The sequence below is a fragment of the Cololabis saira genome, chromosome 21, assembly GCF_033807715.1.
Source record: "Cololabis saira isolate AMF1-May2022 chromosome 21, fColSai1.1, whole genome shotgun sequence".
Classification (NCBI taxonomy): Eukaryota; Metazoa; Chordata; class Actinopteri; order Beloniformes; family Belonidae; genus Cololabis; species Cololabis saira.
This window is the reverse complement of record NC_084607.1, coordinates 23,283,522-23,427,700: the sequence shown is the minus strand read 5'-3', so window position 1 is coordinate 23,427,700 and position 144,179 is coordinate 23,283,522. Positions and strand designations below refer to the sequence as shown.

General features: G+C 42.4%; 1 long non-coding RNA gene across 2 annotated transcripts; it reads right to left on the bottom strand.

Moving 5' to 3' along the window:
• Positions 1-141,652: 141,652 nt before the first annotated feature.
• LOC133422378 (uncharacterized) lies at positions 141,653-143,145 on the bottom strand. Of its 2 annotated transcripts, XR_009770738.1 has the most exons (4): positions 143,031-143,145; positions 142,870-142,947; positions 142,457-142,781; positions 141,653-142,370 (listed from the first exon to the last, which is right to left on the bottom strand). It is a non-coding gene; the product is annotated as an uncharacterized LOC133422378 (long non-coding RNA). The 2 variants fall into 2 exon arrangements; XR_009770737.1 differs by having other exon boundaries at positions 142,457-142,947.
• Between the last annotated feature and the right edge of the window lie 1,034 nt (positions 143,146-144,179).

Below are 144,179 nucleotides of genomic sequence, written 5' to 3'. Positions count from 1 at the left end.
TTACACCACAACAATAATCTTCAATGATTCAGCACTTCAGCTGTGGGAATTAGTCCAGGTGGTTTGCAGATTTCCTTCAAGGCTTGAGAGAAAATGTTTGATGGTGGCAGCAACAGTGCCTGAGCAAACGAGTATGTCTGAGCTGAGCAGGTGCTGCTGATTTATTGAGAGTGGAGGATGGGTGCAGTGTGGAGCCTGCATCCATTGGCCCAGGGTTCAAAGGGCGTTTCCAGTGGGAGTGTCTAGTCAAAGGGTAGTGGGCGTGTCCACAGGTAACAAGATTCACTCAACTCATTTCACCAGGGCTACACATACATATGGTGCTTTATATAACCTTTTTTTGTGGTGCAAATAAATAAATGAATAATCATAAAGAAAAGAAAAAACCTAGCTATGGTATACACAAACTTTTCTTCTATCTTAGTTTAAATATGTTTATTTCTGCTGCAAAGTTGTAGTTTTTTGTTTACTTCTTCTTATAAATTTTTTAGTTTTACCTGATGTTTTCAGTGTAAATTACTATGCAATGTTGTCAAGTTTGGCAGTGGTGAAAAAGGAACATATGTAGCACAAAGCAAAAAATGCTCCAGAGGCAAGGAAACCCAAAAACACAAGTTAGGGCAAGCAAAAAACAGAACTAATGAGTAAGAAAGACAGGGGTGTGGCAAACCATCAACTGACATGTGAAACAAGAAAAGGAAGTCGAACTAAACAAACAGCACAAAGGATAATGGTCTACTAAATAAAATGTTCTTCCTGGCTTTCTCTTTGCAGTCCTCTGATCCCCAGTAGTTAGGGCTCTGCCGAGCACGAACAGCTGGTAAATCCTCTGCAGAAGACCACGATTGGGTAACTAGGTTTTCCATTCCCTGTTCCGTTGTTTCACTGTGAGCTCTTGGTATCTGGTCCTCTTCCTCCTAAAACACCTCTTCCATCCAGTATTCCCAGCCAAAGACAGTTCTAATAGGACCACTTGTGTTGAGGATTTTGTGACGGAGAAAAAAAGTGGTGCAAAGAAAGATAAGTGAGCAATGAATTAGATCAATTAACCTCGTCATACCTATAATAAATTATTTTAAGGGCAATTTAACTGTAATTGTATTATTCAGTCCAGCCCTTTTTCTTTTCCTTTTTCTCCCGTGTTCTTTACATCACATTAGTAAACAGTGTTCACCATTCACATCAGTACTTGGTTTAGAAGATTTCCTGCATCATTGTGGTCATAGCAGGTACCTCACATTACAAAGAGGTGTGGAATTTCCTACACTTAAAAGACAACTCTGTTGTAATTACTGCTCTGAAATAATATTCTGTTTTAGTTAACTCTCTGCAATTAAAAAGCCTCACAATTCTATTTTGTTATGTTTAGCAACAAAATCCAATAAGCATTGTGTCAGACTTGGCTAGTTGGCTCTATTAGTGGAGCAGGAGGTGGACTTTACAGAACAACTAAATGAGAGACAGAAAATTGGACTCCAGTTATGCAACACACAGTAACCTTTGTCTGACTTTCATGTAATTATTTTCTTTTACAAACTACCACATCTGCTACCAAACTCAAAACACACACCTCTGTTACCTCTGCTTTATAAATCCCTCCCTCTTGTACAGATGCCAAATAACTTTTATCATGCCATGATAAACCTAATTTTTGCTTTCACTTTTTCCTCCCCCAGCTATGTCTTTTCACAGCTCTCCCTTCTGTCTTTTTTTCATTTCTTTCTTTTGCTCCAGGCTCTCTGCCTCCTGTACTTCCCTCCTTCCTTCCCCTTTCCTCCCCTGTCCATTTTTTACCTTCTAACCATCCTTCCTGTTTTTCCTCACTTAGCTTTCGCTTGTGTAATGGTGCTGCACGATTCATCTGCCAAGGAGGGCTTTCGTAGCAGTGGCATGTTCTCCATATCAAAAGGCAGTGATCAGACGATAAGAAAGCTTAGATCAAGCGAGGCGTCTTTCAGAGAACCAAAGGGGGAAAAAATGCATAAACTGTAATAACACGTGTGTAGAGAAGTACAAATGCCCATGTGGATAGGTTGTCACACTACAATGTTTCTGTCTTTCTGACTGCATAAGAGGATGTTTTTTTCCAGTATGGAACAAGAAATGTTTAGAATCTTGCTTTAAAAGAAATCAAAATCAATGTATACACTTTTAAAAGAAAAAAAAACGTGCATGCATCTTTCCTTGCACATAAACTGGGTTTAATAGTGGACAAACATGCAGGTTGTGCATGTAGTGAATAATGTTAAGTTTTTGCAGTTTCTGGTTAAAACAGGGGTGTCCAAAGTCGGTCCTCGAGGGCTGGGGTCCTGCGTTTTAAATGTGTCCCTTTTTTATCAAACCGTGATACAAGGAGCTTGGTCATCAAACGAAATATCCAGACTTTGATGACAAGGTGGTGACGACCGTTAATTTGAATCAGGTGTGTTGATGCAGGGAAACAACTAAAATATGCAGGACACCGGCCCTTGAGGACCGACTTTAGACACCCCTGGGTTAAAATGAATATAATGACCATAATACAGACCTTTGAGAAAATTTGATTATCCATCAATCATTGGGGTTCATGTATAACAATATAATAATAATTAAAGCTGCAAGCAGCAATGAACGGGCCCTCGCACCCTTGTGCACGTTGAGGCATGCTGCAGTGGAAGCGCTTGTATGACTTGCATGTAGATGTCTTCAGGCCTGGACATTTAGCGGATGACACCACCCACAACTCTCTATATCAAACCATTCAAAAGTTTTAGCAGAAAGTAGGAACTATCAGATATCGATCAATCAGAAGAAGGGGTGGGGCTAATTCATGCCAATAAAGGTCAAGTACTCAAAACCGAGTCAGATGACACCACCCACGACTCTCTATTTCAAACCATTCAAAAGTTATGGCAGAAAATAGGGACTATCAAATATCGACCAATCAGAAGAAGGGGTGTGGCTAATTTGCACCAATTATGTTCAAGGACTCAAAATCGAGTCCGATTACACCACCCACGAATCTTTATGTCAAACTATTCAAAAGTTATGGCAGAAAGTAGGAACTATCAAATATGGACCAATCAGATGAAGGGGGACACGCTTTTTGGCATCTGCCGTCGCCACGGTAACGCTTTTGACTGAGAAAAGTAATGCACATCGTTGCAGGATCAAGACGCACATTTTGATGTATAACACACCTGGGTGCACGTTACGGTTCGGGCGAAGAAGCGGCCGAAGAAATGGCATAAATTGCGGCAAAATTACATGATTAATTCAAAATGGCTGACTTCCTGCTCGGTTTCGGCCATGGCGCCAAGAGACTTTTAAGTTGTGACATGATACAGGTGTGTACTGATTTTCGTGCATGTACGTCAAACCGTATTGTGGGGCTTGAGGCACGAAGTTTTCTAGGGGGCGCTGTTGAGCCATTAGGCCACGCCCATTAATGCAAACCGTTAAATATCACATTTTTTCGTCAGGCCTGGCTTGCGTGCAAAATTTGGTGACTTTTGGGGCACGTTTAGGGGGGCAAAAAGGCCCTCATTTCATCGGAAGCAAAAAAAAAACGAGGAAAAAAAACAATTCCTACAGATACAATAGGGCCTTCGTCAGTGCTCGGGCCTTAATAATAGCCACCAAATTCACAATATGCCATAAATCAATACCGGCATCAGTGGAAGGGAACCACTAAAATGTTATTTCAGATGTGTTTTGGTGTGTTAACATTTTCTTTTCCTCTTTCTGTAGTTGCAGTCAGCCACGTTGCTAGAGTTCCTATAAGGTGAGATATCTTAATGAGTGAGGGACTGTCTGCAGTAAAATTTAACACACTCGATAATGATATTGAGTCGACACGCACGCTACTGTGATGTCTCTGTCAATCCCCTGACGTTTTCTTTTAATCAATGGTTCTTTCAGGGTCTTGTTAAATGCTGGGATTAAATGGAAGGAAGTGCTTGCTTTAGCTCAGCCGGCACACAAAAATGGTTTATTTCTAAGTGTAAACCAGCCTTTCAACACTTTCATTTTGACAACATTTCATGCAGAAGTTCGTTCTCCCTCTTTGAATCCAAGTTTCTGTATAAAAACCAGAATGAAAATGATCTGATCTTAGTGTCTCAGTGTGAAAATAAAACCTCAAATGAATGACATCTAACTGTTTTTTTCACTGTGCCAGTAATTACTTTACAAAAACTAAGTTAAAAGGAAAAACAAATCTTGTTTGCCAAGTTACTAATTCCTGTCTTGCATATGATTTAAGAAGGTAAGTTGTAGTCAGGTGGAGCTAATCATCAGACCTTGATGAAGTGATCATTGGCAGGTGTGCAGACATCTATGAAAGCAGATGTTTTGGCAGTGCACTGGTCGGAAGTGTTTCAGTTTGTGTTTACACTATGCCCAGAGAGAAAAATGTAGGAAATGGCCTTGAAGAAGCAGTTGTTGTCCATCATTCTGGTGGGAGTTATGAAACCATTTCCAGTCAATATAGAGTATAATGTTCCACAGTGAGACTTTCTCCGGTAGTGCCCTGGGATAGGCTCCAGCAGACCCCTGTGACCCTGCATTGGATTAAGCAAATAGAAAATGGATGGATGGATGTTCTACAGTGAGAAATGTTTTTCACAAGCAAAAAATAATTCGACACTTGCCGGTCTTCCCAGGACTGTACAACTCAGCAAATTAACCCCAAGGTCAGACCGTGCAATGCTTTGAGAAAAGCAGAAAAGGCCAAGAGTTGTATCTTAGATGCTGGAAGTCTCACTAAGTTTGTTAAATGTTAAAGTCCATGATAGCACAAGTAAAAAAAACTGAACAAGTGGAGTATGTTTTGAAGGGTTGGCAGAAGAAAGTTTTCTGTCTAAAAAAAACAGAGCTTTGCAAAACTGCATCTGAAATAACTTCTAGAACAATTTCCAACTTCTAGAACAATGTCCTATTGATAGATGAAACCTTTGCAGAGTTTTATTTCTTTTGATTCGTTTTTGCCTTAATGCTCAGCACCACTTGGAGAAAAGCAGGCAGCCCTTCAACAGAAACATCACTTTCACGCTGTCAAGCACTGGAGTGGAGGGATAATGACCTTGAGTTGTTTTGGTGCCATATCACCTGCGCAACTTGTAGTCATGGCAACCATGATGCCAAGTTGACCACAAACTTGATCATGAGTAAAGTCTGAGGTTACTGGTCAGAAAGTATGGACTTTACTTGGCAGAACAAGCACGGATTTCATTAGCGAGTGATCAGTCAGTTTAGACTCAGCATCTGCGTGAGTTTCTGGTTTGGTTTTAGGCACTTGATTGCCTTTGTTAGTCTGATTCTCTGCCGTTTGCGGCTTTCTCTGCCTAACAGTTGAGATCGTTAGCGCGGGCCACACCCACTATTTTGTAACTGCTTGGGGGAAGCAGAACGAGGCGGTTTCAGCCAGTTCCAATTAGCCTAAGGATTGCAGCTGAGTCGACTTCTGGTATTTCACCACACTTGGGGCGCTGATTCGTCAGTGTTGTTACTGCCCACAAACACCTCGCTCTGATGGACGAGGAGGTGGCACAGGCATTCTAATGTCCAAAAAGTGGATTTTCACATCCATCTGTCCCATTGCTAACTGCTCATCACTTCAATATCATGCAGTGAAAATCTCTAAGCCCTTCATTGCTTACATTCTGGTCATATACCGCCCTCCAGGAGGACACATAGATGAGTTCATCTCTGAACTGGAGATGATTCTCTCTGACATTCCTGATGATAGAGGGAGGCAAATGAGTTTCTGGCTCTTATCCACTCTTTCAATCTTACACTGGTCCAGACTCCTCCAACACACAAAGCTGGTAACATCCTTGACCTGGTGCTGACCAGAAACTGCACTACAGCTGACATGTGTGTCACTCAACTGCAGCTCTAAGACCACTTCCTGGTAAAACTTTCCATCTCCCTTCCTTATGTCACTCACCTGACTCCAAAGATGGTTTCCTACCGCAGAAACTTACGTTCTCTCAGCCCTACACAGCTGTCTAATGAGGTCTGCTCTAACCTCCCTTCCCTCTCAGACTTTTCCACATTATCTGTTGTTGGGCCACAGTCCGATGTGAACTATGTACCTATATGATTATATGAAGAGTGGAGGCCTTAAGGGAACTTTAAGGCCCAGCTCTGAGGCCTAACTCTGAGAACAGCCTTGATTTTACTTACACCTGGCCGCATGGTTGAAACAAAGGAACCAGGATTTGCATTATGTGGCCCTTCAGTGATAAGGAAGAGCCCCCTCATTGGACATAGAGCCCAAGCCACAGTGGGCTCCGCATTGCCTTCCTGGGCCCAGCTATAAAGAGGAAAGCCCGCCTCTCTTTCTCTCTCTTCTCCTCTGCTCTCTTTTCCCTCTCTATTTCTCTCCTTCCTGCAGGTCTCTGCTGCCTCGGACCTGTCCACGGTCCCATGGAGTTCCCTGTGAGCACAACTCCTAGCATGAAGAGCTACTAGCTATGAGCTGGCCTCCTCCTCGATCGTTGACCGAAGAAGCGTCCGTCTGGAGTGCTGCAGCGAGTGACCCATGAAGTTCCGAGCCCCAGAGGAGCCGAACAAGGGACCCTGCATGCCTCGACGTGAACGCCTTTGGACCGACCTGGAGCTGAAGGAAACCAGCTGCTGTCCCCAAGCTGCATCCCCTCATCCACATGGAGACAAGGACAAGGAGGAAGAGAGAGCTGCTCCTTATCAGGATCCCCTGCGAAACGTAACCACCCTTTGTTCCCTCTCCCTCTTGCTGAGTGCAGACGCTTCGCTCTCCGCTCCCCCCACAATCTTTCTTAATCAATGATTTTATTAACAAGCACAACCTTGATTTTATGTTTTTAACTGAAACTCGGTTAAGTCAGGATAATAGTGCAGCAGTTCTTATTGAGTTAACACCCCAGAATTTTAGTTTCTTTAGTGATGCAAGAATACATAGGATGAGGCAGAGTTGCCACTCTGTTCAAGGACAGCTTCGAATGCAAGAAAGTGTCTTATGGTCAATTTGATTCCTTTGAATATGTTGCCGTTCAGTTAATATCCCCCTGTCGAGCAATCTTAGTGACCATCTACAGACCCCCCAAATATGATGCAAGGTTTTTTGATGAGTTTGCCAAACTACTGTCAATTATGTGCATGGATTTTGATTGTGTTGTTTTAGTGGGTGATTTTAACATTCATGTTGATAATCCCAAAGATGGGTGTGCTAAGGAACTTTTAAATATTCTGGATAATTTTGGGCTTTCCCAGCATGTCACAGATTCATTCTTCTAGGAATCTTGGGCCCGGTTTCACAGACAAGGCTTATATCAAGCCAGGAGTAGGCCTAAGTCAGACTAGTAAAGCTAGGTCATTTAAGTGGCTTGCATGAGCGTGGCTTATATTTGTCTTAGTTAGTCCCAGACTGTGGAGTCCTGGAGTAAGCTTAAATGAGAACATCTCATTAGCTTAAGTGGGAGCACAGTCTGTTAGCTTAATGGTGTTCATAAAAACCTGGAACGGAATTGAGGACAGTTTTGCTGGAGGGAATTTTGACACCAAACATGGTTGAAGCTAAAAGAACACGCTCAAAGAACTATACTGAGTATGAAAAAAACTCTACTTAAACAAATTTTGGGAAATCATGAAAGTAAAGGGCATAGTGCTGCTGTTGAACATAAGAAGAACAATGCTTGGGCTGCCATTTGCAGTGAATTCAATGCAAATGAAAATGTAACCACACTTTTGTATCCAAAAGTTTTCTTTTCCCAGAGGAAATTATTCTAACCCTGGTGGAAGAGCCAGTGACCAGTGATTGTGCACCCTCCACATCTGGCATGGCATCCCAGAGAAAAGATGCTGCCAAAACCTTCCAGCAGAGACCAAAAAGGATGTCAACGCATGAAAAGTTAGCCTTAGAAGTTCATGAGCAGAAAATGAAATATCTGAAAGAAGAGCATGACATGAAAATGAGAATTCTACAGGTCGAATTGGATATGAAATTAGAAGAGAGAGTTGTTCAAAGAAAGATGCATGAGATAGCTATGTAATGTAATGAAATATGTTATGAAAATAAATGTTTTCTCACTTGACAAGAGTGTGAGTATTGTAGTCACCACAACCTAAATTTTAGGACAGCCTTGGTTGAGTTTCTCATTTAATTTTTCAGCACTATTGCACTGCAATATTGCACTGCAATGTGAAAGCAGCTCTGAGTGCAAGTCCTCGTTGGACTGGCATGGGCACATCTGAATCATTCTGGTCTTCCATTGGAGGGTCAGGACAATTATACTGCTTTAGGTAGTTGTGCAGCTTCAGGTAGTTGTGCAGAACAGTTGTAGCAATGATCACCTTGCAGCATCTTCTTGGCTCAAACGAAATGTATTGCATAAACACTGGAATTGATTTTTCCACACTCCAAACATACGCTTGACCATCCCTCTAGCGCAAATATGAGCTCTGTTATATCTTTGCTGCTTAGTTGTTGTGGGATGTGGCCAAGGTGTGAATAAATAGGAACTCTGCGCATATGCACTGTCACCAATTAGTATTCCGCTATGTTGCCCTCTCTCAAACTGAGCACACAATGAAGAGTTGTGAAAAATCCTTGAGTCATGTGTTGCTCCCTTCAAACGGGCAACAATGTTTGAAAACTCTAAATTTGGGGTGCATACAGCCTGAACATTGATGGAAAACCATGGTTTGGTTCTTACGGTTCCTGTACTCCTCAGCATCAGGAGTTGATGGACACTTGATTTCAACATGACATCCATCAATACAGCCAATCACTCCTGGGAAGTTCCCATATTCGTAGAATCGCGATTTATAGTTGTCTTGCTCAGCAGCATCAGGGAACTTAATGTACAGATTTCTCAGTTCACAAATGGCACTGCAGACATTGTGAACTATTCTACACACTGTTGCTTCGCTGACACCACACAAATCACCAGTTTCACGATGAAAGGTTCCAGATGCCAAGAATCTCAAAGTGATCAGAACTTGGAGAGAACTGGGTACAGGCCTTCCTCTTTGAGACATGGAGGAAAGTCTAGGCTCAAGCAAAGTAATTATCTCCAGTACATCTTCTTTGTACATATGAAAGCGGTTTCGGAAAGTTATTTCATCAAACTGATTCAATTGATTACTCCTATCCACAAGTATTTGTCTGGCTGGCCTCTGTAGCGAATATTGGTCTTCATTTAGATATTCCAAATACTCCATGCTCCCAAAACATCTGTGCTCCCTTTCACAAACAGTACTAAGCCGAAGTTAAACCTGCCTCTTTGCAGGATTAATATAAACTTCAACTTAGTCCTAGAGTAGCTCTAATCCACCCTCTTGCAATTGGCTTTGTTTAATCCAGAACAGATTAAATCTATGACTATTTTAAGATATGTCTGTGCAAGTGACTTAAAGTTAAGCCAGCTCAAACAGCATTTTAGTCTGAGACTAGGCTTAAGCCTTGTCTGTGAAACCGGGCCTTGGTGTCATGTTAGACAGCCAGCTGACCTTTTAAGGAGCATGTTGCCTCTGTTTCCCGGTCTTGCTGATCCGCTCTTTACAAGATCAGGAAAATCAGACCCTATCTGACAGAACATACGACACAGGTTTTGGTTCAGGCTCTGGTCTTGTCATGCATTGACTACTGTAAATCCTTGTTGGTCGGCTTTCTTGCGTGCTCAATTAAACCTCAGCAGATGATCCAGAATGCAGAAGCACGTCTGGTCTCATGTCACTCCGTGCTAATCACCCTGAACTGGGTCCCAGTTGCAGCGCACATCAAGTTCAAAGCTCTGCTTTTGGCTTACCAAACAATTAGCCAAACGGCTCCTGCCTACCTTCACTTTGACTTCATCCAGACTGACATTTGAAACTGGAGCTCCTGCTGCAGAGCTGTTTGGAGTTCTGCAGCTTCTCTGAAGAAGCCATGGGAGGCAGCTGTGAAAAAGCCCAGGGGGAAATGGTTTGGCATTACGTTAAGGATCTCACTGGATTAGAAATACAATACAACTCATTTTAAATCCTTCACATCTCTTTGAGGTTCGATTGATATATTTGTTCTAAATTAATGAAATATCATCTAGGTTAGCATCATACAGTATGTTAGTGTCACAGGGGTGGTTCTTAACGTTCGAGGGTGAGCAGCGCTTAGTAACCCACAACAAAAAGCAGGAGTGCAGCAACAGACATTTATTGTGCAAAAGACTGTTGTAAAATCGGGGGTGGGGAAAATGTCACTAAAAATAGAACTGTTTCTAAAATGGCCAATCCATAAAAGGTTAAAAAAGGTTAAAGATGAACAGTCTCAGTCTTTCTGGGCTCACTGTCCTCCAGTGCCCTCTCAGTGCCCCCTCCCTGTTGGCCCACGCCAACAGGGATCCCCGGTCCGAGTCCGCCGGGGGCTCCCCAACCACCTGGGCCCCCATGGGCCTCTGTACGTCAGTCCATCCACTCTTGTTCATCAACTCTCGTCCCACATGGGCCTCTGTCCGTCCGTTCAATCTCCTCAGCTCTGCCCATTCTCCGTCCAGCCACCACAGTCCATCCACTCTTGTTCATCAACTCTCGTTCCTCAACTCTGCAGCTCCCTTGAATATCAAGGGGGGAAGGGAACCCTCCCCTGGTCCACCATTGGTCTGGGGGGGCCAGCCTGCAGTGGTTTATTGGCCACTGCAGCTGTCTGGATTCAGTTGCTGCTTGATTGTGTTCAGCTGTGTCTAATCAACTCAAACAAAAAGGTAATTGCATGTCAACTCAAAACACAGAAAAGGTTACACTTCAAACAGTAACTAACAAAACAAAAACATGCAAATAAAATGGTTAACACAACAATTCCAAAACAATAAACAAACAATTAGACACAGCCTTGCACTCAGCATGACACCCCCCCACAGTTTACCGTTGGCAGTCCCTGTCAACAATCCCCATGTCCACCAACAGCAGCCTCCAGCGGTTCCTTATCCCAGCAGCTGCAGCCAGCTCTCCGCAGCGTCCAGCAGCCCCACCAGTAGCCTCTGGTGGTCTCGTGCCACAGCCAGCTCTCAGCAGCATCCAAAAGCCCCACCAGTAGCCTCGTGCTGCAGCTAGCTCTCAGCGGCATCCATCAGCCCCACCAGTAGCCTCCGGTGGTCTCGTGCTGCAGCCAGCTCTCAGCAGCATCCATCAGCCCCACCAGTAGCCTCCGATGGTCTCGTGCTGCAGCCAGCTCTCAGCAGCATCCATCAGCCCCACCAGTAGCCTCCGGTGGTCTCTCTTGCTGCATATGGGCAAAGGTCGCATCACTGTTACGACGGGCAAAACATCCTCAGGGCTTGGGGCAGAGGGCCTTCTTTAAGGCCCAACAAAAAACGGGCACCAGGATAAATTATCATTTTAAAACTTTGTGGGTACCCAGCACTGCTCACGAACTCGAATCCTGCCAACAATGCCAAATGTCACAGGGGTGGTTCTTAACGTTCGAGGGTGAGCAGCGCTTAGTAACCCACAACAAAAAGCAGGAGTGCAGCAACAGACATTTATTGTGCAAAAGACTGTTGTAAAATCGGGGGTGGGGAAAATGTCACTAAAAATAGAACTGTTTCTAAAATGGCCAATCCATAAAAGGTTAAAAAAGGTTAAAGATGAACAGTCTCAGTCTTTCTGGGCTCACTGTCCTCCAGTGCCCTCTCAGTGCCCCCTCCCTGTTGGCCCACGCCAACAGGGATCCCCGGTCCGAGTCCGCCGGGGGCTCCCCAACCACCTGGGCCCCCATGGGCCTCTGTACGTCAGTCCATCCACTCTTGTTCATCAACTCTCGTCCCACATGGGCCTCTGTCCGTCCGTTCAATCTCCTCAGCTCTGCCCATTCTCTGTCCAGCCACCACAGTCCATCCACTCTTGTTCATCAACTCTCGTTCCTCAACTCTGCAGCTCCCTTGAATATCAAGGGGGGAAGGGAACCCTCCCCTGGTCCACCATTGGTCTGGGGGGGCCAGCCTGCAGTGGTTTATTGGCCACTGCAGCTGTCTGGATTCAGTTGCTGCTTGATTGTGTTCAGCTGTGTCTAATCAACTCAAACAAAAAGGTAATTGCATGTCAACTCAAAACACAGAAAAGGTTACACTTCAAACAGTAACTAACAAAACAAAAACATGCAAATAAAATGGTTAACACAACAATTCCAAAACAATAAACAAACAATTAGACACAGCCTTGCACTCAGCATGACATTAGCATGAGCTAAACCAAGCTAAAATATCCAACTTGCAGTAAGTGTACCGAGGTGGACACTTTCAAGCCGGCTTCCAGGCCTGCCATGTGTAGCGTGCTGCCCTGCAGTATGAGAAAAACAGGGCTTCCAAAGAACTCTTCAGAAAATCTACAGCCGACATCTTGGGGGTTTGCTCACTTACTCTACTACCGTCAATTTTTCGAGTCATTGCGTATAGTCCCGCCAAAAACGCCACAGCATATTTCAGAAGCATTCTAGAAGACAGAAGGTTTTGAGGCACTGAGAACAGAAAAAAATGGTGGTGCACTTAAGAGAAAAGTCAAAAAGTGCTCTTTTCTATTTGTTTTTTCCTCATGAATTTTTTTCCCTGATCTCATAATTTTCAAGTTTCCTTTTTGCATGCAAACAATTATACATTCAGACCAAATACTGACGTCTGCAGATAAGAAAAGCTACAAAGTTTTGGAACGCTTTCATGTTCCTCTTTCATCACATCTTTGTTTCTTTTAACTTGCTGGCTCTTGTTTTTCTTTCAATTTTCTGCTCAGCTCCCTTTCAACACCAAGCCTGCAAAGACCTTGAGAAGGACGAGCTCACACACTGTGAACGTTGAATTATTCTCTGCTACCGCAGTAACAAGCATGGCATCCATATTTTTTCAAGTAAAAAAAGTAATGAGTGAAAGGCTCACGGAAGGTTTAAAACGACCCATAAAAAACATCCTTTTGCACGAGATTCTTTTGTCGAGTGTTTGAGTCAATACATATAAACAGAAAACGACACACACACGCATACAGTAAATTCTCTGTGGAAAAGCAGAAGAGTCTTCACTAAATAAACCACTAACACTAAGACCTTTTCTGTGTAAGAGCTGCAATAATCAGTGCTATTACTACATCTCACGAGGGATAAGAGTGGAAGGGAGAGTGGAGTGGAATGGAAGTGGTTTGAGAGCAAGGTAGTAAGACGAAGAGCATTGATCAAAGCAAATTTTAGCTGACTCAGCTATTAATTGCGCTGTAATAATTATTTACACGTATAATGGTCAAAACTTCTCAAAACACCCAAATCTGAAATAATTAAGGACATGCAATGCGTACTTCCTAAAACAGTTTACTCAGCAGTGAAGTAGTTTTCATTGTTTTCTAAAAACTAATAAAACATCAATGAGCTGCAGGGTTGCACTGCTCCTTCTTTACAATGAGCGTGGGTTATTTTGAGCCAATCCCATACACACATACACCATTCACTGCTGTAAATGTTCACCAGTGGACCAAATGGGCTTTAGTCAGCAAACAGAAATAGCTTTCAACAAATTGCTTCGGCGTGAATAACATTTGTTACAGAACCCAGTGGGTGTAGGGAAATTAAATTGTGTTTCATGAATCACTGCTGCGTCCACTGAGAAAGAGAGGGAAATTGTTGATGAAAACATAATCTGTCCAGCCATTCTCCAACCCCACTTTTTGTCATTTTAGGGTCACTGTGGGGTCAGATGGAGCCAAAATGCATGTTGCTCTGTCCCCAACCTCTCCCAGGCCAGTCAGAGGATTGGTCCTGCTTGGTAAGACCAGTCACAGCCCTACCCTAAAACGTTAACGTTCCTCATCCTCCAAAGCTTTATTAATACATATATACATACACACATATATAGTGGGTCTTATGATTGGGCAAAAACAGCAGGTCTGTTTTTACTGTTTTCACCATTTATTTCACAAGAATCACATGGGCTATACTATGTACCCCATAGTTCAGTAATAGTAGTTAGCAGCATTATCCTAAATACATCCATCTTTTTCTTTTTGACTTTATCTCTCACACATTCTTCTTTACTAAATTGCACTCAAAATTTTTGTATTCATTAATTCAAAGCTCTGTTAAGGTTTCACAGCAGAATTTCAACATTCTAAGAGAGTTCTGAGAAATGAGAAACTGTTTTCATATGGAAAAATTCAACCAACCTTGCATTTGCACACATTTTGAAAAGAATTCTTCTCCTGAGAGGAATAGTATATTAACTTTTTTTTTTTTTTTAACTTTCCTAAAGCCTGGTCTGGTACGGAAGCGTAGAACTGCCATCATCTTCAAAGGAAAATTAGAGCCATATCACATTATATCTGAAATGTTTATTTTTTATCCATGTTTTTTTTTTTTACATTTGTACAATATCTTATGTAGTTATTACAATATCTTTCATGTTTGAATAATATTACGTTATTACAACATATTTATCACGTTATGACAAAAAATTACATTCTATATCTATATTGTAATAACGTGATCATATTGTACAAACAAAAGGTTTTTTGTTGACTTGATAAACATGTATATTGTAATAAACTTATATATTGTTCAAAACATAACACAATATTGTAATTAGGATATAACATTGTCCAAACTTTTTCACGTTATATATCGTGATAATGATTGAATTTTCTTTCAATGAGGTGGCAGCTCTAAGCTTCTGTTGGTCTTAACTTTGAGAACTTATTATTTATTTAAACAAAGTATATCAGTGATTATGACACCACTAGCCTACATGTAGTTAAAAGTAGATCATTTGATTGTATAAAAATATGATTTCTGTCACGGTTTGTTACTTTCTGTTTTATTTTGAAGCCCATGTCTTTGTGTTTGAGTTTTTGTTTGACGTTCCTGTTTCCAATCTGCCCTGATCGTCTGCACCTGTGTCTCGTTAACCCTTGTGTATATCTGGTCTTGTCTTTCCCTTGCTCCCTGCTGGTCCGTACTGTTTGTTCCTCTGGGTTTTCTGCCCAGATTTTTTGTAGTTTTTGATTCTTGTTTTAAGCTCTGTTTTTTGCATCCTGTTTTTGGTTTTGTTTTCACTAATAAATCACTGGTTTTGGGAACTCCTGCTCTCCTGCATCTGGGTCCTACTCCAACTGCACTGTAACAATTTCTATGATTTAGGGGTTGATTTCATGCATGTTTATGTACTAACAGAAGTCCAGCATCTGCACACATATTTCACTTAAAAATGCAGCTGCACTAATTTTGCTCTCATTTTTCAATAATTATATTACGTTGTATTATGTTACAGCATTTAGAGTCCCACTAGAAGGTTTTTGTCTGGGGAATAATTTGTCTTTCGTCTCCAGGTTTTTCCTGTATTTAAGTACTGCTAAAGAGAGCAGTTTTAATACCAGCTACACTGATCAACTGATGCATAAATCAAATAAATACAAAAGCAGAAATCATGGGAATAGATTTTGAGTAAAAAAAAAAAAGATCTTGTGGATTTCTCTCCAGGCAAATTTCAGTGTTTCAGAAGTAAGTATTTTTTTAGGCGAGTATTATACTTGGCACATCCATAAATTCAGAAATGTTGACCAAGGTCATAGCAGAGAGTTCCTCATCGAAAGTGGACATGTGATACTTTGCGGTTGACCATGTAACCTCTACACTTCTCTGCCCGCAACTCTGAGCAGTCAAACATAATTTGAGGATGCACTGCCAGAATGTGGTGATAATAGCGCTCCTGCTCAGCCAGCCTATCTTCAAAACATTCCGCAATTTCCGACCACCGCGTCAAGTCACTTGTGGTCAACTGGTGCTCTGAGCAGCACTCGCGGGCAAAGCAAGAATGCAGGTCGCGTTCAGTGTTTGTTGGAGAACGTGCATGGCGACGCATGAAACGAACGCAGGATACGCGTGTCGGCCATGAAGCGCTTGTGTACGCGTTCTGAACAGCAAGTATATTTGTCCTCTTACTCACTGAGCCTCACCTCCAACGCTGTGAATAAACTACACTTTACACACTTACCTTCTTCACTAAAGGAGGCAAAGGAATAACTAAACATTTCACACACTGAGCAGTAAATGGCAAAAATGGTGAGAAAGGAGGAGGCCATGCTAAGAGGCTAATAGACTGAAAATGTACTGGTGTTTGGTGACGATGAAAATTACAGAAGGGAAAATGCACAAGTGAACAAAGGTGCAAGTGCTCAACTGATTGATTACCACATACAGTATTATTTTACCAAAAAATTAATCCAAGTTTAGATTAAAAAGATTTGAAGATTAGGAGCCCACGTCACCGTGTAAACGGCTACGGCTACAGATGAACAACACACAGGAAGTGAAGCAAAATGTTACCACCAACATAGGTCAGTCACAGCTGGCATACTGACTCTTTTGTCTCTATTTTTATATTTAATTGCCCCTTTCTTTTGACTCTGGATGTATTTTCCGATGGTGTTGATACTGTTTTTGCTCAGATCTTGTGGCAAGTTACAACCTGACTGGCGTCACAACTTATATGATCCATCAGCAACTTGGCAACCCAACTGGTCTCTGGACAACTTTTGTTAACAAGACACATGCAGGAATGCACAAGTTGTTTATTTAAAAGTGGGATGTGGGAAAAAAAACAGCTTGTCCAATGATTTGGTCAAAACAAGAAAAGAAGAGACAAAAGGACACGGGTAAAATAATAATTAGGACACATGGGGAGCATAGGGAGCAGATTGGGGTTGAGTTAAAAATGTTTTTTAATATTAAAGTAGATATTCACTGGAATTTCCCATTTCTTACTCTCATTGACTATCGCTCCACTTATATCCTTGTTTGCTAAAATATTTGGAATGCTATCTGTCAGCAGTTGACTGGCTCATTGTAGACTGTCCCCAATCATCAGCATAGTATTTTCAGTTGCTCTTTCATCAAAATACTTAACCTGTGTTGTTTTTATGTATTTGATTCATTTGGTTGATTTGTTAGTTTTTTATGTTTTAAAGTGTAAATCTTATTCTTCTTCATTTTAAAATAAACTTCACGAAAAAATACAAAAATAATGTATTTATTGTAACTCGCTGCATCATGGTCAACCTTTGGACTTAAGTCATGTTCTTTGAGTACTACATGAAGTTTGTGGAAGACAATCAACATGATTCTAAAAATAGAGCTTTACTCAGTGGCATAGCAGTGCAGGAGATGCACATCTAAGCAGGATATTATGACCCTCCCGTGACACACTAGAATCTGTGTGCATCTATTTAAGTGTGTATCTGTGTTCATGTCTATGTGCAATTGCACACAGCGTGGTGTGTATGCTCTGAGATCTGTCACATCACCTCCATACCATATGAGGTAGCCCATCATGACTCTGCCAGTTCCCCACAGCTTAATGTGTCATTGGCCATTACATCACACACACACACACACACACACACACACACACACACACACACACACACACACACACACACACACACACACACACACACACACACACACACACACACACACACAAGGGTGTATTGCATAAACAGGCAAGAACACGACTATAAACATGCAACTTCATAAAACAGACATCACAGACAAGCAAGTTAATGCTGGATGACTCAGTTGTTTTGGAATTTCAGAGTGAGTAGATAAAAAACTTTAAATGCTAAGGGTCAGAATTCCACATTCGTACTCTGACATAGTGCCACTCATACTGCACTTTTAAGATGGATGAGTCATTTCACCACCTTTTTCAGTGGTGCATGAACACACAATGGAGATTCATGCAATCTTTACATATAGAACATCACACAAAACATGTTGTACTGGACAGACCCAAAGAAGTACTCTTCCCTGGGATGATAATAAAACACATAAATATGTGAGAGGTTTCTGTCGGGAGCAGTTTGGCCTCCCTTCTGCATTAAGATTTAAATATTTCACGAACATTTTTCATGCTGTAACTGCTGCTTTACACCATCATAGACACTTGGTTAATGTATACCATATATAACTGACTTAAGCAGCAGTTTTTACAGAGTATTCACCTCAAAGAGGTTTCTAGTCATTTATTCAAAAATAATTTCTAATATTGATCAGTCTGGTGCTGTGATGGCCGTTAAAAAGATCAGACATTAGTTATATTAAACACGGTTGTTGATTGCTGAAATAACAGCAAGCGAGCCACCAAGATGGCATGAAATGGAGTGCTTTCTCTTTTTTTCCCCACAATTAAGCATTTGCACAGAGTACAGATGTTACTTTTTTCCAATTTAGGTTTGCAAGTTTGATTCATTTTAGTTTAAGTTTGGTTTTAAAGACACACACACATACACCCACACATGCACACACAAAAATGTGCACCAAGACATTAGTGTACTTTAGCAAATTAGCTTATTTTGGCTTTTTACTTAAGGGAGTTGTTTCATGGAATCATTGTGTTCTTCAAACCAATTTGACATAGGGTCAGCATCCTGCTTAAAGATACCTCAGGTTGAGATGGAGCTGGGAATTAATCAGACAAATGTTTGGCTGGAGGTCAACATAAAATACAACTGTACCTTCTTAGTTTTGCACACACTGAATGGGCAGGACTTTATCTAGCTAGTGCTTGGGAAAAACGTTTATCCAACATGAGCAACATAATATTTATTGTTTTATAATATTGTCAATCTGAATAACTATGTTTTTATGTTCATTATGTTTTAACATTGAATGGAGTCGATACAGTAATTACTATTCTTCTGTAATACATGTAAATGTGCAAATTTGCAATTCTCCCTTCATCAGATTCAGTGTTGATTTGGAAAATGAATGCTGGAATTACTCTCATATTCAAATTTTTCATTGTTTAGTCTATGAGGTATTGCATTACATGAGTTGAAGGTGTGACAGTACGCTCCAGCTTTAGGCTAATTTTGCAAATAGGAAAAGGAATTAATTTACAGAATTAAAAACTGCACATATGATGAGAAAAATTGCTGCAGAATTAATTTAATACATTTGATGAGACATTCCGTTCAAACACAATTTTGATGATAACTATGATCACTATCATATTGGTGGCCAAAACAGAGTTTAATTTGGCTGAAGAGTTTACGATCCAGTGGCCTCTCGATGTCCCTATAGAGTGTTTGTAGGCCGAGGGTGATCACCGGATAAGGAGCAGGTGTGGAGTCGCAGCCCTGACTTCTGCCTGCTTACACCAGCCAAAGTGGTCGTGACACATCCTTTTTTAAATGTGCCCCTCATTGTGTACTCTTGAGTGTTTTTCCTACCACTTATTTACTCAAAAACGTGTCCAACCAAACACACAGACAAAAACTTTCAGTACAAACAACAATACAAAACCAATTAAAGCTGCAAGCAGTGATGAACGGGCCCTCGTGCGTGCAATTTTCACCAATAAAAGGTTAAGGACTCAAAACTAAGTCCGATGACACCACCCACGACTCTCTATGTCAAACCATTCAAAAGTTATAGCAGAAAATAGGAACTATCAAATATCGACCAATCAGAAGAAGGGGCGGGGCTAATTTGTACCAATTATGTTCAAGGACTCAAAACCGAGTCCGATCACACCACCCACGACTATTTATGTCAAACCATTCAAAGGTTATGGCAGAAAATAGGAACTATCAAATATCGACCAAATATCGACCAATCAGAAAAAGGGGCGGGGCTAATTCATGCCAATGAAGGTCAAGTACTCGGTTCGGGCCGTATTAACTGCTGAAGGAATGGCATAAATTGCGCCAAAATTACACGATTAATTCAAAATGGCCGACATTTTGTGTCCGGTTTTTCGGCCATGGCGCCAAGAGACTTCTTTAAGTTGCGACATGATACAGGTGTGTACCGATTTTCATGCATGTACGTCAAACCGTATTGTGGGGCTTGAGGCACGAAGTTTTCTAGGCGGCCCTGCTGAGCCATTAGGCCACGCCCATTAATGCAAACCATTAAATATCAAATTTTTCACCAGGCCTGGCTTGCGTGGAAATTTTGGTGACTTTTGGGCCACGTTTAGGGGGGCAAAAAGGCCCTCATTTTGTCAGAAGAAAAATAAAAACGAAAACATTCCTGCAGATACAATAGGGCCTTCCTTTAGCTTGTTAGTCAGACAATAGAAATTACAAATCAGTCCTGAGTCTGACTTTCAACATCCGACAAAAAATTTAAACAACATCAGTATCCACAGAACCCTCCCGTCTGCTTCTCCTGCTCAGATAAATCGCCAATTTGGCTTGACCAATGACAAAATTTAATAATTGACATTTAGATTTTTTCGTTTTACTGTGCCTGACACATAAAATGAACACCTGGTGTGAAAAAGTCTCACCAAACATCGAGAACATTCGACTCAGAGCAGAGAGAAAAAGAGTAGAAAGACAAGCACACTAAAAAACAAGGAAACACCATCTCTCTCTGTGCACAGAAGGGACAAACAGGCTGAACATTTGGATTTAAAACAGAAACAAAGGCATTCACAGCGAGCACCCTGTGTAGGAGCCTCTACTGTAAATCCCCAACCCTCCTGGTTAATGGTGGTTAATACAGTGCTCCCCACTCAGGCCTCTGAGCTTGTGTGAGGGCCAGGTGAGCTCTCCAAGGAGTATCAGCCCGACCTGCCAGTTTACGCTGATTCAGCACTTTAATCAAAACACAATACATACTCTTACCTGACATAGCGCTCAGTATGTACTCAGTGTTCACTTTCAACAATACATCATTAACACAATCAAACACAGGAGACAGTTTCACATCAGGAAAAGGGTCACAGTCATTGGCTGATTTCAGTCTTTTACAGTGTGCAACCAGTAACGCCCCCTCAGGGACCGTCAGCTGCTGTTTCAAACCCCCCAGCAGGCGGCTGATGGTCCTGAAAGACCTAACCCCAATACGAGAGGCCAGACCCACAGAACTGTCCAGAAAGGGGCCGCACAAGTCTATCACCTGGCCCAGTGTAATAATCCTGGCCTCACACAGTCTCTGAAGCAAGGATAGTCCTACCCAGACCTGAATCATGTCCCGTAGATCACCAGCTCTCTCAGAAGCCAGAAAAGAGAGTCTGAACAAGCCCTTCTGTCTTTCTGAAACAGACTCCACACTTTAAAAAGTCCACGATAAAAGAACGGCAGGAAGTCCAGCTTAAAGCCACTAAGATCCATTAAAAACAGTGACTCTGCAAGTCCTAGTCCGCCACAGCTCTCCAATAAGGCTCGAGCCACAGGTCTCCAGACCAGGTCCGCAGGTCCAGAGAGCTGTCTCTGAATGGACTGGAGCCTGAAAGCAGCTCCTCTGCCAGATGTACCAGTCTCTGCCCCCCTTCCTCCTTGGGCAGGGACAGAACACTCTGTGGGACCCAGTGTAGGTGGTCCAAGAAAAAGTCCACCATGACCGCTTGCACCCTGGACAGCAGGTTCGGAGGAGGGTCCACGCATGCCAACCGATGGCACAACATGGAAGACACAAGGTTGTTAATCACAAGGATACGACCTTTAAAAGACATCTTTGGAAGAATCCATCTCCATCTGTTAAACTTGGCTCAAACTTTCTCCAGAACGTTCTCCCAGTTTTTAGAGAGAAAGGACTCATCTCCCAGATAAAGATATTTCAGACCTCCCCTCTTCCAGACCAGGCCTCCAGGTACGCATTATCTGCCCCTACTGACTCGGTTGAGGCAGACGAAGTCCCACTGGATACAGCAGACGCACCCATCTCGGCAGACTGCTCAACCACCACAGCTCCATTAGGCGTAGTCCTATAGTGTTTTTGTGATTTTTTTTTTTGCACATCACTCGAATTCCCTTTTTCCTTAGGACATGCATGAACAAGGTGCCCTGTTTGCCCACAACCAAAGCACTTCATAACACTTGTTGAAGCATAGATGACATAACTGAAGTTATCCACCTTTACGTTTAGAGATAGGTCCAAATTGTCTTTGTTATCTTTCAAAATCATAAATACGGATCGCCTGAACAACACTACATGATTCAGAAGTGGGGATTTGCTTCCAATTGGAATCTTTTTAATTGCGGAGGTTTACCATGCCTTGATAGAATTTCAACCAAAACCTCATCTTTAATAAAAGGGGGAACATTTGACAAAGTCACTTTCTTTGATGGAGTGGAGAGAGGATGGACAGTATTAAAAATGCTGTCAACCACTAAACCCCTTTCAACCAGTTCATTAGCCATCTGAACCGTAGGCAAAAACATCACAATCGCATTGTTCATGCGGGCCGCTGACAGAGTATTGTCATGCCCTACAACTTCTCCTGCTGCTAAACTACAAACCTCTACACTGGCATACGATGCTATTTTAACAACATAAGTTTTTCAAAACTCTCCATACCTGAGTGGCTGCAACCACACACGGGAAGCAGACGTCCAGGTAAATCAAGTAACAACACCAACAACAAAACCCCATGCCAGTGTTATTTATACTAACCCAAACAGAACAAACCCTTAACACTATAGAGAAGAAATGAAAAAAGATCATAAAGAGATAGCAAACCACTGTTCCTGGCACAGCTGCCAACAGTCACACTCACTCAAACGCTCGGCTCCGCCCACTCACTCTGACGAGAGAGAGAGAGAGAGAGAGAAAGAGAGAGAGAGAGAGGTCAGTGTCTCCACAAGCAACTATGATAGTGCATCCGTGAGAAGTAAAATACTCAAAAACTACTACTACTGTCCTATTTAGCAGATGCTTTTATCCAAATGAACCTACATCTGAGAGAACACGAGCAAGAAATGTGGCTTTGATTCCAAATGTGCAAGAACATTTTGCTGTAGACATGAGATGTTGAAAATATTTTCAGTTTTTCCTCTCACCCATTTCTAACCCCACGCTCCCATTTTACATCAGGCATCAAGGGCAGTTTGTCACGTAAGTTAGCTGTTCTGCAGAGGAAGGGGAGAGGTATATAGTGCTGACCTTCCTAAAGACAAAGGCTCTCTGCATCTTAAACAGTGAGTGTTTTGAAAAGGATGGAGCTGCAGATGGTGCATTTCCAGGTTATGCAGAAAGCCATTTCCTACTGTCAAAGCTTTCTCTACTCATAACACAAATATTTGAAATATATAACACGTTTTTTCCAATGTATTTGTGTGTGTAGTTTAAATCTATAGGAGGTCTAATAGAGGTTATAGTAATTCACCAAAAGGTTTCTGGCTATCATCAGTCACTCATGCTTCACGGTTTTTATTATTTGCTTTGTGTTTTGATTTGAACTGTAAGCATTATTGTTGGTTAAGCAAAATATGATCTAATCTAGAGAAATGATGTATTGTTTTTGAGTATACTGGTGTTCTGCACTGATGTACCATAAAATGTGATCTGATATTCATCTAAGTCATAATAACAGACAAACACAATGTGCAAAAGCTGATTATGCTCAAACATTATTAATTGCGCATGTCTTCATTGTGCACATCCGATCTGAGTTTTCACAGTGCTGACGGTGAAAGTCAGTTAAGTCGTAGACTAATTACTTCAATGAACACTAATTGCTGCCAGGAATTTGCACACCTGGGGTTGTGTGGTTTAGAGCTACTTGAATTAATAAAAATCACAAACACTTAAAATTTACAATTCATTAAATTATATGGCAAAAAGGAGATCTCTGTTAACATGGTCAAAAGCAGTTGTCTGGGATCTGAAAGTGTTTAGGCATCCATCAGCTTACAGTTTGACAAACTGTGTTTTGAAATTATGCAATTTTGTATTGTGGCTACTTTTCCTAGGAGTGGGTGCTATAATGACTCAAAATCAGCAATCCAGAATCTTTGGGTAATGGTTAAAGGCTCCAAGATATCTATGGCAAACATCTGTTCATTTGTGTAAGAAAACCTTTTTTTTTGTTTTTGATTTTGCAAAACTTATGGGAAAATTATTTGTGGTCTGATGAGGCAAAAGCTGAATTGTTTAGGAAGAATACTCAGCACCAATAAACGGGAAGGAACCTTATTCCCGTTTATTGACCAAGAGTAGAGGAGGTGGACCAAGAGGGGCAGCCCTCCTCATTTGCATAATGATGTTGGGCCACAGTCCGATGTGAACTATGTGATTATGTGATTATATGAACAGTGGAGGCCTTAAGTCAACTTTGAGGCCCAGCTCTGAGGCCTTATTCTGAGACCAGCCATAATTTCCTTACAGCTGACCGCATGGTTTGGAACAAAGGAAATCCCCATAGTGTCTCAAAGTCCAAGCAGAATTTGCATCTAAGGCCCTTCAGTGATAAGGAAGAGCCCCCTCATTGGGCATGGACCATACACACATACATATGTATATATGTATATATATATATACATACTGTGTATATATATATATATATATATATATATATATATATATATATATATATATATATATATATATATATGAAGCTGCACAGAGAAAAACAGGTCAGATAGCCTCATCTGGCTTTTGAAGCCAAACATTTTTCAGTTAATTTCTCAACTAAAAAGGCATATAGATGTTTGATGATTAAATGCATAGTATTGTTTATTTAATTTTTTTAAAACATGGCATTTATATGCCCTTTCACTATTTTAATGTTGGGAATAGTTTTTTTTGTAAAATCCTGTTTTATAAACTTTATTAGTATGTTGTGTTTATACGGATATTTCCTCTCATTATTTGGACACAGATGACAGCAGATTTTTACTAGTCAAACTAAAGTTAGGCAGCACTGTGACTACTTATCAAAATTATACATAAGTGCTTAAAAAGTAATCTGGTATTATTCAGTTTACTTCAATTCAATTCAAGTCACACTTGAATAAAATTCTAAGAGATTTGATTCAATAAAGTTAATTTGGTCTCTGTATTACAATTACTTTGCTAGTTCTTTTTTTTTCAGACAAATAATTTAGGTTTTAAATTACCTGACATGTTTCGGCGATTCCTTTCGCCTTCAGTGTCACAAGATGGTGTGTGACCCGTCATTTATCAGCTGATGTTAAAAGCGAGGCGTTGCCAGCTAAACATGAGTTGGTCAGCTGCATCTGTGCCAGTTTCTGTATTTTTATGGCAACTTTTCTGCTGAAGATATTGTCTGTCTGATACTTTGAGTGTGTGTAAAAAGGTGGAATCATCAAATTTGGCTGGAAAAACCGCTTATGTTTTTATAACAATATATTCAGCTCAAGGCAGCTCTAGGAAGAGCAGAAAATCCCTTCATTAGTGCTATTATCCCCCTGGAGCTATCTTTCAATTGGAAAAAAAATTAATGACAAAAACTAGGTCTTAGTGCTTGGGTTAGTCACCTCATATTACAACCTTGACAGGACAGTTAATGTACATCAGTCTTTACCTCAAACTGGTGCCATGTTGTTGTTTTATGTTTCAAAAGGGTTGTCACATCAGAGCATCGCAGGCTGCATATTGATTCGGCATTAGTTTTATGCTGGATGCCCTGCATGCAAACCCACCACAGACACACCCCCGCCAGGACTGAACTGTGAACCTTCCTACTGTGAGACATCACTTCCAACCACTCAGTCGGCTTGATCCGTGACACAGTTTCCCTATACATCTTGATAATTGTAAAATGCCCGTAGCCCTGTCCAGACAGGCCAGTTCGCTCCTCTTCTGTAGTGCCTTTATTCCACCAAGTGCTGTTTTGTGAACTGCACAGAGGCGAGATGGTGTAGCATTATGTTCGACCTCTGTTTTGCTTTAGGGTGTTGTAGCAGAAGTGTGACATGCTGTTGAGTGAATTAGCAGTTCTGAAAGCATGAAAAGTCCAGTGGGGCACAATAGACTACAATTATACGTAGCATCCCACTCAGGATTAAATGCACGGGTTGTTCTCCAGCTCTGTAAATATAAATCTATTTCCTTTCAAGACATTCAGATCAAACAAAAAAAAAAGAACTGTTAGATAATAATTGAATTACCATATCTAAATATTATGTACACAAGTGTCTGTGTTTAACCTCCCCCTTCATGGTCGGCTCTCAAATGAGTTCTCTATTTCAAACATACCTTAAATAAATTGAAAATGCCCTAGCTAAAAAAGTTTTAAAAGTGTTTTCAGTCATGGTAATAGTTCAGGTGTGTTAAAACCCATGCATTACATTATTAGGGCCCGAGCACTTACAGTGCAAAGGCCCTATTGTATCTGTAGGAATTCTTCTGACGAAAGGAGGGCCTTTTTTCCCCCCTAAACGTTTGAATTAATCGTGTAATTTTGGCGCAATTTATGCCATTCCTTCGGCAGTTAATACGGCCCGAACCGTAACGTGCACCCAGGTGTGTTATACATCAAAATATGCGTCTCCGTCCTGCGACGACACGCCTTACTTTTCTCATTCAAAAGCGTTACCGTGGCGACGCTAGACGCCAAAAAGCGCGCCCCCCATTCATCTGATTGGTCCATATTTGATAGTTCCCTAAAAGTCACCAAATTTTGCATACAAGCCAGGCCTGGCGATAAATTTGATATTTCATGGTTTGCATTAATGGGCGTGGCAAAATGGCTCAGCAGCGCCCCCTAGAAAACTTTGTGCCTCAAGCCCCACAATACGGTTTGACGTACATGCACGAAAATCGGTACACATCTGTATCATGTCGCAACTTAAAGAAAAGTCCCTTGGCGCCATGGCTGAAACCGAATAGGAAGTCAGCCATTTTGAATTAATCGTGTAATTTTGGCGCAATTTATGCTATTCCTTTGGCAGTTAATACGGCCCGAACCGTAATGTGCACCCAGGTGTGTTATACATCAAAATGTGCGTCTTCATCCTGCGACAATGCGCATTACTTTTCTCAGTCAAAAGCGTTACCGTGGTGACGCTAGACGCCAAAAAGCGCACCCCCCCTTCATCTGATTAGTCCATATGTGATAGTTCATACTTTCTGCCATAACGTTTGAATGGTTTCACATAGAGAGTCGTGGGTGGTGTCATCGGACTCGGTTTTGAGAACTTGACCTTCATTGGCATGAATTAGCCCCGCCCCTTCTTCTGATTGGTCAATATTTGATAGTCCCTTTTGTCTGCCATAACCTTTGAATGGTTTGACATAAAGAGTCGTGGGTGGTGTCATCGGACTCGGTATTGAGTACTTGACCTTCATTGGCATGACTTAGCCCCGCCCCTTTTTCTGATTGGTCGATATTTCATAGATCCTATTTTCTGCCATAACCTTTTAGTGGTTTCACATAGAGAGTCGTGGGTGGTGTCATCGGACTCGGTTTTGAGAACTTGACCTTCATTGGCATGAATTAGCCCCGCCCCTTCTTCTGATTGGTCAATATTTGATAGTCCCTTTTGTCTGCCATAACCTTTGAATGGTTTGACATAAAGAGTCGTGGGTGGTGTCATCGGACTCGGTTTTGACTCCTTCACCTTTATTGGTCCAAATTAGCCCTGCTCCTTCATCTGATTGGTCGATATGTGATAGTTCCGATTTTCTGCAATAACCTTTGAATGGTTTGACATAAAGACTCGTGGGTGGTGTCATCGGACTCAGTTTTGAGTCCTTGAACATAATTGCTGCAAATTAGCCCTGCCCCTTCATCTGATTGGTCGATATCTGATAGTTCCTACTTTCTGGCATAACTTTTGAATGGTTTGATATAGAGAGCCGTGGCTGGTGTCATCCGCTAAATGTCCAGGGCTGAAGACATCTACATGCAAGTCATACAAGCTCTTCCACTGCAGCACACCTGAACATGCACAAGGGTGCGAGGGCCCGTTCATTGCTGCTTGCAGCTTTAATTTTATTTATTCTGTCCTGTGTATTTTTTTTTGTTTGTTATACACAGCCTATGTGTATATGGATGTATAAGAACAGAAACGTTTTTATTTTTGTCTGATATGAAGATAGAGATATACGATCTGTTTACTTGTGTTCATTGGCATTTTATATATTATTAATGAAAAAAGTATTAAATGCTGGTTTTCTGCTACATGTACTGTAAATAGGGCACCGCCACGCCAAAATAAAAGTGGCCATGCCTTGCCTGTTACAAATGTAAATTAAAATGTATGAATAGACCCATATAAATATTAAGTATATGCTATATTTCTCTATATTCATACATTTTACTTCCATTGAAGGTTTTACTTCATTGTTTTTTAGTCATGCTGTAGCATGGAGGAAAGGTTTACTAGGTTAAAGGTTACACAATGAATAAGAAAAGCTAACTAAATTACATGCTAAATTGACATTTTTCTATTACACTTGCTGAGCAACATGATTGTGCCTCGTAGACCAGTGGGCTGGCCCCATTTTCAGGTGCTTTGAGAGGAATAAACTTACTTTCTGACAAATATCCTTGACAATATATATACACAAATATATAAACAGAATTGTCTTTATAAGAGAATCAATCTTTAAATAATTAGATCTTCAAATAATTGGCCTGGCCCCACTGGCCACAAATGCAGGTGGTTGAAAGGCATAATTGGGACAAGGGTGGCTATGAACTCCAAGCAGAAGATTAAATCAGTCCCTTGCAGGGATGGTGAGGCACAGCATGGTGGGTTGTCTGGGAGTGGTGTTCAGGCCTGCTGTCAGAACACTTATTCCAAACATCCAGCCAAGTGACAAGAAAACTAAAGGCACTGGGGAAAAACATACCTCCAGGTTTTCAGCCACAGTAGTCTTAGGGGTAGTCTGGGGTGCAAGCGCCACAGCAAAATAGCTACCTGGAGGAGCTAATACTAGACTAGTATTTCCTTCTTACTCTTTTCTGCAGATGCTGTAATGCTACAAAATGCCGGGATAGACAACAAAAGTGAGTCCAGCATGACTGCCAGCGTCCCAAAAGAAAAAACAGGAAGAAACTCTCCTTTTTGGTGTTACAGGTTTTTTGGGGGTCTTTTTTTTTCTTTACAGCACAATGCATTATTCATAATAAAGAATAAAGTGGAGAAGTTTTTTGTTTGTGGCTCTAGTGGCCTTTATTCAAGTTGGAGACAGGAAGGGGGTAGAGAGAGAGAATGGGGAGACATGCAGCAAAGGGCCGCAGGCCGGGATTCGAACCTGCGACCACTGCAGGACTGTAGCCTCTAAATAGGAGAAGTTTTTACCAAAAAGAGATCTCCAGCTGTGATTTCTGTTGTGATTTGCCATGCCCTTTTCTGAATCTGATGCTGGCTCCAATGTGCATAAAAGACTTGATGTCTTAATCATAATCATAATAGTTAACAATGTGTTGATATGTTGAAACCTTGTGGTTGGAGTTGGGTTGGTCAGTAAGAGCCTGTCCTTGACAGTATCATTCTTTGTTTTAAGTTATTTTGATGCCATGCTGCTCTAATAGTACAAGAATTAGAAATGACCTGACTGAAAATGAGGAGAATATTGCCACTTTACATGTCATGACCTGCACAGCTTGAGCAGTTGTGCAGCACATCTAACTCAGCACACAGATATGGTTAGAATCTTAATAAGATCGGTCAGTGGCAAAAATAAATTATTTTAAAATGTAATACAGGTCCGAGGGTGATATTCTGGTTGAAAAACCTCTGTTAAAGGTTACTTAAAGTCAAAGCTCTTTCTCCTTCAAGAATCATCGAGTCTTCTGACTGAATCAGGTTCATGAACAAAGATAACAAACCCCAAAGCTGCAGTCTGTTTAGGATGCTTTTACAGTATGGACAATATTGCCGCATCCACAGGAAGTGTTCAGAGCTGTGAGTCTTTACATGGAGCGATGGGTGACTCTATTACTGAACTCTTTCATCAGTGCCAAATACGTCTGAAAGTACTACACCAAAGAGACAGATACTAACTGTAGATACTTACGCGTCTCCATTTGCCTGTTGGTAGGGGTGACTGCAGCTTTGTTTTCCTTACAAATGCTTCACTATCACAAATTAAATTCCATACCTACAAGGCATTGTGTTTTAGCATACCGCAGGGGCTGTCCAGACAGATATTAGAGGGTTATGAAAGTGCTTATTGAGTATATTTCACACACACAAACTTTAAATACCTTCAGGGGTCTTATCGCAGGATCCACAGGGTGCAAGCAAAATTTGACTTAGCTAAATGCCATACAGAGTAAGAATGACTTTCCTTCATAAAGAGTTTGTTTCACAGCTGGAAGTACCAAATTCCAATGGGAGATAAATCATATCTCTCCGTGATGAATGAAATCTTAAAAAGTCATCCTCCAGAAATGAACCTACTGACTGTTAAATGTATTTATTTTAGTATGGGGCAAGTTGTAAGCTGAATGGAGGAAAGCATTTTAAAAAAAATAAGTTTTTATTTTGTTTGTGTGTTGGTTTTCATTTTGAGGTGGGATGTATCAGCACATTTAGAGATAAAAAACAACATTTGGGCAAAATTTGGTTTTCCTCTTTGTGGTGAACCAAGAAGGGCAGTCCCACCGATGACCAATAGAGGTGGTGTCCAAAAGGGAGTTGCTTACCGCTGACCATTATATCACGCTGCCCAACTTTATAGCAGAAATATACATGTTTACATTTTGTGCAAAAACGTTTTTGGTCTCCATAGCTATGACTCACATCCATTACAACTTTACAGGGGGTTAATTTTTGTGTACATCAATAGGTAAAATTATATCAACTTATGAATTGCATATTAAAATAAGTATATATGCATATTTAGGGGGGGTGGCCTTTTGAATTCTTTGAAACCGTGAAACGACAGAGCTAAATAAACACAAAAAAAACATAATCGTTCTTATTTTAAAGATAATATAGCTTGGAAAAGATCTGAAAAAAAAATTGGTGGTAAAGTTTATCAAAGCTGCCTGAAGTAGCTATATTTACCCTATTTGAAGACAGGGCTAAACAGAGGACAGTCAGTGGGATAGACAGCCGGACAGCCTCCCCTCTAGCTCTTCAGCTTCTACGTTTTGCAGTAGATGGTCCAGCTTTCTGGGTCCTTTCAGATCAACTAACTGGACCCATAGCCAATCTGCAGCAGATCACCACTCTCGGCTGTCAGTTGCTTCATCACATAGGCTGCTATGGCTCAGTTGACCCACAATTAAATCTTTCCATTTCAGTTGTAGTGCAAAACTTCAGGAATATTTCAAATTGTGAAGCCCATTCTCCCTGAGACTTGCTATGCCTGAGGGATTTCTGAGAAGTCCGGGATCACGATTTTGTGTAGAACCTGTAGATTCAACAGTTTGGGATAAATAAGATATACTGATTTTTTGCAGTTAGACAGTTTTTATTTGCAATCCCAAAATGCTCAATTTCAAGTACAGTATAATGAAAATACACTTCATCTTCGGTTGGCAATGATTTGTTTGTGCATTTTAATGCAAATGTTGAGGGAACAGAGACTGTAGATCTTGAGTCACACTTTTTTCTCAATCCAATAAGAAAAAAAATCACTTTCATTTGTCTCAAACAAGAAAGATATAATTTTCATTGATCATAACTTCAAGACCGCCTCAGTAGTTGACAACATAGAAGAGGTCACGATCCATAACGTTACATAGTATTTACAGGGAAGTAACATACAGCTGTTTTGAGATAAACAATTGTCCTAAAGACCTTCATAGGATTCTGACATGTTCATGCAAGAAAGGATTTTAGGTGTTGAGGTGTTTACAGGACATGTTGAGAATGTAGCATGTGTGATCAATGCTATATTAAAAATGTTGTGTATGTGACCACAGCTGCAGCTCGTTTATCAGATGTTGTGTGCATGTCACGTTCATAACATTCATGGTAAATAAATAATAACAATATCATAGCGGAGGAGATGACACTGTCAACTCTCTTCATATTATTCACAGATATCATGTGACGTCACACAGTACTCGCAGCGCCATCTTGAGGACCGACTTGCAACCATGGATCTATTGTAAAAAAAGCTTGCAACATGCCGTCTATCTGTTGTGCCGTGGGATGCGACAATAATAAGTCTAAAAAAACGGGATTGACCTTTTACCAGTGCTTTAAGTGGGCCTTGGGATATTGTGATATTTAAATGTTCTTCTATTTTCTTTCTGTCACTCGTGTTGAAAGCCTGTTGAAAGCGCTGTAGGAAACAGTCATGATGGGGATCCAGTTAGTTGAAATGAGAAGTTATCTCTATGATACCTCCTCATTTCACCACAAAAAACCACAATAAAGTGGCAGAAAGAAATAATATCCTATTATTATATAGGTCCCGGAACATCGGACGGGAGGGAGAGAAAAGGTCCTGTAAGTGGGGAAAAAAAACATTTAATAACTGCGTGTGGTGACGCAATCAAACAGCAAACAGCGTGGAATGAGCAGCGTGTGGTGTTAAATGCAGCAAACATGTCAGATCATTACTGAGATGTGGGGAAAAAGCAGAGGACACGAGAAATGATCCAGGCTGAGTTGGATTTGGGAAACGGCTTGGAGCTTCGCCGGTGTATGGAGAAGGATTGTGGACCAGGTAGATATATATGTCCGCAAACGACAAATCTGGCACGTTTTTGGCAGACTGGAGTTGAGTCAGTAATTGATTAGCTATTATATACGGATCGAAACCTAAAGTATCAATTTTCTGTAGATACCGTTGCTGTTCTTCGGGAGTTAAGTGAGTAATTAGGTGAGACGTCATATTGGCTGCGCGACGTGAAGGTCCTCGGTCGGTCCTCAAGATGGCGCTGACAACAAAAAATGTCACGTGACTGAAACCCATGAATAAGACTGTTATGTCCGTTTATCGGGCTGAGTGTGTATGAGCGTACGCGCATATGATAGGCGTGTGAACGAGAGAGTGACAGTGTGTGTGTGTGTGCAGCATCTTAAGTGTGGAGAAGCCGACCGAGAAGGTTTGAACAGCGTAAGCAGAGAGTTACAGTTGCATGTACGGCTTCAGTACAGTAAATAAGAGTGTTGCAGCTCCCAGCTGGAAGTCCGTGTCCCCTTCACCAGTTGCTGCGTCACTTTTGAGTGAGTTTCAACAACGATCGCTGCTTGTCCCTAGAGGGAAGCGCAGCTCCTCTGTGCTTAATTAAGACTATGGTCAGCACACGTACAATGTGATTAAAAAAAAACAAAGTAAGTGAGACGTTTGAGAATTTCACAACTTTTTGATCATTTTTTACATGTGTCGATCTTTTCAGAAGCATAGACATGACGCACTTCCCTCCAGGCACGAGCAGCACTCATAGTTAAGGGGCAGATATACTTGCTGTTTGAGCCTGCGTTCGGGTCCGTTCACGTTCACAACCGACTGCAGCGTTGCTCGTGTAGTACGCGAGGAGAGCACGTTGTACGGGCGGTAACCGATTGGGGGCAGTATGCAGAGCAGAGTTAGAAAAATAATAAAATATTTGGTAGTAGTTTAATAAACCAGCTGGTGGAATAATGATAAATAAACAAGACAGCAACACGGGATTACTGCACTGCTTTTCTTGTGATCTCAGTAAAGAAAACAGAGCTATCGGAGATGGTTTGTCCGGCCGTTCAACCAGAGCCGTCGGGAGACTGGAGAGCTTGTTCGTCCTGCCGATGCAGCAATTAATGATGACAAACAGCGGAAATATTTCTGCATTTCCTCCGTTTCGTTTGACGACTTGTTATCCCATTGATTCAGCTCAAAACCAGACACTGCTAGTCCAAGACCGCAGCAGAGAGCTGGCTGTCAACCTGCGCTACCTGACGGGGTCGAGTTGCAGCAGCCAGTTACAAGCTTGGAGCGTGCACGCGCATGTCGTCAGGAGATTATTTACCGAAATATCTGTAGCAAAGTTGGTGTTGGTTGAGGGATGACAAAGGAACCTCTGTGTCCAGCTCAGATGTTTGGTGGGCAAAACAGCCCACCAGCATCATCGCAGCTGCATCTTCCCACGAGCACGGACATAACGAGCACGACTCTATCTGCACCAGGAATGTGTGGCTCTGCCGTTCGCTGTTTCAACACGCATGTCACTGTCACTGTGCAGCGGCAATGTCACATCATAAATGTGAAGATAACAGCTGCTTGGCTTCTCTTCAAAAATGTGGTTTCCGACCTCCGCGTCCAGACACTTGTGGTCAACTGGTGCTCGGACCTGGACCAGCGCCAATCGCAGGCAGAGCGAGCAGTGACACACCCTAGTCACAGGGATGTATTAATAATAAGAACAATATAAAATCTACTGATCTTTGTATGTCTTTCTTGTAGCTGTGTATCCAATGTTATGGAATAACAGTTTGGAAATTAATGTTGCCAAACTAATGGTAATCTATAAGAAAATGAAATAGGACGAACTGTCTGCTCCATGTTAAAATCATAAAACAGCCTTCATATATCCTTTTATCTTTCACAAATAAGAACACAGTCCAGAGAGGTAGGGGTTTGATAGTTGTATACACACCATCAGCAACTCGCCAACTGCACAGGAAGTGTCTCTTTAAAAAACCTAAAAATGAAAAGCCAGAAAGTTATATGTAGCGCTTCCTTCCTTCCTCCTGTTCAGTCACTACAGTTTTTATTCATCTCCATCTCAGTGTTTGAATCTTTAATGCCTTTCTTCTTTTTATACATCTCTATCCCTGCCTGATCTTGCTCTCCTTCCACACCACCACGCCTCCCCTTGCTTCTCTTACCATTGCAGCCTATATGTGAGCATTTGTGCTTCTGCTGCTGTCAGAACCGATCTCAAAATGAAACATGACACAAATACGAAATATTGTGGGAGGTAAAGAAAAAAAAAAGGAAAAAAAGTAGGAGGAAAACAAAACACTGGAGGTAGAACAAAAACAGCAGGGGTTAGAGTAGAAGCAGTGGAGGGTCAGGCTGCCTTAAGCAGAGTTCATTCTAGTTATTTTCCTCCTTTGATTATCTTATTATCGCTGCCCTTCTTTCTTATTTCAGTGCAGCAAGTATTTTCACTGCAGTTTGGAGACAGACTCATCATTTTGCCCTGAAGGAAAGAAATGCAGATGGCAAGATGCTCCACTCCTCTCTCATCCTTCACTCCCTTGCTCATTTTCCCTTTATCCTCCATCCCTAATGAATCAAGAGAATTAATTAGAAAAATATAAAATTAGAGGAGAAGAGGAATAGAAAAAGAGAGCAGGAAGACAGAGGGACACAAATAAGGTCTGTTCTTTTTTGGGTACATAGTAACTTATGTTAACTATCTGCTCATTGGCCAGACATATTCAAGTTTGTATATAAGATATTAAATAAATGAATACTCAATTTAATAAACTTGTATTAAAGAGCAACACTTTTGCCACAAACTATTCCTGTATAATCAGGGGCGGAGCAGGGGTCCCAGCCTAGGGGGGGCGAAGCATTCTAGATGGGCCCTTGTGGTCTAAACATCCCCGTTAAAACATAATCGCTAAAAGAATGCCACAGATCAGCGTCTCTGACACACAACCACAGCAGCAGGCGACACGGTCAGAACCATCACTTGAGGTTTCAGCCCCATGGATTTACCAGTCATTATGTCAAACCTAATTATAAGCCTAATGCAGACGTAGATATAACTATCAAACTGGAGATAAAAATCAAATGACATCCAGTGATGTCTATGGAAGCTCATTTCCGCCAGTAAAAGAAAAAAATAAGATGAAATCTTAGCCTTAAAAATATCCCCACGGTAAGTCATGATTATGACATAAAAAGTCATCATTTCGACTTTCTATCTCATAATTATGACTTATCGTGGGGATATATTTATTTTTAAGGCTAAGTTTTCATCTTAGCCATAGATGTCGGATTCGCCGAGTAGCACACGTGTGTTCAACCTACACGACAACAATGTGCAACGACATGTATTTAACACAATCAGACACGGCGGCCAAACAGTAACAAACAATATATAAAAAGGCCATATATTCAGCATTATGACAATGTTATCAGAATTAATTAATATTATGACAGCTTACCAATGATGGTTTCATCCAGCGGTGGGCGGAGAACCACAACAAAACATATTTCCATCTGGGGTGGGGGGTAGCACATTGAATGACCCAAAATGCAAAAACTTTCATTTTAAAACTTTTTCAAATCCGAACTATTTCCGAACCATCAGCCGGTTCTTCATCGCCGCAAACCTTTCAATCACTTTGCTCTCATCAACGGCGAAGTCTCTCTCGATTGAGAGCAATGTGAGGTTTGATAGTCATCAAATCCTCATCCATGCTGCCTCACCCTTAAAAAGTCTCAAATTCCATTTTTGCTAAAATAAGGCATTTAAAGTTATTCTATGCAACTTCTGAGAGCTAGCAAGATTTGAAAGTGGCGCCTCCTCTAAGACCCGGCCCCCCCGCCCCCATCCACGAGCGCTCCGTCCAAAGCCACGCCCCTACAAACACGAACGCGCATTATTAAACATTTTGGACAGCCCATTTACAGCAAAACTACCCCATGTCTCATTCACCTGTAAGCAAGGCCGGTTTTAGGGGTGGGGGGGGTGGGGGGGGGCGCTGTGCCCACCCAAACGTGCATCCTGCCCACCGGCGTCTCCGTCCCGGCGAGTGCCGGTGCGGCTGGCGGAGCGCTGTGGTGCCGTGCAGGCTCTAGAGCCACGGCTACAGGGAGAATACCTTCAAATGTCTTAATTTGTCTTAAGTCTCAATCCAAGGGTCTTCATTTTAGAGTTTATTTCATCGTTTTGAGGAGAATCTCCTGCGGATGTCCTAAATCTCTGTTGCCAGGTTGGGCAGGTTTCAGCCCAATTGGGCTGAAAAATATATATTTGGCCTGCTTTTCCTGGTTTTTACTAAATATTTAGGAGGAATTACTAACAAAAAAAGTTTACATTATGGCAGAGAAAAGTAGAAACTTACACAATAAACTCTCTGATAATGTATTTGCTTTAATCTACTCAATTTTATTGTAGTTTTTGTTTGGCCTGAATTTTTTTTTAGGTTATTTAGTAAAGTGTAGATGAAATGTATTATGCATTTAATAATTTATGGTTTTAAGAGAGAATGTAAGATTCGGGCTGGTTTTTCATTATTTCGGTGGGTTTTACGTTGCATTTGGGCTGGAACCTGTCAGATGTGGCAACCTCAACCGCAGCACTGGATTTCTTAATGAATCGTCTTTTTGGTCACAATAAACTTGCTCTCATCAATGGCAAAGTCCCTTTCGATTGAGAGCAAGGTGAGGTTTGATAGTCTGGCCCCATCCATGCAGCCCGGAGAGAGTTTTTAATCAACTTCAGCTGCTGAAACTCAGCATGAGTTTAAGGCTCTGATGCGACAATTGGCTCGACGCATTCCTACGGCGTAGGTTACGCGGCGACGCGCATCCTACGCCGTAGAATCTGGGTTGGTGTAACGCGGAACCATAAATCAGCCTTAAACAGACAACATGCATGTGCGAACCCGTGCATGACAGGCAGCTGCAGACATACGGGGAGAAGAGACTATTTCTTTCATTTCTATTTTTTAAACAAATGTATCCTTATGAACGCAAGTGTTATACTGTCAAACTTTCCTTATTTTATTCAGAACACTTTTTTTTTTCCTCTTCGGAGTGGGCCCCCCCGGAGCCGTGGGCCCGGGGCGGCCGCCCCCCCTGCCCCCCCGCCTGCTCCGCTAGTGTGTATAATGCATGACAAGAGTAAAGACAATGCCCTCTCTTTTTTTTTTCTTTTTTGCTATTATTTAATCAAAGACAGAAACTAAAACAAGAGGACAAACACGACGGTAAATAAACACATGGGCCGATGAGGTTGATGCATCCAGCGAAAGCAACACGAGTTAATTAACAAAACACACAAAAAAGGTATTTGGAGAAAGAAACACATGGAAACCATTAGTAACAGTGACCATCAAATAAAACTTAAAAGGTTTAACATATGCCTTTATGGTACAATTAGTGCACTTAAAATGGACAACAGGATGCAAAATGAAACACAAATGTTTGGCATGTTATCCTTGTTGTTGTGGTTTCTCCGGTTGATGACTTTCATACTTGTAAATGTAAGTAATCTGTTCAAGTTTTATTTACCATAGACTGGTTTGGAGTCCTATGTTCTGATTCTTCCTAGCAATAGGAGTTTGATCAATCAGAAGACACTTAAGAACCTCCAAACCAAACATTCAACGAATCAGAAAATACTTACAACCACAAGCTCTATTTTTTTAAGAAGTTTTATCACTCCCTATATTAGTTTATTATTGTAAAGTAATAACTTGTTTTATATTGGGTGCAAATGTTGTGTTAAGGTGCTGTAGCCAAGATAAGACAGAAATGCTGGAAAGACCGTGTGACGTCCACTTTTGACAGTTTGTACAGCATATTTTTTATCTTTTGACAGGTTTACCAAGTTAAGTAAGTAAGTCAAGTTTATTTATATAGCACCTTTCACAGATATAAAATCACAAAGTGCATTACATTAAAAGAAAGCACACAAATTAAAAAGAGATTAAAAAGAAAAGATACCAATAGTATACATATATATAAAAATATAGATCAAATTAACAAGGTACAGAAAAAAGCACTGGGCTGGCATGTTAAAAACATAGCCGCAACGCACAATTAAAAACATAGCAGCAACGCAGAGACACAATAAATGAACGGTTAACCAAAAGCCTGTCTGAATGAAAACGTTTTCAGCTGCTTCATAAAGCCTTCACATGAGTCTAGAGAACGCAGTTGTGAAGGGAGAGCATTCCATAATTTTGGCGCAACAGCTTGAAAAGCACGGTCACCTCTGGATTGATAATGAGTTTTAGGGACAGACAGTAACGATTGGTGTGCTGTGTTTGTGATGTAGACACGAAGGAGACCTCTAGTTAAAATAAATGAAGTTGAAAGTGATGTTTCTGTCCCTCAGGAATAAATTACTTTTGTTTTGATGTGATTTTCATAATTTATCATGCCATTGGACTGCTCTTTACAGCTCACATTCCTTCTTTTTTAATTGATGTTCAAAACTCTAAATGGATTGTTTTATTCTCCTTCCTCTTTTTCTGTAAGTATTTTCACAGGCCACTGTCCCTCTTGTTTCTCTCTGCAGACAGTCTACTGCAGTTCAACTTAAAGTGCAATGTTACAAGTGTTGTTGAAATGAAGACTGACAAAATAAATAAATAGAAATGTAACAGAGACAGTTGTCTGTCATGTGAGCATGCAAACACACGTACCAATGTATGTGACTTGCAAACCTATCTCTGCAACATGTCACAACATGAACATTTTACTGCACATACGCAGTTATACAGCTGACATGTGACATTAAATCCTGGAGAGCTGTTGTCTCCCTGCTCTTAGAGGGAGGAGAGAGGGAAATGGGAAGAAGGAGCAACATAGTGTGCATGAAAATGGAGAATTACCAGGTCCCCTGGTATGCTTTTCCTGACTTTCAAATGCTCAAAAGTGATTTACACTGTCCAGGCCATCTAGCTGCCATCTTAAAAAGTGCACAACTGATTAGTTAGTGTATACATTTTTTGAAAGAGCAGGCATACTACGATTATTGTTTTTTTCAGGATTTGCATCTCTGGAATGGTCCTCTAAATAGCAAGCTCAGATCAACCCAGCCCCATCCATTTATCCCCAGTGGGGTCAGCCCTGTAACCCATAGACATGATTTAGTTAAAAATAAAAAATAGAAAAAAATAAAAACTGTAATAATGGATGAAATGGCAATAATGTGTTTCGATTTCGAAAAATAACCAATAACTGCAGAGTGAGTGGGAAGCAGTGGGAGGGAGAGACCACACATGGTGCTGACAGGCACACACACAGTAATAGAGGTTTTGGGCTACAAGATAGGACAGTCCCAGAGAGTTTTTGAATCGTGAATAAAAGAAAAACAATCCTTTGGTTGTACTTGATCAATGTGAGTAGTCACCAAAATATGGGGACTTTAAGGAAAGTAGTGGATAGCATTTTCATCAAATGCAAGACAACAATAAAGGAAAAGGTGACTAAAATATAATAAAAGAAAACCCATCATATGTCAGAGATTAAAAAACAACAACAAAAGAAACTAGTTTTATTGTGATGGGATAGGTTGTTTGACATCACATAGTGAAAGAAACTATTTTGCTCACACTTAAATGAAAGGAAAATTGATTTGCTCAGCCCCAAGGACTTTGATAAAATGAGCTTCAAGCCATTTTGCTATTTCCCGGGAGTCCCTCCCTCCCTGTTTTATTATTGCAATACTCTTGCCTGACAATATTTTCTTTAACCTTGTAAAGTTATCCTTGGAGAATTTCTTACCACTCAATATAACCCTACTTTTACTTTATTTCACACATCTATGCCTTCATAAATTCAACAGTTTATTAATATTTGTAATAGAGCCGAACAAATAATCAGAATATTATGGGGTATAAAGCTCACATGTAGTAATTAAATACGCTCATGGATTTTATTGTATGAAAGTGTACATAAAAAAGTAAAAGCAAGGGGTTCTGTATGTAACTGTTACTGTTAGAAAAAAATAGATAGCTCATTAACTCACTAACACAGTCGATATGTCAATGAACTGATGCCATTTTTCAGTGCTAAAAGTATTTTTCATGCCACCCTCAAGATAAGTGGTTTTAAGGTAGTGTTTAATGTAGAAGACCATAAAAAGTTTCTGATAAACCTGAGGGTCTGCAGGACAAAAAGGCATACGTTTAAGCCTCAACGTTATTGCTATGGAAACCTGGGCAGCAGGGAGGTTTATATATGATGGCAACGATGGTGTGCCACAGATGCAAAAACACCATGCAAAAATCATCAGGTTTACCTGCAACACATCTAGAAAATTCAACATTGAAGTATGATGCAACCTCTTGTCCAACCAAAGCTATGCATGTTTACTGCAGGCATACTGCTTATCTATTTTCATTTAAAAAGGAAAAAAAAATGAGTGAGTGAATAACAGTAAAAAAATTGATCCATCCATCATGTATGTGCGTTTATTACTGGGATAGACGTCGTGACCTGTCCAGGTCCAGGGCCACGAAAACAGACTAGCATAATTTAATTCAAAATTTAAGAGGGTTATTACTAAGTAATTGCATAAAACACATTTAAATTAAGGCACAAAAGTAAAATTGATAGCTTAGATACTGGTTGAGGATGAAAAAACGGACAAAACTGAATCGCTGGAAAAAAAAAGCTAAAAAGAAGGTCTTTTTTAAGTTTGTCGGTAGACTAATGATATTTTCCTGCCTGCCTTTGCCACAAAGATTGAGGAAGTTAACTGGTTATGAGACTAGGCCAAATATAGAACACTGGCACACACCCACATGTGAATGAACGGCCCAAGATATTTTTTATATTAAATATGGCAGCCAACATTTTTGTTTGTATGCAGTACCTTCAACCACTCAGCTCTTTATTTCAGCTTTGGTATTCACATCATTGTTCAGCTTAAAAAATATAAAAAAGGTGTTATCATACCTTTTATTTATTTGCTCTGGTTTGACTCAGTTCATGAGTTCATAAACTTTTTAAATGTTCCCCCTTGGTTTGGTTTCTTTTTATAATCACATTATTCCAAGCACACATAAATACTTCTCTTTAACTTACAGTATGCAGAAATGTCCTCACCTGTGTTGTAAAATATACTGCTTTGCTGCCTGTTTAATGGCATGATGAGCCTTGATTGAAAATGAACTGAGGCTATGACTTAAGAAAACTGTTTCCATCCAGTAGACAAAAATGAATATAATAGTTTCTATGCATTAATGCACCACAAATATTTCATATGATCACAAAATAGTGTGCTTTTTTTGGTGTTTGGTCATGCTTTAGTTCAGTATTCTCTCTCACCAAGGGGACAGCACAAGAGTCCGTCTAATGGTTTAGACTGACATCAATACCTTTAGGGGATCTCAGTCAAACTGTTGGATTTTCACATAAATGCACAATACAATACAATACATGCAATAAACTCCCTGTGATCCACCCATAGGTTTTATGAAGAGTGCTTCTGAAGCCCTTTGTCCTTCGTACTGCGGTGCACTTTGTAGCAAATAGATGGAACAAGTAGGTCTGGAGGTCAGTTGGAATATGCCCACCTTAGTTCAGTTACTTTAAGTCAGCTATTTTATCTTGACTTAGCTCATGTTAACTTAAGTTACCTTACATATAATCCATTCTCAATGATGTAGCTACTGAAATGAGATTTGAAGTGAGGAATGTTGGAGATAAGACAAAGTCAGGTGGGAGTCCAATCGAATAAGACCCTCAAAACAACATAAAATCACGGCAGTCTTGGGCCCTGTCCCAATACACCCACTACCCCTACTTTTCAGTCCTACCCCTAAATTTTGTGCGTTCCCATGAGGGTAGTGGTGTCCCAATTCCTCTTTTCACCTAGAGGGAGTGCGGAAAACGAGGGTAGTGGATATGAATCTGGCCCTACATTCCCAGAATGCTTTTCGTCGTCATATGCGGACTGAATCAAAAAAAAAACATGGCAGACATTTCTTATTTTTTAGTGAATAAAATCCATATTTTGAGTTAGTTTCTGCATAAAAAATATATATTTTACTTTCATAATATTTACTCAGTGAATGTACATAATCACTCGTTTGCCCGTTGTTGCGAAGTCTTTTTCAAACCTCGCCAGAATAAAGGCTGATTTATGGTTCCGCGTTACACCAACGCAGAGCCTACGGCGTAGGTTACTCGGTGATGCGCGCCGTACGCCGTAGGCTCTGCGTTGGTGTAACGCGGAACCATAAATCAGCTCCCGAGCCGGCAGCCGGCTGTACTCATCTCGAAATTTTCGGAGCAAATTTCTTAACAGGCGTTATTTGGATAAACTGAGCCCAGGTTGGGGATCTTAACGGTTACTTTTACGCCTGAAAAAAAATATTAAAACTTAATAAAGTGGCATATTAACAGCGCTACAGCTGAAATTAAAACAGCTTTTGGCTCTCGGCTTCCTGATATAATGTGACGTACCTGTGTGCAAACGTAACTGCGCAGTCGCTTACGTACCCAAACGTAAACCACGCAGTGACGTAGCAAGCAAAATTTAGGGGTAGTGCTGAAAAGTAGGGGTAGTGGGAGTATTGGGACAGGGCCCTGGGAAGATTACAAGGTCCCTAAAATGTGTGGCTTGATTTTTAGGGGTAGTGGTAGTGAGGGAGGGCTAGTGGTAGAAAGTAGAGGGTGTATTGGGATTGGCCCTTGAGGTCCTCTCGGGCTTGGTCACAGTTGGATCCTGGCTTCTTCAACCAAGTTCCATTAAAAGTCTGCAGTGGAACTTGGTTTTTCAAATGACATTTTGGTGGCAAAATCAGATGTGATGTGGCCTTTCAGTGCTTGTGGCTTTGTCACAGCTGGGTCTTAGCGGAAATCCAGGAAAAATTAATCAATACAAAACTGCAGCCTACCTGTTGGATGGCTGGAGGAGCTTGAAACTCCCCCGGCCTCCAATGAGGGTCATCATCCTTGAAACTGGGGTCCTCTACCAGACAGCGAGAAATGTAAGGAAGTGTGAGGAAAGAAAATATCAACATGAAGAAGATGGACAAAGCATCATTAATCTTTCACAAATAATTGCAATTATTGCAACAGATTTTGAAGACTTTAGATTGGCCGGCTACGTCACATCCTGCGCTGCCACAGACGAGAAAGTGTGCAAAAAGCGTTTCCATTACACATTTGTGGTAAACTGGATTATCGAATTGCCTGAAAAACCACTTCATGAAAGCAGAAGAAAGGTTTTTGCGATATTTGGGAGTTTTTCAAATTAATGCAGTTTCCATTACAGCTTTTCTTTTTTCCACTATTTGGGTTTTGTGCAAATCTATGGGTCATGGAAACACCTACTTACCCAACTGCTGCTTTCACTTTCCAATTTATTTTCTTCTTCTTGCCATTTCTCCAGCGCCCACGCTCCTTCACTTAGTATTGCCACATAAATCACTATTGTCATCTTCTGCAGTTTGTCGACCACAATGTCCAGTTCTGTGGCCATTACCAGAAACATCTGCTGTCTCCGTTCCCTACTACCTTCTATTTCATCTTGGGGACTTTAAAAGTATTCTCTGCACAGTAGCTTTTCAACGCCATTCCAGAGTTCTTGGCTGAAGCGGTCCATGTATCCCATACCCCCACCAGCATCTTAGACCCTCTGTTGTGTGCTCAACAGGGGAATCTTTTCATAGCATATATTGTATACTTCAACTATCTTAATCCATTTCCTATTCCTCTTCCATTTTACACTTAAATGTTCTGCTCCAGGCTCATAAGCCTTTATGTTTGGACATTTCTCAGACTTAATTTTGCTTGTCTGCTTCAGTGTGATTCATATTCATTTAAATAAACGGCTTTTTTGTTTGCTTCTTCTGAAGCGAAGATACAGGGATGCAACTGAGGCCACGTTTACACGTAGCCGGGTATTTACAAAAACGGATATTTTCCCCTCTACGTTTTCAAAAAAATCCTCGTTTACACGGACCCGCATGAAAACGCTCTTAACGTCATGCAAGCCAATCAGAATCCTGGAAAAACATCAACAAATGACACGTGTGTAACTTCCAGTTAAGGCTGATTTATGGTTCCGCGTTACATTAACGCAGAGCCTACGGCGTAGGGTACGCGGCGACGCGCACGTACCTTGCGCGTCGCCGCGTACCCTACGCCGTCGATTTAACGCGGAACCATAATTCAGGCTTCATGCTGCTGGCTGACGCGCTCACAGGCTTGAATGAGCAGGAGGCTGGACGGGGGGGGGGGGGGGGGGGTTACTTTTAAGTGTGACTTTAGAATATTAAACAGGTAAAATACAAGAAAATATTGACGGTGGCCAAACTAATTGTAAACACAGGTCGCACACATGACGCTGGTGAGTTTCTGGTGCATAATGTGACGTTCTGAAGCTTAAATCTCCGTTTTCCTCCGTTTTCCTCCGTTTAGACGCAAACGGGAAAACGGAGTTTTTGAAAATCTCCACTTTGGCCGGAGTTTTCAGAAATGATCGTTTTTGGTGACTTTGACCGCCGTTTCCGTGTAAACGAACGGCCAAAACGCATGAAAACGCCTCCGTTTTTGTAAATACCCGGCTACGTGTAAACGGGGCCTGAGACTTTGCACATGTTTGTTTGTGACTAAGTATTCATGTGTGTGCATCTCTCTGTGTGGCGCTTTCTCAAAAGAGTTTTGCTAAAAGAAGATGCTGATTGGCAATAAGCAGGGTGGATGACTAATTAGGGTTGGTGGTAGGAAGAGAGACTGCCTCTGCTACTTCACTGTAAATAGGTCTTTGATGTGGAGTCCAAGTCCCGAGTTCATGTAACAGAGCTCACAAAGACACACATGGAGGTTCATGTAAATGAAGATGAGGAGGTAGCACATTCTGTCACAGATAATGACCCACATTCACGCAAACACATCTACAAGTACTGGCACAGTTTTCCCACATCATGCTTTTTTGAATTACCAAAACTAGTTTAGTCTCAGCAGCATTCAGGCCTATTCTGTTTTATCCTTCCTTTTTAAATTATGGATGTTTTTATTTTTAATACAAGATTATTTTCTTATTTCCCGTTTTTTTTTAAAACTCAATATAGAAAACAATATATGCAGGAAAACCGCTTCATTTTCTTTGAATTCTATGATGAGAACACTGGGGATGCCCCCACTGCTCCCAAAAGAATGTGTTCTGGTCTTAAATCAGAGGAGCAGGAGGAAAAGCAAACTGATTGATGGGTGAGAGTGGCAGGCTCTCACAGGAGATGTGTTACCTTTTTTCAAAAATGTATACAATTATATGGTGGCAGTTTAACACTGGATTGAAATGTGTCTAAAATGCTGATGATACCAAGTGATGAAGGTTCCAATGCCTCTTGGGCATCGTCAGTGGCATCTACTGGGCACAGTTTCATATATCTTAAAGCCACTCTATGCAGCACATATCACATTTGACCGCACGGGTTTCAAAAGTTCTGATATGTCAACAAGGTGGCAACCAATGAGTGAGTGAGGGGTTTGTTGTTTTACACTCACTTTCCAACTTTTCTGAGCTTCTGTGTACTAGCAGTGTACTTTGTGAAGACAGAATTGTCAAAGTGAATGCACACATGCACTTACAATAAGAATCAGAAGCGTTGAGGCTGAATAATTTAATTCTGATCTTGGGCTGTGATATCACAAAACCCTGGAAATCTGAACAGCTCCCGGATGACAAATTGTCAGACTGAAGTCGCCCCAAAGGGAACGGACAAGGGTTATGTTCTACTGTAATTTATGAGTCACCTCAAACATATTTGCACTCAATCATAAAATGTCTTTTTGTCAGATAAGATGCCACCTTTAAAATCTTTGAATAAAAGTTGACAATAAGAAACTGTTAGCGCAAATAAAAAGAGCCAAGTATATTTCCTCCCGATGGTGTCCTCTTACCGGTCCTCTTTAAAGACAGTTTCTTTAACCTTAAATTGACCACTGTTTGAACCTTGTATATGTCAACATTGTACTGTCAGCTGTAGCGGAGCCAGAATGGGCGGTCGCCACGGGGCCCACAAGCTCATAGAGCCCAATGATAGGGCCCCGTTTTGTGTGATACTTTCATATATAATCGTAAATTGTAGGCTATAATAACGATAAAATGTGCATTGTGCGGCCAGTGTAGGCTAATTTCTTACTTTACAACTGTCCTGAACGCATCAGGGCTGTGAGCCAACGTTGATTGGCTGTAAAGCTTGAATTATGGTTCTGCGTTAAATCGACACAGAGCCTACGCCGTAGGGTACGCGGCGACGCGCACCGTACGTGGTGTAACGCGGAACAATAAATCAGCCTTAACAGTTACAGCCAATTTGCCGACTCTGCAAATTTGCTGCCATGAAGGAGATGAGCGCTAACCTTTAAAAGAGGACTAAGCATGTACAAAGTTTTGAATGTTACCCTGTTCTCCACGTTACCTGGATTATTTTGTTCGGGCCAAGGGTTATGGAAGAGTCAACTGCCATTGGTGAGTCAGTGTAACCTTCATAAATAATTTCTTTATCAGAATGTTGTGGTAGCTTTGACCACCTGCCTATTTGAATGAGCTTTGTGTTGTTGTCAACTAGACCGCCGAGTCTATTCTCTGTTATAGAGCTCAGAAATTATGTTATAGACCGCTGTATCTATATCTATCTAAATAGATTGTGTAATTTTAGACCAGTTATGTTTTTTTTTTGTATTTAAGCTGTATCAAAGATGGAACTGAGTCAGTCCGTGACTGAGTTTTCAACGCCATGTGATTGATACCTGTCAGGCCTGTGTGTGTGTTCTTCTGAACAAGTTTGTGACTTTACTCTGCTTTCTGCAGCATAGTCCTATAGGCTTGCTTGTTGCAATAAAAGTGAGAATTAATGTTGTTTAATGGGTAGGATGAGGTGTTGTTGAACGTTAAAATGACTATCATAAGGGCCCATCGAGAATGCTCCGCCCCCTCTGTACTGAGACCCACGCTCCGCCACTGTCAGACATGTTGACTGGACATGACAGCAGGCTGCTATTAACAAAAAGTGAGCCTCATAATATACTATAATTAATTGGTATAACCTCAGAGTGTCTTGAATTTCTTCAGCGGCATTCATGTTGACAATTATTCTTCATGTACCGAGTGGCTGTGACATTGAACCCATATTGGGTGGGTCAAATGTTGCAGTCTGTAGCAGTCTGTCACCCACACACACAAGCTGATTTTTATTCTGTAAAAATGTGATAATTTAAACAAGTATAGATGGACAGTCCTCTGATATGCTTAGAATGGCATCCAATCAAAGGCTGTTATTTGTGCTATCAACAAGTTAGCATGGAGGGTACAATTTTACCAATACCTAAAACAATCATAATTGACCATCAGTGTGTTTTACCAGCAACATAAATGAGGGAGTATTAATGATCAAAATAAATTCACATTTTCACATATTATAAAACTATTACTTTTCTGCCACTGTCCCTTTCCTTCATTTTTGTACCATGTGGACAACAACCAATCTAAAAAATACTGGAGGCTCACACGTGTGTGCGTACACAGGCTCACATACAATCCCCAGCTGTTCCAGCGCTCTACTTCCACAGCAGTGTAGAATGTGTAGCTCACATTGCCCCCTGTAGACTACAGCGAGTAGTGCAACTCAGCTTTACAAGGCCAGCTGCTGCAGCAGCACTCGTGACTTTTCTGCTGGGAGATGACGCAATGTAAGGTTGGACCATAGATATTCAGTTGTTACTCAAAAGCTCCTCACAATTTAGAGATGAAAACCTAAGAAAGAAATGTTAAGATAAGCAGAAGGGTATAGTCATGTACGCCATTAGCATATGATAATATGGTGTCATATAGTTTCAATTTAAGATTTAGATTCTAATGAATCTTAAATTACCATTTAACTGATTCTAGATATAGAAATGCAGAGAAAGTTAGATCTTCTTATTAATTTGAGGATAAAAAGAAAAAGAACCAATCCAATGTGGACAATAAGTAAGTAAGTTCAACATCCACATTTAGCAGCAATAACTTGAATGTTGGAAATGAATTTTGGACTATTATAGTTACAACATTGCCTCTATTTATTGAGATTTTTAGGCTTCTCTGCTGTTCTCTTAAGGTCACACCCCAGCAGTCCATGTGGGTTTGGGTTTTCTGGACAATAATGTAATCATAAAGGTTGATCTTTTTTTTTTTTTTTAATTAATAAATTAATTAATTAATTAATTTATTTATTTATTTATTTTAACCTCCAGCCATTCTAATGGAGGTTTGTTCGTGTGCCTTTAATCAACCTTTAGCTGTCAGAGAGATAGCCTCACATTTATCTGTAGAATACTCTAGTGCAGTGTTTCCCAATCCTGGGACCTCATGACCTCAAAGATTGCGAGGATTTCAACATTAATCCGTGTGAATGGTGAATGAGAGATGGGGTAGTTTTGCTGTAAATGTGCTGTCCAAAATATTTAATAATCGTATGCGCGTTCGTGTTTGTGGGGGCGTGGCTTTGGACGGAGCGCTCGTGGGTGGGGGCGGGGGGGCGGGGCTTAGAGGAGGCGTCACTTTCAAATCTTGCTAGCTCTCAGAAGTTGCATAGAATAACTTTAAGTAAGTGGGACGAAAAACGGCTCCTCGTTCGGCTTTATTGTCATGCTTATTATTTAGGCTACTAACGGATTAAGCCCAAAGTACAGTATGTGTGTATTGAGTCTTATAGTTGGCATTGTGGATGTTCGCGATCACCACTGTCATAAGTATAACACTGTGAACAAGGGGGGGGGGGGGGTTACCCGGTCTAACACGACTCGAAATATGACTATGAAAGTAGCCTAAACATTCAATAATGATATTATTCATATATTGCTAAGTCACATCAGTTTGTTCCAACCAACCTTTCAGTGACATGTTTTAAGTTATTTAAAAGTTTTCTTTTAAAAAGACAACTTTAGGGAACCGGTTCTTTGCTGCAAATTGTGTTAATGTTTGTCTGTTCAGACACAGTTATGGGATATTTTAGGATCTGGCTTTTATCTCGAGTAGTCGACCCATACGGTCGTTATGGCGACTGAGTGATGTCCGAACTGGCCACGAGCGCTTCCAGCGCCACGAGCTGCCGCTCCTCCTGGCCCTGAAGCACGGCTGCCAGGTCCGCCATTGCTCGGGCCAGCGCCTCCAGGGCCCGCTCCGTCCTCTCCATCCTGTTGGTCAGGCCCCGTGGCACTCGCCGTGCTACAATCATGTTGGACCGGAGCAGATGGGTACAAGTTCAGTCCCGGATGACCGCCAGGCGGTTCTGTAAGCACTGGATATCTCCACTTTGCGCATGCGAATGTCGAGTACAAAATAACAACAATGTCACCCCTGCATGACCCCCGGAAGGGTATATCTTCCGGCGTAGGCAGGTGATCGGTCCCTAGAATCTTTTCGCGAGAGCATGAGGATTCTGTGTGACCGGCAGGCCTGGCGGTCATCCGGGACTCATAGAACCGTAGTTACAGTCGTAACTTTTGGTTCTATTTCGTCCCTTACTGACCGCCAGGCGGTGCTGTAAGCACTGGATGACTAATACCAACCACGTCACGAAGAATCCCGGTCACCTGCCTCACTGACCAGAGGCAGAGAACCCGGGAACAGAACCACGGCCAACGGTTTGGGAGTGGTGACATTGATTCGGTAGAATCTGGAGAACGTGTCAGGCGACGTCCACGAAGCTGCAGTGCAGATGTCCTCCAGAAGCACCCCCTTCAGGGCAGCCCAAGAAGCTAAGACGTTTCTGGTCAAGTGCCACCTCACTCCCAAGGGGGCGGCCACTGACTCTGTAGGCATGCTCGATGGTGTCCACCACCCAGTGAGACAGGTGCTGTGTAGAAACAGCACGACCTCGGTTAGGGCCACCATGGCAGAAAAAAGCTGCTCCGACCGTCGCACAGGCGCGGTATAATCAACGTAACGCCACAAGGGCCCGTACGGGGCACAAAGGGACTGAAGGAACTCCAGGATCGTGGCCACGGGGCAAAAGCCCAGGGTCCTCTGCCCTGTCTACACACCAGGCAGAGAATCTCCTCCACTCGCACTCATACCAGAGGCGGGTGGAAGGCGCACAGGCATCCGAGATGGGCATTCGAGATGGTAGTCCTGACGGGCTCAGTACAACTTGACACTAACGGGTCGGCCCTGCAGTGGCCAGACCCAGAGTTGAAGGCGGCTGGGTCAGGGTGGCAAACCTGACCCCCCCGGCTGGGACAGACGGTCCCTCTGGTTGGGGAGGCGCCATGGTGCATTGCAGTAGAGCCTCCGCAGCAGTGGAAACCATGGTTTCCCTGGTTAGAAGGGGGCCACCAAGAGGAGCCTGTGACCCCTCTGGAGGACCATCTGCAATGTCGGCTTGCGCCGGGAGAGGAAGTCCGCCATCTGATTCCTGTCCCCTGGCAGGTACATTGCCCGAAGGCCGGGCAGGCGAGGAGCGGCCCAGGGTAGAAGGCCCCGGGATACCCGCAGCAGCTGTGCAAAGCTGGTGCACCCCGGTGGTTGATCCGAGAGACAATGGACACACTGTTCAACCGAACCAGCATGTGCCTCCCCCACCGGTGTGGCAAAAGTGCTCGAGTGCAAGATGCACAGTCCGGAGCTCCAGCACGTTGATGTGGCATGTGCGGTCCCGGCAGACCACTGCCCTTGGGCAGGCCTGCCGCGCCAAACAGCACCCCACCCCGAGAGGGAGGCATCCGTGATGGCAGTCTGCCGACAGGAGGGAACAGCGCCTAATGGTACACCCCCCAGCAGGAATGCCCTGTCTTTCCAGGGTGCCAGGGCATGGACACCCATCCGCGATACCCTGACCAGCCTGCGCCTGTGCCTCTCGGCATCCAGGTGAAGGCTCTCCAGCCACATCCGCAGGGGGCATAGCGACAGCAGGCCCAAAGGTACAAAAGGAGCAAGGGTTGCCGCCACGCACCTGGTGAAAACCCTCGGGGACAGGTAGAGCCCGAACGGGAGCACCCTGAACTGATAACAGCGGCCCTGGTAGGCAAACCTCAGGAATCGCTGGCGACGTGCCGCGATCGGCACGTGAAAACCAGCATCCTGGTTTTGGTGGAATGGTGAACTCCACCGGAGAAGGGTTGTGCCTGTGGAAGGCGCTAGAGGCCACTTCCGCACGCGGTGTATCCAGCTGCAAGTGCGCCAGGGCAGTGCAGATAACGCTCCCCACGGGGGAACAAGCCGCCCCCCTCCGAGAGCTCTGGGCAGATGAGTGCGAGGAGAGCCCCAAGCCTTGTAAGGCTGGGCCCCCTGAGGCCATATTGACGTGGCTTGCCGAGGCTGCAACTGAGATGGCGTCCTCTGGCGGCAGTGGCGACCCCAGAACAGACCCTGGCATGGCAGGTTCCACCTGGCCAGTCAAGTGTTGAGCCAGGCAATCCAGGCGAGAACTGTGGCAGCCACAGAACACATCCTGAACCTCCGGCAAGGTTAAAAAGGAGCGCCTTCATCTGCTCCATGTTGGCGGACAAGCGATATACTTTAAAGGAGAGCTGGCTTGTCAACTTCTGTCGTTTGGGGGCAACCACCGCTCTCTTCGCCGGCCTCTTCAGCGAGGTCCCCACTGGCTGGCATGAGGGGAGGCTGGCCGATGGCTCCAGCTGCTCTGGGCCAGGCAAGAGACGCAGAGGTCATGGCCATCCGCCAGATCCAGGGTGGCCATACAACCCATGCAAGACCGCTCCATACAGCGACTGGTTCGGTAGAGACCAAGCAACCAAGCTGGGAGAGGGGAGCATATACGCTGCATTCACCAACAATATAACTAAACGTACAGGTGGGAGAGGGGAGCGGACACGCTGCCTTCACCACAAATATGCCGGTGGGATAGGGGAGCGGACATTCTGCCTTCACTACAAATATGCCGGTGGGAGAGGGGAGCGGACACGCTGCCTTCACCACAAATGTACCGGTTGGAGAGGGGAGCGGACACATGGCCTTCACCAAAAGGGAAACTTCCTTAACAAGGAAACGCAAATGAGACAGGTGGAAGAGGGGAGCGGACACGCTGCCTTCACCAAAAAGTAACTTCCTTAACAAGGAAACACAAAGGAGACAGGTGGGAGAGGGGAGCAGACACGCTGCCTTCACCAATAATGTAGCGTTCCTAACAAGAACACAAAAGTTACAAGTGGGAGAGGGGAGCGGACACGCTGCCTTCACCAATAATGTAACGTTCTCAACAAGAACACAAAAGTTACAAGTGGGAGAGGGGAGCGGACACGCCGCCTTCACCAACAAAGTTGGTTTGCGTTGCTGTGGTTCTTTGGTTGCTTCAACAGGAGCAACGTAACAAGTGGGAGAGAAAAGCGAAATGCTGCCTTCACCAATAATGTAACTTTCACGAGGAAACACAATGTAACCAGTGGGAGAGGGAAGTGAAATGCTGCCTTCACCGATAATGTAATATTCCTACAAGGAAATTAATGTAACAGATGGGAAAGGGAAGCGAAACGCTGCCTTCACCGATAATGTAATATTCCTACAAGGAAATTAATGTAACAGATGGGAAAGGGAAGCGAAACGCTGCCTTCACCAATAATGTAATAATCCTACAAGGAAAACTTAAAGAGGCTGCACAGGGCCGGCGGTGTAGTGAGGAAAGGAAGAAGCTTGATCAAGCTCCTATTTCCGTCCCGTACTCCAGACACGTGACCGCGAGAAGAAGAAAGGAACCAATCACCTGCCGACGCCGGAAGATATACCCTTCCGGGGGGTCATGCAGGGATCACGTGTGACGTGACATTGTTGTTATTTCACACTTGACATGCGCAAAGCGGAGATATCCAGTGCTTACACTCACCGCCTGGCGGTCAGTAAGGGACGAAATAGAACACCTTTCACTGCGTATTGTACTGTGTATAATTGTGTAAGTGACGAATAAAGATGATCTTATCACTTATCTCAAAAAGGGCTAAAGCACTTGACCACACTTTAAGAACAGGGTACAGCAGTCACCCCACGCTTGTAGGGATGTGTCAAGAAGGGCATCCTGCACAGGCTATAGGACATATGCCAAAGTCTGCATGCAGACTGTGAAACTCAGCTATGGTGACTCATCTGTCAAGGGAAGGACATAACAACATGATTACCTGGTTCATCTTCTGCTACTGGAACTCAGGACTTGCTTTATAACCTTGCTTAAGATACTGGAGGGGACTTGGGAGCTTGCTCAACCAGTTAAAATGTGTTTTGTGGACTTTGGAGGAGGCATTGAACAGTGTATTTTGTGGGGGGTGCCCTGAGAATATGGGGTAGGGGGTCTTTTGTTATGGGCTACTCAGTCCCTATACAAAATGGAGAGAGAATCTGGTCTGAATTGCTGATAGTAAAGCAAATTTATTCCAGATAGGACTTGGACTCCATCATAGCTATCCTTTATTTCTGATTCTGATCATAACCTTTATGGACATAATTTCTAGTCCTGGCCAAAGCACACTGGGAATCTGGTTTGATGCCACACGTTTCTTCATTGCCCCCAGCTCCATCAACTGGTTTGGGGGGGATTTTGCACCTTATAAATAATGAACTTGAATTCTGAATCCACAACACTGACTCCAGTTCCTTATATGATATCACAATCCTACTCCAAGTCTTGTAGGACGCCCATCCATTCATCTGCTTTTAAACAACCAAAACAAGGTTGTCCTTCAGGCAATGGTAAAAAAAAATGACTCTCATTGGTGCATAAATTAGACTTAAGGTTACATCTAGGCTTCATATCTTCTTATGCTGACTTCATGTTAGAAGCTGTACTTTTGATGCTTTGGTGCTTTCTTTGTGTTTCTTCTGTGAGGTGAATACACTACGAAAATCTTATTCTTTGACCCCCAGCACAGTCTAAAATTCTCTAATCTTTCCTTTGATGAGAACTTCTATTATATTAACTTCAGGTTCTTACAGACTGATACATATTAATTGACAGGGCTGATACTACTTTTTGACCCTTCTCTTCCATCCCTAAATCTTCAAACCTCAACCCTTAGGTCCCATAAAGATGTTCTGATTCACTGCCAAACTCTTTGGCCCCTGGTCATCCTACAGCTTGCCAGTCAACTGCCATTCTTCTCATATCCTGAGAATTGGCACAGCAATCACAGCAGCTCTTTGTGCCCATCTCAACTCTTAAATATATGGGATAATGATCTTCTGTATAATGTTTATGCACTTGTTGTCTGTTTTGGATGTTTTTCCCTAAGCCTTTGGCAGGAGTGCAAGTTTATTCCCCTAGGGGGAGTCTGGGCTTCTGCTCTCCTGCACCGTGCACCTGCTTCTCATCAGCCTCATTAACACAGCTGTTAATAAGTACCAGCACAGAAATACCGAAATACAGCTTCCTATGTGTCCTCCTTGTGGTCTGGAAGAGATGTTGTGATGTCCTCTTCTGTGGTCCTTACCTGTCTCATTTATGCAAATATGTTTCTGCAAAAACCCCTTTGTGGATTACTTGCCTATACCTGCCTTGTGTGAAGGCCCCACACAATAGTTTCTCAGTACATTTCCTTGATGAGACTGTACTCAATGAGAATTGCCACACAGTAAGTTGTGCATGGCCCCACCTAAAGCTCGAGTTCCGCAGAATGCCAGCACAATGTCGGAGCTGTGCCAGCCCCTTTTAATCGCCACCATTATAATCCAAAAGAGTAGTCCCACAGCAGGCTTCTGGGAGTGGTTGCGAAGCATCAAGCAGACTGTTCACGCTGCTCTGTTTCAAGTCCATTTTGATGCTCGGCTGCTGATGAACCCATTCAATTTCTACTCAGCATAACTTGCTGACAGAGCATCAGTCATTAGCATGGCATAGTAAATCTGGTGAATTTTTTTAAATGGATCACCATGGGTGAGCTGTGACATGGACATTACAATATGCTATAGGCTAAGAACTGAGAGATTTGATGATATTTGAAACACATAAAAGGGGATGTTGAGTTTAGAAGTCAAAATTATAATTTTAGCAAATGATCCTTTTTATTTGCAAAATGTTTGACTGAAAAAGTCATGGTGAGATATATTTGAGAAGACTACTGCACGATTATCCCATGATCTCAAGGCCTTTAGGTAAACTCAAAATCTCACAAGTACAGTTCAGCAAGCAGTGCTTGGAAGTTTTCCTCTTTTGAAATGTTCCCTGTGGGACTTGATCCACACTGAAGATGAAGTGAAACTGCAGAAAAACTGGACCATGGCGCTCTCCACTCACTGGTTTTTCAGGGGGTTAAGTTCTTTACCCTCATATCTTTATCTTCATATAACTCTAGGCTTTATCTAAGCTTAATAAATGATGCTTGAACGGAGCCACCAAACACCAAAGCTCAAGTATGATTTCTCCTTTTATAAAGGTTTTAAAGTTTTTTTTATTATGTAGATTGTCATTGTAAATTGTTTTTTTGTCCTTTATAAATGGTGATATTAAGGATAAATCTGTCCAACTAAAAAATACCCCCCCCCCCCCCCCCCCCCCCGCCACAGCACACACAGACTCACACACGCACACACAAATGACAGAGGAATGAAATTACTCTCTCCAGACCATTTCCAATCATTCTTTATCATCTCAGCCTTCATTCATTCATCCATTCATGAGAGGGCAGGTGTGTGTATGTGTGTCAGTATAATATGACTAGTCTGAGCTGCCTCACCACAATACAATCCAACAACCATGATCTGTAACATCCATCAAACCATGCACATGGATCAAACACGTGCACTCATGCCCATGCACATACACACAAAGACTTGGAGTGCTTGCCATCTTGATCTGAGTGCAATCCAGGAGAGGCTGCCAGAAGGAAAGATTGAACTGCAGTCACTCATAACACACATGTGCACACTCACGCACAATGAGCCTGCTCCACAGCATACATCAGAGAGCCTACAGTACACATGGGCTTCGGAAATTCAATCCATTATCGCAGAATTCTGATATCACGTCTTTACATGCGCTTCCATGGTATACTAAAGAACATTTATTTACAACCATCTCTGATGGGACAGTTAAAGTATCCCATTTTAGGTCAGTTAAGATTCTCCACTGGCTCTTAAAATGCTGAAAATAATGATGTACATTCACAGGTCTTGTTCATCCTTGGGCGCAATTTCCAGATCCCTGAAGATCACATGTTTATCCATTCAAATGATAATGCAAAGTTGGAATTATTTATTTGAATACTTTGACCCCAGAAGTTAAATTCCATGTTGCAATAAGTGGCATTATTTAAAACTCTTTAGGGTTGTTGTAGCCCTGACATCCTGACCTGCAGCCCCACCCTCTGACCACCTCAGTATGCTGTCTACATCTGTTTATGTCATCCCTGTAGTGCACCAGCTAAGCATTGTGTCTCTCTCTGTTCTTCATTCTCTCCATTTTCCTGCTCTGCCCAACTGGCCTTCAGTAGGAGAGTCCCCCTTTATGATCCAGGTCCTGCTCAAGGTTTCTTCCCTCCTAAAGGGGAGTTTTTTCCCCTTGTCACTGCTTGGCTTAAGGTTTTTCTCCCACTAGGGGAATGTGGCAGGGTGGAGGACCAGCCACTCAGCTCGGCGGTCGGCCCGACACAGAGGGTGACCTCCCGACCGGTCTCGGCGGTCGGCCTGACGCAGAGGGCGACCTCCCGAGCCGTCTCGGCGGCCGGCCGAACCGGGAAGGCCCGGGGGATCGGATGGCGGCCCCTGGCTTCCTCTCCCGTTCCGGGGGGGGGGGGGGGGGCGGCGGGTTTGGAGGAGCAGCCACTCTCCACCCTGCCTGGCTTCATAAAGAGCGGCTGCACACCAGCAAGAGGTCTCTTCTGGGAGGAAGGAGAGCTGCTGAAGGTTCTACTGGTGCACGTGTGTCTGGGTGGAAGAATAAAGGATTTCCTGCACTAAACCCTGTGTCCTCTGTCCTGTCGGGTGACCCCCGTAGCACTAGCCCTTGCTACAGGGAATTTTTACCTGCCATTGATTATGTTATAATTGCTTAGGGGTGATGCTCTGGGTCTCTGGAAAGGACCTAGAGACAACTTATGTTGAAATAGACCTTATATAAATAAAATGTAATCTGACATGGGTGTGTGGCAGACCCAAATGCAGCACAACGGCGAGTGTTACATCAAAAGTCTTTATTAAAGCCAACCTCACAGCAGGCAATAGAGCAGAGTAGATCTGGAAGCCGGAACACAGGAAGTGAAACGCCGGTCAGTCAGAGGAATCGCCAGGCAGCCCAGGGAGCAGGCAAATAGAAACCAGTGAGGCTCAGGCAGAACTCGTGGTCGAGGGCAGAAGGCTGAGGTGATTACCAGGACGGAGACAGGCAAACAGGTCAGGCAGAGTCGGCAACAAGTGATCAGTCCGGTTAAATACGCTGACAAGTCAGGCATGACACAAAAACAATCTGGCAGCGACTGGCTGGCAGTGGAGTGCTTAAGTAGAAGCCCAGGGCTGATTGCAGGTGTGGAAGGTGGGAGAAACCATAGTGACATGAGGAGGCGGAGCTGGCAGGTGAGTGAGGCAAGTATGGAGTGTATGGAGTGGATATGACAGAATCCTAAGACAAGAAGACACCATTGTTGAATCTGTGTCTAGTGAAGAGCATACTCAGCGTTGTCAATTAGTTTCTTTCTTCATGCATCAACTCTAGGGGCTCCAGAACTGAGCCAGCCTTCTTTATCAGTTTTTTCACAATTTTTCTCTGGCTCTAATGCTGCTAACCCAACAGATCATTAAAGAAGAGGATGCACTCTGAGAAACAGGTTTGTTAAACATTACTGCATATTACTGCATTACTGCACTGCAAGGGCTAAGTTCTCCAGAAATCCAGTATTGTACATTGGGGGGGCAGGGGGGCCCATCTTAGATTATTTTGTCCGGGGCCCAGGAAAGACTGTCAGCTGGCCTGCATGGAGGACAGGGTTGCCCATCCCTGTCCTAGGGACAGGGATTGGCTTGTGTGACTGCGTTCATTCATACTTTGCAGCTATTATTTCTTCAAACTGGTCGTGACATGTTTCCTTTGCTGCATTCTGAACAGGAAAGAGTCCGGGTCTTGCTGGACCCACTTCCATGTCTTGAGGCTGTCATCAATAAATGTAATTGTTCTTTAAAATTCTTGACCATGTGGTAAACTGTCCGTTCATGTAGCTTCCAAACTGTTGGGAGTAGGGTTCTTGCTTGTGAGACAATTATTTTATGGTCTAAAGCCCATGAGACGAGTCTTTCTTTACTGACTCTCCTATGTAATAATCAGTCTGCACTCCTATTCCATTGACTTCTGAAACGGATGGGTTTCAGCAGAATCACAATAGTTAACAGTTACCCCAGTGCTGATCTATTGGACTGTTGAAATTAATGAACTGGTCATGTTGTGGGAGGGCCATTTGAGTTAACTGCAATATTATTATGAGAAAAAAAACCCCATCATGAACTCTCTCAAGCCTCTTACCCTCCCACTCTTGATGTGCACAAGCATGTACCCTCCCCCGTGTATTGGAGTGGCTGAAGCAATGTTTGATATGGCTTGGGGTGCAGGCTAACACTGTTTCCAATTTCCAGTTATTCATTTAATTTTCACACCGCATATCATGGGATTGATAGCTAAGGGATGTTGAGATATTCTGTCAATTTTATTTTTCAAAAAAAGAAAAAGTTCTGAGTTAAAAACATTGTATAGTCAATTACCCTACATCTAACTTTACACAGCAGCTAAGAAGACTAAATCCCCAGCAGACACTGAAGCAACAACAATTCTTAACTCATATTTATAATTTTATCATGACTTAACAGTACTGCACACTGAACCTGTTCTGTAAATAAAATGTCATGTTTTATTATCTCTCTTGTCTTAATTCTATATTAGGCAAAAATGTTGTTTATTTATTGAACAAGACAAATATCAGAGTGTTATCTTACTCTCAGAAAGGTGAGGAAATACAGTATTTCCTGAAATTTAAAACTTTCCTTTTAATGTTAGTCATTTGGGACTCTATACAGTAGTTAGTTTGGGCTGCTGCAACAGTAAGCAGCTTTCCCCTAATTAAGTGTATTTGTGCAAGCCAGCGATCATATTTGGTGACGTTGCATGCTCCCTGACCTCTCTGCGGAGAAATATAAGCAATACCAATTTCCTGTAGGGATCGTAGAAGCACAATAATGCTGATGTTGTGCAGATACAAATAATGAGATTACAGTGGGAAAAAGTATTGGAACCCTTTGTTTTTTCAGGTTTTCTGCATTATTTAGCTTTATAATAAAAAATGTAAAAATGTAATCAGGTTTTAATGGAAGCCACAATAGCAATCTGCTTAAACTGAACAAAAAAAAACATTTTAGATTTCTTGTGTCTTTACAGACCTATTAAAACAATTGCAGAATATACCTGCAGAACAAGTGACAGTCTTTTACTTAGTTTATGACTCTTTTTATAAACCAATCTACCATTTGGTACAGATAAAGAAACCTTAACCTTGTGCAACAAATGTGCCTGAGCTAAAGCACTTCTGTGATCTCAGATATTCTTGCTGAATGTGCAAATCTGATCCAGAGCTACTCAAATTCTATGCTTAAAGTCATTGCTGTCAAAGGAGATGGGACCACTTAGCATCTTCAAATGTTCCCCTTCTTTTTCCTTCCAGCACTGATTTTTTTTAAATGGGTATTTTCAGCAAAGAAGCAAATAATTGTTTGTCTGCCTATCACTGTGACTCTGAGCGTCTGATTAAATTTTATGGCAAATCAATGAAGAAAACGTATTAATTCCTATGGTTTTGCATTCTTTTTCTTGCCATTATAAAAGCAGCATGCATCCTCTTGTTGCATATCATATTCGAAACTTTCTTGTTATCCGACAGTTTTCCATCCAAATATGCAACAGAATTAAACCTGTTCCAAACCATTCTTCAAACGAGGAGGTTTGCATGAGGAGGTGCTGACAAGGAATACAACAGAGGCAACCATGATGATAACAGACAGATGGCAAATGTGGAGGCACATTAAGATAGACGTGTTTAAAGTCTGTCAGAGACAGCTAAAGTTGCAGGGATGGGGGTGGGTGGGTGGACAGCAGGAAGACACTCAGTGTATGTTACTGTGTGGATATATGTGTGCTCATGTAAGTGTGTTTGCAACTGTTCGCTGAGTCCTCTTATTTGAGAGTGATTAGTCAAAGCCCTGAGTTTGACACAATGAGACCAACCCAGCTGAGGAGAAGGCATATATTACTCTTCTAGGCCAACACGCACGCACACACGCACACACAGTATAGAAAAAGTGAGCGAAGCAAAAAGAGACAACAGTGAGCACACAAGAGTGTGCAGGTGTTTTGTCAATCACACACTTAGATTAACACAGTTTTTTTGTGCTAGTGTTCTCTATCCGTGCATTCTCATTGCTTGTTTTCCTCTCAGCCCCACTTTCCACTTTTGTCCTTCTATATCTCTTTTTTCTATGATCTGTTCATTTTTCCCACTGCTTCTGGGTCTTATTCAAAAATCCGTAGCTTCATAGATTCACGAACATGGACCTTCTTTTCCTTCTTTTGTTTACCTGCATAAGCTGTCCCTTCAAATCTTGTTTTACTTTCATCTGTGACCAACATTCATCCTCTTCGCCCTCACTCTTTTTACCAGCCTTTTCCCCTCATCTCCTTTCCTAATCCTCCATTCTACTCCTACTTCTTGGTACTCAGTGGTTATCGAAGTAATGCCTTTCTGTATTACGCCAAGGGATGAAGCAGGAATGAAATTTTCCCGTCGTCTTCTACCCCCCCTCTTTTTTCTGCTTCTATGCTTCCACTGCCTAACACGTGCGGTCTCTTATTATATTTAAAGGTCACCAGAAGTTCAGATAAAGTTCAAATCCCTCAGGAGTAAAAGTACAGCGTCGGTTAACTGTATCAACACGCTAAGATTTTTACAACCCTAAACCCCAACACTGTGTTTCTTGAGGAGAAGACTTCATATGAGTACATTTAAATGTTTTATAGTCTGGTCCGTCCCCGTGGATCATTTTGCCTTAAAGGGGACATATTATGGCATTTAATGTATATTTTAAACAGGCCTTGAATGTCTTAAAAACAATCTAAAGCTTGTTTTTTCTACATAAATCAGAAATTCAGTCTCTGGGCCATGTTTTTATTTTTTCCGCTTCTAAAGCCTTTTTCTGTGCTTCATTTTCAGGGCGGGGGGGGCTATGATAATGAGGCTCTGCGCTGATTGGCTGCTTGAATGACGTGTAGGAGGGGAGGAGAAAACTACTGGCCTTGCAACCCAACCTTGGAAAAGCGGAAGAAAATGCATGGATGGATGGATGGATGGATGGATGGATGGATGGATGGATGGAAGCACACACACAGATAGACATATCAGAAACATTTCCAAATAGTTCGTACAATTTACTTTTCATAGAAGTGTCAAGTTTAACTTTTGATGTGCTGGTTCCTCCAGTAAGCCAGTGTCTGTGTTTTTCAACTTCTCATAAGTAGATGTATTCAACCAGGGATGAGTGTTCATGATATTCAAGAATGTCACTATCACTTAACTGTGACACATTTGAGACATTTCTATACTGTTACGTTTTCTTCTCTTACGATAAGTCTTTCCAAGAATGAGGTAAAAAATGTCAAGGACATTGTAACATGTTTAATTCGAATGAATGGATCACCATCAGCTCGTCGTCAAGGTCTGTTATTAATGATCTTCTTGTACGCAACTTTTCAAGAGTTATGGGATGCAATAATGATCTTTATTGCGCCCAGGAAAGCCAGTTCCTATGCAGAAGGTAATGCAACTCTTCTTATATTTCATGTGACCCAGGGGGTCGGCGAAAAAGTTGCTTCCATTGCAGTTTTGTGAAATATTCCCATTTCAGATCGCCAAGAAAACCAACTAATGCAATCATATTTTGATGTGCGAACTTTACCTGTTTGTATTTTATATACTTTACATAATATATAATGTAAACATATTCTCTATTCAGAGTTCCAATTTGTGAAACTTTAAGAATAATTAAAGCTGCAAGCAGCGATGAACGGGCCCTGCGCGTGCAATTTGCACCAATTATGGTCAAGGACTCAAAACCATATCCGATGACACCACCCACAAGTCTTTATGTCAAACCATTCAAAAGTTATTTCAGAAAATAGGAACTATCACCTATTGACCAATCAGAAGAAGGGGCGGGGCTAATTTGCATCAATTAAGGTGAAGGAGTCAAAACCGAGTCCGATGACACCACCCACGGCTCTCTATGTCTAACCATTCAAAAGTTATAGCAGAAAAAAGGGACTATCAAATATCGACCATCAGAAGAAGGGGCGGGGCTAATTCATGCCAATGAAGGTCAAGTACTCAAAACCGAGTCAGATGACAACACCCACAAACCTGTTCGGTTTCGGCCATGGTGCCAAGAGACTTTCCTTTAAGTTGCGACATAATACAGGTGTGTACCGATTTTCGTGCATGTACATACCGTATTGTTGGGCTTGAGGCACAAAGTTTTCTAGGGGGCACTATAGAGCCATTAGGCCATTAATGCAAACCATGAAATATCAAATTTTTCGCCAGGCCTGGCTTGCGTGCAAAATTTGGTGACTTTTGGGGCACGTTTAGGGGGGCAAAAAGGCCCTCATTTCGTCGGAAAAATAAAAACGTGTCATGATCACAGTTCATGGTTTTTTGCTGTGTTACTGACTCTCCTGTCATCTGGATCCTGCCACCCTCATCAGCCTCATTCCCTTCACCTGTGCTTCCCTGGCCCAGCTCCACACCTGGTTTCCCTCATCAGTTTCCCCTTCATAAACCGGCCCATTCCCTCATACCTGTTGCCAGATTGTCGTGTGCTTTTGCTCCGCTTTCCAGCCTTCCTGATTTCTGTCCTGTTCCTGCCTGCCTGCCTGTAACCCTGCATGACTCCCGGTATGACTCCCGGTTTTGGATTTTTGCCTGCCCCCTTGGACTTTTTTGCCTGATCTGCCTGTCTGCCCGGTTTGACCCCTGCCTGTCTTTGACCAGTATTAAAGCCTCACGGACTCTGATTCTGCCTGGTGTTGTGCTTTTGGGTTCTCTGTCCTGTCTGAGCCGTGACAGTACAATCTGGCCAAGACTGAACCCAGCCAACATGGACCTACCACGTAAGGAAGAGGATTTGTGGGATTTTTTTTATGGGGACCAAGTGGCGTTCTACCACCGTACGGTGAAGGGGACGGGGACATGCCCCCAGTTCCGGCCTGTTGCTGTTCCCGAGGTGGTCCCGGACCCACCCCAGTCCCTTCCCCCTTTCTGGGGAACACGCCTGGCTCTGGGTGGGCCCAGGAGCCTGCAGGCTCAGGGGAGGCAACGACGAAGGCGTCAGCCCCAGCCCCAGCTTGCTCCAGCTCCGGCTCCTGTTCCAGCTCCAGCTCCTGCTCCGGCTCCAGCTCCTGCTCCGGCTCCAGCATCTGCTCCGGCTCCTGTTCCAGCTCCAGCTCCAGCTGCTGCTCCAGCTCCTGTTCCGGCTCCAGCTCCTGCTCCAGCTCCAGCTCCTGCTCCGGCTCCTATTCCAGCTCCGGCTCCTGTTCCAGCTCCAGCTGCTGCTCCGGCTCCTGCTCCAGCTCCTGCTCCGGCTCCCCTCAATCTGTCTGCTCCTGTTCCGGCTCCCCGCATCCTGTCTGCCCCTGTTCCGGCTCCCCGCATCCTGTCTGCCCCTGTTCCGGCTCCCCGCATCCTGTCTGCCCCGGTTCTGGCTCCCCGCATCCTGTCTGCCCCGGTTCCGGCTCCCCGCATCCTGTCTGCCCCGGTTCCGGCTCCCCGCATCCTGTCTGCCCCGGTTCCGGCTCCCCGCATCCTGTCTGCCCCGGTTCCGGCTCCCCGCCTCCTGTCAGCCCCGACTCTTGTTCCTGAGGCGGTCCCGCAGCCCTCGGTTCCTGAGGCGGTCCCGCCGGTCTCTATTCTGGAGGTGGTCTCTGTTCCCCTTCCTGAGGCGATCCTGGATGGATCTGCCGCAGTCCCAGACCGACCCCCTGACCAGCCTGCCGCAGTCCCAGACCGACCCTCTGACCAGCCTGCCGCAGTCCCAGACCGACCCTCTGACCAGCCTGCCGCAGTCCCAGACCGACCCTCTGACCAGCCTGCCGCAATCCCAGACCGACCCTCTGACCAGCCTGCCGCAATCCCAGACCGACCCCCTGACCAGCCTGCCGCAGTCCCAGACCGACCCCCTGACCAGCCTGCCGCAGTCCCAGACCGACCCCCTGACCAGCCTGCCGCAGTCCCAGACCGACCCCCTGACCAGCCTGCCGCAGTCCCAGACCGACCCCCTGACCAGCCTGCCGCAGTCCCAGACCGACCCCCTGACCAGCCTGCCGCAGTCCCAGACCGACCCCCTGACCAGCCTGCCGCAGTCCCAGACCGACCCTCTGACCAGCCTGCCGCAGTCCCAGACCGACCCTCTGACCAGCCTGCCGCAGTCCCAGACCGACCCCCTGACCAGCCTGCCGCAGTCCCAGACCGACCCCCTGACCAGCCTGCCGCAGTCCCAGACCGACCCCCTGACCAGCCTGCCGCAGTCCCAGACCGACCCCCTGACCAGCCTGCCGCAGTCCCAGACCGACCCCCTGACCAGCCTGCCGCAATCCCAGACCGACCCCTGACCAGCCTGCCGCAATCCCAGACCGACCCCCTGACCAGCCTGCCGCAATCCCAGACCGACCCCCTGACCAGCCTGCCGCAATCCCAGACCGACCCCCTGACCAGCCTGCCGCAATCCCAGACCGACCCCCTGACCCGCCTGCCAGGCCCCCAGACCGACCCCCGGACCAGCCTGCCAAGCCCCCAGACCGACCCCCGGACCAGCCTGCCAAGCCATCCCAGACCGACCCCCTGACCAGCCTGCCAAGCCCCCAGACCCACCCCCGGAACCGCCTGCCAAGCCCCCAGACCGAACCCCGGATCCGAAAAACAAGGAAAAAAAAAATTCCTACAGATACAAAAGGACCTTCGCACTGTAAGTGCTCGGGCCCTAATTAAACATCCATAGTGGTAGTAGTTTCATGGCAAAAGGTATTATCTGAATGTGTGAAGCCAGGATTTGGTAGCAGTGTTTTCATGACAGCAGAACAGCAGAAAGTTGGCATGACACAAGTTTGTTAACTTTTGCTTTCTCATACTGTTCCCACTGGTTTGGACAACACAAACTTTACAGCTCCTGTTTATTCTTTACAAAGCTTTACATAATAAAAAAAAAAGAAAAAACTTTTGAAACAAGGTTTCTAGAAAAGTACATTAATATCAGCAACACCAGTATCAATCAAAGCCTTGTATATATGAACAGAAAATATACAGTATACGTATATATAAATGTGTCTCTTGATCACTTTCAGTGTGGCCCAATAGAGGTGATGGAGTTGCATGCGTAGCACACATTAAAAATACCCCTTCAGAAAAAGTCTCCCAGTCTGTAATATTTACTATGTTTGAGAATCTGTACAGGAACCAAATGAGTAAAGACAGCAGCTTTGATCAACTCGGACTCTTGCTCAGCAGATTTTAATTGAGTGCAGCTTTGGAAGTTTTATATACTATTAAAATTTTCAGGCAGAGAATGAATTAAAATGGACTTGTTCATCAAGACAAAAATTTTTTTTCCAAGTCCAGTGTTTCCAGGTCATCGTCCTGCTGCATTACTTAGCTTATACTAAAATCTGCTTCCCCCATCAATGATGTGAAGTGGGCCGGGTCCTGAAGCAGCAAGGTCCAAACCATGGTACTCCCTTTATCTTTTTCTGTTGTTGTTGAGCTACGTCTTTTGGGGGCACACATAGTTCTGAGCATGCAGCAACTTCCTGAATAAGATGGTTTTGGAGACAGCATTTCAATGTTCTGCCATGCCTGGCTGTTCAGTGAATTGCATAATGGTAGACCCATGAGAATTGATGTCTGACAGTTCCAGTCATGTCTTCAAGCCTTTGAAAGGTACTTGTGGGTTCTTATTTACATTATTGAGGATTCTGAATTAGGCCTTTAAAGTCCTCTTGTTTGAGCACCCACTTCTAGGTAGAGTAGCTACAGTACTAAAGTGTCTCAGTTTATACAGTCTGACTGTGGCCGGATGCCTATACACTTGAAGATGACTTCAGTTATATTATGATTGCTGCCTAAATCTGATTTTCAAGCAAATCTGATCAAGTGCTTATTTTCCTGACAGAACCTTTACATTAAAATTCAAAATGTATCAGATCCTTAATCCAAACGGTTGTATCATGGTACCCTGCAGACAGAGAAGAGATGAGAACACAAACCAAAACAGAGGATAGTGAACTGGAATTGCTACTTTTGCAAATAATGCAATATTGTTCAGATTGACACATATCTGTGAAAATCTGATTAAAATGACTTTTAGAAAATACCTCTCTGTGGTTTGAATTGGATTAGGCAAAAAATGTAATGACATTTCATTTGGTTTTTAACTGTCAAAAAAAGATGCACACCATGAGAAACTGACATCTACATCCAGCCAGTCTCATGCACTTCAGGAGTTACCACTCCTTGAAAATGCAAAACCTCTGTTTTTTGCTTCTAAGAGCAAAAGAAGCAAAGACAGCTTTCATTGTCAGAAACTATTACCGGTAGTACACTATTAGAATTGCTCCACTTGCACTGGCAGCAAAGCAGAACAAAAGAACTTGGCTCTTGTACCCAGGCTACCTCCAACAAATCATGTTGATTCATGCCCTCTATAGTGTGCATGGGCACTCCAATCCAACGTGAGCATACATGTGTGAGACTGCGTGTGTTTGAGTGTATCAGATGGTAAGCATGGGACTTTTATTCAGCCATCTGTGAACGCTTATATAAAAAGGAACTAGTACAAGATGAACAGGCGAAAAGAATACAAAGTCAGGATTATATGGAGTGCTTGTGTGCAGTATCCAGAAGTAATTTGTGTGAATGTGTGTAAAATGTGATGTTTACTATACAAAATGTACAGGAGTTGTCCTAATAGGCATGACTGAGCATCTATCTCATTCACTCTGGTGCAAATGCAGCAATTGATTTTATTTTCTGTCTCTTGTTGACATGTTTTACTCTTTTGTAAACGTGTGTGTGAACATTTGTAAAGACTGTAATTGCATTTTTTTCCTCAGGAATGTTTGAACTGATTGATATCAAATTTTTTTTATATTTTTTTTTTCAATGCCAGGAGTTTCCATTGCTCTGAACGTAAAAGTCCATTAAGAAATAAAAAAAAGGAAATGGAAGACAGAGACAATGATAGAGTGAAAACTTAATTTAAAGAACAAGGGTAAAAGCCTCACGGGGGGGCTAAAAGTAAAGTAGATATCACGGTCTCCTGCTGCGCCCCTACAGCTGTGTTGACGTCTGCTCTGTGAGCTGTGTGATATCCACACTCACCCACAAGGCCCTGCGCATTCTGGGACGTAAGTAGAGGCAGTGACGTGAGGCCGGGCGCTTCTGGTTTGACCACGGCTCCGCTGCATTTTACTCAAGTATAAAAAGTAATCACCACAGCCTCAGTGGGCACCATTCAGCTGAACATTTTACGCACATGTGCGAGCGGCTTTGATGTTGAACTGGGTTATAAAAAAAATTCACATTGGATTTGAGGTTTGTGTTTTTATTCCCCCCCTTTGTGTTTGTAACATTTAAGCATAGGCTTCTACAATGTCCTGTTCAAGTTGCAACTTTTAGTTTGAAGAGCCCACACCGATCCGGAAGTAGAGAAAATTGCAGTTTATCAAGTATCCATTAGGGGCTGTCTCTGGAGGCCAGTTAGTCAAACTCCATTGACCCCTGTATTAAAATGTCAAGCTTTGCAACACAATAAAATAAACATATATACAGACTAGTATTTCTTTTTTAAACAAACAAAAAACAGATGCACTGAAATCGATGGTGTAGAACAGATTTCAAGCTTTACATTTAGCTCCTATGGTCTTGACTAAATGCCTGAGCTGTAAATAAAGACGTGACGGAGCATTGTCATTTTAAAAACGATGTGGCTTGTCTTGTTAGTTGTATAAAGAGACTGCTGTGTTCAGCTCTGGATTAGTCTGAAAGGTTCCAGGAACAAAGCTGAGCTAAGCAGACAGTCCTGTACCTACGCCCTGTTCTTCCTCTGCTATGTCACTTTGTATGCAGAGTGCAGTTTTGTATCATTCTGTGAAAAGATACATGGATGTTTCTGGAAAAGATTTCCTGAACATAAGATGAGTTGCCCTAGAATGTAGGTGTACTTTTCTGCAAAAATACTATGACAGAAGTCTAATTGACAATGCCAAGGGCACTGATACAACCCCATACCATCACAGATCTTTTGGGCTTGCTGCTTTTCAGACTAAGTGGTTGTTTTTGTCTTTATGTGAAAAAAAGTATCCAGACAAGACACTCCTAAAAACACAACACATGTATACTGTGTGATAGCTCAGAAGCCTCCAAGCCCAGATATGACCTATGAACATGGTTGTTATAAGGCAGGGTTTTTTTTTGTTTTGTTTTTGTATACAGATGACAGATTTAGCTTACAGGAACTCGGACACAACAATGCTGTAAGCAATGTGTAAAGAGTGACATGCAGGCTATAGCACACAGATTTATGTTATGGTCATAACCAGTGGAGAAAGTCAAGAGTAAACAAGTCACAGGGTCTCAGATGTGATTTCAGTCATGGATGATGAGGGTTTCTTTATTGGTTATTACCCCCTTAAATATGCAAATCAGCACATGATGGTGGTACGGCGGTGGGCTTGGGTCTGCAGGACCCGAAACCCCCAGATGGCAAATAATGTGAACTATCTTGGGCCCCTAAGCAAGGCCCTCAATCTTAATTGCTCCCTGGGTGCCAGAAAAATGATAACCTACTACTCCTAGTCTAACTAGTGATGGCTTAAAAGCAGAGAACAATGTCAGTATGTCATATATATACTGACAAAAAAATATTAAAAAAAGACCTTGTGATTCTCATAAAATATCTAAACATTTTGGTAAACTCAGTCACACAAAAGAACCAGGCAGAACAGTGAAGCACGCCGCTTCTGAAACGCTCCAAATAAGAGTTGAGTTTGAAAAGGCAGCAAAACCGAAAGCACAGCCGGGCCATGGTGCTCACTGTCCCACGGGACCCAGGATCCCTTTCACTGGATTACAGGAGCCCAGCTTAAAACTTTCTCACTTGCCCTTGACACACAAATATATATAATATACACAGATATCTTGAATTGTTTAATGACATTAATGCAAGTCCACTGGAATGTACTTTAGTCATTTATTTTTTTAAATTATTTTTCATTTATTTATTTACACCGTTCACTTTGTGAACATGCAACATACGTTGCACATACATAATTTCCAAGCAAACAGTCAAGCATAAACTATGGTTATAAAAAGGAGGACGGAAAAGCTGATTGATCCAAATACACAATACCAAAAGTGCTTGTTAAAAACTGATGAAGAACTAGAATCAGAGATACTGATACATGAACTTAACAAGAGTTGAGACATAAAATGGGAAAGGGAATGACTGGGTAAGATGGCAAAATGTGCACTCAGGCATAAAACTGAATTATGTATATGCCCGTGTGCTTGCAAGACACTGATTCAGTGACTAATATGTAATGTTTGTGTAAGATTTCAGTTGCCAACTCTACTTACCCTGATTATACTAAGATGATCAGATAGTGTCCATATTGCATAAGCCATCAACCTGCAGAATTACATAAAATACTTTAAACACCCCTTGCTGATCCCCTGATTGAGTGCATTATTCTAAACTTGAGTTAAATGCAAATGTACTACAATTTCGTAGTACCTTTTTTAAGGTTTGTTTAAGTTCTATTATGGGCTTTACTGTGTTTCCTATTCATTATTCACCCACTCTTGGATAGTTTTTAGCACACTCCACCATGGAATGGCAAATAACAGACTGGACTGCTTAGTACAGTGCTGATAATGTTCCTCAGAAGAACAAAGTGCTGAAAAACTGAGCCATAAACCTGTGTAATAAAGTTTACATAGTTGGGTCAGACCCAGTTAGTCACTCTAGATTCAAGGAATAATTAAAGCTGCAAGCAGCGATGAACGGGCCCTCGCACCCTTGTGCAAGTTCAGGCGTGCTGCAGTGGAAGCGCTTGTATGACTTGCATGTAGATTCTTCAGGCCTGGACATTTAGCCGATGACACCACCCACGACTCTCTATGTCAAACCATTCAAAAGTTATAGCAGAAAATAGGGACTATCAAATATTGACCAATCAGAAGAAGGGGGTGGGGCTAATTCAGGCCAATGAAGGTCAAGTACTCAATACTGAGTCCGATGACACCACCCACATGTCTTTATCACAACCCGTTCAAAGTTATGGCAGAGAATAGGGACAATCAAATATCGACCAATCAGAAGAAGGGGCGGGGTTAATTTGATACTTTTTCTGTATCTATTCTGCCGAGGTTCTAAGCGTGCTGAGTCGGCCCTGTATCTGACGTCATCACACTACATGCCACTGATTGGTCGGGGGGCGGGGCCGTCCTGGTGGCTGAAGAGGGAATTAAAAAGGGATCTAGACGGGCGATAAGGAACGACCAGATCTACCAGATTGAATGGTTTGACATAAAGAGTCGTGGGTTGTGTCATCGGACTTAGTTTTGAGTCCTTGACCTTAATTGGTGCAAATTGCACGCGCGAGGGCCCGTTCATCGCTGCTTGCAGCTTTAATTTTTTGTTTGTCTGTGTGGGCGCTGACGAGAAATCAGCTGAGAGCCACGAGCAGCTGAGAAGTGACAGAGCTCCTGGTAGATCTGGTCGTTCCTTATCGCCCGTCTAGATCCCTTTTTAATTCTCTCCTCAGCCACCAGGTTTATGAACATATGCAACAGACAGACGTTTGCGCTGCCATTTCCTGTTGAATAAAATCGCCACGAGCCGCTCTTTTGCTGACTCCCGCTTCCTGATTCAAGCGTCTGACGGCCCCGCCCCCCGACCAATCAGTGGCATGTAGTGTGATGACGTCAGATACAGGGCCGACTCAGCACGCTTAGAACCTCGGCAGAATAGATACAGAAAAAGTATCTACTCGTCACACCTCCACCCGCCTCGGCCCGTAGTGGAGAAGCGCAAGAGAGGAGCGTGGCGAGAAGAGGTGCGCTGAGTAGGTACTAGTGGAAAAGTGCCATAAGTGCTCGGGCCCTAAAAACGGGAACTCCTACAGATACAATAGGGCCCTAATAACTTGAACTTTAGCCTGTGACCATGTATGTTAATGAGAAGGATGAGTGAAATCTGATCAAATCCCAGATCTTGCCAGGAGACCCAATATGAGGTCATTACAGTGGCTTAGACAAGGGACAGGCATGGAGAGTTACCCTTCTGGAAAAAAATGATTAGTACAGTATCATCTGTTTAGTCATAATCAAGGTGTCAAACTTCCTGTTTTATTTTGAAGCACGTGTTTAAGTTCTGGTTTGACCTCCCTGTTTCCCATCGGCCCTGATCATCTGCACCTGTGTCTCGTTAAGTTTTTTGTATCCTGCTCAGCAGCGCTTTTTAGCGCCCCCCCCCCTTCCCGGCGCTGCGAAGAAAGAAAAACCACACCCTATAAATGCACAGCCATGTATCTTTTCCTGGTCGTCCTAGCCTGGTCACATCATCTCAGTGTGCACGGTCCCTGTCCCTCTTGTCAGAACGTTTGCGGAAAAATCCGTTTTAACGCGAGTGGGCTTCCACGAGCACAGCTGGGATGCTCCACGACTGATGCTGGTCACGCTGATCGGAGATGAGGTAGTCCTTACGAAATGTAACAGCAACTCCAAAAGTATGAGATTTGGGAAGCTGCTGCTATTTAACCACCGGGGGGGACGTGCTTTGCATCAGCAGCGCCTGCAGACCAATTCACTGTCCTTACTGTACGCGCGTGAGTCACGCGGCGTGACCTAAATTCCGCCACCTTTTGACACCTTTCCAGCGATTAGCTGCAAAGCACACTGGGCTTTGGAGTCATTCCTTAATTCCTTTGTTTCAAAACCATGCGGTCAGCTGTAATAAAGTTGAGGCTGGTCTCAGAGTGAGGCCTCAGAGCTGGGCCTTAAAGTTCAAGTTGAAATTAAGGCTTCCCCTGTTCACATAGGACTGTGGCCCAACAGAAGGACAAAAAAAAGGTAATTACAGTCACTCACTCACCAAAACCTTTTTAATTACTTTAGCTAGCAATTGAAGGTGTGAAACAGTTTGCCATTTTCACCTGGATTCTATGTGAGCTATAGGTATTTCCCAAGCCATGATTTCTTATACCCCAATCAAATTTCTTTGTTTGAATTATGGAAACGATATTGGAAAAGCAAGACAGGGGACATGAGGACTATTTCATCTGTAGTTTGTTGTTGTCCGGTTCTTACAAAAGAAATCAAAACGCTGATTGATGATCACTGCTGACTTCTGTGTATAGAAATTGTTAAAAAACAAAAAACACCAATGAGGTTTTGGCCTAGGGAACATTCACTATTGAAAGTTTGAGGGTGGTTTTGATCTTGTTATTGTTTTGGCATAACTGATGTTAGATGTTTAAGAGGGTGGGAGTGAATGATAGTCTATGCCATCTTCCCTCAGCAGTTCTACAATTGTTAAACAACTTTCAGAGGGCAGCTGCCAGCCATAGGTGAGGCAGGTTAGTGGATTAAAGACACAAGCTCTGCCAAGGGAAAAGCAGGAAGACTGTTATCAGTAAGGAAAAACAGCTAAGAACAGAGTAGAGGCAGTGGTTGAAAAGTGGGTAACAAACAGGTTTCTGGGGTTGTACTGGAATGAGACCAAAGACATGATTAAAGATTTGTAAAACTCTGGGTATTATGGGTTTGCCTGAAACATGGAGGCGTGACCATTAGTTTGTGCAAAGCGCAACTTTGAGTGACAATGAGATTATTTTTATCTTTTTATGCCAGCTTTGAGATTTTGCGGGGTGTTTTCAATTTGTCCTCTATGGAGGAGCCCTTGCGATACACCCAGAACTTCCTAGAGCAAATAATCCTGCTTAATTTGGGAATGCCATGGTGTTCCCTCGGTTGACCTAAAGTACATAGTTGGGGAAAAGAGGGTCTGGGGATCTATGCTTTCACTGTGGGTCTGACAAACAAAAATCCAAATCTGAACTAAAAGCACTGCTGAGGAAGAAAGTCAAAGTTACATCAGAAAATAAGGAAAATGACTTCCGGTTATGGCGGCGGAGTGATCATACGACCAGCGTTTGCTCCCTGACCATTTGTAACTTTTACCTACACTCAGACTTTTTGAAGTTTTTTTTTCAGCGTAAAATTTTTGGAGCTGAAATTAATAAATCCCACGGGACCCGCGGCAAAAGCCAGCCTCAGCTCACTCAACACTTCAGCACGCATGATAAAGATGCTAGCAGGGCAGACGTTGGCAGCGTAGCAACAGATGGAGCCCAACCGCTAACACTGGACATGCTCATCGGTGAACTCGAGAAACTCCGCAAAGATGTAACAGGTGAACTCACTGCATCCTTGACAACTGCCATGGCTCCTATCCACACGTCTCTCCAAAAGATCGCTGATACCATAGCCTTACACATAGCTAGCATCTCCACCATGGAAACAGCCCTCAGTTCCCACTCAGGTGACCTGACGACTATGCAGCGCAAAGTGGCCACACTGAAATCCAAGGTGGAGACTATAACTTAGACACACGAAAAGCTGCAGCTTGCTGTTGAGGACTTAGTTTTCAGATCCAAACCGCTAAATCTCCGTGTGATTGGCATCCCAGAGGGGACAGACGCTAGACTTTTCATGACTACGCTGTTCAAGGAGTTGACCAGAGATTTATTACCGGATACTAGTCTTGAACTGGACGGAGTTCACCGCAGCCTGGAGCCGCAACCGACACAGGGTTCCCGGCCCATTCTTTTACGCTTCCACAGGTACATCCAGTAAGAGCAAGTGCTGCTATGGGCGAAGAAAACACGGGGCATCACATACCAGGGCTATACCATTAGGATCTTCGAGGATTTCAGTGCTTCACTCGCCAAGAAACAGGCTTCATTCAATGAAGTCTCTCCTTTACAAGGATGGGATACCCTTCCGCTTGATCTAACTGGCAAGATTATGCATCACTGTTGACGATCAGTCCCGCAAATTTAATTCTGTGGATGAAGCGGAGCGTTTCTACCGGGATCTCAGCAGTAAGTGAAAATATGATGACTTTCCACATGTCTCCAACTTTTTGGTACCTTCTGAAAACTGGACTGAAGTTCTGAGCAGACCGGACTGCCTGGTGATCCTAGGGTATCTCACTTATAATTTAACCTTGTTGAGAGTGTCACAATAGGTAGGTTCTTTTCAATCCCCAATAGACCACAGAGGCAAGTGGAAGGTTACGACACTTTATTCAATAATAGTGAACAACACGAGTAGTATATTTTCGGCTCACTGGAGTAAAAGAAATCTGGGGGTTAAGGTCTACAACCAATAATATTGTTAAATCAACAACGGGAGGAGGGGGCTCCAATTAAATAGTTTGGCCACCGGAATTAGACTGAGACCTAGATACACCACTGCACTGCAAGAAAGCAATCTCAGAACCAAATAAGGATCACAGCAAGGATCAAGGCATCAACCAATGGTAACTCAAACAATAATTTCCCAAAACACACGCATGCAACACCGTTAAAAGCAGGCCTCGAGAAACGTCTATGGTGGTCCCAAACCCTTTCAACCCCCTCCCTACAATCAAATCTCGTATCCCCCAGGTAACGATGATGACAGCCAGTGGCCCCTAAAACGAATAAAAAAAGAATAGGAATTAAAAATGCTCAGCTGAGGCAATATAAAAAAAGGACAATAAGTAAAACTCAATAGTAAAAGTCAGTGGTAAAAACCAGTGGCCACACCATGAGCCCAGTCTGTACTGGCCCGCCCAAGGCCTACAGTATCTGCGCGTCTGCCTCAAAGGCTGTGTGCGCTGGGGGAGCTCTGGCGTACCGCACCAGGGAAGCAGACGTAGGATCAGTCGGGCAGGTAAGGGGGCGGGGTCAGTCCGGCAGCTGAGGGGGCGGGGTCCGGCAGACTCTCGCCGTCCGGAGAGAGCAGCGTCGGCCAGTCAAACCAGGCTGGAAGGCAGGAAAACAGTGCGATCAGTGGACTGAATCATGAGAAGTTAAACTCACTCGTTCTCAAGCTCCAGGGTAGACCGTCCCTCTATGTGGGAAAATAGAGAGCAATGTTCCCAAACAGATGAGCTGATCAAGCAGGGGTCCTCTCTACGTCCGGGGAGGCGAGCAGGAACCTCCGTCTGCGTACAGCCTCCAGCGCTGTCGGTCTCTCTGCCGTGCGTCGTCCCCCGCGCTGCGTCTGCGTCTTTTATCACCGCTGTCTCCACCTGAGAGCTTTGATTGCAGGATGCGCTTCACCTGTGAACAGAGCACAACGAGGGAAGACACACCCACCCCTGCGCAATTGACAGCCAAGTCCCAGTTAATGCTCTCCCACACACACAGTTCACTGTCCAGAATGTTTCCAATAAAAACAGTTAAAATCATATTTCAGTCGCCGTCAGCCGCGACAAGGGCTCTTTATTAAATTTTTATTCATTTATTTTTTATTTCATTTATTTTTTTCCTGTTGATAAGTGGTGCACTATGGCTTTTACGCTGTCAACTCGTAAATATCAGGTGTACACTTTTTCAAAGTCAAAAGGAAGCAAACTCCTATCAGTCAATCGGTTGTGTAAAATAGTAGTTTCTGCACGCTCATCTGTGTTAAAGATGAGGTTAGGACCAAAAGTCAGAAATGTTCTGATCAACTTACTCCCTCCCCTGTTATTGGATATGTTTAATGATTCTATTGAACACAGCACCCTCCCTTTATCTTTAACTCAAGCATCAATATCACTTATCCCAAAGAAAGACAGAGACCTTGAAGATTGCAGCAGCTCGCGACCTATCAGTTTGTTCAAGAGTGACAAACTATTGGCTAGGACCCTCGCCAGCTGCCTTAACCCCTGTATTAAGTCTCAGTAGGCGTTGGGCTCAAGTGCATGACACAGGAAGGCAGAGGTTGAGTATAATGCCCGGAAGGCCCTTTATTGTGGTTTTGGGGGGTAAAAAAAAAAAAAAAAAAAAAAAAAAAAGGTTGAGGCCTGGCGGGCTGGATCCAAGGCAGGCTGGGGTGACAGGAGAGTGAAGGAGTGGAGTAGGTTGGCTGGCCGTCCGACCAGATCGCAGTACAACGGGTAGGGGAAAAACTGTAGCGCAAACAAAAGAGGCAGTTATCAAAAAAAAAAATCACTAAACATAGGTTAAAGAGTTTCAGCATACAAACAGGCAGCTATATATGTGATATACACAGACTGGATACTTGCCAGGCAACTCCTAGGGAAGATCTGGCAATGAATGACTGAAGAACCAGGGTTTAAATAGGCACAGGGATCTGATGAGGAGAGTGGCTGCAGCTGTGCTGGACCTGGCTGGAAGCTCCTTCCCTAATCACCCACAACTCATGTCACCTGCGGCGAAGAGCACATCGTGCACAAGCTGTGGGGGCTGTGGGGGGCAGACCGTTTGTTGTGGAGGGACAGCATTAGGCAAGGCAAGGCAAGGTACGTTTATTTGTATATAGCACAATCCAACACAAGGTAAATCAAAGTGCTTTACATCAACATTAAAAGCGGCACGACACAATTAAAAAATAAATAAAGTGAAATAAAATTATAAGAAAAGGTAAAAGGTAAAATTATATAAAGCACAAGTTGTTAAAAAGTAAGGGTAGTAGAGTACAGCAGGTACACATCACATTCATAAAATGGCAAGAATTACGTTTCTATACGGTCAAAACAAAGACCGGGTCAAATACAGTATTACAAAGTAATCTGTGCCGATTCGTGCGGTGAATCAAACCAATTTGACAATTCTACGTCACAATGACTGTATTCAGGGCTTATCCATAACTCCATAAGCGCGGTTTTCACACAACTGACGAGAATTACGTTTCTATACAGTTAAAACGTACAAAGACCGGGTCAAATACAGTATTACAAAGTAATCTGTGCCGGTGAATCAAACCCATTTGACAATTCTATGTCACAATTCTACGTCACAATGCCTGTATTCAGGGATTATCCATAACCTAAAGCGCGGTTTTCAAAAAGTATTTAATTTAAGAGTACACGTAAATAACAAATAAAATGAAATAAAATTAGAAGAAAAGAGGTAAAATTATAAAAAGTTGTTAAAAAATAAGGGCAGTAGAGTACAGCAGGTAAGTAATTAATTTAGGAGTACGCTTCAGTAAACAGTAATGTTTTAAGGCCTGATTTAAAGGAGCTGACAGTTGGAGTAGACCTCAGGTCTACAAGAAGTTTGTTCCACCGCTGAGGAGCAGAATAACTGAATGCTGCCTCCTGACTTGGTTCTTGTTCTTGGGACAAACAAGGGAACTAACAGATCAAGAGGGAATGGGTGGAGGGGACACCGTAACATCCTGCCTACTAAACATCATCTCAACAGACCAGAGTGGCTTTATAAGGGGCAGACAGCTGTCCTCAAACATAACCGTCTGCTTAACAGAATGCTGTCCGAACCTGATTCACAAGACCCTGAAATGGTCATTTTTATGGTCGCGGAAAAGGCTTTTGATATGAATACTTCTTTGTAAGAATTCTTAATTAAAGAGATCAACTCCTGTATCCTATGACCAGTGTTATGTTCATAACTACGGAAGTTTTTCATCTCCTCTGAGGAGAGGCAAGTGGGACCAGCGACCATGTTTTGCATGGCAGCTAGTTTTGAAGATGCTCTGGCACCTGTCCCGAAGAGGTCTGAGCCAAACATTATACTAGTGGAATAAATAATGTCACTAGAGGGACAGCTTAAGGATATTTTCTAAACTCCTGTTGTTACAAATGCACAGGTGTAGCTTCAACCTGTGACTTACACACTAAGACTAAGCTGCAGGTGTTAATATAACGAACCTGTCTTACGTGGTTGTTAGTACAGTGATAATATCTCACTTGTGAGTAGTTTTAGTCGAAAACGTAGAAAACATTTTTACAGTGCAATAAGTGCATTAGCACTAGAATGCAGTCAAGCAATACACAAAGCCATCTGAGGTATGCTCCCATTTCAGAGAAGTTGGGAAAAAGGGTAGATAAGTTTAAAAATATATATATATATATATATATATTTTTATTAATATTGCATTATTTTACACAGATTTGACACAAAGCTGGTATGTTAAAGGCCACACACAGGATGCACCAATTATGTTGTGCCACAGAGGGGGTGCTGGTTCAGTTATCTAAGAGTTATTAATGATTGTTGAAGGACAATTCTGAATAATAAATAAAGTAGATTATTTATCAAATTGGATCTTCAAAATTAATTAATCAAAACGGGGCACCACCTGATGTAATCAGGAAAATGATAACTAAACAGCAAAATCAGTTTCAAAAGTTATTCTTCAGAATAATAGTGAAAGGAAGGGAGTCCGAGCACAGACCTTTGCAACCAGCGGATCTGACAAATATGTGTGAAATAAGCACAAACAACTTCTCTCATTCAGATTAAACAGAATTTATTTACACAAGTGTCAAAAAGATAGTAAAACAACACTTCGGATAAATTCTGATGGCTAAACTACCCAAAAACAACAACTAACTAAACGTAAATGCAAACTTCAGGTTGTGTGTGTGTGTGTGTGTGTGTGTGTGTGTGTGTGTGTGTGTGTGTGTGTGTGTGTGTGTGTGTGTGTGTGTGTGTGTGTGTGTGTGTGTGTGTGTGTGTGTGTGTCACGTGACTCAAAATGGCGGAGAGATTTTGTCTCATCCAGTGAAATAAGCTCTGAGGTTTTATGACCAAGAAGAGCACGCGTGTGTGTGGGGGGGTTAGTATGAGAGTATGAGAGGAGAAAACAATAAGATAAACAAACACACTTAAACTAATGAGTTGTGATGGGATCAGCAATCGAGCTCACAATGTAAAACTAAACTTGTGTTAACTAAGTTTCTCTGCCCAGACACAAACAGCCTCTTACGTGGATCTTTGTTAAGTGAAGAAAAAGGTGGTTTGGTCTGGCCGGTCGGCGCTCCTTGATGAACAAACAGGGGATCCTGATAAAGAGCGGCTCCCTCTCACTCCTGTTCCTTGTGGCTGAGGGGATGCAGCATGGGGACAGCGGCTGGGCCTCCTTCAGCTCCAGGTCAGTCCGAAGGCATTCACGTCGAGGCATGCAGGGTCCCTGATTCGGCTCCTCTGGGGCTCGGAACACTTGTGGGCCACCAGTTGCAGCGCTCCAGACAAGACACTTCTTTGGTCACGATCATGGGAGAGGCCGGTCCGTGCCTAGTCGCATTGCATTCAACAATTATAAATAATTAATAAGTAGACTATTTATCAAATTGAATTATTAAAATGAATTAATCCTATCGGGGCACCACCTGGATTTCCAGGAAAAATTATAACTTTAACAGCAGGAATCAGTCTCAAAATAGGGATTATTCCACCAGAATAACAGTAAGGGCTATTATTTCTGGTGACTAATGTTGAAGGCCATTACAAAGTTCAGCACTATCTCTGTCAAACAGCCATTGTGACCAAAATATGTGTAAAACAACACAAACCACTTCTCTCATTAAGATCTATCAGAATGTATTTACATCCAGGTACCAAGCAGATGGTAAAAGCGATACCCCAAATAAATTCTGACAGCGCACTACGTTAAAACATAAAACACTAACTATCAAGAAAACAACAAGAATAAAACGTTTACTGCATGAATGGAAAAGAAATCAAAACAATAAACACATGGTACAAAACTTTGATCATCTATGTTTCAAAACAACGTGGCTACACGTGGCTGACAAGATGACTGCGGCATTTAAAGATGGCGGCGCCCTCGCCACGCCACATGCAATCAGAGGGGATGACAAACACGTAATTTAAACCGTGAATAACTGGCGAAACTGCGCCACAAAATGAACAAACAACAATAATGCCGGTAGTTGCCGGCGTTACACAGTAATATGCGTACAGTAACTTAATTAAACACAAATTTAGCTCTGAACCGCTCTAAATTAAACTGATTGCCCAAACCATAAACCTCACGCCTCCTCTGTGCTCCGGATCGGGAAGCTGCGGGCTCTGTCGACTGCGGGTCGCGTTTCTGCCGAGGTTTTCCAGTCAGAGTCTCTCGGTTTCCATCTCCTTCTCCCTGAAACAAAACGGGACAGCGGTGGAGCGCCGCCTTGGGCCGGGCCATGCTTTCGGATCGAAAGGAGGCTCTCATGTGCTTCGAGGCGCAGCGGGGGCCGGTCACTTGTAGACGTGCGGCTCTTCTCGTCGGTCGCCGAAGCGCGGGCGTCACGGATCCAGGAAATGCAGCTCACAGCTGAGGCGAGACGCCGGCCAGCTGTCCTCGAGACGTCCCGATTCCTGATATAAACAGAAAACGCAGGAAAAAGGGGGTTTCAGTCAGAACCGGCGGGATGCTTCTCGGGCTGGTCCGGGCACGCTGCCGGAGGTCCTCCTTGCAAGAGAACTCAGAAAGGAGAAAGTTAGTGGGAGATGGGAGCCAATTACGCCGCAGCAGAGCAGCGCTCCGGGCCGTACGGACCCCCAGAGTGGATCCCGATGCAGGATCCCCTCCAACCCCCCCCCGACCGGGGAGGGGAGGAGACATGATCCCTATGGGCTTTTGGCAAGAAGCCAAGATCTGGAGAGCTGAAGAGATGACGAGAGGAGAAGAGGGGCAGCCGCAGTTTTGTCCGTCGAGGTGCGGTGACGTCATCGGGGCCTGGCCAGTGATTGGACGGGTGCCCTTCGGCCGCCACCCTATTTCACACCTCCAAAGCAGACTGGGATTTGAAGTCCTCGACAAAGCAGCAGTCTTAGGTGAAGCTTTAAAGCTGATTTCAGACCGGGGTTCAGCCGGCTTTAAAGTCGAATTCACATATTCACAAAATGTTCAATAAGACATTCATAACAGTCCAGAGTTCACATGACCACATGACGGCGACACAACAGGGAACTCTATGGGATCGTGGGCAGGTCAGAGGTGCAGAGATCCTGTAGGAAAGAGAGCAAAGAGAGAAGAGAGAGAGCGAGAGAGAGAGGGGGCGCTTTGCTCTTTATAGCTGAGCCCAGGAAGTCAATGTGGCCCTTCCCGTAGTTTGGGGTCCATGTCCAGAGGGCTGTCCCTTATCACTGAAGGGCCACATAATGGAAATCCTGCTTGAGCTTTGAGTCCATGGGGGTTTCCTTTGTTCCAAACATGCGGTCAGCTGTAAGGAAAATTGAGACTGGTCTCAGAACAAGGCCTTAAAGGCCTTAAAGTTCACTTAAGGCCTCCACTGTTCATGTTATCACATAGTCACATAGTTCACATAGGACTGTGGCCCAACAGTGGCATATCTAGGAGAAGGCTGGGAGACAAAGTCAGATCAAAACACACATGTTGCTTTTAAATCAGCATACTATAAATACATGTGTAATAACTTAACTCAAATGTATTCTATATTTGAACAACTGCATAATCTGCCGATGCAAGAAGTATTTAGTTTGCAACTTCTGGGAAGTTATTTAGTGAAAAATGGACCAGCCTAGATAACATCTATGATTCATAAATCAATACGCCACCACATAGAAACCAGCCACAATGGTAATGTGACCAGTTTCCGCTCATGCTATAACATAGTTGTTTTACAGTGACATTTCGTGCTGGGGCAGCCGTCAGACCAGTATGCAGTAAATGGTAAATGGCTTACACTTATATAGCGCTTTCCAGCTGTACTCCTACAGCCCCAAAGCGCTTTACTCTGTAGACATTCAGCCATACGCGCACACATTCACACACCGGTTGTCGGCGGGGCTGCCATACAACATAGTTGTTTCGTTTTTCGTTTGTGGCGTTTGTGTTCACAAGGCAACCGTCTGTAGCGGTTCAAAGCTGTTAACAAATGCCATGCATGAACCAACTGTTCTCTCATTGGTCAGAAATGAACGCGGAAGGAGTTTCCTCTTCCATACCCCGGGAAAAACAACAATTATGGAGCATCGTAAGCGAGTGTGGCTAGTTTGTTTCTGTGTGTTTCTGTGTGCTGTGTTGATTATGTTCTCACTGCAAACGAACCGCTCCAGGTCTCGAATGGAAGCGAGCTGAGACTACTTCTCCTAGGCGATCTCAGCTCGCTTGTTTTGTCCCGCATCCGAGCGCGATCGCTGTATTCACATATACCAAACAAACCGATCTTTAGAGGGGAAAAGCTCCCTGTTTCGGAACAACTGCTCCAAACGGGACAGGTGTGAAAGCACCCTTAAATACAGCAGACAGTGAATTAAATACAAAACAGAGTTTTTGCAACAAAAAGAACACAAGAAAACACAATACTAACCCATCAGAAATCAATAACACAAAAACACAAACGATGACAAAAGAAAGGTAATAAAATTACTTTTCTATTTAAAGTAAAATATATGCTTCAATTACAAAACTGATATCAGCCTGAAAATGTGGTGTTTCCATCCAACTCCATCCATTAATACCAGTACAGCTACTCATTTTGCCTGCAGACATTCAAACTTTTAATAATGTGGAGCAGTGGATTTAGTGTCTGCCACTGCATGCAGTAAATTTTTAATCTGAGCACCAGAAAAGTGGGAGCTTATAATGGTTAGGTAGACAATGTGGTTTTAAAAAAAAAAATGTAGGCAGAAAAGCAGAGCTTGCTTCTCAAATCAACTCTGATGATCTCAGTTTGTTTCAGTCACCCAGACAAAACCGAACAGCCAATGCAACAACCATAGCCACACCAAAATCCTCAAATTATTGATGTACACAAATTATTATACAAACAATTAAAGACTTATAAATGAGGATTCGCTGTACAGAAAGACAAGAATACAGCTCGCACACACACGCACAGTGATTAAAGACGTACTTCTGAAGTCAGCAAAATGGCTCTCTGGACACAAGAGGGTTGAGTCAGTAAGACTAATACCACACATGCATACCCAGTTCTATTAAAAGGAGAAGCTGAGCCATGAAAACCGTAGATCCCAGAAGTAAAACAGAAGAAATTTAATTTGAGCAAAGCAAAAGCAAAATGTTATGAAACTGAGATGGCCAAAAGATTAATTTTATATGGGACATTTTTTTCTGTGTTTTCCACCAAACCGAAGCAATCAAAAAAGGACAGGCTTTTTTTGCGATGATTTATTCAGGAACATCCAAAGTGGCTGCAGGACAAGATTTTACTGCAAAACTGTCATTCAGCCGCTTTCCTGCTCAAATGCACACATTTTGGATGACTTTGTTGATGCTAGTTTGGTTGTTGCTCTGCTTATGTCACACGCTTAATTTACAACGCCTTAAAAAATCAAAGTAGAATCTGAAGAAACCAGACCAATGCTTTTTATACAGTAGATCAGGAAAATAATTTGGATGCCTGCTCTACCATCTCAGTATCATCAGTGAACTTATAGAGCAGTAGTATGGGTGAATGTTTGTCTTTTACATGCGTGCATGATGCTTACATGTACCTCAATGAAATGTTTCTTATTAATTCAAATATTCAACAATATTAGAAAGTTGTTGGCTTGGGCATTGTTTTCTGTAGGGTTTCTTTGGAAACTTTGTCTTCCCCCCACAGTCCAAAAATATGCAATTTAAGTTAATTTGGGAATTATGCCTACGGTAAAAAAAAATTACCGCAGGCATAACCCAGATTGTGGGTGGATGTTGTCTCATTTGTCTGTTTCTTGTGGGATGGATATGCAATAGATGTCAGACATTTGGCTTTCTGCCTCCTGCTTGTTTCCTCATCTCACCATCCTGCTTGAAATGCTTATGAGTTTTTCAGTTTCTTTCGACGTTGGGTAAGTCGAACAATTACGCCTGAAATAGTCTGGGAAAATATTGTATTCCACATTTTTGCCACAGCCATCTTTGAAGAAGCCCAAATGTGTCGCTGCTTGCATAATTGTTGCTCTGTTTTTCACTGGTTTCAATGGATGTAATGTAGATACTGCTCCTTATTGCTACTTTGATGAAAGAAGGCTACGAAATTATTTTTTTTCGGCAGGCTTTTTGTATTGCGCATGGATGCTCACATGAGTACTGAACATGAAGTTCTTTCTCTGAGCAAACCTCAGTTGCTTCGCTATTAGCTAGACGCATTGAAACGGTGTGATCCACCTGTGGGACCAGGACGAAGAGTCTGCGGTGACCACTCCAATGTTTCCGAACAGCAGAAGAAGAGAGGCAAGAAGAGTAGCATTTGCCTATACTGCCTATGCCACGGGCCGGCTCTGAGTGCAAGTGTAAACTGTTCTGTTTGACACTTTATTATTATTTATTATTTAATTTAGTTACTGTATGTGTTAATATAACGGTCGAGATCCGTTCGCGGACGCTGCTCTGACATAGATCTATGAATACTAGATCCGCCATGTCCGTTATTATATGACATCGTTTTTGTATTGGCCATTAATTTTTTTTCCCTGTACTTTGTGTTTCAGTTTCACAATCTGTGACATTAAACCTGTCCGACCACAACTTTACCTGTTCCTTGGAGGTCATAGTGTCATGAAGAGTTTAGCTGGCTGTGAATCCCAGTAGCCTATATGACAGGAGTCACACTGGGTGTAACAGTACAGATATTCATCCTCATTATCATATTCAAATTACTCTACTTGAGGGAGGAGACAGGGTGGAGTGCTGTGCTCCTTCATGTGCGCTCAATTCCACGTTGATTGTGATGTTCAAAGAAATGTGCGTGGATTTGGGCGTACGCACAGTCTCTAACATCTGAATTTTTTTTTTTGCGTACGCAAGAATTCCACGCACGGATTCATGTTGAAATCCATGCACTCTTTGTACATGAGACCCCAGTTCTTGCCGAATTGACAGATGCTGCTCTCCATCAGGGACGAGATACATAAATGAGTTGGACAAAAGATACATTTTAGATTTTTTCATTAGATTAGATACATGTAGGTAAAATGGACGTATTCCTAGAACGACATCTTGGCAGGGGTGACACAAGTTTGCAAAAAAAAAAAAATCTCTATTTTTAATTGTTACCATGTAATGATATTTTGTGGGTCGAAGAAAGAAGTGGTTGCCTTTTTATAAAACCTTCTAGTCAGTTAACTAGACAGCTGATCTCATGGGCTGGCTGGCTGGCTGCCAGACAGCTATCAAACCCAAATTTCCACTTAATGATAAAGAAAAATTCGGAAACAATACAAGAACTAAAAAGAAAGTAGTAGTATTTAATGCCTTCATTGTAAGTTTTACTTTTTGAAAACCTTTTTATATTGTGATTGCTTCAACCTTTTTTTTGTTGCTAAAAACGAATGATTCAGTTGGTATAAATGCAAAACTGTCTCCCCTGTCAGCCCTTCAAATTATATTAGAGGGTGGATTTATCCTTAATTTGGCTCCCCAACAACCACTTGACTGTTATTTCTATGAAAACTGACACGCTGTGTTTAGGTTGCCACTGAGCCGATTGCCGCCTTGGCTAACGACATACCACTTGTGATCCTTGTCAGCTTTTGACTAATCAGTGGCAAAAATGCAGCTTTCATATCATAGAAAGTAAGAGAGTTAGTCTATGTAAAGCTCCATGCTAACAAGCCCACACTGCTTCTGTGTGACTCCTATTACAAACATCCAATTAATGAACAACCCCACAGCACAAGGTCTAAATAGCTGCATGTATTCACTGCAAGATATTCATAACCACTGTTGATGCACCAGTATGGGGACTGATAGAAAAAGATGTTTATGTGTAACAAACTGTAAATGAAGAAGAAAACTAGAAGAAATCCTCCTTCCCTGGTGGCCATTTTACCAAGTCAGACTCCCCTCAACCGAAAGAACAGAATCAGTAAGCCTGGAAGCTGCTAGGAAGACATCTACCACAAGATAGCTATTTTGGCTTAGCCTTACTGTACCTCATTCTGATCATTCAAATCTAATCAGTCCATCTGTCCTTATTTTTCCTGTTGAAACAAGTACTGCTGGAGCAGAAACAAGTGGGCATAATTTCATTCTGCTCTAAACAAATAAACAAAAAAAAATTAACAAAGAAAAACACATTCAACCCCCCCTTTGAACGGTGGTGATTATTCTCTGTGTGTGTGTGTGTGTGTGTGTGTGTGTGTGTGTGTGTGTGTGTGTGTGTGTGTGTGTGTGTGTGTGTGTTGTAACTTAGGTTACCTCCACTATGCGTTCATGGAACGCTTGAAGGTGAAATTCAGACCTTACCCGGCAACAAAAGATTTCTATTTTCTATTGACTGAAGTCTTCTACTACTACGACTACTGTCATTTAGCAGATGCTTTTATCCAAAACAATTTATATCCGAGACAGACACACCATGGAGCCATTAGGGTTAAGGCCTTGCTCAGGGGCCCAAGGTGGTTCATCTCGGTTGCCATTCCAGGGCATGATTCTGGGTTCTCCAGACCCAAGCCCACCTCTGTAGCCACTAGACTACCCCCCGTCTGACTCCTGTTTCACGCAAACACTCATAGTCTACCTTGGACTCGTTTGTAAGATGGGCTATTGGAAATACTCTCCAGTGAAGTTCACTTCTCAGCGTGAGAAAAGCCATGTGTGGCGTGAGAGCGTGTGAGTCTCACGCTCAATGGGTGACTCTTGAGAGCCCTTAAGCAGCCTTCATCCACGAATGAAAGTAGCTGACTGCTGCTTCAGCAAGCCTGCTCCTTGGACCATTCCAGGTAAACTCAGTTAGTTGCAGTGGTGTGTGCTTTGTTAGGTCTTTATTCACAGCTCAGATGTTTTGTCAAGGTAGTGCTAACTAAGCACCAAGTAGCTTAATTAATGAGAGCTAGCCATAACATAGCCAACAATCAAGAACTGGGCAGGAATTTGTGGGTTTATATAATTTTACCTGATTAGGTAGGTGAACAATCTGAAAAGGCTGTGGAGGCCTTTAAACTTTTTTTAAACTGACCTGTTTATGTTTATTTCTGCTCCAAAGTTTGACATTTTAACATAGAGGTCAAGTGACTCACTTATGGAGCTAGCTCTTTAATTAAGGAACATTACTTTGGAAATTACTTTGGTGATCACAAATGAAAAAAAAAAAAGTTATTGTAATTCATTTTATCATACATTTTTACCTCATTTTGACATCTCTTTTGGAGATCATTTAAACATTTTTTTATGTACACCCCATAAAAAAGGTGTCAGTAATGCAGATCATTTTTCTTCCACAGCACAAGTTGCAGCGGCTCCTTTATTTTGTTGACTTTGTAGATTCATGTCAAGTCTGCTTCCTGGAACACACATACAGAAACACAAAAAGGGGGGGATTTGGGCTTCATGATCTTTAAAAAAAAAAGGGTTTGAGTTGTGATCAAAGTAGAATAGCCATTGTTGTGCTTGACTGAAATGCATATTGATCAAAACTGCATCATATGGGACCTTTAAAGCCTGTAAAGGACCAATTGTCCTTATTTGGTTATTTCCTTACTTGGTTACTTCTTTTGTACACATATATAATTTACATTATTTTCAGGACCGATCTTTAATGCAAAGGATGACAGAAACTTTATTTTGAAAATTACTTTTATTTTGAAATTTCGGACAGGATATCCTCTATTGCAGCTTGCGTTTGTTGTTTTTTTGCTGCTGCAGCTGCTGCGTGCGTGTACGTGCTTTTGATGGAGAGAGATTTGCAACGGATTTTTGTAATCGAAATATCTACACTTTTCTAACTTGCTAGTGTATTTCTGTCTTCACCACAGTGAAGGAACAGCCATCACATCTGGACCATTGGTGTCTCATTCCATCATCTGCTGAAATAAATTATTCTTTGGTCTTATGCTGCTCCTAATGGCCAGAGCCATAACTATTGACACAATTGGAGGACTTCCTTTGCTGAAATTTTTGCCGTTTGGAGTAAAATAGTTCCTATTGTGTGTTCACAAGCCTGAAATTCTGAAAAAAAAGTCCCTAAAAAGCGGATCAGCATGTGGAAAATTCTGCCAACATTGCAGTATGTTGTTTTTTGTTGTTTTTTTCTGTGATGTGTGTGTAAAGATGTGTTTCATGGGTGTCATTGTGGACTTGTGTTGTGCATTTGTATGTGTTGCAGATGGCTAGAGGAACCAGCAGCCAGTGGCGGTGTCAGAAAGAATCTCATCAGGGGTGCTGTTGAGAAGAAGTGGGAAAAATGGAAGAAGACAGTGAAGAAACGGATGGAGTATTGTATAGTGCGGTATGCAGGATCCTGTTTTCTTTGTAACTATAGGATTAGCTGTACTCTGTGCTTATATTTAAAGTTATGTCTTACACACTTTGTGGAAAGGACGGTAACAACAGGAACAAAAAGATTTTACATTATTCTGTGGTCATGTATTGTCAATTCCATTTTTTTAGGATGCTTCATAAAAGCTAAGAAGTTGTGCTGAAAACTCTGAACAAACTAAGTTTTAAAACTTACTAAATGTGTTTTATTTGATCTTTGTTGTAGTTTTGTAACATCAGGCTCAGCTTCTTGCCCCCAGCTACAATTTTTGTTGTGGAACAATTGAAGCAGAACATGGCGGAGTAAATGTGGATGCATGTGTGCATCTCGTGCAGTGATGGCCTGACCAATCAGCTTAACTTTTCAACTTTCTAAAGAAAAACAACAACAACTTTGTTTAAGCATTGGCTGGCTGGCCATAGGGAATGAGGAGGGGGTTAAGATAAGGTTGGAAGAACAACAGAGATGAAAGGATGAGACAGAAAGACATAGAGAAAGAGGTAGGAGAGACCAACAGTGGAAACAATGCTTTGAGGTAGAGAAAGTGAAAAGGAATGGCAGCAGAGCGACAAGAAACAGAGATGATAACGTGAGAACAGCGAGGTCAGAGGATGGGAAAATGAAATTGGAGAATAATGGATACTGAAGGAGGGGAAAAGGACTCAGGGTAGCAAAGCAAACAAATTTATTCCCACCATGTCTTTTAATGGTTTGGTGCCTGCTGGTGGGTTTTAAAATAGCTTTTTATTGTAATTTCAATAAAGTAGGAAGGAAATGTCATGATATTCTGTGTTTATCTTCATAAGAGTCTCTCACAGTTTGGAAATGCCAAGCAGAATTTGATGTTAGAGAAACATCCTCTAATAGTACATTATGTGCTGGTGCCATCAAAGCAATACCACTGGACAGTCAAACTGAGTCTGTGGGATCAGTAAAAGCCCAGTCCTTGGGGCAGGAGGACACAGTGGGGAAGCTTCACACAGACACTAGTTTGACTCCTTGGTATAACCATAATGATGTGATGGTAATACTGGGTAAACGAGCATGGAAGGTAGTGAGAAAGCAAATCCCCTTGAAATAATTCTTCTCTGCATTAATTTGCAATAAAATTTGATCTGATCATCCGTCACAATCATAGAGAAACAATTCCTTATTAAACACCTATTAAACATTCACGGTACTGCAGAAAAAGAAAAGAAAAGCAACAAACAGGCCAGTTACATCAACAAAAGCTATTTGGAGTCCAATTAATCAAATTAGGTTAGAGACAGGGTTTAGTGCTACTTTGATAACAGACACTGAAAAAGTATTTTTCTTCTAAAGAAGTAGCATTTGCCAGGTTTCACAAAAATATGGTCAAAATGTGTTCATCTGCATAAGGGTGGCAAGGGATACAAAAACAAATCGCAACAGTGTTTAGGGTTGTGTCACTCCACTGTTTGACAAATGATAAATAAGAGGATACAGTTTAGTACTGTGGACTTTCTACAAGGAGCTGCTAAGATGACCCCACTAGAACACATGGGAAACAGCAAAATCCTTGAAGACATCACTGGAAATGGCAAACATCTCTGTTAATGATTTTCCTATGCAAGGTCAGATAATGGTGACAGCAGAGCACCATGAAGGATGCCACCGCTCTCAAAAATCTTTTGTTTCCTGCAAATACAGTATGTTTAGTGGAGTAGTCCACAGTACTAAATACAGCACAAAAAAAACAACAAACAAAGAAAGCATAGCTGACCAGCATCAACAGCATCCTCCCACAGTGAGGTACGGTGGAGGGAGCATTGTAATTTTGGCTTGCTTCTCTGGCTCAGGATCTGGACTACTCGCCTTCACAGAGGGGAAAAATGAATTCTTAATTATACCAAAACATCCTTTGACATATTGTCAGGATGTCCGGTTGCCAGTTAAAGCTTGGGATTTATCAGGACAATGATTCTTACAATGAAAAAAAGAAAGAAAATCTTCCACAGGACCTAAAATCACGATCCATTTTATTTTTAGGTTGGCGTTGTATAACAATTGAAATGTGGACTGAAATTGATTTTGCATTGATTGGAATTACATTTGGGTTATATTTAAATTAGTTAAAATTAGGGTATAAAATTATTTGAGTTGACTGACCTTAAGTTGAAATGTTGCAATACAAGTAAACAAAATGGTTAAAAAAGAGGTATATTTTATACAAACACACACACACACACACACACACACACACACACACACACACACACACACACACACACACACACACACACCAGTTTTGTGCATGAACGCGTTCAAATGAACGCGTTCATTGAACACGTTCATTTCTGTGAAAACGTTGAACTGAACGCAACATATTTACACATAAAGAACTTGAACGTGAACTTGTTCATTCTGCAGATCATGAACTGGAATTTGAACTGTTCAGATTATGTGAGTTGCAGCTTCACTGTTTAGGTCCACGGCGCACACATTTAAAATGCTCGACGAGCCCGTTGCAGTCTTTACGAATGTAGGCTGATTTATGGTTCCGCGTTACACCAACGCGGACCTACGGCGTAGGGTACGCGGCGTGCGGACCGTATGGTTCGCGTCGCCGCGTACCTTACGCCGTAGTCTTCGCCGTCGATTTAACGCGGAACCATAAATCAGTCTTGACGGGTGAAGAGAGACGTTGCAGACGCAGCGTCAGCGAGCCGTCAGATGATGATCCGTTTATCATTATCTGCGGGAATTTTACACGTCGTCTCCCAAAGAGTCTGAAAGGAAACTAACCTTTCTGTGCAAATTGTGTCCACCTGCGCTGAGAAAAACAAGTCTGAGCGTCTGCCTCGTCAACTTCAAATTTGAAACGTCATGTGGAGTTAAAGCATCAGTCCAGTGTGAGGAAATATCTGCGAGTCCTTAACAATCAAAAAAGTTCCCAAAAAGACCAAGAGGTCTGATTTCCCAGTAACAGGTAGACAAATTGATAATGCACTACAATGTTGGAGATTTACAGCCTCTGAATAAAGTTGAAACGCCACTAGGACAATACATGATTGTATTCAGCAGGGGTCTCCAACCCTGTCCTGCATGTTTTACATGTTTCCTTGCATCATCACACGTGATTCTAATTAATGGCCGTCATCAGCTTGTCATCCAGGTCTGCACAAGTCTGTTAATGACAGTCATTTATATCAGGGTTCTGAGGGGAAATATCTAAAACATGCAGGACAGGGGGTCCTGAGGACCAGGGCTGAAGACCACTGGTATACGGTGAACAGTTTTAGGATAGGGGGGCTTTTCATTCGTACTTCTCACCTAAAAATATTGAAATGAACTGAATTTGAACTAGTTCAAAATGAAAATGGTGAACTATGAACGTGAACAGTTCATTTTTAAACTATGTGAACTGAACTTTGAACTAGTTCATGAGAAGTATGAACTTGCACAACACTGATGCGCACACACACACACACACACACACACACACACACACACACACACACACACACACACACACACACCTTTTATACTCCCTTTGAAATTAAGTGGTGCGCAGTCTATAATGAACTGGATAAAAACAGCAATACATTTTAAAAAGTCAGCATTCTGCAAAAAGGAAGCCGAGTCTGTGGACTCACCCACTGGAGCTGAAGTCACTGAGGTAGTTAAACTCCATAGTGGCTCTGGGAGTGGACACAGTCTGCTCTGAATTCCTTAAGGCTCTGGCTGTTGTGGGCCTGTCTTGATTGACATACCTCTTAACAGCACAGGTGACGCCTCCAAACTGGCATACTGGGATGGTGATTCCCCTCCTTAATAAAGGGAGACCACTATTCAGTCCCTGTACAAAACAAAAGTCAAATTTCTGGTGAGAGCAGGACTGCCCTTTGTCATAACTCTGTTCACAAATATTATAGATAGAATTTATAGATGCAATCAAGAAGCAGAGAGCTCCCGTTTGGTAGCCAAAACATTCAATCTCTGTTTTGTTTTTTTCGGATGACGAGGTCCTGTTGACTTCAAATTGAGATCTTAAGGTTTATTGGACTGGTTCACAGCCACATGTGAAGCGCTAAGGATGAGAGTCAGTACCTCCAAATTTGAGACCATGGTTGTCAGTCAGAAAGGGCTGGAATGCCCTTTCTGGGTCCAAAAGACATGCTGCCTCAAGTGGACGAGTTTTAGTATTTTAGAGTGTTCATGAGTGAGGAAAGAATGGTCAATAGATTGACCAGATTAGCCTTTTGGTGTGGTGTCTGCAGACTCAGTACCATGCTGTGGTGAAGAGCTAGGGGATGCAGAGGTGCAGGTGCTGAATCCATGCTACCCTGAATAGCTATGGGATTTTCAGAGTGGCTCTCTTCCTAAATCACATAGCACATATGTAACTAATATGGTCCAGTTTTCCTCTGACACTCTTGGTGTTGACCTCAGAACTTCTCTCTTAGGCTCTTCACTTTGTTAATGGCCCAAGTTATGATTCTTGCAAAAGATGCTGTTTGTCAATTTAGAAGCCTGGTCCCATCGTTCCGTGTCAACCTATTAACATCAGACCAGACCTTTGTTGAGGTGTACCCTCGGTGGCTGTTTATTGAGGGGCCAGCTTGACACTTGACCCCGTGTCAGTTAATGTAAAAAAAGAAAGCCAACATGCTTATTTGGGATGATAAATAGGGGGAATCAGGCAATGTATTTGACCATTTGAGCAAAAATATCCTGTTGGGTGTCATTTGTCCAAAAGGACATTGTCCCAGTAAGTTGTAGTTTGTTCATCTTCTAAAGGATCTGTACTTGTTCATTCCCATTTCTAATTATACATAATATAATTACAAACCACTACATTTTATGCTATCTCAGCATTGTCCAGTCTGAGATTTGGAGGAGTTGCAAATATCTTGAAAGTCTTATACTTGTAAAGTGTTTACTGTAAACTGCACATTGTTTGGAAATAACCTTATAACCATTCCCATACTGGTGAGCAGAAACAGTTGGCTCATGAAGCTCATTGTTGCTGTATTGGCCTTTTGGGGTTATTTAGGACACATGTGAATGCTCCAGAGCAGCTGCTTTTACCGAGGTGCTCACACCTGCTGATGATCAATTAATCAGGTGTATTTGATTAGTAGCACCTATCTGCTCCACTTTTAGTTATTGTCGAAGTAGTGACATTGTATTAAGTTTACGCAATGCCTCTGCATTTTGGCTTTCATTATACTAAATAAATTATGACACAACTTGTTCTAATGAACTCTCATGAATAAATGCAGCTCCAATGGCCCACTTTGATTAAAATATTTTTTTTCAGACTTTAGATTAGACATCTGCTTTTCTGTTTTCACCACACAGTAACTTATGCTAATGGTGGAGGGGAGGGTTGCACATCAGCTCTTGAAGCAATCCTCCAGATGCTTAAGTTTACCACTTATCAGTTCAGAGTCCTTCAAACTTACACAAGAGGTAGAGGAAATAAACAACAAAAATGCATTTAGACGCTACAATTATTCACCACAGCCCTAGGGAACTTACATGGAACTCAACTTTATTCAACTAGACCTTATTCAACTAGACCTTAAAACCACAACATAGGTGTGGTTTTGTAATAGGTGGTGTATGAACATTTATGTGGAATTAAAGCACACATTTTTATCATATTTTGCTTTCCCTTTTGTTTTGAGGTTCCTCTATTTTAACCCCTAATGCAATTAACTTTTTAATGCTTGCCATAAGAAATTATACACCAAAAATCCTTTCTTTTTTATATATTTGAGGTATTTATCATATATTGAAAAGAAATGTATAAATAACAACGTATCATTGTAAATGCATTGGGTAATTTTATGCATTTTTTCTTATTCATTTGTTTTTATTTATTTAAATTTTTCTTGTATTTTTTTAATCTATTTATTTTGATTCAGAGAGTGGTAAGAAGGATGAAGATTCCTGGATTTGACTTGCTCTGTGGGTGTACCCTTGCCTTTTGTCTGTGATGAGCTGGGTAGGCTCCAGACCCCCTTGACCCTGTATTGACATGACAATGAATCACAATGAATGTTGTTCATTGTTTCCTTTTATACGTTTTGCCAGCCTTTCTATTGATGTGAATAACATGTTTACTATTTCAGACCTAACTGCAAACAGTACTGACATGTTTCTAGTTCAAAAGTGCAAACACACTTAAATTAACTGAAACACATTTTGTTGAGATTGAATAGTGTGGTTTATATTTTCCCCAAAACATGCAAACCAGAAATGCAGTTTTCAGGTTTTGCTGTCAAGCCATTTAGAATCAGCAAGATGATTGTCTTCAGTGCTTTCATCTTGTGATAACGCAAGCGTTAAAAGTTGAGCTTCTGGATGACTCCTCAGGCTACTCTTGTGATTCAGCACAAGCTACTTCTTTCAACCTCAGTTTTATGGATTAAAGTTGTAACCACAGAACACTGTGTACATGCATCCTAAAGTGTTGTGCTTTAATTTTTCACACCGTTGTAAACTTTGGCTATGCAAGATTAATTTATGTTGAAGCAACTTCATGCTTTATTCAGCCCTGCATTTATTTGTTTCAACAAAAATGGTTTAAGTTTGATAAATGCAGGTGATGAGGAAAGTACATTGGCACTTCTTCCATATCCTATGGCAATTTTAGACAACAACATGGGTTGGCAAGAGCAAGACTTTATGGATATTAAATAAACAAAAAAGATAAATATGTGCAGTAGGTATTGATGTTAGAGGTTTTTTTCTTTCCTCTATCTGAAGTACTTATATCATACATATGGTCTGATATAGAAACAATTATTATTTAATGGCTTGGTCTCACTTTTCTGTTTTATCTTTAATTTTGTCGTAATTATATATAAAGCTTTCCTTCATCATATGTCCATACTAACGTTAATATCAGGCCACAATGTTTCTTATTCAGCGTTTTTTTTCTTTCTATTATTATTGTTATGTATTTCAAAAGAGAGGATTGATGCTTGAAGCCTTCAACCCTCGAGTGCAGCAAAAGAACTGGATAAATCCTCTGTGACATCATACACAGGTTGTTGACTACGCCCAACCCTGGTTAAAGTAAGCAGTAACCTCACAGTAAGCTGATGCTAACAAGCTTTCTTACATTACTAAATCTGTCTGAAGTTGCCATCAAAACAACATTTGTGAAGAAGAAGCTTTATTATCATTGTACAGTATACAACAAAATTTAGTTCGGCAGCATCCTCCAGGGACAGCAGCTACATTCACAAGTCGGAGTCCCAAACAGCAAAAACAAAGTGCAAGTGAAATTATTTACATCAGGACTGGTGTTATGAGAAATTATTTACATAAGGACTTGTGTTATGAGTCCTGTAGCAGTCTATTCAAAGCCGCGGGGAAGAAGCTGTTCTTCACCGGTCGGTGCGGGCTCTCAGAACTCTGAGTCTACCAGAGGGGAGGCTGGAGAATAGAGTGTCCTGGATGAGTGGGGTCGTCTCTGATCTTTTTGGCCCTTCGGGGGAGATGGTTGGAATGGATCTCCTCTAGGCGTGGGAGCGGGGAGCCAATGATCCTCTGAGCAGTCTTGATGACCCGCTGCAGGTATTTCTTCTCAGATGCAGTGCAGCTGGCATACCACACCGTGCATCCGTAGGTCAGGACACTCTCTATTCTGCAGCGGTAGAAGTTCTTGAGCAGAGGTGGAGGGAGTTTGTTCCTCCTGAACGTTCTCAGGAAGAAGAGACGCTGCTGGGCCTTTTTAATAATGTGGGTGGTGTTCACAGTCCAGCCCAGGTCCTCTTGAGATGTACAGGCCGAGAAACTTGAAGTTTCTGACCTGCTCCACTTCTTCCACGTTGATACTCAGGCATGAGTGCAGTGTGGTCCTTGTCTTCCTGAAGTCGACGATGATTTCCTTCGTCTTCTTGGTGTTAAGGTTGAGGTGGTTGTCGCTGCACCAGACAGCCAGTGCTTGGACCTCCTCCCTGTATGGTGCCTCATCATCATTGCTGATCAGTCCAACAATGGTTGTGTCGTCAGCAAATTTGATGAGGCTGTTGGATCCGTGGGTGACGACGCAGTCGTGGGTGTATAGTGTGTACAGGACTGGACTGAGGACACAGCTCTGGGGAACACCAGTGTTGAGGGTGATGGTGGAGGATGTGGAGGTGCCCATCCTGACATGCTGGGGTCTGTTAGTCAGGAAGTCCTTGATCCACAGACAGAGGGAAGTTCCAAGCTGCAGTGTTTACAGTTTGTTGACCAGTCGGCTGGGGCTGATGGAATTGAATGCCGAGCTGAAGTCGACAAACAGCATCCTGAGGCTCTCGATGTGGCTGAGAGCAGAGTGGAGGGGCTGTTGGATCTGTAGGTGAACTGATGTTGGTCAAAGCCAGGTGGGATGTGGACCTTGACATGCTGCAACACCAGTCTCCCCATACATTTCATGATTACCGGTGTCAGGGCCACGGGCCGGTAATCATTCACCCCTGTGATGGCAGAGGATTTGGGCACAGGAATTATGGTGGTGGTTTTCAGGCAGGTGGGGACTTTGGCATGCTGTAGTGAGCGGTTGAAGATGGTGGTGAATACAGCAGCAAGCTGATGGGCACATGACTTCAGCACCCTTCCTGGTACTCCATCCGGTCCTGCTGCTTTGCTGGTGTCGATGCTTCGCAGGACCCGCAGTACCTGGTGTTGTTGGATGGTGGGGGGCTGGTCATGCTCTGAAGGTGTCAGCTGTGTATCCTCTGCCTGTCTGCTGTCCTTTTCGAAGTGGGAGAAGAAGGTGTTAAGCTGGTCCGGGAGAGAGGTGACGGTGAGGGAGGGGGTGGAGTGGCATTGTCTGTAGTCTGTGATGTTCTGGATGCCTTTCCACATGGAGCAGGGGTTTTCTCTGAATTTAGCCTCTATCTGCTCTGTATTTTGTTTTAGCAGACTTGATGCCTCTGTTCAGGTCCCCTCTAGCCCTCCTGTAGGCCTCCCTGTCTCTTGATCTCAGTGCTGAGTCCCTGGCCTGTAGTAGTGCTCTAATGTGGGTGGTGAACCAGGGTTTTTGATTGGGTTTTTGATTTGAGTTCTGTCAGAGCTGAAATGAGGCTCCAATTGAATTTTAGCAGGACTTTCAACTAGATGACACTCAGCTTACTGATCTAGGCCTGGTCTCCTCAAAGCTCTATTGGAACCTTCTTGGTGTAAGTCCATCTGAAAAGGTCCAGGCCAATCTGGAGGCCAATCTGGAGGCTTGACTGGAGAGGCTGGCTGTTAGAGGCCGATGAGCTAGAGGCTCTGGTTGGCCCTTGGTTATAATCTAATGGTGCTTTCATACTAGTACCTACTCAGCGCGACTCGACTTGCCACGCCTCATCTCGCCTCCACTCGCCTTGCCCTCGTTTGTTTTTAGACACGCAGATGAGAAGTAGGCGGGTTGGAGCGAAGCTGCTGTGACGTATTTGATATTGTGATCTAAACGAAGAAGACAACAACACTAAGGATGTAGAACCTGGAGGAGATGATAAATGTGCTACTGGATCTGTGACTTGCTGCTGAAAAGTCTGCTTGTAGCCGCGAGCAGCTGAGAAGTGGCCGAGCGCCTGGTAGATCTAGTCGTTCCTTATCGCCGGTCTAGATCCCTTTTTAATTCTTTCCTCAACCACCAGGTTTATGAACATCTGCAACTCAGAGTTGGATCACGAAAAAAAACGTTTGCGCTCCCATTGCCTGTCGAATAGTCGCAAGTTGCTCTTTTGCTGATTTCCGCCTCCTGACTCAAACCTCTGACGGCCACGCTCCCCGACCAATCGGTGGCGTGTAGTGTGATGACATCAGATGCAGGCCGACTCAGCACGCTTAGAACCTCGGCAGAATAGATACAGAAAAAGTATCAACTCGGCACGCCTCGACCCCTAGTGGAAAAGCGCAAAACCGGGGCGTGGCGAGTCGAGTCGCGCTGAGTAGGTAACTAGTGTAAAAGCGCCAAAAGGTAGCTGCTGCTTGCTACTTAGCATAGCTTCATCATTGGATCTTTCCAGGCTAACCCAGAGTTAGTCATAGCAGATCTGTTAGAATATTTATTAGCACAATAGGCCATATTATGGTTAAAATTATGATGCTTTGTCAGGTCTGTCTTAACAGCTCAGTAGTCAAGTTCACTGAAAATGCTTAGCTCTAAGTTGCTAAAGCCTTGAAAGCTAATCAGTAATACCAAAAAAGTGTAATGTAGCTGTTGCTCTAAAAACTTCAAAATTCTTAACTGAAAAATGCACCGTCCATACAGCTGTCATGGATGTAAAGTTTAATTATGGAGATCAAAACCCAATTTTGTATGAAGCTGTAAGTATGTTCATTTCTGCTGCAGAGTTGGACATTTGAACGGAGGGGGAGGGGGGTTCAATGGGACCAGTAGGATTTAATATGGTGTATGGTCCCTAGTGGGCATTAAAGAAACTGCATGTACTGTCACTCACTTTCATGGTGGTGACAGTTAAGCAAACCAGATGTAGCATCCTGGTTCTAGCGTTTATGTAAATGAGTGTTTAAAATATAGACCTGCGAACAGTGAAGGGAGCACTGAGGCTTATGGTTCTTATCGCTTTTAAAGTATCATTTCACTTGGGCCAGTGGGTGGATCGGTCAGCTTCCAGTCAGAACATTGATTCCCACCTGGCATGTTGAGGCATTCTTGGGCAAGATAAGGAACCCCATGTTGCACCCTTAAAGTGCTCTTCACTAGATGCTTTTGATAAAAATATATTATATATATATATATATATATATATATATATATATATATATACACACATACTGTATATTTTACACACAATAATACAACACTACAAAGAGTATTTTTAATTTTTTTTTCTCCCATTTTAAGAGAGGGAGCCTTGTTTCCTTTTGTACAAGATTGGAGTAATTTGTAATAATTGCGAAAGGAAATCTTTTATATTAGCACAATGTGAATGTACCCTCCATGTAATTTGTAAAGGTTCCAACTCAAATTACCTAGCACATTTAAAACAGAGATCATTAGATCATTTCAGTTGGTGTGAATATCCTTTGTAGTTCAGTGATTTAGAAATGGGAGTATTTTTATTTTTTGGCAACATTTTTGCCTCTTTTGTGGTGGAATAAAGGTGTCTTTGGTAGATGTAATGATTGATAATATTTTAGGAGGCAATTTGAGAATCCCTTCATTATTTAGATGCATGAGAAGAATGACACACTGAAGCTGCTCAATTACCTGCTGAAGGAGAAAATCTGAGCCTCAGAGGAGTGTCGCAACAGACAGTAAATAGCATTTTTCTAATTATAACTACAATTGCTTTTTAGATTTTGCGTTAAAACTTCAGCATATGGATAACATATAAGAGTTAACTTTATTTTACCTTATTTCAGGTTGCCACCTGTCAAAATGTGACTTGTTCTGACTGAAATCCAATTCTATATCAGATACCTTTAGTTCAATATTATGGCGTGCAGGGATTTATATTAGTCCTTTTTTCACAAAATACAGGCTTTTCTCATGCTGTGTGAACGCGCTGCACAAAACGGGAATTTTTAAGTTGCTCGATTGCTTCTTTACAAATAGGTCATAATATTCAGATACTCAAAGGAACTGTAACTAATTGGGTTGTGATGTCATTTCAATTTCACTATGATTTGAAATGTTTTTTTAGGTGTCATCATTTTGATTTATATAATCAACTCAACTGAATCAGCTTAAACCAAAAGAAAAAAAAAATCACATATGCTGCCAGCTAGTGGCCAATATTGTGTAATATTTTTACTGTAGCTCTTGAAACTTAAAACAATAGATGTGGAGCTTTAGGTAAATAAATAATTGTTTTTTTGTGTGATATTTTCATCCCTACCAAACTTTGACAGTGAGAGTTTGATATGTTTGATACACAGTGGGACAAGATCTCAGCTGAATGGGACGCGGGACAAAAGAGGCTCTTTGGAAATATTCTGCACCGCACTTGCACGGAAGCCTCCCAACCACATCCTCCATCTGATGCTTCCACAAGCATGAAATAACGACTTTCTGAAGAAATAGCATTGGAACATAACCTGCATGTTACTGTAGTGTGTCCTGTCTGTTCCTATCTCACGCCTCACTGTTGTGTTATGTTTCTGCTCTGAAATATAGATTGGCTGTCTTGCAAACTCATTGAAGTGTGCAACATAAGCTGTTGGCTATTGGCTGTAGAGAAGAAACATCAGACAAACACACACAAGGACACACTGAGAGGCAAATCAAGCAAAGCACGAGGAGAGAGAATGAAGTTCATCATTTATTGCTATCTAACCAATGTGTGAGCTGCAGGGAACATCAGTTGGCCAGTATTTCCAAATACATTTCATAAGCCTTTGCTTGTACTGTAGAGATTAAGGCCCTATCCCAATACACCCCCAACTTTCTTTCACTAGCCCTACTTGCTACCACTAGCCCTCCCTCACCATCACTACCCCTAAAAAAGAAGGGACAGATTTTAGGGCACTTGAAATCTTCCCAGGGCCCTGTCCCAATACACCCACTACTCCTACTTTCAGCACCACCCCTAAAATCAGGAAGCTGAGAGCCAAAAGCTGTTTTAATTTCAGCTGTAGCGCTGTTAATATGCCACTTTATTAAGTTTTAATATTTTTTCAGGCGTAAAAGTAACCGTTAAGATCCCCAACCTGGGCCCAGTTTATCCAAATAACGCCTGTTAAGAAATTTGACCCGATGTTTTCGGAGATGAGAAGAGCCGCCGGCTCGGAGCAGCAGCAGCCGGAGTACAGACGTGATCGCCCTGCGCCGTCGTACCGGGGGAGAAACCTGCAGCTCTGTTGAGAATTACCGCTGGCTGAAATAAATCATTTAGGAAGATAAATGTTGGTTTAATGGATGAAATCTAACAGTTGTAGCTACGCCTGTTAAGAAATTTGCTCAGAAAATTTTGAGATTTCTGCCTGCCGGCTCCGGAGCTGATTTATGGGTCCGCGTTAAATCGACGCAGAGCCTACGGCGTAGGGTACGGCGTAGGGTAAGGCGTACGGCGCGCGTCGCCGCGTAACATCGACGCAAAGCCTACGGCGTAGGTTATGTAACCTACGCCGTAGGCTCTGCGTTGGTGTAACACGGAACCATAAATCAGCCTTTATTCTGGCGTGATCGTCGGCAAACAAGTGATTATGTACATTCACTGAGTGAATATTATGAAAGTAAAATATATATTTCTCGCTAGAAATGTAATCGACACATTTTTATGCAGAAACTAACTCAAAATATTGATTAATTCACAAAAAAATAAGAAATGTCCGCCATGTTTTTTTTTTTTTGATTCAGTCCGCAAATGACGTCGAAAAGCATTCTGGGAAATTTTTCTGTCCCTAGATCAGCTACTCAGCATCGGAAAACACTCGATCCGTAGGGACAGATTCATAGCCACTACACTAGTTTTCTTCACTACCCCTAGGTGGAAAGAGGAATTGGGACACCACCAGAAAGGTGTTTCTGCTATTGAATAACAAATCCACGTGCAGTTTAGGATTTTTGCTCCGTCTGGCTGGAATGATCCCACCTCATGAGGGATGTTTTCAAAATGCTCTGAGTAAAAAGACTATGGACGAGTTGGCTAATTTAGACAGTCTGCATTCCCTTATCTATTGAATTTAAACCGGAGAACTGCGTATTTGAGCAGCACAATACACCTCCTTCATCTTTTCCCTCTTTCTTGAGAATGGCCTCCCGGTCTGTACACCAAGTAATGTTCACCCAGAGATATAATTCAAGCACCTAGATGGGGTTCACTGAACAAACACTTGTTAAAGAAAGTAACAGGCCCAGTTTTTTCTGTCGAGTTACAGGTCAGCCAAACAGCTTTTTATACATAATCTTCTTTGTGACGATGAGATTGTGATTCATTGTCCCCGTTGGCTCTTGTAACCAAAATTCTTATTGGTCGATTCTTTAATTTAATTTCATGGGGAGGAAAGTACCAAGTTCTAAAGGGGGTGTTTTCAGAGCACACCTCTTTCACAAGTAGGGGTCCATCTTTGGACACCCCCTTATTTTTGCTATTTTTGATTAGCCCAACCCACTGACAAGAGATGGATAGATTGTAAAGTAGAAGGACAAGGTCCGGTAAATTCTTGAACTCTATCATGTCAAAGACATCTATAGTGTGGCAGAATTTCATAAAAATTGACAATGGAAAAAAAGAATGCAAACTTTGCATAGTTTGAATGAGCTCTACATCAAACATCGCGTATCACCTGAGAACGGTAAGCCAACTTGCCCTGTGTGTTCTGACAATATGAACATATCAGAATTGAGATATTTCAATGTTTTAGTCAGTAATAATTGTTTTGTAACTGAAGGCGCACCCGCCCGCAACAACGGCAGCAACCCTCAGATACACCCAGACCACGTTGGATATTGAGCCTCTCACTCCGATCCACCTGTGTGCTGTTAACGTAACTATCTCTCTCTCTCTCTCTCTCTCTCTGTCTCTCTCTCTCTGTCTCTGTCTCTCTCTCTCTGTGTACACGCCTGCTGGTTTCTAGTGTATGTGTATGTTTCTTCAGGTGTTATAAAGAGTGCAGATGTCAAGTTACATCGTGTTAGTGGACATGTAATAAAACTGAACTTTCCTCAACCTTTGTGATGTCAGTGAGCACTTTTCAAGTCATTTAAGGTCAAAAAAGATGCCGAGCTGTAACAACTGCTCACAATAACAGTGAAAACCCAGCTTTTGTGACATGGAGTTGAAGAGTTATCCACAACCCCGACTTTTCCATCCATGTGTATTTATTTATTAGTTTGTAAAGCTGACTCGTATGTGAGGAAAGAGTACATTTTGTATGTTTCCAAATTGGAGAAAATTACACAATACTGTCATGCCCATTCCTCCCACCCTACGACGATCAGCATCGCCAGCAGTGGCTGGTGTAGTTTTCTCTAGGGGGCTATACCAAACTCCAAAATGGACATGGACCAAAAAGCCGGCAAATAATGTACTAAAATATCACATCTGTATTTTTTCTCTTTTTTTTCTTTAATACTCAGAGGTACCAGCAATAACAGATAACAATAACAGAAGCATATAAGCCAGTTTTCTCATCATTGTATGAAGTTTGTTTTTTTTTTTTTAGATATATATGAGGGGGATCGGAAGGGAAGGGGTGAGCGGTGGCATCCGCTGCAAGTCTTAAATGAGAGAAACACAGGAAATCACACAACGAGCACCCAAGCCTTTGGAATCTGCAAGAGACAAAAACAAACAAACAGAAACAAGAACAGGCAGAGACACAAACAGCAACCATTCCAGGACTCGAAATCAGGACTAGGCTACTGCGATTATCTGTCCCCAAAACTGTGGGGTGAGTATGTAGGTGAGTAAGCAGGTGTGTATGTCTGTGTAACTGTGTGTGTGCAAAGTGAAGGCAGGAGGCAGCCAGGAAACCTACGGCGATGGACCAGGACCCAGCCGAGTTCCAGCATAGGCCGATCACGGGGCCAACAGGTCCACGCCTCCAGGCCCACAACCCCCACCCGGCTAGAGGTCAGCCCGCCCGGGGAGACGGGGACGCCCCGACAGTCGACGCCAGCAGGCCGGCACCCGCCCCAATGAAAGCGAGAACCACACAGCCAAAGGCGCAGCGGAGATGGGTACGGAGCACGAGAACCCCCCAAAAAGGAGCCACCCAGACAAACCCGACAGCAAAGAATCCCAAACCCAGGTTAGACAACGGACACCTATTCACACAGATATACTAATATACACTCACTGACAAGGACAATCATTCTCTCACCACTCCCATCTCCTTCTGTAGGCGCAGCACAGCCCCCCCCCCCCCCCCCCCCCCCCCTTAGTTTTCCTTATTCTGTTAAGAATGTGTTCATCCATGGAGGCCCGGTAGGCATCCTCCAATGCTTTAAGTTCACATTCTAATTCTCTCATTTTTAAATCTTCTTTCTTTTTCTTATTTGAAGAAAAATAAATTATTTTGCCTCACATTACTGCTTTTCCTGCTTCCCACGGAACACTTGCTGACGTTTTAAGTTGGCCGTTGTTTTGCAAATGTTACACACGTGGATGGAATAAAAGGACCGACTCCAGTGTGTGAAGAGTAAACTGATTTTAATCTGTAAAGACAGAAGTCAAACATTTCAGCCTTCTTGCTCTCGGTACCGCCACTGGTTCTTCACAAATTCAACAACCACAAATCTCCTTCAATGATACCGGCAAGTGAAACAATCTTTTTCTTTGCATCACCTAACCATGAACAAGAACTGGTATTTTTGTCGGTGTTACCTACAAAACAGATTCTTATAACAAAATAAAGTATATTAATCCCCGCCTCTTTTTACAACTTTAACAAAAGCTCTTTATACTGCACAAGATCAAACTTAAATAATATAAACAAAAGACAGGCATGAGTTTATATATATACATTTTCACTATCTAAAGATTTTGGTCAGTATTTATGCTGAAACATTTCACACAGCAGGCCACGTCCACATCTCCCTCACTTTCCATTACAGACGAGTTATTTTTAGCATCACGGACTTTGCGGTTAGTTTTTCACCAGGTAAATACATTTACGGCTGTAAACATGCATTGCACACACACATTCACTTAACAAATTACTCTCCCGTTTACACTATCCTTCTTCATGCCCTGTAACTTATGTTAACTCCCAAACCCGTCACGACACTCAACTTTAAAGAAAGATCTCAAACATTTCAGCCTTCTTGCTCTCGGTACCACCACTGGTTCCTCACTAATATAATGAGGACCCCCGTAGCTGCGCGATTATAAGCCTTGCCCAGTGAGCATTAGCCGACCAGGCTATTGTCAACTATATGTATTGGATGAGTCTGCTTACAGCAATATGCAACTGGCTTATGTGCTTTACCTTAGTTTTGACCACCAGAATACTTTAAACAGTATAATCAGAAATATGAAATAAAATCAACAAATTAAATAAATAAAGAGGGGGAGGGTTTGGGGGGGGGGGGCAAACAAATGTACGTCCCAGTGCATCCACTTGTTGAAAGCTGAACTTCTGTGACTCTTTTTGAAGGAGCTCCAGAAGGGACAGACGGGAATCGAAGCTGGACAACCGGCTGTCAATAGATAGCAGAATGTCAGCAGTGGTGTTTCCCGGAGGTGAGATGGCTCCAGGTGATTCCTCGTTCTGAGGTCTTTTTGAGGTTGACGCGTTGCTCGGTGCCGGCATGGATTTTGCGGTGGATTTCCCCAAAATGATCCTGTCGAAACATAATAAAATGAGTATTGAACACGTCAACATTTCTCTCAAAAAACATATTTCTAATCGAGCTATTGACATGAAATTTTCACCAGATGTCGGCATCAACCCAAGTAATGCACACATACAAAGACATCCAAACATTTATGTCCGTAAATTAAGTTATGTGTAATAAAGTGAAATGGCACAGGGAATAAGTATTGAACACATGAAGAAAAGGAGGGGTAAAAAGGTCTGGAAAGCCAAGAAAACAGCTGGAGTTTGTCAGTATTTAGAAAGTTATCCTGTCCCCTATTAGTGCAAAGTAATATCAGCTGGTTTAGTCCTGATTGATGTCTTTTAAAAAGATTTCTCACCAGCAAGGTGTTAGACAAGAAGCATTGCATGATGGGTAAAAGCAAAGAGCTGTCCAAAGACCTACGCAACCTTATTGTTGCAAAACACACTGAAGGCATTGGTTACAGGCGCATTTCTAAACTTCTGAAAGTTCCAGTGAGTACCATTGGGGACATCATCCGGAAGTGGAAAGAACACGGCATCACCATAAACCAGCCATGGCCAGGTGCTCCTCGCAAGATTTCAGCCGGAGGAGTGAAAACAATCATCAGAAGGGTTTGAACATTCTTGGAAAGAACTGAAGATCCGGGTTCACAGAAGAGACCCTTGGAACCTTGAAGATTTGAAGGCAGTTTGTGTGGATGAATGGGCCAAAATCACACCTGAGCAATGTAGTCGACTGGTTTCTCCATACAGGAGGCGTCTTGAGGCTGTAATCACCAACAAAGGTTTTGCACTAAGTATTAAATACATTTCAGTGAGCGTGTTCAATACTTATTCCCTGTGCCAAATATGTGAAATATGTTTTTTGAGAGAAATGTTGACGTGTTCAATACTCATTTTCCCCGCTGTATGTGCTCCCACCGTGCAAGGGCGCAAGACTTTGCCGCCGAGCTCGGCGTCGCGCAAGAGGGCGCACGCCGCCGGGTTTGCACGGCGGCAAGGGCACAGGAGGGCGCAGGCTGCCGCTGCGAATTGAACATTTTTTTATTCCGCCGTGCGCCCTGTGACGACATCTCGGCGACGTCCAATAGGAGAGAAGGTGGTGGAGGATGAAAAAAAACTTGCAGGTTGTAGATCAGAAACGATCAACATGGAGGAAAGAATGATCATGGCTGTGAGTCTGTGTGAGGAGCTGTGGAGTACAAGACTGCAGGCCTATTGTGACCTCAATAAAAAAGGGACAAAAGTGGAGAGAAATCTCCCAGAATTTGGACATACCTGGTGTGTTTAAAAGTGGTAGAAATGTGATATTCTTTTGCTCTTTTAACAATAAAATGTTAGTTTAAAATAAAATATAGCATTTCCATGCCTCATATCAGGATCAATTGAATCATTTATCAATATATGGTTATGAAAAGACCACATGTCAATACTTTTGTAAAATGAAGCACATACTTTACTACATGTACACTCAGTATATCTAAAAATCTAGATGACTGACATGAGCTAAAAAACAACAACATAGTTCAGAAAGTTTTTTGTAATAAAACAAGTCCAAACGAGTGGGAAAATGGCGTCAGACCGGAAAAACTTTTTTCCGGTCGCCAAGCAACTTGCAACAAATATGTACGTGATGCGCGCGCTGCTCTGCGCCGAGTCTGCACCCACCCGGCGGTGTGCACGGCGCAAACCGCGTTCTATATGAAAGCCCCTATATAGGAGGGGGACTGACCATGCAGAGCTCTAAATGTCCGCACCAAGATTTTTAAGTTAAAACAAAAAGGGACGGGGAGCCAATTAAGAGGTTTTAAAATTGGGGTGATGTGAGCTCTTCTATTTGAGCAAGTCAGCAGTCTTGCTGCAGAATTTTGGACTTGCTGAAGACAAGTCAGTTCCTTTTTGTTTAGCCAAGAAAACAAACTGTTGTAGTAGTCCAAACGAGACGACACAAAAGCATGAATAATTAGCTCAAGATAATTTTTAGAAACAACTGTTCTTAGTTTGGAAATATTCTCCAACTGGTAAAAAGAGTTCCTTGTCAGGTGCTTGGAGTGGTGTTCTAATGTCTTTGTCAAAGACAGCACCAAGATTTCTTAGGCTTGACTTTAATGAGACACTCCAATCACCTAAAAACTGTTTGTTAGCTGGAATTACATCATCAGGGCCAATCATAAGCACCTCAGTTCTATCAGCATTCAACTGCTGAAGAATTTGCTCCAAGCCACTGTTTTATCTGCACGAGGCACGCCATCAAGTAGTTCAATCTCCGAATCTCAGAGGCCTTAAAAGAACAGTACAGCTGGTTATAAGAGAGAGAAGGTCAGAAGTACTCAGTTCTGTAGTATGGGGAGCTAATACAAGGTTTGATGAGGGCAGGTTAACAGAAGACAACTCCAAATTAAATATACAGAAAGCAGAGCTTGTAGCTCAAGACAAATGGCCTGAAGAGGTAAATACATACCTAGAACAGAGAAGTGTGCAAGGGGAAACCAGTCAAAATCAGTTCTGTTATTAAGGGTGCTTTCACACCTGTACCGTTTCAAGCAGTTGTTCCGATACAGGGAACGCTTCCCCCTCAAGATCGGAACGTTTTGGTATATGTGAACACAGCAATCGCGCTCTGAAACGATACAAAACAAGCGTTCCGAGATCGCCTAGGAGGGGTGGTCTCGGCCCGATTCCAATCGAGACCTGAAACGGTTCATTTTTTTTATTTGGAGTGAGAACGTAATCCACACAGCAACCGATAAAACTCCATTCATTGTGTATGTGCTGCCACGGCGCAAGGAGAGGAGTCGGTCCAGCTCCACCAACTCCTCTCCTACTGGACGTGCGAGATGTCTTCCCAGCACGGCACAAATTAAACATTGTTTGAAATTGCTGCGCAAACCCTGCTGCAGCAGGCGGCCTCTCGTCCGCTGCCGGGCTCCGCTCTGCGCCGAGCGCACATAAATTATGGGTAAAGCCTGATTTATGGTTCCGCGTTAAATCAACGCAGAACCTACGCCGTACTCTATGCCGTAGGCTCTGCGTTGGTGTAACGCAGAACCATAAATCAGCCTAAAGCCGGCAGCTGCGGTCTGCTCTGCGCTGAAAGGGGCGTGTTGTTTATCCCGGGGTGCGGAAGAGGAAACTCTTTCCGCGTTCATTTGACCAATCAGAGAGCAGCTGGTTCGCGCATGGAATTTGTTATCAGCTTTGAAACGGTACAGACGTTTGCCTTGTGAACACAAACGCCACAGACGAGAAACGGAACAACTGTATCGGTTCAGCCCCTGAATCGGAACAAAACAAACGGGCCACAGGTGTGAAAGCACCCTAAGAGTAACAATGCAAATGCTATGAGCAAAATAAAACTGTATGAGGGTAAGGGGTAAGACACAGCAAGTGATTAGCAAAAAACTGTTTTTTTCCACTTTGATCAGGCAAAAAGACAAGTCAGGAAGTGTAAGAAGAAGGCAAGACAAGGATGGGAAACTGAGTCTAAACCATGGTCACTCCCCAACATTTTAGTCCTATCACAGCATTTAATTATAATTACTTCCCATATGTCTAACAGTATAAGACTTGTGTGTATTTTTTGTTCTGGATCCACATCTGGGAGGTTGTTATCAAATTAACTGCTTGCTAAATAGTGTGAGGCCTACAGATGTGGATCTTTATATACTGTATGGGATCGCCTTTAAAGCTCCAATAAATTGTAAACTTCATGATTTTTCTGAATCACAGTCATCCTCGCTGCACGACAATTGCCATTCACATAACTTGTGAACAAGAGTTTAATTATGTAACCACATTAGAGTAGCTTTGGGTCCTCCAACAGGAGCTGGATGAAGTTTCTGGAGACTGGAGGAGCCCTGAGTGTCTGCTCTAAATGCCGCTACTCTGATCCTGATCTGTTGAAGTAATCACCGGATAGATAAAATTGAGATTGTGTTTTGGACAGAGGTGTCTAATAGAACACACACACACACACACACACACACACACACACACACACACACACACACACACACACACACACACACACACACACACACACACACACACACACACACACACACACACACACACACATTTTTTTCCATGGTTGTGTGCCTTTAATTTTCCCTGATTTCAGATCTTCACTTGTGACCTACTTGGAGAGAAACTCTGGCTCCTGTTGTGATTTGTGGTTAAAAATATCTCTGAGGAAGAAACATACACACATTTCTACTGTATGCTTACACACAGAACAAACATACACATTCAAATCCTGACATAAACTCAGAAGCAGAATCGTCATACTTTAACCCAAATATCCGATTCATTCCACACTGCTGACCAGTGATTCCTTATACAACTCTGGACTCTTAAACAAACACACGTCCACAGTCGTAAGTAAACATTGTGTCAAATTGTAAATGCACAGAAGGAATGTTTAAAACAACACACAACATTCAGACATGTATATCTGTAGAGACACGCTTGCAAGGACACATGACTGCATGCAAACGTGTGCAAGGCCACATATTCACAGCACTGACGCACACACACACGTCAGGCATTCTCATGCAGGGAAATGCAACACTGTCTCACTGCTGTGTCAACCTTTGTTTGTCTCTTCTTCTCCTCTCTTCTTTTCTTCTCCTCCAACTGTGCATCCCTTCATCCCTGACCCTGTTATCTTCTGGAGCATCTCAGAGGATGAGGGGGAGGAGGCAAAAAGAAATGTCTGCTGTCTTTTCTCTCTCTGTCCTCTTTCTGCCTTTGCTTTCTTTCAAAGCTTTTGCCAAATTAAAAAATAGATTTATTTACTATTAAATCTTGCAAACACTCTGTAAATGCATATACCCCCTGTAAAACTGTGTGAGAAATCTTATATGCCCCTAATATTCAAAGCAAGGAACTACAGCTCCACATGGACGGCTTGTCGCTCTGTATCATTTTTAGAATATATGTAAGAATAAAGTTTGGTGCTCCTAAATGCTACCAAGGTTGAAATTCTTGGTTTAAAGAAATAGAATAGTAATATCATTTCAATTTTATTTATGCTGGCCGGATCAGTTTCTCAAAACCCACAGCACAAAGGAGGTCTTCAATGCACACAAAACAAATAATGTTCGAAAATAACACCAGAACAAAGTTTCTTCAAGAAGAACAACAAAACAAAAGGATTGTATGTGTTTGCAGTTTCTTACTCTTCAGAGTAACGCATTGACCTACACTTGAGTTGAAGCATGAAATATGATCGCAGAAAATATATAAGAAAAAAATCTTGATATGGTCTGGAAAGGACCTGAAGCAAGCAGGAAAGTGGTCTGGTCATTACACAGATCTAGAAGAGGGAACTGGGAATAGAGGGAATTGTTAAAGGAGCTTGAGGCAGGATTTATGAAAAAAATGTGTATACGTCTTAAGTTTTATAGCATTAATGTCAGATGAAGCGTTCCAAACCAAAACGAATGAGCCCTCTAGCGTATCTCTCCGTTGCCTTGAACAGGCTGTGTGCTGCAAAATGTGCTGAAATTCTGGACCCGAATTCCCCGCGCTGTCCTGCGGATGTGACGTCAAATGACGCTGCATGCGCGTTCTCCCCGTTCTCCCGTGCCGGCTTTGCTGTTGGCTGCAGTACCCCCAACGGTCGTCGTGGCGCTAATGAGTCTAATTTCTTATTCTTGCCTCAAGCTCCTTTAAGGGGCCAAATTAGCATTTATTTAGTTAATTTCACATTTTCGAGTTAAGAAAATATGCCCATTTGACCCCCCCGTCCCCTTTTTTTTCTTTTTGCAATGTTTTTCAAAATGATGTAATATGACTGCAACATTTCCTGTTCATGGATCATCCATGGGACCTCAAGATTTTTTCCTTGAGGTCCCATGGACCTCTAAAAAACTTTAATGGTATTCTCCTAATTCTAACAATTTAATGCCTCAATGTTGAACATTCTATGATGATGACTCTTGAGGGTTGATCAGCCTCAACATCTGCCACCCCGGTCCTGACTTTGTGACTGTTTTTATACAGACAGTCAAGTCTTATGGTCAAATGTTCACTTGCTTTTATTTGTGAAGTTGCTAAAACAATATGCGTATGTGGCAGGGTGGAGTAGCTGCAGCCACTCAGGCTGATGGGACACAGGTGTGTCCCATCAGCCTCTCCACCCTGCCAGCCTTGATAAGGAGGACTGGGAGACTGCAGCTGGGTCGGAGGAGCTGCTGCTGATGTCAGACTGAGGCTGAAGGAGCTGGAAGCACGTGTCTTGGGTGATTTTGGCTGAATAAAAAGGTTCTGCACTAAACTCCGTGTCCTCTCTATCCTGTCGGTCGGGCCCCCGTAGCACTCGCCGTGCTACACTGGAGCCCAACGTGGGGCCCGACGGGATGGAGAAGGGAGGCACGGAGCGGGCCCTGGAGGCGCTCGCCCATGAGTTGGCAGACCTGGCAGCCGTGCTTCAGAGCCAGGGGGAGCGGCAGCTCGCGGCGCTAGAAGCGCTGGTGGCCGAGGAGCGACCCACCCCTGAGCCGCGCTTGAGGTTCGCCGCAGCAGCACGGGAGGGGCTGGCGGCGCCGCAGCTGAGAGGCCGGGAGGCAGGAGCTGCGGGCCGCCAAGCGACGGCTCCCGAGACGGCGGGACCCCCGGAGCGGCCCACCCCGGAGCGGCCCACCCCGGCTCCACGCCTGAGGTTCGCCGCGGCAGCGCTGGCGGCGCTGCAGCCGACCGGCCGGGAGGAGGGGGTGGTCCTGGACGCACCGTCTGGCCCAAGGCCACCATGGGCCCAGCCCCGAAAGCGGCTCCCCGACCATTCCCGCTGGTCGGCCGGACGCCGAGGGCGGCCCCCCGACCGTTCCCGCTGGTCGGCCGGACGCCGATGGCGGCCTCCCGACGGCTCCCAGCAGCCGTCCGGGCCAGGAAGGCCCGGGGGCGCAGTCGGCGTTTCCGGGCTTCCTCTCCCGCTCCGAGGGGGCGGGGGGAGTAGGCTCGGCCGGATGGACCCCGGCACGAGTTTGGCGTTGGGGGTGTGTGGCAGGGTGGAGTAGCTGCAGCCACTCAGGCTGACGGGACACAGGTGTGTCCCATCAGCCTCTCCACCCTGCCAGCCTTGATAAGGAGGACTGGGAGACTGCAGCTGGGTCGGAGGAGCTGCTGCTGATGTCAGACTGAGGCTGAAGGAGCTGGAAGCACGTGTCTTGGGTGATTTTGGCTGAATAAAAAGGTTCTGCACTAAACTCTGTGTCCTCTCTATCCTGTCGATCGGGCCCCCGTAGCACTCGCCGTGCTACAGCGTAACTTTAAGAATATTAGTGGGGATAAAGTTTGGGAGGTTGTGTCCATCCAAACACTGCTGTTAATTAACACATTTATTTCTTTACATAAACAATAAAATATATATATATATATATATATATATATATATATATATATATATATATATATATATATATATATATACACACACACAAAATGCTGTAATCACACACTCGCACAGAAATATTTCAATACACAGACAATATAGATTTGCAACCAATTACCCCCTGTACGTCATTATCACCCGCATCTAAAGGATAGCACCGTCACTGTGCCTTGCTGGAGATGATTTCATGAGAAACATCTGCAGTGTAATAATCTTAAACAGCCTAACTGGCTCGGCTCAAACTGCAAAGGCAATTTAGTGTCTTCATTCCCACTTAGCTCCTTATCAAATACACACATACACATGTACACCCCCACATACTTAGGAATCCTATTCAGAATGCCATAATGCTGTAAAAGGAGATTATACAGTAACAGAGAAGAAATAAAACTGTCAGCATAATTTATTCACACATGTCGGTTATGTTCACATACACACCAACTCATTAAGCAGGAGAGCATGACTCGTTATGTTTGCTACAAACCACTTTTAAAGGAGCCGTCTGTAAGAAATGGCCAAAACTGGTACTGCAGTCACTTTCAAAATATTGTTGAGCGGCGTGTACCCTCCCCCTCCTCCCCCCGACCAGAGGTTGCCAGGTAGGCTGCAGAATGCAGCAGGAACGTAGGCTGCCATGGCTGCGATGATTAGAGCCGAGCTGGCAACCCGAATGCCGAAACAATACTGACTTGGTGATTGGGAGATAGGTGGAGGGTGGAGCTTCAGAAACAATACTGACTTGGTGATTGGGAGATAGGTGGAGGGTGGAGCTTCAGAAACAATACTGACTTGGTGATTGGGAGATAGGTGGAGGGTGGAGCTTCAGAAACAATACTGACTTGGTGATTGGGAGATAGGTGGAGGGTGGAGCTTCAGAAACAATACTGACTTGGTGACTGGGAGATAGATGTAGGGTGGAGCTTCAGAAACAATACTGACTTGGTGATTGGGAGATAGGTGGAGGGTGAAGCTTCAGGCCAAAACAAAAAATGACAACATAAACATCAGTTGAGGGCTGCAACTCCTCTTTTTAAACTGGAATATCCTGGCTTGAGTGCTGTTGTCAGTGACATAAGTATTTGAAATGAACATGATTTTTAAATGTCTGTTGACATATCAGGGTCATTTTATGATTCGTTTTATTATGCTCTTACATACAGCTCCTTTAAGTACTTTATTTTGGACTGATTATGCAGCTGTTTTTGTTGTTTGACACATGCATGGCCAACTTTCCAATCGTTTTGCAAAGCATCAAACCAGCCCAGGTGAAAAGTTGGCTGGCTTTAACACAACACTTATGTTTTACCTTTTTTTTGTTTAAACATAACTCCATTGACTCCCATGTTGAAATGTCCAACTTTAGAGCAAAAATTAACATACTTACAGCCTGGGGGGGGGGTTGTACCACGCCAAGATTATTAATACAAAGCATTGAATTTAATTTCTAATCAACTTCCTCAGTCGTAATCATCATGCTACCATGCTTAGCAAAGCAACCACCTGTTTGTATTGACCCATTATTGTGTGTGGGTGTGTTTCTGTTGGCTTCTGAAGCAACATGGCTGGGCCTCGCAAAAAGAAAAACAGGGTTCAAAACCGGTTTTCATAAACCATTGAGTCAAATGACCGAATGCTTTGTCCATTATTTTTATACAGTCTATGATTTAATGTAGTGCTCCACTAGGGCATGAAGATCACTGGCATCTAAGCATTCAGTTTCTGTCTTGACCTTTCCACACAGAGATTTCCCCATATTCCTTGAATCTTTTGATGATTTTAGTTTAATATTAAAAATCACTGCATTATTATACCAACAAACATGTACTAACAAATTATGTTCTAATTCTGTCCCAATTGTTTTACATTTATTGTTGCAGGGTTTTTTTATTACAGATTAGTGGATCTCTGCCCATTTTTATGTCTCAGATCTTTGCCACTCTAAGATATTCTTATTACACTTTAAAAGGCTCTTTTTACATTTTATTTTATACACGTCACCATCCTATTGTACTATACTTTTATTGCCTCTTACTTTTCCACTCTTCTTTTTGCCATGTTTTTGAGATTTGATGTTGCAATCATATGATGTTTTCTTCTGCATTAATTAAATATGTATTAGTGAGATATCAATGTCATTGTTTTCAATCAAGGCCCATATAAAATACTGCACAAACCCATTGTGATGTTACCTATAGATTTTCTGAAGAATGCTTTTGAAGCCTCTTTCTCACTTGTGCAGTGCGATGTTGCAAATGGGAGGAGTCAGCAGGCCTTGAAGCTAATGGGAACACACCCACTTAAGTTCAACTACAACTAGTTAGCTCTTTCAAACCTGGCTGACAGCTTTTGGAAACCTGCGATGCATATTAACGTTACATTAAATTCATTTTGATCAAATCTGTTCATTCTCATTTCAAATGTCACGAATGAAACGAATGGCAGTAATGAAATTAGGACCTCAGCCGGGACCCGTCGTGGCTCGGTCTGGTGCACACTTCTTGTTTGCTCTGGCAGCACTCGTTTTGGATGTCGTTGGTTCGTAGCCACTCAATCAGCTTGGAAGGATCCTGAATTGATCTGAGGCAAAAGTTTCTCAACTTGGTGGAAGAAGTACAAGCTAAAAAGCTAGGGACAGACCAGTTGGTGACTTCTGTTTGGTGCTGGTGAACAGCCTTCAATCAGGGATGAAGATACCTTTACAAAGATGTAAATGCTTTCAAGGTGGCCATTTGCAGTAGTTTCTTGATACACCTAAGACCACAACAAACCACATCATCATTTCAATTGAGAAATGAAAATGTGTTTTTAGGCTTTTATGTCGAGTTCAGTAATCAAGTCAAGACAGTGCTAAGAGCTAAGCAGATACAGTAATAACAGCCTACAACTGGCTGTGCCCTCTATCTGTCAAAATAACACACCCTCTTTCTGCAAAGTTTGGACATTTTAACACGGGACTCAATGGAAATTGACTTGGTACAGTATGGACTGCAAAGATGGTGTACATCACATCCAGTTCACACTTATACATATACATGAGGGAAATAACAGATGGCTGAGTGACCCAGAGGCTTTATCCCTGCGTCAGTTGTCTTGACATTTTTGGCACAGGTGTGACATAGACTTTGAGGCAGTTTTCCTCTTTCTTGCAAAAGATACACACACAGTACTGAACAAACATATAGAATAAAAGAAATACATGTATTATACATCTGTTCCTTCATGGCTCGCCCTTCACTTTCCACTGACGAGAGGTTTGAGGTGAGGCACGGATCAGATGAGGGGAAGAGAAAAGGCTAATAGTTAGTGTACCGGTGAGAGGCATCAGAGGTTAGGAATTGTGGGTTGTGAAATTGACTGATGGGGACATCTTTGAGTCTTATTAATGCATGCGCTCTACCACGGAAAAAATGGAGGTGGTTAGCAGATTTTTAGCATGCACATGGGGGTTTGTTTCATGGGGGCTCCAAAGGTGATGAAGAGCAGGTAATTTTCTCCAGGCTGGGATATACCACACCTCATAAATACCACACCTCAGTAATAGGATGAGAAACGTCGATTCCACACTCTACACGAAGACCTTCATAGGTCTTCTTCATCTATATTAACTTTTTTGCGGTCATGTCGCCATATGAATGAATTCATGTCTTTATTTTTATTGCACTAAATACAATACAACAATTTACAGACACAAAAGCAAACACGTGAAACAGGACATGCATGCTATGGTGGATTGATGTGGACACATACTTTGACATTGCTTCTTGTTCCTTTCCAGCCTTGTGCAGCTCAACTACTCTTGACCAGAGATCGCCCTTTTGTAACAGTTCCCATCACAAAATGCTGCTTTTAAAAAAGTGAACTTGATTATATATATAATTTTGTTTTTTTAAGCAATCACATTAGCTCTAAACAACACCTCCAAACTAATTTCATTAATTGGACTCCCAATGTGCAAACTGCTGATTCCAGTTAGCTTTCAATGAAGTAATTAGTCTGCTCACTTTTTCCGCCAGCACTGTAAAATGTTTAATCGGTGTCTTCAATAAAGAGGCAGGAAATGATAATTCAGTGATATCAGCTTAAGCACACTGTATTAGTGTATTATTGTGACTTTGAAGATTTTTTCTTCTTTCTTTCTTTTACATTTTACAGCAAATTCATGCAGAAAACTGGCTAATTCTAAGAGGTTCACACACTTTTTCCTCTCTGCTGTATAATAATTTCACTTGAAACCATTTATTACAGAGCAGGAGTTTAGTTTCCTGTCATTTGTATTTATGGTTACTGACTACAAGAATATGTTTACAGCAGTGATGGATGTCTTTCAGTGTGTTTAAATTACTTCTTTTGTACATTAAGATCCTGGTTCGATGTTTTCCCCAATTCCAACTTTAAATTACGTTTTTTCTTGTGTGTCAAATGTGAAATGCTAAAAACTAAGTAAAGAACAGCAGAGAGTGTAATGAGGAAAAAAATCTAACAAAAGCATGGGTGGAGAGGATTACAATAAATGAGGGACAACACACTAAAGAGAGCAGGATGAAAAATTGCTCCAGCTTTTGGCAAATTTTATAATAAGAAGACAGGGTCAAACACTTACAGTTGTGAATGTGGAATGAATGCAAAAAAAATGAAATATGCAATATGTTAATAAAAATGTACAGAATATTTTGTTAAATACCCCCACTTACCTCAAAGAGATCTTTGAGGTAAGGCCTCAGTCATCAGTCTGCATGAATTGTTAAGGTATTTAGCTCTAATGGTCACTTTTCAGAACGCTGTTATAACTGGAATTCTCCCAGAAGATTCCAGTGCATCTTTTGTTTCTATCTTTTCTTTAAAAAAAAAATCCAATATGCCTGTGTCTTAAGATTCTCATTTTCGAGATTGACAACATTTTTAAAAATCGAACAAAAACAACAATTTTGGTATGATGTAAAACAAATATATTCGCTGATGAATGGAGACTGCCCGTTCAGCTATTTCGGACTTAGAACTGGGTGCAAATTTCTTTGAAGCGTCTGAACTAATCTTAGGCCACTTAACTGAAGTTAAGAGGCCTAAGATTATTTCTGAAGCCTGCGGAAAATCTACAAAAAGACATAAAAAGGGTTATTTTCACATTTTGCCAATGAAGTGACAGAATTACAGATAAGAGACCGCTGTAATCTGTTGTAACTGCTGTAGCCTGTTCAGCAATTGACCTGCTGACAGGGTTCATTTTGGAACTTTAAAATAGCTGTATTAAGGCTAAAAAGAAAATTCATCCGGAATATATTAGAGAATCTGCTAATAACAATCAAGAATAGCATTGGTTTCAATCTTATCAGTTCTATTCCTACCTGCATGTGACTCATGTTGAGGGTACTGTCCAGATAAGCCAATTGGACTGAGCTCACAAAGTAGCCAGGGGATGATTGTTAGCTGTGGCCTTTTGGCATTTGATCTTGTGTGTGAACAACTTAAAGACTTTCACTGACATGGCACCAAGCCATCTCCGATTGCTTAAAAGGAACCCTGGTTATTAAGACTTGTAGTCCCTAATTAGCCACAATTGTTCTCTTATACTAAAATATGTTGTTAGAAACACATAAAATAATCTAATTGCTTTAAAAATCTACAATGTTTATCACATATTTTGACCTGCGGGAGGCGCCATGTTTTACCTGCGCAATGCATTCTGGGGGCGATGACGTAGAGCGGTGGCTCTGGGAAGATAAGCCGCGTTAGTTTAACTGGGACAGGTATCTAAAACATGGATGAGCAGCACTCTCCCGGCCGTGGAGGCTGACGAGGGAGCCCATAAGACGTCTCGGTTCAGGCAAACTGGATCAAAGTTCTGTGATGCACGGGAGATCTGCAAAAATGATCAATGTCGTGCGCATCTTACCAGTGCATTAGGCTACGGCGTCAACGGCGTAGCCTACGCCGTAGCCTACGCCGTAGCCTACGGCGTAGCCTACGGCGTAGGCTCCTGCGTAGACGGCGTAGCCGTGGCTCTACAGCCTGCAGCGCTCCGCCGCCGGGATGGAGACGCCGGTGGGCAGGATGCACGTTTGAGTGGGCATAGCCCACCCCTCTCCCCCCCCTAAAACCGGCCTCGGTGCTGTGAACACCGTTTGATGACAGACCAGAGGCTGAAGGGACTGGCCCGGGACTTTGACGAAACGGGAGGCGCAGACTTCGCGTCAAATAGGCAAGAACATCTTTATTTATATTAATGACGCCAGATCTGGCTGGGGTTTTTATTGTACCATCGGCTATCTGCTAGTTGAAACGCGTGGTCTGTTAGTCTATCTGAGTTTTATGTTGTTTTTATAGTTCATGCTTTATGGTGCAGTACTTTTTTTTTTTTTTACTTGTTTGTAGGTGCGCCGTCACCTTAATGTTTAGCTGTGTTTTCATCTGTGTTTCTGGTGCGCTGTCACCTGTTTAGCTGTGTTTTCATCTGTTTCTGGGTGTCAAAACAGTGGACGGGGGTTAGCAGGAGCCACCGTCTGATGTCACTACCCAGAATGTAAACAACAATGGCGACCTACGAGTTAAATTATATTTTCAAATTTTATAAAAACGAAGACATCAACAAGGTTTTTTATATCACATTGTTATAATTGATACCAACATTTATCTTTTAAGACCTACATGTCTTAATAGCCAGGGTTCCTTTTAACAATATCATTGTATGCCAAACATCTGGAACCATCGAATGAACCTCCATACCAGCTTCAGAACATGAGAGAACGGAATGGGCTAACATCACTGTGAGAAAGGGAATCCAGTGGAGGAAGAAAGACACTCAGTACATTTACATGCAGCAAAGAAATCGGATTTCTGATCGCATCAGATAAAGACATCCAGAAGACCGAATCACTTGTCTGAGTATACATGCTGTTCAGAGAATCAGATAAATGGCCAGAGCATGGCTAACTCCGTGACGCTATGTGGCGTTGTAACCATTGTAACCATTTCAACAAAGAGCCACTTCCGGTTGACCTCCACTTAACAACAACAAAGAAAGATGTTGTATGAGGACCTGGACGAGGCTACAGCAACGTACATTTCGTGCATTATGTACCTCTTAGTTATGTTTATGAAAAGAACAACGGATCTTTTGGCTGCAGTGATGATAGAAGAACGACGTCGGCGGCGAATAATAAGTCAATGGGCCATGGAGAGTGCCAATTTGTTGATGAACGCTGGAGCCTCTCTGCTACAAAGGAGGTCTCAACGTTCATGCTGGATGCGGTCAGGAGCAAAGAGTGGTGGGAGCGAGTGGTGTTAAAGGAATTTAGCGACGAGGAGTGAAAAGAGAACTTCAGAATGACCTGCAGGACCTTCGACAAGTTTTGTGGCTTCATGTCACGAGTTATGAAACCTGAGGACGTGACCGTTCGGGCACCGGTACCGCTTCAAATGCGGGTTGCGATTGTTCTTTACAAGCTGGCCATTTGTTCTGAGTACAGGGTTGTGGCAAACCAGTTCGGCGTGCACAAGTCGACAGTGAAAAAGTTTGTGTACATTTTTTGCAAAGGGATGGTGTCATCGGTCATCCAAAACATCATCATATTGCCCACTGCAGAGGAAGCCATCGCCATAGCACGCCGGTTCGAGCTAAAGTTCAACATCCCCCAGATAATCGGTTGCATCGACGGCACCCACATTCCTATTTTACCACCAGGTGATGGCTACAAGGACTTCATCAATCGCAAAGGATGGCCTTCCTCTGTCCTCCAAGCTGTGGTGGACGACACGTATCGGTGAGTTGTGGGCAAACACATTTCCTCTTAACCCTTACATACTGTGCAGGATCTAATTTGAACCAATTTCTAATTTTTTTTCTGAGACCTTAATATGCAAATCACTGAGTAGACTACAATCAGATGCAACACATTCTGAAATTTGTTGTTCATTGTTATCTTGTCTTTTTCACTGGGAGATCCAGCTTATCCTCTCATGGAGTGGCTGATCAAAGGGTGCACCCATTCCCTGTGCATCACCCCTGAGCAGGAGTCATTTAATGTATACATAAGCTCTGCAAGGAACACTGTCGAGATCGCCTTTGGGAGACTGAAGTTACGCTGGCGAGTGTTGCTCAAGCCAAGTGATTTTCATTTTACATTCACCCTTCATGTGATAGCTACATGTTGTGCGTTGCATAACTTATGTGAAGATGAGAAGGACAGTGTAAATCCCACCTGGACAGAGGAGGCTGCTGTTTTAGAATCCGACCTACCACAACCTGGTGCCCGTCCCCACTGACAATGCAGGTGGTCAGAAGATCAGAGAGGTGCTTACAGACTATTTGAGTGCAAACTTCCCTCTGCGCAGACCCTTGTTTTAGCATTTTGTTTGCAATTGTAAGAGCTTCCTTAATCTTTTTTGCTGTACAGCACACACTTGTATCTTTCATGCCACGAATAAAGTAATTTCATTTGTAGTTATGTGTTTCACTTTTATTACAAACAAAGAGCTAGATATTAGTGTTTAAGTGTTACATTTATTATGAACAGATACAAAATGGTATACAAATCGTATATACCGTATTTTCTGGACTATAAGCCGCTACTTTTTTCATTGGTTTTCAACCGTGCGGCTTATACAAAGGTGCGGCTATTCTGTGGATTTTTCTTCCACTGCTCGGGGCGCTCTATCCGGAATTAGAATCAAAACTATGACCAAATAAATGCAAAGAAACTTCTTCTTTAGCAGATAGAAGTAGGTAGAAGCAGATTTCAAACAGATAAATAGATAAATAAATACCGGTTGTTTTCTCTTGGTTCTGTCCCGTTTTAATCAGCAAAGTTGCTGCCGTGTTAAAAGACACTGTTAGGAAAGGATCTATTTAGGTACAAACATGTACATCATTTACAGTTCAAAATCCTTCTGTACATGTAGTAAATATCTAATCTAATAACATAAATATCTGCGGCTTGCAAATGTTTTTTTTTTAATAGTGCAGATGCGGCTTATATGCAGGTGCGGCTTGTATATCTTTTTTTTATTATTTGTATAAAAATAGAGCAGATGCGGCTTATATACAGGTGCGGCTTATAGTCCAGAAAATACGGTATTAATTATAATATATTTATATATATAATATATAAAATATATTATATTATAATATAATATATTTATATATATATATATATATATATATATATATATATATATATATATATATATATATATATATATATTTCCACTTTATTTTGATGTGCTCCGGTGTCCTGATGAAGCCCGCTTCTGCCATCTCTTTCGCAATCTTTTTAAAAAGGTCGGCGTTTCTTGTTTTGCGCCCATCCATACATTTTAAAATGTTTAGCTCTTGTATTTGATGGAGCATGAACCAGGTCTCCTCCATCCAAAAGTGAGTTGAACTTGCTGAAGCCATGTTAGTGTTTAAACAATTATTTAACACGCGCCATCTCCTTTCACTTCCAGATGAATGCCCCAGAGGAAATTCTCGAGCATGCGCAGACTGCAATATCCGATGTCTCCGTATACATGGCGTTAAAATTCCGACTATGAACTAGGTGTTGTTATCCGATTATTAAATGTCCGATATAGGTCCGAAATACGTCCGAAGTAGATCGGATTAAGGTGTTTACATGCAGTTTAAAAGTCCGAACGATGTCTTATACGATCAGAAATCCGATTGAACTGCTGCATGTAAACGTACTGACTGTGAACCCTTCCACAGTTCAAGTCTGTCTGTCATAGTAAAACATTACCATCTCACAAATGTTTTATTGTGAAACAGCTATATTTTGTACAACTGAGGAAAAGTCATTTCTTCTAAAACTGGAAGAGTCAATCAGTTGACCCCTGTAAAAAAAAATGTCAGCAGAGAAAAGTACTTGATCCTAAAAGTGAGAGAACTAAACTTTAATCAGAGTGTGCTGAACTATATCATGAAATGAAAGATGGCTTTAGCTTCTCGGTGAACAATAAGTGTTTTTCATGCGCTCACGCCCTGACTGGGGCAACACTGTGGGCAGTTTAAAGAGGCTTGTGGAAGGATCACGGGGAATGATAACAGAACCAGTCATTAACATTTCATGCCTTACCAAGCCTCAGCTCTTTGGGCATTGGCAGCCAAGACCTGTCAGGTTGCACAAAGTCACAAAGTGAATGCTGAATTAAAATTAATTATAAAGAAGTTAAAAGTAAGTTTACAGGAACCCAGATGGGTTTACTTACACTAAACCCATCTGGGAAAGTATGGGAACCCCATGGAATTTACTTGGCGTCCACAGAGCATTTTTTCTCTGTAAGAGCGTAACTCTCCTGGTTCTCTCCCTCCGTAACTCTCTACATCTTGCCCTGCAAGACTTCTCTTCAAGACAACAAAAGAGAAAATCTGGACTTTGAAAAAGATGGCCAAAAGCAGTCTTTGACAAGTTATCATAATTGCTGCTACTAATATTGAGAAAATAGTCAGAGGATGAAGGCAGCTGATGATCATTAAAATGAAAAGTCAGACGCAAAGCCTTTATTTAAGGCAGTAATGCATAATGATTAAGTATTGGTTTAGGAAAGATACATCATATTAATGAGTCCAAAAACAAAACTACATTTTGATTTTTGATTGACCAATTACGTGACATCAAGAGATGCCAGAGACACGCAAATGTGATAAAAGTGTTTCCACTACATTTTTGTGATGAACTGGATTATCGGCAGGTCTGAAAACTATCATGTAAAAGCGCAATTTATTATTTTTTTTCAATATTTGGAAATACATTTTTTGGAACTGTGACGAGTGAATTTTGGATGGGTATATTCAGTGAAGACATAAGATTACAGTTTAAGCTTTGCTTGTGTCTTTTATGTGTGTGTGTGTGTGTGTATATATATATATATATATATATATATATATATATATATATATATATATATATATATATATATATATATATATATATATATACGGTATATGTATTTTCCGCACTATAAGGCACACCTAAAAGCCTTCAATTTTTTTCAAAAGCTGACCATGCGCCTTATAATCCGGTGCGCCTTATATATAGATCAATATTGAGCAACAACAGGTCTCGCAACCATAGACATATACGTATTTTGAGCGACGAAAAACAATAAAATATATTTATTCTAATATGTCAAGATCACAATAATCTTCCAATTTAGAAATAAAATATTAAAGAACTAACACAAATAAAATACACTTCAATTTAATACTTTTTTTTTTTTGTAATTTATTTTCCCAAGCCACTCGAAGCCGCAGTATAAGGATGAAAGAGCCGCATGCGGCTCCGGAGTTGCCGACCCTCGGTCTAATGGATGCATAACGTAACCCCAGCCTCTACTGTAGCGCCTTATAATGCGGTGCGCCTTATATAGGGAAAAAGTTTTAAAATCCGTCATTCATTGAAGGTACGCCTTATAATCCTGTGCGCTTTATAGTGCAGAAAATATGGTGTGTGTGTGTGTATATATATATATATATATATACCCTGAATATATTGAATGAACCCATAATATATTGAATGGACCTTGAATATATTAAATGAACCCCCAAATATATTGAATGGATCTTGACCGAAGTTATCATTACCGCCATCTTGTACATCATATTTGCTGCTGCTGCAAATATGAGCCAGTCAGCTCACAATCTAGCCACAGAAACCAGAGAAAAAAAATATCAGTATCACGTTATAACATGAAACGTTTATTGTTAGAACAATAAACGTTTCACGTTTATATACTATTAATCACGTTATAAGGTGATAGTTTGTTAAAACAATATACTATTAATCACGTGATGCGTTTGTTGTTTTGACTGGAGTCGGGCTGAGCTGAGTCTCTGTGACATGTGTTCCGGTTGTGAACTGGCATCACCATGACCCAAAACATGGATAAAGTTACTCCACTGTTATACACAATACGGTTTAAAATACGGTTTGGCGTACATGCACGAAAATCACTACACACCTGTATCATGTCGCAACTTAAAGAAAAGTCTCTTGGCGCCATGGCCGAAACTGAACAGGAAGTCGGCCATTTTGAATGAATCGTGTAATTTTGGCGCAATTTATGCCACTCCTCCGGCAGTTAATACGGCCCGAACCGTAACGTGCCCCCAGGTGTGTTATACATCAAAATGTGCGTCTCCATCCTGCGACAACGTGCATTACTTTTCTCAGTCAAAAGCATTACCGTTTCACATAGAGAGTCGTGGGTGGTGTCATCGGACTCGGTATTGAGTACTTGACCTTCATTGGCCTGAATTAGCCCCGCCCCTTGTTCTGATTGGTCGATATGTGATAGTTCCGATTTTCTGCAATAACTTTTGAATGGTTTGACATAAAGACTTGTGGGTGGTGTCATCGTACTCGGTTTTGAGTCCTTGCACATAATTTGGTCGATATCGATATCTTTTTAAGAGAGTCGTGGCTGGTGTCATCAGCTAAATGTCCAGGCCTGAAGATATCTACATGCAAGTCATACAAGCGCTTCCACTGCAGCACACCTGAACGTGCACAAGGGTGCGAGGGCCCGTTCATCGCTGCTTTCACATATCACTATTTTTGTCAAAAAACACTGCTTGAGATTGATGCCTCAACTAACTCCTACGAACACATTCCTGACCAATTTTGTAAAAAGTAAAAATGTATACTTGACAAAATTACCTAAGACCAAACAATTATGGTTAAATTATACATCTATGTACACTTCTACTGTTGTTTTCACTTTGTGTAAAAAAGGAGTTAAAAAGGAGCCAAAGAAAGCTGAATAAATAAAGTGGTTGTTGGCTTGATGGTAATACCTTCAGTACTACACAAAAAGTAAAAAGACAACACTCTAGTGATACATTGGTATATCTTATCCGTGGAGATATCCAAGTCAACAAGTCTAGCTGCTATTTTTGAAGCATTTGATACCATACAGGCAAGTCATGGGAATAACTCACTGCTTTGTCCTGCGTTGTAGCAGTCCTTAACCTTAACAATTGCAGCTTAGCCCATGGCAACATCCATTCCCACAATGGACAGAATGGATTTAATGACACCCAAAAATACACAAGGTTAATGCGTTGATTGCCAAGGCAAAGCAGCTTGTTTCTAGAATGTGTTGAGAATAACAGTGTATAATGTTCAAATCACTGACCTTGAGCTTTACAGGTTGTTTCATTACCGCCCATGCACCACAGTTCACAACAAATTAGTGCATAAAAACAGTAGGCCCCCTCGTTTCTCATTATAATCATAAGATTATGAATGTGTCTGGGAGAGAGATGGATACAGCTAGAGAAAAGAGGAAGAGAGAGTTCATAAACTAGTGCTGACAACTGCAGGCTTTTCCTATTAGGACCACTTTAGGAGAGAAATCAGGAATTACAGGTGCTATGAGAGACTAGGATAGTGGGAAGAAATTGCAAAAAGATGGAACAAGAAGTTAAGAGAAAACAAGGAGTGAAAAAAGGGGAGATGAAAGGAACAATCTTCACCCTTCAGGTTTAGAGCAGGAATATTTCCCAAGGGGCCAAGCAATCCTGGGCTTATGCCCTTCAATGCACAGGAAAGGTACAGTAACTGTCAGTGGACCTTATTTACCCCCACTCTACTGCATCCCCTCCACACCTCCTGTCAAGGGCACAGTTATATTCCACCCAATTAGTATTTCATTTGCAATTAATGGAAAATTATCACAATGACTCTGACATATTGTGGTAAAAAAAATGGTTAAATAAAGTATACCTGGATGCTTCACACAGCAGGAATGAATGACTTGTATCATAAGTACAATCAGTCCCCTACTAATGAACAAGTTGTGTTTAAAAGGCGGATTGTCAATTTTCTGATAACTTCTGTATCTGTTATGTATTGCTACATGTTTTAGTTTCATACAGCACCAGATTTGTGCATATAAATAGTGTTTTACAGTTGTTTTTATTCAACATCAGGTGGAAGATGAGAAGATGTTGAACTGAATGTGGTAACATTTGACGTGAAAACATCAGTTGAGACCCATGTCATCATGAGCACTGTACAGCATCGTTGATGGCTTCTGCCCGACTATGGCAAATATGCAGTTAAGCAGTTTATCCTCATGTGCTAATTTGAGAACTGCAAAAACAAGGCTTCTGTTAGTTGTTATTACCTTGGAGGCTGTGTGACCAGCTTCTTCCTGTGTCCTTTCAGCCTTCGTGTCTCTATTACAGTTTTGGACCCAGTTGGACCCAGTAGGATTCACTGACTTGGAAATATATGAGTCTGTACCTTTTGGAGGCAGTAATGCACCTTTTTCACTGCTTTCCAACAGCCAACATTTAAAAAAGATGAAAAAAGAAGAAAAATAATCTAGAAGAACAAGATCACCATTGAAGGAGTTGAGATGCTTGCTGTATGCTTGCTTTGTTTGCATACACTGGTGATGGGTGGAAATAAAATCAAAAGTTGAATGAATAATTTGTATCTTCTTTTTTTAATATTCAGAAGCGTATAACCCAGTTTTCTCATCATTGTGTGAATCTTTAAACATATATGAAGGGGATCAGGTGGGGGTAGGGTGGGGGCGGGGGTCTGAAATGCAAGTCTGCAAGTCTGAAATGAGAGAAACAGAGGAAAACACACAACAGGCACACAAGCCTTTGGAATCTGCAATAGAGAAAGCTAACAAACAGAAACTGGAACAGGCAGAGACACAAACATCAACCATTTCAGGTCTCTAAAACTGAATCAAGACTAGGCTACTGCGATTATCTCTCCCCCAAAACTGTGGGGTGAGCATGTAAGTGAGTGAGCAGGTGTGTATGTCTTTGTAACTGTGTGTGTACAAAATGAAAACAAGATTTTACCTGAACTACAGTGGAGGATGGAGGGCACAACCAAGCCACCAGAGACCAGAAGTTGAAAAGGAAGAATCCCGAATCCCCAGGTTTTCAAAGTGGCAGTAATTAAACCTTTACTTAAAAAACCTTCTCTTGACCCAGACACCTTAGCTAATTATAGGCCAATTTCCAACCTTCCATTTGTATCTAAAATTCTGGAAAAGGCTGTTTCAGGCCAGTTATGTGACTATTTGTATAGAAATGATCTGTTTGAAGTCTTTCAGTCAGGGTTCAGAATGCATCATAGCACAGAGACAGCACTGATTCGAGTCACAAATGACCTTCTTATGGCCTCAGATAGGGGATTGGTGTCCATATTGGTTCTACTGGACCTCAGTGCTGCTTTTGACACTGTAGATCATGGCATTTTACTGCACAGGTTAGAGCATGTTGTTGGGATTAAAGGGACAGCTCTACGTTGGTTTAAATCATATCTATCTGACAGGTTCCAGTTTGTTCATGTACATGAGGTTTCTTCAGAACAGTCAAGGGTCTGTTATGGTGTTCCGCAGGGTTCAGTGCTAGGACCAATCTTGTTCAGTTTATACATGCAGCCATTGGGAAGTATAATCCAGAATCACGGCATACACTTTCATTGTTATGCTGATGATACGCAGCTCTATTTGTCTATGAAGCCGGATGAAACAGAACCGTTAGTTAAACTTCAGGCATGTCTTAGGGACATCAAGGACTGGATGTCCAGAAATTTCTTGCTTCTAAATTCAGATAAAACAGAGGTTATCATTCTTGGTCCAGAGCATTTTAGGAAGGGATTAGATGGTGTTGTGATGGCTTCCAGTGCAACTGTGAGAAACCTTGGTGTTGTTTTCGATCAGGATTTGTTGTTTAAACCATATGTTAATCAGGTTTGTAAAATAGCGTTTTTCCATCTCCGTAATATATTGCAAAAATTAGGAAAATCCTCTCGCAGAGTGGTGCAGAAAAACTAGTTCATGCGTTTGTATCGTCTAGACTAGATTACTGTAATGTGTTATTAGCAGGATGTCCAAGTTATTTGCTGAATAGGCTCCAGCTGATCCAAAATGCAGCAGCCCGAGTGCTGACAGGAATCAGCAGGAGAAACCACGTCTCTCCAGTGTTAGCGTCGCTCTATTGGCTACCTGTAAAATTCAGAATCCAATTTAAAATTTTATTACTTGCATATAAAGCCCAAAACGGCTTAGCTCCGCAGTATTTACAAGACCTGATAGTGCCTTATCTTCCTGGCAGAGCTCTCCGCTCTCAGAGTGCAGGTTTACTCGTAGTTCCTAGAGTATCTAAATGTAGATTTGGATGGCGGGCATTCTGCTATCAGGCACCATTACTATGGAACCAACTTCCAATCTGGGTTAAGGAGGCTGACACCACCTCCACCTTTAAAACTAAACTTAAAACCTTTCTGTTTAGTAAAGCCTATAGTTAGTGTTTAGTAAACCTCTAGCTGGTGTTGGTAAATCTCTAGGTAGTGTAAACTCTAGTGTGTTAGAGTCAGTAGTCATAGTTGCAGCTATAGAACAAGACTATAATAGTTAGTCTCAAATATAGCTTCGTGGTAGATATGCTGCTATAGGCCTATGCTGCAGGGGGGCACCGACATGATCCACTGGGCGGTGCCTCTCACCCTTCTTCTCCTCTCCTTTTCCCTTCCTCTCTTCTCCATTTCCGTTTTTATTTATTATAAATATCTCATAGCTATCGTTTTTGTCCATTGCTCCTGTAGTTTCTTGTGCTGGCCCCCCTTTGTGCATGTTTGCAGGCCAGAGCCTCGGGAGCTGCATTCTGGCCTGCGGTCCCGCCCCCCCCCCCCATCCCCGGTTATCCCGTTGCTGCTTCCACCTGCCCGCGTGCATGTCTGCTGTGTGCTGCTGACGTCCCCGACTCCCCCAGTCTGGCCTTCGGCAGGAGGGTCCCCCCTTATGAGCCTGGTCCTGCTCAAGGTTTCTTCCCTCCTAAAGGGGAGTTTTTCCTTGCCACTGTTTGGCTTAAGGCTTTTCTCCCACTATGGGAGTTTTTACCTGCCATTGTTTATGTAATAATTGCTCGGGGGTTTATGTTTATGTTTATGTTCATGTTCTGGATCTCTGGAAAGCGTCTAGAGACAACATCTGTTGTATTAGACGCTATATAAATAAAATTGAATTGAATTGAAACCTATGGTGATAGACCAGAACCCAGCCGAGCACCAGCCACCCAGCATAGGCTGATCACGTGGCCAAGAGGTCCACCCCCTCCAGGCCCACAACCCCCACTTGACGAGAGGCCAGCCTGCCCCGAGAGATGGGGCCACCTTGACAGTCAACGCCGGCGGGCCGGCACCTGCCCCAATAAAACCGGGAGCCCCAGAGCCAAAGGCATGCCCAGCTGCAAGGGCAGCGGGGGGGAAGCGGAGACGGGCACAGAGCGTGAGAACCCCCGAACAAGGACCCATCCAGACAAGCCCAACAGCAAAGAGCCCCAAATCCAGGAGAACCGCTCAAGGCAAGTGGCCGCCACCCAGGCCATTCCTAACCACCCCAACTGCCGCCACGAGGTAAGACCCCCCATAGACCAACAAAGTCTCCACCAGGCCATTCCCCACCTCCCCACTCCCTGCCCCCAAGGGCCACTAGAAGCCTGTATCCCAGCGCCCCAAGTCAACCCCCAATTTCAAGAGTTACAGGATCACCACCCACCCGACCCCACTAGCTGATAAAGTCCATAAACTGGGACCAGAGAGAATGCAGTTCTGCCGAATGTTTAGTGGAAGCAGACTTTATCTCGTTACTGATATGATCCGACAAAAGATTCCTAAATTGATTAATACATAGATTAGATTTTTGTTTCCAGTTCATTAGAAGGTTTTTTTGCGATACATAAGGCAGTGAGAACCAAGTGAGCCAAGTTAGGTTCCATGTGGATATCACCCAGGCCTATGACCTAGTATGCATAGTGTAGGGCACAAAGGAATTCTGCAATTGAGCCATGTGGATAAATCTTCAGATACCTCCAGTCAAAATTTCTGCACAGGTGCACAAAACCATAAAGCATGCATATAATTATCAGGGGTGTTCTCTGTGCACTGTGAGCAGATATTATTGGGTGCAAAACCCATCCGGAACATCCTTTGTCCTGTGCTTTGTATTGTATAAGTTGCAAGTTTGGATTCTTCATCATAGTGAAAGTATTTAAACATACTGTATTTATGACCAAGAAATTTGATTAGTGCTAAGAGAAAGGTCAGCCTCCCATTTTGAGATCGGAAGAGAGACTGAGTTATCTATTTTGAACATTAACCTGTCAAGTTTTGATAGTAATTATGGGGTGTTTAGATTAAGTAATTCTGTTACCTTAATGGGACGTTGCAGATCCAGTTGGTTGAATTTATATTTTTTACTTATTATAGACTTGAGTTGTTGGTAGTCTAAAAATGTGTTACAGCTAATTACATATTGAACAGTTAGTGTGTTAAAAGGTACAAAATATCCACTTATGATTATATGTTGTAAATACTTTATTCCTTGATCTCTCCACTGAGTGAAGTTTACTATCCTTTTATCATTTTTCAGAATTTCTGGGTTGTTCCATATGGGTGTGCGATCACATGGAGAAAGATAGACTTTGGTTATTTTAAGGAAGTCCCACCAGGCTGTCAGAGGAGCTAATATTAATAATTTTAAAGCATTTATGATGCTTGATGTTTTGACTGATAAATGGTAAATCTCCGATTTCCAAATCATGCAAAATACTTATTCTGAATCCAGCCATTGACTATCTAGTGAGTGATTTTTGCACCATTTTAAGATATACTGTAACCTATTAACTAAGAAGCAGTAGGTAAGTCTAAACCTCTACAGTCTCTGTTTTTTTGTAATGTTTTTAAGCTAACACGTGGTTTTTTATTTTTCCATAGAAATTTTGATACATACAGTATCCAGTGACTTAAACCAAGAGGCAGGGGGTTTGAAGGGTATCATTGAAAAAAGATAATTTATTTTTGGTAAAACCATCATTTTGATGGTGGCAAATCTCCCCATGAGTTTAATGGGAAGAGAATTCCATTGGGTAAGATCAATCTCTATTTTTTATAAGAGCTGAAAATAATTTAGTTTTGTTAGCTCTGACAGCCTAGGGGAGATGTTTATACCTATATATCTGATGTTTGCTGATTGTAATTTAGAAGTGACTGTATTCTGGAAATTGCAGTTGATGCAAAAAACTGTCTCTTCTTTCTGCCACTGGTGCATGCAAAAATTAAAATATTTGGAAAGTCCTAAATATACACACAAACCTCTCCTTAGTTGTTTATACACAGATGCACTCACACACAGGACACCAGCTGATGTTGGAGAACCTCTTCAAAAGCATGTTTCCTGAGGTGAATTGTGGTTGTTTTATAGAGCCGTGGTAGCAGATTGCTCTTTTGTAGAGCTCATTCATCAATGTCAACACACACTTTCGCATGTGGACAGTAGACACACACACACAAACCCAACAATACACTCTCTCACAAACACACATAGGTACAGTACAGTTACTATATTATATTATAACATGAAAATATAATTTCAATATGTATAAGGTATTATAATAATATATAATGTAATATTTAGTTTATCATTTAATGTAAATAGTTAGAGTAATTTGATTATTTTTTCTGAACATATGGATCAGGTGGTGTTGCATGTGGCGTCAATGTATATTTTTCAAAATAAAGTCCCATTTAAGAACAGGAAGGTTTCTCAATATTTTAATGCAGAATACATTTTGATATAGTAACAGCTTATGAAGCTAGAGGTTTGTTAGCCTCTTTGTAACTTTTTTTAATTGTTTCATGGCACACAGTATAGTGTTTCTTGTGCGTCCACTGCAACATTCATAAGGTTTACTCAAGACAAACTTGTGAGAACAAAAACACCCTCAAACTTGTCATTTTGACTCTAATCTGTCGAAATCTGCTTCATAAATCTCAGTTATTATGTGGATTATGCCAGCTGAGAGTTACATCCTCCCCTATATCTGCCATGGGGTGATCTTGAATTTGGACATTCCCAAAACACCCGCCAACTGTGGTGGTTCCTCAAATCCATCACCTACCTCTTCAAATCACCACCTTATTGTGATAGAGGGGTTGGTACAATTGGGTGATTCCAGGCGCTATGTTATCCCAGGCCTTTGTCCTTAGCAAGGTCTCCCAAGGAAAAATGGATGGTAAATCCTTTAGATTCATGCAAAAAATAAAAAATTTGCAAGTTGATGTCCCTCACCCAGACGTCACTACAGTGTCACCCTTGACCCAGGCCTTACACAGGTGAACACATTAGTCTGGCCGGGCTCAGCTCAGTCAAACCCAGTTAGTTCCCAAGGGTTGTCTCATTTGTAAGATGTTTTGTGCAGAAAAAGTAGTTGTTTTAACTTGTAGTTGATTTATCTAGGCGGACCCTATTTGAAAAACAAAAATTCTTCTGACAGTTGCAGGTATGTAGGGGTCTGACAGCTGAACTCTGATGCCAACAAGTGGGCTGCCATTCCAATAGAAGAAATGCCAAACTCCATCCTCTGTAGTAGGATGTACTGATCTACCAAGTACAAAAGTCCAAACTCTAATGAGACACAGCTTTAGTTTCTGAGACCAAGATCTGGTTTTGTCTTTACGTTAGGAGTTAATGAAAAAACAAATTTGGCCTTGGAGCAAGAGTGAGGGAAGAGCTTCTCAAAGCTGGCATTATTTAGGAAAACCTTGTGCTGGTCTAGACAGAAAACTCTGCAGCTCATTGCTATACGTCTTTAGTGTTTGAACAAGTTCAGTCCCACCTGTTTTTTTCATTGAAAGACCTTGACCGACTCTGCCAATGCTATCCTATGATGTGATATTGCTATTGAATGGGCAACATTAAAAAACAGATATGTTCATGCAGCGGTTACGCATGTGCAGCTATATTTTCATGATTGTTTTGTTTACTTCCTCCAAGTGTCTTCAGGCGGAGGCAAAGGAAAACACTTTCTGTCTCACTTGCATTCAAGTGCATTCACACGCACGGTCATCGGCACTGATGTGGTGTGACAGGACTGTAATTTTAGCTCTGCTGACTCTCTGGGCTTTTCCCTCCCACCCCCTCTGTCTTCATCCAACCCCTTTGGCTTACTATTATGGAGTGGTGTACATCAACCACTGCCTCCAGCATTGTCTGTTTGATTGTGCATCTGTGTGTGTGAGTGTGTTTGCTGTTTTTCCATGCAGTTTTTCCCAGGGTAAGGTCATGGAGTCAAACTAAGGATAAGACTCCATCACAAATACATTCCAAAATCTCCTCACAACACACACATACCCAAACTCTAAACCAATGCGCAGCTCATTCAAATCCTCTTTGTTCTGCAGCTGCACTGGCTGGATATGTTCCCCAGTATACTTCACAATGTATCTGAAACAAATAACGTTTTGTTTCATTTTATTTTATTCACATTGCTCTGCTCTAGTTTTACTGCATAGCCAAAAGTCCTCCTTAAGGGACTGGTGTGTTTATCATGAAAGGCTTATTCCTAACTCCCCTTCAGACCTTTTCTAACATACACCATTTGTGTTAACATTTCAAAACTGACGACTTGACATTCACCCAGTGACTGACCATCCGTGGAAAGGTGAGAACATTTTCTGGGCTTAACCTCTCTTAAGCTCCTTTTTGTTTGTTAAACAACCAATGATGCAATACTTTGAAAGTGTTTTTGAAATAACTGATGAAACACGGGTCGTCCTTATCGTGAGAAGGGTGCTGGGCTATGTTTTCAGAGGGCATTCAGAGGTGTTGGAGGCTCAGAGGTGGTGGTGATGTTTGTTGGCTCAAAGTGGAGATGGCTGGCAGAGAGGGTTATAGAGGTAAAGTGGCGCAGGACAGGCTGGCTTCAATACACTGGTAAGTAAGAATAGAAGGGGTCTAGTTTTATGTATTCCTTTTATAATTATATCAACATCCCCATATTATGTGATTTTGATAGCTTTTCATACTGATCAAGCACCACGATACAGACCTTCAACTTTGATCACAACCAGAGGCAGCTCTACGCTGGGATGAGAGGGGGCAATGCCCCCTGAAATCAAACTTTTAGATGTTGAGAAAGGAAATCGCAAGATGCACAGTAATACAAAATATACATATGCAGAGCAGCACTTTGTTGTGCATTCTTTGCGTAGTGTGGTGAGCAATAGCCATTTACTTTGTGAAAATCTCACGTAAATAGTCTGGTTAACAATATAGTAATATAACAAGTACATGTAATTAAATCCCAAAACATGTATTTTGATTGACGGCTGATTCCTGTGCACCACAGGACTTCTCAATTGGAATTTTCACAAAAGTAAGAGAACATTTCCTCAAAAAAAAATCTAAGCTTTTGACTCCCGTTCAAAGAGAATATTGGAAAGAAAGCCTTTCAACACTCAGCATTGTCATGACAAAAACATTAATTGGCTCCTAAGATGGCTGCTTTCACTATTTTGTATATCAAGAATGTGGAAACATTTACCACTTGATTTGTTGCAAAGGTTGCAATTTTTTTTTCACAAATGTAGGATTAACAGATCTTTGTATGATGCTACAAATGTAGTACCTTTGGTCATTATTTGGTTATTCACTATTGGTGTATATTTAGAATATAAATGGATAGAAAAGATGAGGTCATTCAGTGTGGCTGCATTTATATAAACGGTGAATTAGAAAACTTGTCTGGATTTGATCATTTGTGACTAGAAGGCAGGACCCAAAGAAAGTAGCAACAGGTAAGGTAACTGCTGTTTCTTGTTAAAATCCTGACACCTCAGGCCTTATGGATGTAGTGCTTGCGTAGAGGTGTGTGTGTGTGTATGTGTGTGTATAAGGCCACGCCATCGTCTGTGTGGTACTAAATAATGACTCTGTCTGAGCTGTGTGCCCTCTGGGCCCTCCTGTCTACTCACCAATACGCAAAAACGGACACACAGTCTCACACTGTTCTGGCTGGCCACGGCTGGCTGATTCTTAAATGTCAGATGACTTCACTCCTCGAACAATATTTATTGAGCACGGTCCTTTTCCCTCGTTCTCCACCAAATTGCTTTTTTGAATTAAAATTAAACTAAAACATGCATTCTATGTGTTTGATTGCAAACCCTGATAATCAATCCTTTCTATCATTGACATTCCTCACCCACTATTACCATCTACAGCTGCTGTTAGACGTTTTAGCTTTATTTCTTGTTTTGTAGAGAAATTTGACTCAGAATCCTTCATGTGTGCTGGTTTGTGCAGTCATTACACTTGGTTTTTATCTACTTGTCATGGGTAAGTATTTTTTTTATTTTTCATCTATTTTTTGTTCTTTTATACAAGGACAAATAAAATGAAAGATCTTGTGCTAGCAAAACAAAAGTTATGGTACAAGGTAATGACTTTCAGATAAGGACCTGACGAATAAATTCAAGGCTGTTTCAACAAATGTTCCAAACGGAAATTAATGCCTCAAGTGTGGTATAAAAGAGTTACTTGATATCTTATTTTCAAGCCAATTGGAAACAAAAGGAAAATATAATCAAAACAAAATGAATAGGTGAACAGTATTTTGGGAATGTGACAGGAATAAAGTCTTCTCAGTGCTTTTGTGCAAGAATTTTATGAGACAGATCCGGGGAAAATTAGACATCAAAAATAAACTAAATGTACCTGTCGCTGGCAACCTCCCTCAGCTCTTCTGGGGCAATACCTTGAAGTTTCCCAGCCAACCAAGAAGTATAATCCCTTCACTGTGTCCTGGCTCTTTCCTGGTGCCTCCTGGCAGTTGGACATGCCCAGAATACCAGTCCATGTCCCTCCAGGATGACTGAATTTCTCAGCCTTTCTCTAAGCGAGAATCAAGCTGCCTTTGTGGAGGACACTCCTTTCATCTGCTTGTAACCATGATCTTCTTCTTTCAGTCAGTACCCACAATTCATGCTCAGCGGGTTAAGATTGAAACATAATGTAAATCAGCTGGCAAACAGAGAGCCTCGCCTTGTGGATAAGCTCTCTCTTCACCACAAGTGACCGGTACCGAGTCCACATTAATCCAATTGCAGCACTGATCTCCTATTCTGTACTCCCTCTACTTTTAAACAAAACTCAGAGAAACTCGAAATTCTCCACCTAAAAAACTGCCTCATCCCCAGTTTGAGGGGGATTCTGAGAGGCCACTCTGTCCTTTTCCAACTGAGATTGATAGTCTCGGATTTGGAGGTGCTGATTCACATTTCTACTGCTTCACACTGGGCTGCGAACCACTCCAGAGAGAGCTGAAGATTGGGGCTTGATAATGCCAACAAAAGCACATCATCCACATAAAGCAGAACTATAATTCTGTGTCGGTCTCATGCTAAAGTTAAAAATGTGCTTTGACAATAATTATGTATTGATCTTTATCGCTGCTGCCTGGTTGATATCCACATGTGCATTTATTTACTCATTCATACAGTAAGAATCATGCTTTTGTATGTTATTGGGACAGTTTAACGGTAGGATAATATGGCAATATAGGGAATGTTAAAACTATAATTAAAGTTCAAATTAATATCCCCAGATGTAATGAGTAGAACTCTTCCCCATAATACTAACCAATGATTGTACCAAGCTATAAAACATGAATTAATGTTAAGAACCCTATTTGTTTCACTTTTGCATGTAAAATAAATATTTAAGTTTCCTTCATACAGAAGGAGGGAAAGCTGAGGTGTTCAAAATAATTAACCTACAAATCATTTTTGCCTTCAAATCTCACCAGAGCAGTCGGTGTTTAAATTGTTCCTAAAAGGACTCCATAAGCAGCGCTCAACAAAAAAAAAAAAAAAAAAGAAAGAAAAAACCTTGAAGTGGAAGGTACGAGATATCTGAACCTCCTGGTTTTGTCTACAAAGATGATTGCTACTGAACTGGCTTCTTCTGGACGCAATATCTCCAGATGGCCAGATGGCCTTCAAAGGTCATCGTTTCAGATTAACTCTCTTTAAGATCACAGCAAAAACTCAAGTTTGCCCATAAACATCTGAAAAATCGGGATAGAACTTTGGAAGACTGTCCTTTTGATCTGGAACAAATGTGAGCTGTTTGGGCTCATAGAAGTTGCTGTTGTTTGGCAAAACAAGGAAAAAAAATCTTAGAGCATGATGTTGTGGGGATGTTTTACTCCTTCAGGCATGGCGAACCTTGTTTAGGTGCATAGGATCATGAAAAAGAGGATTATGCTGATATTTTGGGGAATGATATAAATCTGCTGCCAGTCAGTGCTTGAATACTGACGAGTAGGATGAACCGGAACAAATCGACAATGGTCTAAAATTTCTAAAGAGAGATGTGCCAGCTTGGTTAGGAATTACTATTATTGTGAGTTGTATATCACAAAGGCTACACTACTGATAATTGTTGGAGGGTTAATCATTTTGGCCTTACCACCTTTTTTGTGTGTGTCATGTGAAAACATCAATTAAATATCTTAATATAGCTTAATGGAGATTTAGCCCCATCTTTGGAACCAAATGCTGTATTAAACAATGTACACTTATGGATATCGTTGCTTCCGTGGAAAGGTCTTGTTTGATTTATAAAAGGGCAAAATACTTTTGTCCTTAAGCAATTATGTGTCCTTGGTTTTCTAGATGTGCAAAATTAGTTCTTAATTTCACAGTTGTAGTGAGGTTGTTGAATTCTGATTTTGAGCTTTCCATAATAAGAACTGTTTTGTCTGAATAAACTGACTCCACATTAAAGGAGCCGTGTGTAAAAAAATGGCCAAAACTGGTACTGCAGTCATTTTCAAAATATTGTTGAGCGGCGTGTACTCCCCCCCTCCCCTACCCGACCAGAGGTTGCCAGGTAGGCTGCAGAATGCAGCAGGAACGTAGGCTGCCATGGCAAGCGACGAGTCCTACACAGTAAGTTTATTTTCTGCATTTAATGCTTTATGAAAGATCTTTTGTGAAGTAATAATGTACTGCAAAATTTACTAATGGCGATTAGCCAAACAGAATCGTAAATGTTACCACATTTCAGTCGGAGCATACGTTTTCAGTTAGTTACCCTGTTAAAAATGTCTTTATTAGGCTAGTGTTGCGATGTAAAGCTTTTTATGAACGCATTTGAAAAATCCATGCAAATTCTAATTTTGGGCTATGCAGTAATTTAGTGTTTGGTTGGAAACACTATAGGCTCATATCGATGATAACTTTTTGTAACGTCGACAATACCACATGTAAAGTCGAGGGTAATTTTCCTAAAATACATCAGTCATGTAATGTCTACATGTCATGTAATGAAAAATTACATGACGTGTAGAATTTGAATTAAAAACACGTCCAAAAGTTCCATGTATGTGGACCAAATTATGCGCTTTTGGTATTGAGGATGTTGCCGTGGAATTATGCCTGATACTTCCAAAATAACACTAAATTATTGCACAGGCTAAACGATAGAATATGCTTATAATACACGTTTATGTCAAGGTAGCCTAGCACTTGTACCTGATGATCTTTGCCTGTACTGCTCTCTCTTGTTTCAGCCTGATTTAGACCTCACTTTTGAGGTACCCTCTCTTGAGGCTGATGAGAGCTGGGCAGGTGAGAGGAGGCGGAGCAGACCCAGGAAAAGAAGAGGGAGAGGGACAAGAGAGGGTGCAGGTCTTGGTCCAGGAGACACAGAGCAGAGAGGAGAGAATCTAGAGGGAGGAGATGGACCAGGTGGAAGAGGAGAGAGGGCAGGCCCTGCACCAGATGACCGAGGCCAAAGTGGTGGAAGAGGTCAGAGAGGTGGAAGAGGACGAAGAGGAGGAAGAGGCCAAAGAGGGGGAAGACAACAGAGTGCAGGTCCTGGAGGTGGAGGTAATTCAGGTCCCAGTGCTGGAGGTGGTGGCACAGGAAGGAGAAGGAGAGGAGGCAGAGATGCAGAGGAAGAGGGCAGAGTTCAGGTGCTCCGAAATGACCGTCGAGTACAGACACAGGTTTGTTTCCAGAGTAGGCTATACTAAACATTTGATAGGCAGCAGTAAAATTATTACTTGTAATATCACCATCTGTATCTATGTCAGCATCTTATGTAGTTTTAATCAAATGTAAGTGCCAAATGCTATTTTGTGGTTTGTTTACTTAGGAACTCATTCAAAACATGAGTGAAATGGGGCTACGAGCACTCGCAACCCGGATCTTCTCCCGGAACCCTGGATTGGTTTTTGATGCCCTGCCTCCATTGGATAGCACCACTCTTCCACCTGCAGCTGCCCTTCCATGGTGTACCTGTGGGAACTGCAGGGAGATGGCCACAGATGCAGAAAGGAAATGCTGTGGCCAGGGGCCTTAGCACTGCATAAGCAAATTGCCTCATTTCGAGCTTTACTGCTTGGAAGATGGCTATTTGCGTATACACAGAGACTACAGGAATGATGTGTTGGTGGTAGCAGAAGTTACAGAACCAGGCGATGATAATAGGCAGTTTAGATATGCTGCTTATCGCCAGTACACCTTTTGGCAGCATGGATCACTGGGCCAGGGTAACCGTCGTGTTATCCCCAGCTGCTGCATTTGGAGAATAAGGGACAAATACCCTGACCCTCAAGGCCAGTACACTGGCTTTATACCCACAATGTGAACAAACTTTACCGACTCCAATTTAATTGAAGTTACTTGTTGTATATACTTTGTTTTTACAAATTGTTTGTTTTGTTCCAAGTTTGTAAAGAGACTTCTTCCTTGTTCAATAAAAAAAGTTTATTTATAATAACAATGCTTTGCTTTTTACAATATAGAGGAACAGTAAAAAATAAATAAATAAAACGAGGGATAAACAGTATAAATAGTATAAATAACTATTGAACAATTAGCTGCTCTGTACTGTGGAAACTTTATGAAATGGTTTAAAAGCAGCTTGTGGCAGAAAATGGAAATGACAAGGGCTGAGAGGCTCTGGAAACGGGTTTCACTGGTCTTCACTCTGGAATGCTGACACTGAGGAGAGCAAAATAAAAACAGAAATTAGATTATTTTAAAAATAAATGTAATATGCATTACATCTAACTTGGTGTGTGGTATGTAGCCGCAGATGCAAAAGAAATAAACGGGTATTCTACCTACCAAGACCTCTCCTGACTTGGGTGCGCAGGAGTTCCTCCTTGGTTGGTGCCGGCACAGGGGGAAGAGGGCCGTACTTTCTGGGGTCATCGGGTCGAAGACTCCTCCGCCTGGGCATTCCCTTGCCAGCTAGCCTCTTTTGCAGAATCTTTGTTTGCAGTTCTGGGATGTAGCCATAGGTCTTCGATGTCTTCTTGGTGTACAGCATATACCTTTGGGCATTTTTCTTGTACAGCCTCCTGTACCTAAAATAAAAGCAGAGAAAATAGATTGTTCACATTCCAAGGGCCATGTTTTACAGTCAGTGTTTCCCCTACCATTGCATAGGCCTGGCGGGGCCGCCAGGCCAACGAGCCCCCCTGCCAGGCCTAAAAAAAAAAAATGTAATATGCCAAAAATAAGCGGCATATCCATTCATTCATAAATCAATGATCATTTACATTTAGGAGCGCCTGTGCAGCGCTTTGTTGTTTAGTTTACATTTTTGTTCTGATTGAGCTTCTTTTTTTGGTAAGCAATAATGATGAAAATAACACAGACAATAGATTGTCTTTCCACTAGAACCACTAAAGGTTCATTTTTCCCCCAGGCATTGTCAAATGCATGTAACTCTGTTGTAACAAAACGGGAAAAAAAATCTTCTACAATGTTTAAATTATTTATAACTGATATAATCTCAATTGTGAATAGGGATGTTTTGTCACATATCCCGTCAGCACAAGCAGCCCGTTAAAAGAGGACCATCCCAGAGGGTTTTCATAGAGATCCCTCTGAAATGTATAGAAAAGATGTGCTCAATGCTCATATGGGTCAGACCAGCACACTGCAGCCTTTCAGGCCCATGACACTTTGGTTAAAGGTTAGATTAAGCCTAATGATTTAATTGAAGTGATATAATTCTGCAATATAGGCCTACAATGATTTTTAATGTAAAACTTGGTTATATTGCTGCATGTCACATGTCCAATATGCCGTCCCACGCGCCTCGTCTGTTTAGGGTTTTTTCTGTGGGTACCACCGGGCCTGAAAAAAATTCTAGGGGAAACACTGTTTACAGTACAGTGTTTTATATAGAGTTTCAATGGTGTAATCAGGTAAAATGGTTACCAACATCCAACATGTAGAAATGAGCATGTCACTTACTGCTTGCTTCCATCAGACTTGCACAACTCTGGGCGGTCCTTGTGGTAGTTATAATCGATCGCTGCGAGGAGCATCCTGGCCTCAAAGACAGGAGGGCTAAATGCTGAGCGCTTGCTGGCATACATTAAAATATGATTTTGGAAGGACTCCAGATCAGCAGTGGACCTGTGGGGGTGGGACATAGAGACATTTTTTTATTTTTTGGAAAATCACTTTCTAGGTACAGTATGTGTACACACTCATTAAATTACCTGAAGTTCAGGTATTTGTGAACTTCGTTGAGCCATCGCTTGTTTCGCACAATACTCTTCAGGGCCTCGTGTGCCATGGAGCCTCGCTCAAGCCACTCTTGAGTTCCCCCTGATTGCAAGTCTGCATGCTGGCAGCCTCCCAGTACCCACCTGTGTTCATTTGTGACATGGTGTAGGAGCCCAAACCACAGCTCCTACAAAATAATACAGAAATATAATGGACAGACACAAAAAGCATGGGAATTGAACATTATTCATTAGGTCATTTATCTCCTGTTCATTCATGAGCGGGGTTTCAGCATCCTGGATGCTCATGTTCTGTAGACTAAAAGAAAACAGTCAATCACAATGTACATGTTCAACATAATTTCTTATATTTAGACAAATTCGAAAGCTTGAGAGTATTTATATACCTCTCCTCTAGAACTTCTGAGGCATCCATGGTGCACTCCTCATCTTCCAATGCTTCCTCTGTAGGTGGCAGGTCTTCTCTATAAATAGTTTAGTTGTTTTAGACAAAAAATGCTTCCAAATATGAAATGAAAATGAAAACAACGTGGCACTGATCACTGACCGATTTGAAAACGTTTCAGACGATGCATGTCCAATACTGGAAAGTGATGGTGCAGTCAGGTGGTGCTTCTTCCACTGTCTTTTACTTGGGGTTGAAGTGCTTGGACCATAATAGCTGAGGAGACAAGCGTTTTTGTCATAATTATGGAACACTCCACACATTTACCATAATATGCAACAACCAACACATTTACCACAGACTAGTGTCTAACCAAAGATAATGCGGGGAAAATTACGTCTGCATTCGTCATCAATGGCTAACGGCAGGGAGCAGATATTGGCAGAACACCGGTGCAACACCGGCCGTTCAAAGTGAACCCTGATTTATGGTTCCGCGTTAAATGGACGCAGAGCCTACGCCGTAGGGTACGCAGCTCTTTAATGCAGAAACAGAGGATGAGGACTTTGATGAGTTTGATTAATGTAAAAACTGAAATAAAGTAGCCTACAATCAAACAAAGTTTTTTTCCTGCTCTATTTTTAAATACGCACACTCGTGTGATTGTGTTTGTGTTCCGCGGCGCACGTGTGTGTGTGTGTGTGTGTGTGTGTGTGTGTGTGTGTGTGTGTGTGTGTGTGTGTGTGTGTGTGTGTGTGTGTGTGTGTGTGTGTGTGTGTGTGTATAGACGGGGCCTTTGGGTTCGGTGCACCGTGTGTGTGTTTTAAATACAGAAATTACACAAAACTGAGGGTGCTGCTTTCCAAACGGCGCCCGTATGGTCGCGAAAATATGGTATTTATATATGAAAGCCAAACATTTAGCTATGAATCTTACCTGTCCAGGAGAAAATCAGCAATGTTGGCGTCTGTCTTCAAGTTCTTCTCCGCTTTCAGCCGTCTCCATCTTTCAAAAGCATCTCCTATACAAATCCTGGTTTTATTTCGGACCTTGTCACGACGTAACTCGGATTCATAACGAGGTCTTTTAGTTTTTGGAACGCTAGACATGTTTTCATCCAACACGTTTGTAGCAGCTGCTGCAATAATCAGAGCCGAGCTGGCAACCCGGATGCCGAAACGCTACTGACTTGGTGATTGGGAGATAGGTGGAGGGTGGAGCTTCAGACCAAAACAAAAAATGAAAACAAAAACATCAGTTGAGGGCTGCAACTCCTCTTTTTAAACTAGAATATCCTGGCTTGAGTGCTGT